This window comes from Moschus berezovskii, chromosome 5 (genome assembly GCF_049115385.1).
Source record: "Moschus berezovskii isolate FMDL1 chromosome 5, NW_MosBer_1.0, whole genome shotgun sequence".
Classification (NCBI taxonomy): domain Eukaryota; kingdom Metazoa; phylum Chordata; class Mammalia; order Artiodactyla; family Moschidae; genus Moschus; species Moschus berezovskii.
Window position 1 is genome coordinate 25406599 of NC_142464.1, and position 144179 is coordinate 25550777.

Sequence of the window (144179 nt, forward strand, 5' to 3'; positions counted from 1 at the left end):
TGTGTTTCCTCCATGCTATTTCAGTTCAGTTCAGTCGCTCAGTCATGTCCGACTCTCTGCGACCCCATGAATCACAGCACGCCACGGCTCCCTGTCCATCACCAATTCCCAGAGTTCACTCAAACTCATGTCCATCGAATCAGTGATGCCATCCAGCCATCTCATTCTCTGTCGTCCCCTTCTCCTCCTGCCCCCAATCCCTCCCAGCATCAGAGTCTTTTCCAGTGAGTCAGCTCTTCGCATGAGGTGGCCAAAGTATTGGAGTTTCAGCTTAGCATCAGTCCTTTCAATGAACACCCAGGATTGATCTCCTTTAGAATGGACTAGTTGGATCTCCTTGCAGTCCAAGGGACTCTCAAGAGTCTTCTCCACCATCACAGTTCAAAAGCATCAATTCTTCAGCGATCAGCTTTCTTCACAGACCAACTCTCACATCCATACATGACCACGGGAAAAACCATAGCCTTGACTAGACAGACCTTTGTTGGCAAAGTAATGTCTCTGCTTTTGAATATGCTATCTAGGTTGGTCATAACTGTCCTTCCAAGGAGTAAACATCTTTTAATTTCATGGCTGCAATCAGCATCTGCAGTGATTTTGGAGCCCAGAAAAATAAAGTCTGACACTGTTTCCCCTGTTTTTCCATCTATTTTCCATGAAGTGATAGGACCAGATGCCATGGTCTTTGTTTTCTGAATGTTGAGCTTCAAGCCAACTTTTTCACTCTCCTCTTTCACTTTCATCAAGAGGCTTTTGAGTTCCTCTTCACTTTCTGCCATAAGGGTGGTGTCATCTGCATATCTGAGGTTATTGATATTTCTCCTGGCAATCTTGATTCCAGCTTGTGCTTCTTCCAGCCCAGCGTTCCTCATGATGTACTCTGCATATAAATTAACTAAACATGGTGACAATATACAACCTTGACGTACTCCTTTTCCTATATGGAACCAGTCTGTTGTTCCATGTCCAGTTCTAACTGTTGATGTCCAGTTCTAACTGTTGCTTCCTGACCTGCATACAGGTTTCTCAAGAGGCAGGTCAGGTGGTCTGGGATTCCCATCTCTTTCAGAATTTTCCGCAGTTTATTGTGATCCACACAGTCAAAGGCTTTGGCATAGTCAATGAAGCAGATGTTTTTCTGGAACTCTCTTGTTGTCTCCATGATCCAGCGGATGTTGGCAATTTGATCTCTGGTGCCTCTGCCTTTTCTAAAACCTGCTTGAACATCTGAAAGTTCAAGGTTCACGTATTGCTGAAGCCCGGCTTGGAGAATTTTGAGCATGACTTTACTAGCGTGTGAGATGAGTGCAATTGTGCAGTAGTTCAGTTCAGTTCAGTTCAGTCACTCAGTCATGTCTGACTCTCTGTGACCCCATGAATCATAGCACGCCAGGCCTCCCTGTCCATCACCAACTCCCAGAGTTCACTCAAACTCATGTCTACAGAGTCGGTGATGCCATCCAGCCATCTCATTCTCGGTCATCCCCTTTTCCTCCCGCCCCAACCTTTCCCAGCATCAGAGTCTTTTCCAGTGAGTCAACTCGTCGCATGAGGTGGCCAAAGTATTGCAGTTTCAGTTTTAGCATCAGTAGTTACCTGGGGCCAAACTATGGTGGCTTCCTTGGTGACTCAGAGGATAAAGCGCCTGACTGCAATGCAGGAGACCCAGGTTTGATCCCTGGGTTGGGAAGACCCCCTGAAGAAGGAAATGGCAACCCACTCCAGTATTCTTGCCTGGAGAAACCCATGGACAGAGGAGCCTGGCGGGCTACAGTCCATGGGGTCACAAAGAGTGGGACACAACTAAGCGGCTTCACTCTCACTTTCAACCTATGGTATAGGTAATAAAGATAATGGTGACCTCCTTCAAAAGGTCCCATGCATGTACGGCTGCACTCTGTGCCCCCACCCTGCAGCAGGCCACCACCAACCCATGTCTCGGCTGAAGACTCCTGGACACTCACGGGCAAGTCTGTGTCAGTCTCTTGTGAGGTCACTGCTCCTTTCTCCTGAGTCCTGGCGCACACAAGGTTTTGTTTGTGCTCTCCAAGAGTCTCTTTCCCCAGTCCTGTGTAAGTTCTGGCAGCTCTACGGTAGGGTTAATGGCAACCTCCTCGAAGAGGGCTTATTCCATAGCCAAGTCTGCTGCACCCAGAATCCCTGCCCCTGCAGCAGGCCACTGCTGACCCATACCTCCTCAGGAGATGCTCAAACACAGTTTTCTCTCAGTCTCTGTGGGGTCCTGGGTCCTGGTACGCACAAGGTTTGTTTGAGCCCTCTGAGCGTCTGTGGCAGTGATGGGGTTGGATTCTAAATGCCAATTTGGCCCTCCTACCATCTTGCTGGGGCTTCTCCTTTGCCCTTGGGCATGGGCTATTTCCTCATAGCCGCTTCATGCCTACTGTCTACTGAGGTTTCTCTGAACTTGGACGTGCGGTATCTCCTCACTGCCGCTCCAGCGAAGTGCAGCCACGGATCCTGAACTTGGACATAGGGTATCTCATGGCCGCTGGCTCCAGCACCACACAGCTGCTGCTTGCTCCAGCAACCTAAATCAAATCCCTTACGATTATACAGTGGAAGTTAGAAAAAGATTTAAGGGACTAGATCTGATAGTAAGAGTGCCAGAAGAACTATGGACGGAACTTCATGACATTGTAGAGGAGACAGGGATCAAGATCATCCCCAAGGAAAAAAAAATGCAAAAAATAAAAATGGCTGTCTGAGGAGGCCTTACAAATAGCTGTGAAAAGAAGAGAAGCAAAAAGCAAAGGAGAAAAGGAAAGATATACCCATTTGAATGCAGAGTTCCAAAGAATAGCAAGGAGAGATAAGAAAGCCTTCCTCAGTGATGAATGCAAAGAAATAGAGGAAAACAACAGAATGGGAAAGACTATGCAGCAGTGGCCATAGGACTGGAAAAGGTCAGTTTTCATCCCAATTCCAAAGAAAGGCAATGCCAAAGAATGTTCAAGCTCCCACACAATTTCTCTTCAAGAAAATTAGAGATACCAAGTCTTCATGCAAAGACTGGCTCAATAAAGGACAGAAATGTTATGGACCTAAAAGAAGCAAAAGATATAAAGAGGTGGCAAGAATACAAAAAAATGTTCATGACCCAGGTAATCACAATGGTGTGATCAGTCACCTAGAACCAGACATCCTGGAATGTGAAGTCAAGTGGGCCTTAGGAAGCATCACTATGAACAAAGCTAGTGGAGGTGATGGAATTCCAGTTGAGCTATTTCAAATCTTGAAAGATGACGCTGTGAAAGTGGTGCACTCAATATGCCAGCAGATTCGGAAAATGCATCAGTGGCCATAGGACTGGAAAAGGTCGGTTTTCATTCAAATCCCAAAGAAAAGCAATGCCAAAGAATGCTCAAACAACTGCACAATTGCACTCATCTCACACGCTAGTAAAGTCATGCTCAAAATTCTCCAAGCCAGGCTTCAATAATACATGAACCGTGAACTTCCAGATGTTCAAGCTGGTTTTTTAAAAGGCAGAGGAACCAGAGATCAAATTGTCAACATCCTCTGGATCATTGAAAAAGCAAGAGAGTTCCAGAAAAACATCTACTTCTGCTTTATTGACTATGCCAAAGCCTTTGACTGTGTGGATCACAATAAACTGTGGAAAATTCTGAAAAAGATGGGAATACCAGACCACTTGATCTGCCTCTTGAGAAATTTGTATGCAGGTCAGGAAGCAACAGTCAGAACTGGACATGGAACAACAGACTGGTTCCAAATAGGAAAAGGAGTACATCAAGGCTGTATATTGTCACCCTGTTTATTTAACTTATATGTAGAGTACATCATGAGGAACGCTGGGCTGGATGAATCACAAGCTGGAATCAAGATTGCCGAGAGGAATATCAATAACCTCAGTATGCAGATGACACCACCTTTATGGCAGAAAGTGAAGAGGAACTAAAAAGTCTCTTGATGAAAGTGAAAGAGGAGAGTGAAAAAGTTGGCTCAACATTCAGAAAACTAAGATCATGGCATCTGGTCCCATCACTTCATGGCAAATAGATGGGGAAACAATGGAAAGAGTGGCAGACTTTTATTTCTTTGGGCTCCAAAATCACTGCAGATGGTAAATGCAGCCATGAAATTAAAAGACACTTACTCCTTGGAATGAAAGTTATGACAAACCCAGACAGCATATTATAAAGTAGGGACACTACATTGCCAACAAAGTTCATCTAGGCAAGGCTATGGTTTTTCCAGTAGTCATGTATGGATGTGAGAGTTGGACTATAAAGAAAGATGAGCACCGAATTATTGATGCTTTTGAACTGTGGTGTTGGAGAAGACTCTTGAGAGTCCCTTGGACTACAAGGGAGATCCAACCAGTCCATCCTAAAGCAAATCAGACCTGAATATTCATTGGAAGGCCTGATGTTGAAGCTGAAACTCTAATACTTTGGCCACCTGATCCAAAGAACTGACTCATTTGAAAAGACCCTGATGCTGGGAAAGATTGAAGGCAGGAGAAGAAGGGGACTACAGAAGATGAGATGGTTGGATGGCATCACCTCTCAATGGACATAAGTTTGGATAAACTCCAGGAGTTGTGATGGACAGGGAAACCTGGCATGCTGCAGTCCATGGGGTCGCAAAGAGTCAGACTCGACTGTGCGACTGAACTGAATTAGAAAAGGCAAATCTAATCTATAGCTATGTGAAGAGAGCACATCAGTGGTTATCTAGGTCAGGAAGAAACTGGAGCATTACCAATGTAGAAGCTCCAAGAAACTTCTGAAAATGATGGAAATTTTCTGTATCTTGATTACTGTACACAGGATAATTTCAAATTGTAGTGCTGGAGAAGACTCTTGGGAATCCCTTGGACTGCAAGGAGATCAAACTAGTCAATCCTAAAGGAAATCAACCCTGAATATTCACTGATGTTGAAGTTCTAATACTTTTACCATCTGATACAAAGTGCCAACTCATTCGAAAAGACTGTGATTCTGTGAAATACTGAAGACAAAAGAAGGGAGCAGTAGAGGATGAGATGGTTAGAAAGCATAACTGACTCAATGAAGATAAGTGAATATCACTCAGTTGTGTCCAACTCTTTCTGACTCCATGGACAATAGAGTCCAAGGAATTCTCCAGGCCAAAATACTGAAGTGGGTAGCTGTTCCCTTCTCCAGGGGATCTTCCCAACCCAGGGATAGTACCCAGATCTCCCGCATTGCAGGCAGATTCTTTACAACTGAGCCACAGGGGAAGGCCCCAATGAAGATACCTTGAGCAAAATTTGGGAGATAGTGAAGGACAGGGAATTGGGCGTGCTGCAGTCCATACAGTTGCAAAGAGTTGGACATGACTTAGCAACTGAACAACAACAATATGAAAAGCGTGAAAGTGTTAGTCGTTCAGTTGTGTCTAATTCTTTGTGACCCCATGGATGGTAGCCCACTAGGCTCCTCTGTCCATGGAATTCTCAAGCCAAGAATACACGAGAGGGTAACAATAATATATGTATCAAATTTGTCTACTGTACACTTAAACAAATATATTTTATTGAATATAAACCATACCTCAATAAAACTGATTTGAAATATGTATTAAGAGACAAGTTCTGTATACTGAATGAATGCTTATTTAAAACATCTGGAGAACAGGAAACAGTTAAACAAAATATTCAATGAGGCGCTGTCATATGTATCCTCCCTATTTCTTTATATCCAATGAATTAGAAGGCTATATATGAAAAATTTTACACTGTAGCTGTGTTAACTCAAAGTGTTTCTATAATCCAAAAACTGTTTTTCAATATTGTTGTACCCTGGGATCATTTTATGAAAAAGCATTATTAATACTGTATTATAGAAAATTAAAGCATAGAAAACCACTAGACCATTCAGATATGACCTAAATCAAATCCCTTATGATTATACAGTGGAAGTGAGAAATAGATATAAGGGACTAGATCTGATAGAGTGCCTGATGAACTATGGACAGAGGTTCGTGATATTGTACAGGAGACAGGGATCAAGACCATCCCCATGCAAAAGAAAGGCAAAAAAGCAAAATGGCTTTCTGGGGAGACCTTACAAATAGCTGTGAAAAGAAGAGAAGCGAAAAGCAAAGGAGAAAAGGAAAGATATAAGCATCTGAATGCAGAGTTCCAAAGACTAGCAAAGAGAGGTAAAAAAGCCTTCCTCAGCAATCAATGCAAAGAAATAGAGGAAAACAACAGAATAGGAAGATCTTGAGACCTTGAGATCTCTTCAAGAAAATTAGAAACAGCAAGGGAACATTTCATGCAAAGATGGGCTCAATAAAGGACAGAAATGGTAGGGACCTAACAGAAGCAGAAGATATTAAGAAGAGGTGGCAAGAATACACAGAAGAACTGTACAAAAAAAGATCTTCAGGACCAAGATAATCACGATGGTATGATCACTCACCTACAGCCAAACATCCTGGAATGTGAAGTCAACTGGGCCTTAGAAAACATCACTCCAAACAAAGCTACTGGAAGTGATAGAATTCCAGTTGAGCTATTTCAAATCCTGAAAGATGATGCTGTGAAAGTAATGCACTCAATATGCCAGCAAATTTGGAAAACTCAGCAGTGGCCACAGGACTGGAAAAGGTCAGTCTTCATTCCAATCCCAAAGAATGCTCAAACTACCGCACAATTGTACTCATCTCACACGCTAGAAAAGTCATGCTCAAAATTCTCCAAGCCAGGCTTCAGCAATATGTGACCACGAACTTCCAGATGTTCAAGCAGGTTTTAGAAAAGGCAGAGGAACCAGAGATCAATTGCCAACATCTGCTGGACCATCGAAAAAGCAAGAGAGTTCCAGAAAAACATCTATTTCTGCTTCATTGACTAAGCCAACGCCTTAGACTGTGTGGATCACAACAAACTGGAAAATTCTGAAAGAGATGGGAATACCAGACCACCTGACCTGCCTCTTGAGAAACGTGTATGCAGGTCAGGAAGCAACAGTTAGAATTGGACATGGAACAACAGACTGGTTCCAAATAGGAAAAGGAGTACATCAAGGCTGTATATCCTTACCCTGCTTATTTAACTTCTATGCAGAGTACATCATGAGGAACACCGGGCTGGAACAAGCACAAGCTGGAATCAAGACTGCCGGAAGAAATATCAAAAACTTCAGATATGCAGATGACATCACCCTTATGGCAGAAAGTGAAGAGGAACTAAAAAGCCTCTTGATGAAAGTGAAAGAAGAGAGTGAAAAAGTTGGCTTAAAGCTCAACATTCAGAAAACTAAGATCAGGGCATCTGGCCCCATCACTTCATGGCAAATAGATGGGGAAACAGTGGAAACAGTGTCAGACTTTATTTTTCTGGGCTCCAAAATCACTGTGGATGGTGATTGCAGCCACAAAATTAAAAGATGCTTACTCCTTGGAAGGAAAGTTATGATCAACCTACATAGTATATTCAAAAGAAGAGACATTACTTTGCCAACAAAGGTCCGTCTAGTCAAGGCTATGGTTTTTCCAGTGATGAAGTATGGATGTGAGAGTTGGACTGTGAAGAAAGCTGATCGCTGAAGAATTGATGCTTTTGAACTAAGGTGTTGGAGAAGACTCGAGAGTCCCTTGGACTGCGAGGAGATCCAACTGGTCCATTCTAAAGGAGATCAATCCTGAGTGTTCATTGGAAGGACTGATGCTGAAACTGAAACTCCAGTACTTTGGCCACCTCATGGGAAGAGTTGACTCACTGGAAAAGACTCTGATGCTGGGAGGGATTGGGGGCAGGAGGAGAAGGGGACGACAGAGAATGAGATGGCTGGATGGCATCACCGACTGATGGACATGAGTTTGAGTGAACTCCAGGAGTTGGTGATGGACAGGGAGCCCTGGCGTGCTGTGATTCATGGGGTCGCGGAGAGTCGGACACGACTGAGCGACTGAACTGAACTGATCTCTGTCGCCGTGCAGTGCTCAGTTGCTTCAGTAGTGTCTGATTCTTTTTGACTTATGGACTGCATCTGCCAGGCTCCTCTGTCCCTGGGATTCTCTAGGCAAGAATATGGAAGTGGGTTGCCATGCCCTCCTCCAGGGGATCTTCCTTGGCCCATGAATTGAACCAGTATCTCTGGCATCTCCTGCATTGAAGTCAGGTTCTCTACCCACTGAGCCACCTGGAAAGCCCATCTCTTATCTCTGTCTGTCTGTCTACCTATCTATCTGTATCCTGTTGGTTGTATTTCTCTGGAGAATCCTGAATGACACAAATATTATGCATATGAGATGGTCCATTTTATAATACCTCATACTTTCTGGTTTCATATTGTTAAAAGCATGTTGATCAAGTACACTGACTCTGGAGGGTACTTTGTCATGCTTTGTTGCTCAGTCATGTCCATCTCTTTGTGACCCTGTGGACTGTAGCCCTCCAGGCTCTTCTGTTCATGGGATTCGCCAGGCAAGAATACTGGAGTGTTCCTGAAGGGTATGTTGAAGTATTCTAGAAGGGTATCCATTCCCTTCTCCAGGGGATCCTCTGGACCCAAGGATTGAGCCTAGGTCTCAACTGCAGGCAGATTCTTTACCATCTGAGCCACCGGGGAAGCTCATCTGATCTACTGAAAAACATCATTCTGTGAGAATTCTAAGGTTGGCTCTGTGATATGTGACATTTGGAAAAAGAGGGAAGAACCCTCAAGATTAATCAGCTGACCTTCCAAAAGTACCTCCTGACTGCTTTGCATTTTAAAACTGTTTGAAGTTTTCTTTCTGGCATAATTCCATCAAAAAAGTATGAACATCTTCCATTGTCAATGATTCCGTCTCATTCCAAATTAAAAAAAAAAAAAAGGAGCAATTGGTTTAACTGTCTTGAAAATAAAATTGGCATGTTTTGACTTAGTTTTTATTTGGATTCTTGAGTTCTAGTCTTTCAGTCCTTTGATATATTTGTCAGATTACCTTGGATATTCATCCCTACCCCTACCACATTAATACAACCTAAATTTCTGTTATTCTTTTATTGTATCAGTGATTTTGGACAGCCATGGGTCATCAAGTTCTGAGACATATTGGATCAGTTACTGATGTTTGAATTTTATTTTAGCAATCCTTGCATGTGTATGGAGACTAATTCTTCTATTTTAGAAACTTTTCTTGACTGCTAAAATGGACTGTTGTTTTCCTTTTGCTTTATTACTATTATTTTGCTGTTTTTATTGTTGTTAATAGGTTAATCAAGGTAGTTAATACAGAACTAAGAGACAATGTGCAACAAAGGAAGCAAAGATCTAATTCATCGAATATATTCCTGCTCATGGCAGGTAGAAAAGAATTATGGAGTGGTCATATAAACTAAACGTTTAACAAAATCCATAAAACAAGATACCTATACTCATGGATGAGTTTCTCCAGAAGGTGATTTAAAACAAAATCTTGTTTTTTATTTACTATGAAGTAATTTGTACCATTTCCATTGATAACTTTAGTTCTTTCTGTTGGATTTCATTGACATCTCAGAAGAAAGGAAATACCCTTGAGTTACTGTAAATTTTTAAGTAGTTTATTGTCAATAGTAAAATATTTGCAGGTAGGATTCCAAAGAATAGAGGCAAAATGCTTTCCCCTTAAATGTGTGTCTTCTGTACACTCTGGTATTGTGAATCTTGCCTTATCTTTATATCCCTATTAGTGTTTGCCACACTGTATATACTTCAGTTCAGATCAGTACAGTTCATTTCAGTTGCTCAGTCATGTCCAACTCTTTGCGACCCCATGAATCACAGCACGCCAGGCCTCCCTGTCCATCACCAACTCCCGGAGATCACACAAACTCATGTCCATCGAGTCAGTGATGCCATCCAGCCACCTCATCCTCTGTCATCCCCTTCTCCTCCTGCCCCCAATCCCTCCCAGCATCAGAGATTTTTCCAGTGAGGCAACTCATCGCATGAGGTGGCCAAAGTATTGCAGTTTCAGCTTTAGCATCAGTCCTTCCAATGAACACCCAGGACTGATCTCCTTTAGAATGGACTGGTTGGATCTCCTCGCAGTTCAAGGGACTCTCAAGCGTCTTCTTCAACACCACAGTTCAAAAGCATCAATTCTTTGGTGATCAGCTTTCTTCACAGTCCAACTCTCACATCCATATATGATCACTGGAAAAACAATAGCCTTGACTAGATAGACCTTTGTTGGCAAAGTAATGTCTCTGCTTTTTAACATGCTATCTAGGTTGGTCATAACTTTTCTTCCAAGGAGTAAGCATCTTTTAATTTCATGGCTGCAATCAGCATCCGCAGTGATCTTGGAGCCCCCAAAAATAAAGTCTGACACTGTTTCCACTGTTTCCCCATCTATTTCCCATGAAGTGATGGGACCAGATGCCATGGTCTTTGTTTTCTGAATGTTGAGCTTCAAGCCAACCTTTTCACTCTCCTCTTTCACTTTCAACAAGAGGCTTTTGAGTTCCTCTTCACTTTCTGCCATAGGGTGGTGTCATCTGCATATCTGAGGTTATTGATATTTCTCCTGGCAATCTTGATTCCAGCTTGTGCTTCTTCCAGCCCAGCGTTTCTCATGATGTACTCTGCATAGAAGTTAAATAAGCAGGGTGACAATATACAGCCTTGACGCACTCCTTTTCCTATTTGGAACCAGTCGGTTGTTCCATGTACAGTTCTAACTGTTGCTTTCTGACATGCATACAGGTTTCTCAAGAGGCAGGTCAGGTGGTCTTGTATTCCCATCTCTTTCAGAATTTTCCACAGTTTATTGTGATCCACACAAAAGCTTTGGCATAGTCAATGAAGCAGAAATAGATGGTTTTCTGGAACTCTCTTGCTTTCTCCATGATCCAACGGATGTTGGCAATTTGATCTCTGGTGTCTCTGCATTTTCTAAAACCTGCTTGAACATCTGGAAGTTTGTGGTCACATATTGCTGAAGCCTGGTTTGGAGAATTTTGAGCATGACTTTACTAGCGTGTGATATGAGTGCAATTGTGCAGTAGTTTGAGCATTCTTTGGCATTGCCTTTCTTTGGGATTGGAATGAAGACTGGCCTTTTCCAGTCCTGTGGCCACTGCTGAGTCTTCCAAATTTGCTGGCATATTGAGTGCAGTACTTTCACTGCATCATCTTTCAGGATTTGAAATAGCTCAATTGGAATTCCATCACTTCCACTAGCTTTGTTCATAGTGATGCTCTCTAAGGCCCACTTGACTTCACATTTCAAGATGTCTGGCTCCAGGTGAGTGATCAATTGATTATCTTGGTCATGAAGATCTTTTTTGTACAGTTCTCCTGTGTATTCTTGCCAAATATAACTTCAGAGTTTAGTTCAGTTGCTCAGTCGTGTACGATTCTTTGTGACCCCATGAACTGTAGCACGCCAGCTCCATCACCAACTCCCGGAGGTTACTCAAACTCATGTCCATCACGTCGGTGATGCCATCCAACCATCTCACCCTCTGCCATCCCCTTATCTTCCTGTCTTCAATCTTTCCCAGTATCAGGGTCTTTTCCAATGAGTTAGTTCTTTGACCAGAGTATTGGAGCATCAGCTTCAGCATCAGTCCTTCCAATGAATATTCAGGGATGATTTCTTTAGGATGGACTGGTTGGATCGCCTTGCAGTCCAAGGGACTCTCAAGAGCCTTTCCAACACCACAGTTCAAAAGCATCAGTTCTTTGGAGCTCAGCTTTCTTTATAGTCTAACTCTCACATCCATACATGACTACTGGAAAAACCATAGCTTTGACTGGACGGAACTTTGTTAGCAAAGTAATGTCTCTGCTTTTTAATATGATGTCCAGGTTGGTCATAGCTTTTCTTTCAAGGAGCAAGCGTCTTTTAATTTCATACTGCAGTCATCATCTGCAGTGATTTTGGAGCCCCCCAAAATAAAGTCTCTCACTGTTTCCATTGTTCCCCCGTCTATTTGCCATGAAGTGATGGGACTGGATGCCATGAACTTAGTTTTATGAATACTGAGTTTTAAGTCAGTTTTTTCATTCTCTTCTTTCTCTTTCTCAAGAGGCTCTTTATTTCTTCTTCACTTTCTGCCATAAAGGTGGTGTCATCTGCATATCTGAGGTTATTGATATTTCTCCTGGCGGTATTGCTTCCAGCTTGTGCTTCATCCAGTCCAGCATTTCGCATGATGTACTCTGCATACAAGTCAAATAAGCAGGGTGACAATATACAGTGATGACATACTCCTTTCCCAATTTGGAACCAGTCTGTTTTTCCATGTCCAGTTCTAACTATTGCTTCTTGACATACAGATTTCTCTGGAAGCAGGTAAGGTGGTCTGGTATTCTCATCTTCTTTAAAATCAAAGGTAGTCTAGTATTCCCATCTCTTTTAAAGGCAAAGGAGAAAAGGAAAGATATACCCATTTGAATGCAGAGTTCCAAAGCATAGCAAGGAGAGGTAAGAAAGCCTTCCTCAGTGATCAATGCAAATAAATAGAGGAAAACAACAGAATGGGAAAAACTAGAGATCTCTTCAAGAAAAATTAGATACCAAGGGAACATTTCATGCAAAGAGGGGCACAATAAAGGACAGAAATGGTATGGAACTAATAGTGGCAGAAGATAAGAAGAGGTGGCAAGAATACACAGAAACTATACAAAAAAGATCTTCACAACCCAGAAAACCACCTAGAGCCAGACATCCTGGAATGCAAAGTCAAGTGGGCCTTAGGAGAATCACTACAAACAAAGCTAGTGGAAGTGACCGAATTCCAGTTGAGCTATTTCAAATCCTAAAAGATGATGTTGTAAAAGTGCTGCAATCAATATGTCAGCAAATTTGGAAAACTCAGCAGTAGCCATAGGACTGGAAAAGGTCAGTTTTCATTCCAAAGTCAAAGAATGTTCAAACTGCCACACATTTGCACTCATCTCACACTCTAGCAAAGTAATGCTCAGATTCTCCAAGCCAGGCTTCGACAGTCTGTGAACTGTGAACTTCCAGATGTACAAGCTGCATTTAGAAAAGGCAAAAGAACTAGAGATCAAATTGCCAACAATCATTGGATCATTGAAAAAGCAAGAGAGTGCCAGACAAACATCTATTTCTGCTTAATTGACTATGTCAAAGCCTTTGACTGTGTGGATCCCAACAGACTGTGGAAAATTCTTAAAGAGGTGGGAATATCAAACTTCAGAGTAGGTAATAAAAAGAAAAACTTCTTTTAACCTTCATGTTATGCTAGTTCTGCTTTAAAGTGTAGATCTGGTTTAAAGGTAAGAAATTAAGTCAGCAATTTGAAAGATTCCTCTCTATGATATCTTTTTGTCATTTATCTGCTACAGTGACTACAAGAGATAATTATTAAACAAAAATTACAAGATAGAAAATAAAGCCAAAGATGTGCTCTACGTGAGAAAGTGCTGTTTTGTTTCTTTTATTTTCTTTAGCATATTAAGATGTAAAATTTCATAATTTGTTTTCTTTGAGAAGTAATGTGTCAATCAGGAATTCTCACAAAAAGCATATTGTCTGATCTGAGAACTGGGTGACTAAAAAAAATAATATCAACTCATAATTCATCTTTTAAAAATATTTTAATATATATTATTTGCAGGGTCAATAAATTCCAAATTTGTAATTTATTTGTAGTGCTATTCATAAATAGCATATTTATACATATAGACAAATGTAATAGTTGATTACATAACTACTTTATACAACACATTGAATTTGAGCTGCCCATGAGACCTCAAAGTTGCGATGTCAGACGTGAGAGACACCAGCTCGAGCCGCGCAGATGCGAGAGACACTAGCTCCGGCCACACAGAGGCGAGAGACGCTGGCTCCAGCGCAACGAACCACGCAAAGAAGCGTGGCGGAGAGGAGTTACCCCACGCCTGAGGCCAGGGCCGGTGGCCAAGAGGAGATACCACACATCCAATAGCCGGTGGCTGCGCGGGCACAAGAGGGCCAAGAGGAGCTACTCCACGTTGAAGGTCAGGAGGGGCGGCCTTGAGGAGATACCCCTCATCCAAGGTAAGGTACAGCTGCTGGAGCAGCTGTGAAGAGATATCCCATGACCAAGGTAAGAGAAACCCAAATAAAACAGAATCAAGATTGCTGGGAGAAATATCAATAACCTCAGAAATGCAGATAACACCACCTTATGGCAGAAAGTGAAGAGGAACTCAAAAGTCTCTTGAGGAAAGTGAAAGAGGAGAGGGAAAAGGTTAGCTTGAAGCTCAACATTCAGAAAACAAAGATCATGGCATCTGGTCCCATCACTTCATGGAAAATAGATGGGAAAACAGTGGAAACAGTGTCAGACTTTATTTTTTGGGGCTCCAAAATCACTGCGGATGATGATTACAGACATGAAATTAAAAGACGCTTGCTCCTTGGAAGGAAAGTTATGACCAACCTAGATAGTATATTAAAAAGCAGAGACATTACTTTGCCAACAAAGGTCTGTCTAGTCAAGGCTATGGTTTTTCCCGTGGTCATGTATGGATGTGAGAGTTGGACTGTGAAGAACGCTGATCGCCGAAGAATTGATGCTTTTGAACTGTGGTGATGGAGAAGACTCTTGAGAGTCCCTTGGACTGCAAGGAGATCCAACCAGTCCATTCTAAAGGAGATCAATCCTGGGTGTTCATTGGAAAGACTGATGCTAAAGCTGAAACTCCAATACTTTGGCCACCTCGTGCAAAGAGTTGACTCACTGGAAAAGACTCTGATGCTGGGAGGGATTGGGGGCAGGAGGAGAAGGGGACAACAGAGAATGAGATGGCTGGATGGCATCACCGACTCGATGGACATGAGTTTGAGTGAATTCCGGGAGTTGGTGATGTACAGGGAGGCCTGGCATGCTGCGATTCATGGGGTCGCAAAGAGTTGGACACAACTGAGTGACTGAACTGAACTGAACTTTATAGCTTTATTTGAGCTTATATTTACTTTCAGATTGGATTTAACCCAAATATCTATGTTTTCAGTCAGTTCAGTTCAGTTCAGCTCAGTTCAGTTCAGTCACTCAGTCATGACTGACTCTTTGCGACCCCATCAATCGCAGCACTCCAGGCCTCCCTGTCCATCACAAACTCCTGGAGTTCACTCAAACTCATGTCCATCGAGTCAGTGATGCCATCCAGCCATCTCATTCTCTGTCGTCCCCTTCTCCTCCTGCCCCCAATCCCTTCCAGCATCAGAGCCTTTTCCAATGAGTCAACTCTTCGCATCAGGTGGCCAAAGTTTTGGAGTTTCAGCTTTAGCATTAGTCCTTCCAATGAACACCCAGGACTGATTGCCTCAGAATGGACTGGTTGGATCTCCTTGCAGTCCAAGGGACTCTCAAGAGTCTTCTCCAACACCACAGTTCAAAAGCATCAATTCTTCGGCGATCAGCTTTCTTCACAGTCCAACTCTCACATCCATACATGACCATGGGAAAAACCATAACCTTGACTAGACGGACCTTTGTTGGCAAAGTAATGTCTCTGCTTTTTAATACTCTATCTAGGTTGGTCATGACTTTCCTTCCAAGGAGTAAGCGTCTTTTAATTTCATGGCTGCAATCACCATCTGCAGTGATTTTGGAGCCCAGAAAAATAAAGTTTGACACTGTTTCCAATGTTTCCCATCTATTTGCCATGAAGTGATGGGACCGGATGCCATGATCTTAGTTTTCTGAATGTTGAGCTTTAAGCCAACATGTTCACTCTCCTCTTTCACTTTCACCAAGAGGCTTTTGAGTTCGTCTTCACATTTTGCCATAACGGTGGTGTCATCTGCATATCTGAGGATTTTGATATTTCTCCCAGCAATCTTGATTCCAGCTTGTGCTTTTCCAGCCCAGCGTTTCTCATGATGTACTCTGTATATAAGTTAAATTAGCAGGGTGACAATATACAGCCTTGACATATTCCTTTTCCTATTTGGAACCAGTTGTTGTTCCATATCCAGTTAACTGTTGCTTCCTGACCTGCATATCAGTTTCTCAAGAGGCATGTCAGGTGGTGTGGTATTCCCATCTCTTTCAGTATTATCCACAGTTTATTGTGATCCACACAGTCAATAAAGCAGAGATAGATGTTTTTCTGGAACTCTCTTGCTTTTTTGATGATCCAGCGGATGCTGGCAATTTGATCTCTAGTTCCTCTGGCCACTGCTGTGTTTTCCTAATTTGCTTGCATATTGAGTGCATTACTTTCACAGCATCATCTTTCAGGATTTGAAATAGCTCAACTGGAATTCCATCACCTCCAGTAGCTTTTTTCTGAGTGATGCTTTCTAAGGCCCACTTGACTTCACATTCCAGGATGTCTGGCTCTAGGTGAGTGATCACACCATCGTGATTATCTTGGTCCTGAAGATCTTTTTTGTACAGTTTTTCTGTGTATTCTTGCCACCTCTTCTTAATATCTTCTGCTTCTGTTAGGTCCATACCATTTCTGTCCTTTATCGAGCCCATCTTTGCATTAAATATTCCCTTGGTATCTCTAATTTTCTTGAAGAGATCTCTAGTCTTTCCTATTCTGTTGTTTTCCTCTATTTCTTTGCATTGATTGCTGAGGAAGGCTTTCTTATATCTCCTTGATATTCTTTGGAACTCTGCATTCAGATGCTTATATTTTTCCTTTTCTCCTTTGCTTTTTGCTTCTCTTCTTTTCACAGCTATTTGTAAGGCCTCCCCAGAAAGCCATTTTGCTTTTTTGCCTTTCTTTTGCATGGGGATGGTCTTGATTCCTGTCTCCTGTACAATATCACAAACCTCCGTCCATAGTTCATCAGGCACTCTATCAGATCTAGTCCCTTATATCTATTTCTCACTTCCACTGTATAATCATAAGGGATTTGATTTAGGTCATATCTGAATGGTCTAGTGGTTTTCCCTACTTTCTTCAATTTAAGTCTGAATTTGGCAATAAGGAGTTCATGATCTGAGCCACAGTCAGCTCCTGGTCTTGTTTTTGCTAACTGTATAGAGCTTCTCCATCTTTGGCTGCAAAGAATATAATCAATCTGGTTTAAGTGTTGACCATCTGGTGATGTCCATGTGTAGTCTTCTCTTGTGTTGTTGGAAGAGGGTTTTTACTATGACCAGTGCATTCTCTTGGCAAAGCTCTATAGCCTTTGCCCTGCTTCATTCTGTGCTCCAAGGCCAAATATGCCTGTTTTCCAGGTGTTTCTTGACTTCCTACTTTTGCCTTCCAGTCCCTATAATGAAAAGGACATCTTTTTTGGGTGTTATTTCTGAAAGGCTTTGTAGGTCTTCATAGACCCATTCAACTTCGGCTTCTTCAGCATTACTGGTTGAGGCATAGGCTTGGATTACTGCAATATTGAATGGTTTGCCTTGGAAACGAACAGAGATCATTCTGTCGTTTTTGAGATTGCAACCAAGTAGTATTTTGGACTCTCCTGTTGACCATGATGGCTACTCCATTTCTTCTAAGGGATTCCTGCCCACAGTAGTAGATATAATTTTCCTTTAGGAAACCCCAAAATGTCATAAGGGAGTTGGAATAGAAAAAAAGATAGGCTATAAGGGCATGTTTTGGCATTTAAACATATAGGTAGAAATGGTAGCAGATCCCAAAACAATGGTGATCATCCAGGAACCTTCAAAAGACACTAAATAATGTTTAAAACTCTGTGATAAACAGAATTAAGCTGAAAATCAGCAAATAATTCATGTACTACAATACTTTGGCCACCTCATGGGAAGAGATGACTCACTGGAAAAGACTCTGATGCTGGGAGGGATTGGAGGCAGGAGGAGAAGGGGACAACAGAGAATGAGATAGCTGGATGGCATCACCGACTCGATGGACATGAGTTTTAGTGAACTCTGGGAGTTGGTGATGGACAGGGAGGCGTGGCATGCTGTGATTCATTGGGTTGCAAAGAGTCAGACACGACTGAGCAACTGAACTGAACTATTTTTTTTAAATCTATTTGTTCATTCAACAGATATTTACTGATTATCTACCATGCACTAAGTTCTCGCACTGGTCTTTAAGGAGGAATGTGTGTTCAGTCATGTCTGACTCTTTGTGATCGCATGGACTATAGCCAGCCAGGCTCTCCTATCCATGGAATTTTCCAGGCAAGAATACTGGAGTGAGTTGCCATTTCCTTCTCCAGGGAATCTTCCTGACACAGGGATCAAATCCATGTCTCTTGCATCTACTTCATTGGCAGGCAGATTCTTTACCAGCTCAGCTACTAGGGAAGCCCCAGTTTTTAAGGAGACACAGATTTTTTTCCAGGAGACATACAGACTTAACCAGAAAGGATGAACAATTTGCTTTAATAAAATATGAACACTACAGTATTACATTTTTTTGTCTATTGGATTTGTTTATGGGGTATCTGCTATATAGAATTTGAATTTATGATTATTTTCCTTTTATGGTATGCTATTTTGTGTATTTAGAAAAGATTACAAAATTACTCATTATCAAGGATTCTTGAACTACATGTTCTGGAAAACTGTCTAAAAACCTAAATGATACACTAATAATAAATAGCATAATAATATTTTACCATCTACTGTTTACCTAATATAGTATATCTCATATCTATGAAGAGATGATATCCCCATTTTATACAGAAAATGAAATTGAGGCTGAGAGAAATTATTTTGCAAAGCCACAAGCTCTAAAGTAGCAATCCCCAAATTCAGTGTGCATCATGAACACCCTGTTAAAATACCTACATTGTTGGGTCCCATCCCAACCGCTCTGATTCAAGAGGTCTTAAATGAGCTCTGCTGCTGCTGCTGCTAAGTCACTTCAGTCGTGTTCGACTCTGTGCGATCCCATAGACGGCAGCCCACCAGGCTCCCCCGTCCCTGGGATTCTCCAGGCAAGAACACTGGAGTGGGTTGCCATTTCCTTCTCCAATGCATGAAAGGGAAAAGGGAAAGTGAAGTCGCTCAGTTGTGTCCGACTCTTAGCGACCCCATGGACTGCAGCCTACTAGACTCCTCCATTCATGGGATTTTCCACGCAAGAGTACTGGAGTGGGTTGCCAGTGCCTTCTCCGAAATGAGGTCTAACAACTTGTATTTATTTCTAGCAGTTTCCCAGGTGAAAATACTAATGGTAATAAGATATTCTGAGGACACAAAAAAGGAAAGAGTCCTCCTCAAAACTAGGGAAGGAGAAACACTATTTACAGAAAAGATGATATTGGAACTAGACCCCTAAAAGATGTTCAGTTCACCAAGCAGGAGATGCATAAGGGAGGCCCAAAGGAGCAGATTCAGAGGTATAAGAATTCAATATATACTTTTTGGCAACTGAGTAGGAGGGGACATGAGGTGACTTTCTCAGGTGATGGTATCATTCTATACATTTCCCTCCTTATAACGGGAGGGTAGAAAAAAATTATAAAGATAAAATAAACTTAAAGAAAGAGAAGGATGCTGAGGTAATTTACACTTGATAAAATCAAAGCCATAAATGTGACTAGTTAAGTTTAAGAAAGATGTTTCAGGACTATTGTAAGTATGGATGTGAGAGTTGGACTATAAGGAAAGCTGAGCAACAAAGAATTGATGCTTTTGAACTGTGGTGTTGGAGAAGACTCTTGAGAGTCCCTTGGACTGCAAGGAGATCCAACCAGTCCATCCTAAAGGAGATCAGTCCTGAGTGTTCATTGGAAGGACTGATGTTGAAGCTGAAATTCCAATACTTTGGCCACCTGATGCGAAGAGCTGACTCATTGGAAAAGACCCTGATGCTGGGAAGGATTGAAGGTGGGAGGAGAAGGGGACGACAGAGGACGAGATGGTTGGATGGCATCACCGACTCAATGGACATGAGTTTGAGTAAACTCCGGGAGTTGGTGATGGACAGGGAGGCCTGGCATGCTGCAGTCCACGGGGCTGCAAAGAGTTGGACATGACTGAGTGACTGAACTGAAGTATCTTCTTATTTCTGGATTTCTCTGAACATCATTACCTGGTTGGAACTTCCACTTTTACACTGGTTTCCACTGTTTTTACCATATCAACTGCAACAGTCCTACTTTTTCTAAGAGTCTTCATCTTACTTTTCACTCACTCACTTTGCAGAATGAGTCTTAGGAACATGGCTTGCTTGGCGGCTGGATTATATATATATATTTATACACACACACTCTTAAGCTTACACTGATCTATAGTACATATACTAATGTTTACACTTGTTTAATACAAGCACATTAAAAAAAAACACTTGGTTGTTAAAAACTGATGCTTATTAGTAGAGACAGTTAAATTTCAAGAGCTGTCACAATCTAATGCTGTGGGTTTTGTGGTTGTTTTGGAGTGCAGTATAAGCATATTGCACAATGCAAAACCCAGCTGCTTGTCTTCCCTGTGCAATGAAGTATAATTCTTTGGGAAGCCGGATATCTGGTTATTAGTATATATCCATTCTCTGGTTCCACTGTCTCAAATAAAGTTTTGTCTGACAGATGTTGTGCAGTCTTTGCCAGATCAAAACCACATCTGGCAAACAAAGAAGGACACTGTCAATATTTCAATGGAGTCATGATATTCTCAAATATTCTCAAATATCGTTTCAGGCCTACTTGAGACAAAAGTTGAAACATTTCTTACTCCAGAAAATATTTCCATGGTACTATTTTTCTCACAAAAGGATAAGAGAATCAGTTGAGTTTCTAGTAGTTATATGTCCATTGTTTTCTTTAATAAATAAATACCAGTATGACTTTGAGTAATTTATTTAACTTCTGTTCCTTAGTTTCTCTGCCTGTAAGATGAGAATAGAAGTAGTATGCACATCATATGGTTGTTAGGAATATGAAATCAATTATTATGACTATGAGTTAATATAAGCTAACTTAATCAGTTAATAGAAGGTCTCACTTTATTGACATCTCCATTTCTCTTCCATTTATTAAAATCTACTGTTATGGGAGAAAAAAGTTGCAGTTAGATATATTTAGTCCACTGTTTTCTAAAATTAGAAAAACACTGCTCAATACTGTATTTGTATAGCACCAGGTTGAGTGTGTTTTTATAAGATTAAGAAATAACTTGAACTTGTACAGGATGTACATTTGTTTTCATTTTGATTGCTGGCCTTCTGGGCATGTTGGATATGAGGGCAGTGGGAAAAAAAGGGTCCCTGGAGTTCAAATTTGCCAGGAAAAATGAAGAAGTTTTACACGAAAAGTTGGGAACACAATTTTTGAAGTGAAAATTATTTATTTTGTGAATTCAGACCAGTAATGTTAAAGCAATTGTATTCTGGATGTGTATATGAGCTCTGCTTGATTTTTAAAAATATTGATAAGATTTCTTTCTTCTAGATTCATAGAACCTTAAATGAAATGCATAAATATAGTTATAGAATGATTTCATGTGACCAAAAATAATGTTATTAAAATGTGCTTATTGGTGGTGGTAAAACTATTTTGTATGATACTATTGATGGCTTACAGTGAACGATGTCAGATTTGTGATCTCTGAAGAAGAAGATTTAGCTTCAGGACCAGGGACCAGGCTTGATCACCTAAAAGGTTTTGTGTAGCAGAGTTTTATTAAAGTAAGAAAAGGGACAGAGAACGCTTCTGACATAGACATCAGAAGGGGGATGAGAGTGCCCCCCTTGCTGGTGTTAGCAAGGAAGTTATATACTTTTTTTAATTGGTTATTACTATCAATCAAAAGAATGTCTCAAGGTTGTAAAAATTTTACCAGACCCACTCCCACAATTTACATTTTAGGATAATAGGATTAGAACTTAGCAATAGAAAGATCCTACCAGACCCACTCCCATAATATACATTCTAAAATATCAGGATTAGTCAGAAGGTTTTCAGGAAGGAGAAACTGTCCTCAAGCAGGATAGCTGTTGTTATATAATCCCTAGTATAGAGTTTAAACTGAGTTGTTTATTGTGTAATCATCAGTTTGAGGTTTAAGTTTTATGTGACTGAGTTTAAGTTTTATGTGACTGAGTAAGGAGGGAAAAAAAATGTATCCTTTCCTCCTCCTTGAGAATTCCAGACCCCTATCTCCTCCTTGAGAACCCCAGACCCCTTTCTCCTCCTCTTTGGGGAACCTGGACTTCTTATCAACCTGCCTAGGAATTGACTCTCTCACACTATCATTAATACATGGCATTATGCATTTGTCAAAATGAAAAGAACTTTACAGCACAAAAAGCAAATAATGTAGGCAAATAAAAATAATTTAGGAAATCATGAAATCCCAAAAAGGAATGATGACTATGAAAGGAGGATCGAGTTTATTATAAATATATGAGAAACTCACTGAAAGGGTTGGGGGACTTGTAAGTAACCAGAAATGCATGGAATCTGTAAAACTTATGACAAAATGAAATGCACATAAGTGTTGTATCCTAGTTATTAAGTTGTTTCCTATGGCTGATATTAATAGTTTCCAAGTCTGCTACTATTATACAAGTATACTAGAATTGAACGTTTAGGTAAAGGATGGTGGATGGTAACTGTCAGATTTCTCACTGATGTAATAAGGATTTATAGGTAAGCACGGCAAAGAGCCTTGAATGACCCAAGTGTAATGCTGTGGAATTGGAAGACATCAATAGGAAGCCATGTTTAGGATAATGCAGATGCAGATGATTACATACAGAAATATCTGTAAGTCTGTGTATAGAAAGCAGTTAATATACACATATATTTCTTTGACATGTCAGATGACAGGGCCTAAATGAGATGATTTCTCACAGGCAAAGAGAATGCATAGGTACAGATCTTGGATTCTAATACTACTAGAATACTTCTTCCAATAAAAGAAGCATGGATAGACAGTTGATTCTAGGACAGGGGCAGGAAATAAACAATATGGGCCTGGAAAAGAAAGACAGAAAGAGAAAGATAGAAAGTTGGAGGAAGGGAAAGAAACTTACATTCATCGATGAGGACATTTCAAAGAAGCACAGGTACCAAGTGAAAGAGATCCCAGAGGCTAAGGCTGGAACGCTTTGAGTAATATAGTGTTGAATAATTACCCCAAATGTAAAATAAATTTCATAACTCTGTACTGACATAAATGAATGAACAAAGAAATGTATGAAGAGTAAGATAAATTAATTGATGCAGAAAATACTAAAGTATTTATGTAGATACTCCTCCCTTAACAAAGGGAAATATAATTTCCCATTCCTTAAGTACAGGCTATACACAGTAACTTCCTTCCAATGAATATAGTTACACAAAGGGAGAGGAAAAATAAGAACCTTACAAAGGAGAAGCACAACCCACACATCAGCAAGGTGATGAAAGTCAATATTAGTGATGACAAATCAGGTCAACAGCTTAATATGACACGTGAATATGGTGTGATGAGAATTTGCATTTCATCCCTGTAGTCTTTCTCCCATGAATACATAAATATTGTTTAGTCGTGAGAAAAAACACCAGACAAATTTCAACAAAGAGGCATCCTACAAAATACCTGATCACTACTCTTCAAAACTGTGAGGATCAAAAACAAAGAAAGTAAGAAACTATCACAGCCAAGAGGACTCTAGTGAAAAAACTGCAAGTGAATATAATGCGCCATCCTGGCTAAAAACCTGGAATTGAAAAAAGGACATTATGCAGAGTAACCTGAATAAAGTATGGATTCAGCTAGTAATGTGTTAGTATTGTTTCATTTTCAAATCTGCTGACATACTGAGTGCAGCACTTTAAGGGCATCATCTTTTAGGATTTTAAATAGCTCAGCTGGAATTCCATTACCTCCACTAGTTTTGTTTCATAGTAATGCTTTCTAAGGGCCATTTGACTTCACATTCCAGGATAAAAAAGGAGTGAAAAAGCTGGCTTAAAACTCAACATTCAAAAAATGAAAATCATGGCATCTGGTCCCATCACTACATGGTAAATAGAAAGCGGAAAAGTGGGGGCAGTGACAGATTTTACATTCTTAGGCTCCAAAAATCACTGTGGACAGTGACTGCAGCCCTGAAATTAACATATTTGCTCATTGGAAGGAAACCTATGACAAACCTAGACAGCACATTAAAAAGCAAAGACATCACTTTGCCAACAAAGGCCCACATAGTCAAAGCTATGGTTTTTCCAGTAGTCATGTATGGATATGACAGTTGGACTATAAAGAAGGCTGAGCACTAAAGAACTGATGCTTCTGAACTGTGGTGCCGGAGAAGACTCTTGAGAGTCCCTTGGACTGCAAGGAGATTAAACCACTCAATCCTAAAGGAAATCAACCCTGAATGTTCATTGGAAGGGCTGATGCTGAAGCTGAAGTTCTAATTCTTTGGTCACCTGATGTGAAGAGCCAACTCAATGGAAAAGACCCTGATGCTGGGAAAGACTGAAGGCAAGAGGAGAAGAGGATGGGAGAGGATGAGCTATTTAGATAGCATCATTTACTCAATGGACATGAACTGGAGCAAACTCCAGTACATAGGAAGGACAGGAAGCTTGGCATCATGCTGCAGGCCATGGGGTTGCAAAGAGTTAGACACAACTTTGCAACTCGACAACAGCAATTGTTTCACTAACTGTAATAAATGTACAAGACCAAAATGAATAATACTAATGTGAATATTAGCAATTGAAAGAATTTGGCCCAGGGTGTTCTAAAAAATAAAGTCTTATTTTCAAAGATATGCTCATCAGGACAAGCAAATGTGATGAAATGTGGAGTTCTTTTATGTCCAGACTATTTCCTGGATTAGTTTAGGCTCTAAACATATCTTAGAACAGTGGGTTATACCAGCTTTGCAGCGACTGACCCAATTGACATGACTTCAAGAAGATCATAGAATAGTACCAAAACTTTCTGGTTACTTTACACATTTGTGGGAAATGGAGACATGTAATATGACCTTGTGCTTCTTCCAGCCCAGCGTTCCTCATGATGTACTCTGCATATAAGTTAAATAAGCAAGGTGACAATATACAGCCTTGACGCACTCCTTTTCCTATTTGGAACCAGTCAGTTGTTCCATGTACAGTTCTTACTGTTGCTTCTTGACCTGCTGGGCTGGAAGAAGCACAAGCTGGAATCAAGATTGCTGGGAGAAATATCAATAATCTCAGATAAGCAGATGACACTACCCTTATGGCAGAAAGTGAAGAAGAACTCAAAAGCCTCTTGATGAAAGTGAAAGAGGAGAGTGAAAAGTTTGGCTTGAAGTTCAACATTCAGAAAACAAAGATCATGGCATCTGGTCCCATCACTTCATGGGAAATAGATGGGGAAACAGTGGAAACAGTGTCAGACTTTAATTTTTTGGGCTCCAAAATCACTGCGGATGCTGATTGCAGCCAGGAAATTAAAAGACGCTTACTCCTTGGAAGGAAAGTTATGACCAACCTTGATAGTATATTAAAAAGCAGAGACATTACTTTGCCAACCAAGGTCCGTCTAGTCAAGGCTATGGTTTTTCCCGTGGTCATGTATGGATGTGAGAGTTGGACTGTGAAGAAAGCTGATCGCCGAAGAATTGATGCTTTTGAACTGTGGTGCTGGAGAAGACTCTTGAGAGTCCCTTGTACCGCAAGGAGATCCAACCAGTCCATTCTAAGGGAGATCGATCCTGGGTGTTCACTGGAGGGACTGATGCTGAAGCTGAAACTGCAATACTTTGGCCACCTCATGCAACAAGTTGACTCACTGGAAAAGACTCTGATGCTGGGAAAGGTTGGGGGCGGGAGAAGAAGGGGACGACCGAGAATGAGATGGCTGGATGGCATCACCGACTCTGTGGACATGAGTTTGAGTGAACTCCGGGAGTTGGTGATGGACAGGGAGGCCTGGCGTGCTGTGATTCATGGGGTCGCGGAGAGTCGGACACGACTGAGCGACTGAACTGAAACTGAACTGAATATGACCTTAATAAGGTGTTATCTGCAATGTTGTGGCAGATATAGATTCTGGGAGCAGCAAGTAGCATTCCCAATCACTGATATTGTATCAGAATTAAGAGTCAGAATTTCTTAAAGGACAATGAGTTAATTTTTATGTTATTAACTAGAATTCCTATTCATTGATGCCATTTTTGTTGTCTATACTCAGCTGCCTTCATACCATGCTGGCTCTAAGTCAAGTCTGGGAGGAGTATTGAAATGAAAACAAGAAATGGTCAAAACGAGCAATGCTTTGATCTTTACTACTTAAATTCTAGCATGTACATATTTACCATGATGATAATGAATATTAAGTTTTAGGCTTCCTCATTGGCATTAATCCTTATGAAGACTGTGTGCTTTTTTAAATATTCTTAATTATATGTTTATTTTCTTTAAAAATAGCCTCTGAAATCATATGAATTCTAGGCCATGACACCCAAAGACACAGCCGCTCATCATATAGTTGAAAGAAGGACTATCACAGACGTTTCAACCCACAAATACTTTTAAGTACCAGTTCAATCAAATAATTTCAGCATTTAAGAGTAAAGTAGATACTTGCAGTAATACTGGTAACAATTGGCATATTAAGTCACTTTTTTTACTCCCTATATGTTCTCCTAGGGAAAGAACTAAGGAGAACTGAGAAAATCAAATATAAGAAATCCAGAATGGTTTTTGTGTGTGTGTGTGTGAAGTTTATTATCAGCTACTATGCATTAACCTATTAATTATTTAACAATATCACATTAAACATGATATTTCAGTTCAGTTAATTTCCATATTGCTCTCAGTTCAGTTCAGTCGCTCAGTCGTGTCCGACTCTTCGCGACCCCATGAATCACAGCACGCCACGCCTCCCTGTCCATCACCAACTCCTGGAGTTCACTCAAACTCATGTCCATTGAGTCAGTGATGCCATCCAGCCATCTCATTCTCTGTCGTCCCCTTTTCCTCCTGCCCCCAATCCTTCCCAGCATTAGAGTCTTTTCCAGTGAGTCAACTTGTCGCATGAAGTGGCCAAAGTATTGGAGTTTCAGCTTTATTATCAGTCCTTCCAATGAACACCCAGGATTGATCTCCTTTAGAATGGACTGGTTGGATCTCCGTGCGGTCCAAGGGACTCTCAAGAGTCTTCTCCAACACCACAGTTCAAAAGCATCAATTCTTCGGCGATCAGCGTTCTTCACAGTCCAACTCTCACATCCATACATGACCACGGGAAAAACCATAGCCTTGACTAGACGGACCTTGGTTGGCAAAGTAATGTCTCTGCTTTTTAATATACTATCAAGGTTGGTCATAACTTTCCTTCCAAGGGGTAAGCGTCTTTTAATTTCATGTCTGCAATCAGCATCCGCAGTGATTTTGGAGCCCAAAAAAAAGTCTGACACTGTTTCCACTGTTTTTCCATTTATTTCCCATGAATATTTAAGTACTAACAAATCATAATATTGTAAGAGAATTCTTTATGATTTCTGTCTGATTCTCTAAGTTAGACTATGACAATCTCATTAAATCCTTGAATGGTTTAAAGCTGTTTTCCTCTTGTTTTCTTTTTAAGAAGTGATGAAAAAAATGTTTATTCTCTAATCCATTCCAGGGTACATCATCCTGTCTTGCTAATACAATATAGAAAGGGGAAAGACTGCTTTCATTAATGTCCTCCCCAATCTACAAGACCCACTTCATGAAGTGCTTACTGTGTCAGACACTGTACTAGATGCCACGGAACAAACCGATCAAAGAATCTCTAGCCTAGAACACCTCACATACTGGTGGGTGATGAAAACATGACAGTCAACTATTATACACAATAGTAAAACAATGTAGAAATAGCATATTCTCAAGACACAAGAGTCATCACTTAGCTGACTGGCAGTGGCCACAGAATACTTACTAGAGGACCACTGAGAAGAACAGAAGAGTTTTGAGTAAGTCATGCTACAAACAATTTGGTGTGGTTGAGCATAAATTTTGGTATAACGGTTGTTAAAAGTTAAGGCTAGAGAGTTAAATGATGACAACATCATGAGAGAATTTAACATAGAGTATGAAGGAACAGAACTTTATCCTTCAGATGACACATCATTGAGCAATTTCAAAAAAGGGAAATACATGGTCTTAACTAGATCAATGTGATGGCTGTGTGCCAACATGACTCAAAGAGTCAAAAGTTAGGAGCAGGAAGGTCAATGAGGAGATTGTTGTAATCAACAAGACCCTGGCAGTAAGACTGGTAAGAAGTGATTCAAATGTTAGAAGCAGTTCTCGATCAATATAACAGAATAAAAATATCCTGCACTCATCATCTCCAACAGACACACCAAAACTACAATGATACATAGAATGACTATCTCTGAAAATGACCTGAACATTAGCAGAATAGATTTTCTACCACTAAGGATATAGAGAAAAGGCGATTATCAAGATGGACCGGGGGGGGGGGCAGGGATACAGTTTAATCAGAATTCATATCCTAAGTGTACAACCCACACAAGAGGGATATCACAGCTACCGAGGTCACTTCTGAGGAACACAGTGTCCAAGACACACATCATGCTCCTCAGCCCAGTGGATATGAATCAGGAAGGTGACCCCTGTAACTTCTGGCTTTGAAAACCAGCATGGCTTATATCCAGGAGAGCTGGAGGGCTGTGAGAAACAAAGACATCACCCCTGAAGGGATCATGAAACTCACTGTAAATAGCAGCACAAAGGCAGCAGCTTAAAAATCACATGAATAATATAAGAAAGAGGGCACTGGGGGTATGCAGGGACCTGGTGGTGCTTTCTCCAGGGACAGAGTGCTAGCAGACACAGTTTATTTTTACTTTCCTTCCACCCAGTTGGCCCAGCACTGAAAGGCACCATTTCTGTCACTCTCTATTAATCTAGCTAACAACAAGTGCCCTGCCCTGATTAATGTTCCCCTAGGCCGAAGAATTGATGCTTTTGAACTGTGGTGCTGGAGAAGACTCTTGAGAGTCCCTTGTACTGCAAGGAGATCTAACCAGTCCATTCTAAAGGCGATCAATCCTGGGTGTTCACTGGAAGGACTGATGCTAAAGCTGAAACTGCAATACTTTGGCCACCTCATGCGATGAGTTGACTCACTGGAAAAGACTCTGATGCTGGGAAAAGTTGGGGGCGGGAGGAGAAGGGGACGACAGAGAATGAGATGGCTGGATGGCATCACCAACTCGATGGACATGAGTTTGAGTGAACTCCAGGAGTTGGTAATGGACAGGGAGGCCTGGCGTGCTGTGATTCATGGGGTCGCGGAGAGTCAGACACGACTGAGAGACTGAACTGAACTGAAGGACACCTGAGAGTCCCTGGGACTGCAAAGAGATCCAACCAGTCCATCCTAAAGGAAATCAGTCCTGAATATTCACTGGAAGGACTGATGTTGAAGCTGAAACTCCAACACTTTGTGGCCCCCTGATGCGAAGAGCTGACTCATTTGAAAAGACCCTGATGCTGGGAAAGACTGAAGGTGGGAAAAGAAGGGGATGACAAAGGATGAGATGGTTGGATGGTATCACCGACTCAGTGAGTTTGAGTAAACTCCAGGAGTTGGTGATGGACAGGGAGGCCTGGGGTACTGTAGTCCATGGGGTTGCAAAGAGTCAGACACGACTGAGTGACTGAACTGAAGGACCTGCCCTGCCTAGCATGCCCACCCTAACGGCTCCTGCCAAACAGCTCCCATCCCGTCCCACATGGTGAGCAGCTCTGGATGGCACCAATGTACCTTCAAAGTGGCTCCCATTCTAAAAACCCAAACCCACACCTCAGTGTACCCACAACAGTCACGGCGGGCCTTGCAGCTAGTCACTCAAAGAGCCAGCCCCAGCCTCCAGTATACCCACAGCAGTCACAACAAGGCCTTGTACACAGCCAGCCAGGGACCAGACCCTCCCACCGGGGCATCCATAGCAGTTCAGGCCAGGTATTACAATGGCTGGCCTGGGTACCACCCCCAGCCAACCAGCAAACCCACAACAATTATGGCCCAACCACAACAGGAGGGTCCACACAGCCCATGCAAGGGATACCCCTAAAGCACTTAGATTTGGTAATTAGGGGATATTGCACCCCAGAGTCAATGGCAAGCCACTCCAGCACTATTGCCTAGAAAATCCCATGGATGGAGGAGCCTGGTAGGCTGCAGTCTGTGGGGTCGCTAAGGGTCGGACATGACTGAGTGACTTCACTTTCACTTTTCACTTTAACACATTGGAGAAGGAAATGGCAACCCACTCCAGTGTTCTTGCCTGGAGAATCCCAGGGACGGGGGAGCCTGGTGGGCTTCCGTCTATGGGGTCACACAGAGTCAGACACGACTAAAGTGACTTAGCAGTAGCAGCAGCACCCCAGAGTCCCACAGGATATTTTCTACATAATGTGACCTTTTCAAGACCAGGATATATACCTGATATGCCTAATGCATAGAATTAAACACAGAGAGTTAGGCAAAACAAGGTAATGAAGGAAGACCTTCCAAACAAAAGAACACAGACAAAACTACAGAAAAAAAAAAAAAGAAATGGAGATAAGCAATTTATCAGGTAAAGCGTTAAAAATAACAGTTATAAAAGTTGACAAACCTCTGTCCAGGTTCACCAAAAAGAGAGAAGACCCAAATAAACAAGATAAGGAATGAAAGAGGAGAAATCAAAACTGATATTGCAGGAATACAAAAAAACTATAGAAGAATACTATCAACAATTATATGCCAACACATTTGACAACTGAGAAGAAATGGACAAGTTTCTAAATACATAAAGCCCACTAAAACTGGATAAAAAAGAAAGAAATAACTTGAACAGATCAATCACTAGAAATGAAATAGAATCTGTAACTTAAAAAAATTTCCTACAAATAAAAGTCCAGGACCATATAGCTTCACAGGTGAAATCTACCAAAGAACTTATACCAATCCTTCTCAAACTCTTCCAAAAGAGTGAAGAGGAAAACACACTCCCAAAGATATTCTATGAAGCCACCATCACCCTAATACCAAAATCAGACAAATACTAGCAAAAAAGAAAATTACAGGCCAATATCTTTGATGAATACAGATTCAAAAATTCTTAACAAAATATTAGCAAAGCAAAACCAACAACACATAAAAAACCATGACAAAGTTGGATTCGTCCCAGGGTCACAAGGATGGTTCAACATATCGCATCAATATGATATACCACATTAACAAAAGAAAAGACAAAAATCACATGCTTGTCTCAATAAAGGTAGAGAAAGCATTTGATAAAATTCAACATCCATTCATAATACAAACCCTTAAGAAAGAGGGTATAGAGGAAACATCTCAGCATAACAAAAGCTATTTTTGACAAACACGCTGCTAATACTATACTCAACAGTGAAAAGCTGAAAGTCTTCCCACCAAAATCGGGAACAAGACTAGGATGCTCTCACCACTTCTATTCTACACAGTACTGAAAGTTCTAGCTATAAAAATCAGACAAGAAAAAGCAATGAAAGGTATTCAGATTGTTAGGGAAGAGGTAAAACTGTCATTATATGCAGATGACACAGTATCATATATAAAAAACCTGCAGTCCACAGGGTCACAAAGAGCTGGACACGGCTGATCAGCTGAACAACAACAAAGACTCTATACAAAGACTACCAGAAATGATAAACGGATTCAGCAAGGTTGTAGGGTACAAGATTGACATACAGAAATTTGCTGCATTTCTTTACACTAAATGAAATATCAGAAAGGGAATAGAAACAAATAATTCCTTTTAAAGTAACATCCAAAAAATGCTTAAAATTAAACCTCACCAAGGAGGTAAAAGAATTTTATGCTGAGAACTAAACATTAATGAAGGAAGTTGAAGATGATTCAAAGAAATGGAAAGATACTTGGATTAGAAGCCTTAATATTCTTAAAAAGACCATAAATCCAAAGCAATCTACATATTTAGTCCAATCCTTATAAAACTACCCATGACATTTTTCACAGAACTAGAACAAATAATTCTAAAATTTATATGAAACCATAAAAGACCCAGAACTGCCAAAGCAATCCTGAGGAAAAAGAACAAACCAAAAGACATAACCCTCCCAGACTTCAGACAATACTGCAAGGCTACAGTAATCACATCACAGTATTGGCCCAAACCAGACATACAGATCAATGTAAAGGAATAGAGAGCTCAGAAATAAACCCATAAAGGACAATTAATCTTCAACAAAGGAGAAAAGAATACACAATGGGGGAAAGACAGTCTCTTCAGCTAGTAGTACTGGAAAAGTTGAGACAACCACATGCAAATCAATGAAGTTAGAACACACCATCACACCATACACAAAAATAAATTCAAAATGGATTATAGACCAAAATATAAGATAGTCAAAAACTCCTTCAAGAGAAGATAGGCAAAACATTCCCTGACATAAACTGTACCAATGTTCTCTTAGGTCAGTCTCCCTAGGCAACAGAAATAAAAGCAAAAATAAACAAATGGACCTAATCAAACTTGTAAGCTTTCACACAGCAAAGGAAATCATAAAAAAAAGACAACCTACAGACTGGGAGAAAATATTTGCAAACAATGTGACTGACAAGGAATTAATTTCCAAATAAAAAAATAGCACATACAACTCAATAACAACAAAATAAACAATCCCAACAAAAAACAGATGACATCAATAGATACTTCTCCAAAAAAGACATGCAGATGGTCTAATTATTAGGGAAATGATGCTCATCATTGCTAATTATTAGAGAAATGCAAATCAAAATTATAATAAGGAACCACCCCTCATCAGTCAGAATGGCCATCATTAAAACTTTACAAATAACAAATGTTGGAGGAGGTATGGAGTAAAGGGAACCTTTCTACATTTTTGGTGGGAATGTAAATTGGTGCAGCCACTACAGAAAACAGTATGGAGGTTCCTAAAAACATTAAAAACTGAGTTGCCATATGATCCAGCAATCCCACTCCTGGACATATATCCAGACAAAACTATAATTCTAAAAGACATGTACACCCATATGCTCATAAGCAGTACTATTTACAATAGCCAGGACATAGAAGCAACCTTAAAGTCCATTTAAAGAGGACATATAGTTACACATACATATATGCACACACAATGGAATACTATTTAGCCATTAAAAAAGAATGAAATAATGCTATTTGCAACATGGATGGACCTAGAGATGATCATATTAAGTGAAGTAAGTCAGAAAAAGAGATATCATATGACAGGTAGAATGTAAAATACGACACAGATGAACATATCTATGAAACGGACTCACAAACATAGAGAACAGACTTGTGTTTGCCAAGAGGGTTTGGTGAGGGAAGGAAGGGGTGAGAATTTAGGATTAGCAGATACAGGGTGGAAACAAGGTCCTACTCTACAGCACAAAGAACTATATTCAATATATGTAATAAACCATAATGGAAAAGAATGTGAAAAAGAATATATACAGATATAACTGAATCACTTTGCCATACAGCAGAATTGGTACAACATTATAAATCAACTATTAATATATTTCAGTAAAATTGTTTAAAAAGAAAGTTATAAAGATGATCACTGAACTTTGGAGAAGAATAGATGAACAGAGTGAGAACGTCAACAAAGAAATAGAAAATGTAAAAAAGAACCACAGAGCGGAATAATACAATAAATGAAATGAAAAGTACACTAGAGAAAATCAACAGATTTGAGAATGTTTGAGAACAAACCAGTAATCTTGAATTCATGGTAGACATGGTAGTGGAAATCACCCAATCAGAAAGGAAAAATAAAGAGAAATTTTTAAAACTGGAAATATAAAAGTGAATGAAAAATTTTAATGAAAAAATTAAAATGATGTAAGTGACATCTCGGATGTCAAGTATACCAGTATTTACATGCTAGGGATCCCAGGAACAGAAGAGAGAGATAAAGGGACAACAAACCTACTTGAAAAATAATTACTGAAAACGCCCCTAACTTGGCCAAGGCAATAAACATCAAAGTCCAGAAAGTGGGGAGAGTCTCAAACAAAATGAATCCAAAGGTCCCCAAACCCAAACTTACTATGATTAAAATGTCAAAAGTTGAAGAGAGAATATTTTTTAATTTTTATTTAATAAATAGTACAAAGCACAATGCCAAAAACATTGTGAGAGAGAATTTTAAAAGCAGTAAGCGAAAGACAACTAGCTGTGTACAAAGCAACCCCCAAATTATCAGTTGACTTTTCAGCAGAAACTTTACAAGCCAGAAAGGAGTGACACAATATATTTAAAATGATAAAGGGAAAAAAGTTATAACCAAGAATACCTTACCTAGGAAGGCTATCATTCAGAAGCGAAAAAGAAATTAAAAAGCTTCTCAGGCAAACAATAGCTAAAGGAGTTCATCAATACTAAACCAGCCTTCCAAGAAATGTAAAAGGGACTTCCTTAAATGGAAAGAAAAAAACATAACTAGAAATAAGATTTTTAAAAAAATCTCATTTGAAAATGTGAATGTATAGTAAAAGTGGTTGACCAACCACCTATGAAGCTAGTATGAATGTTCAAAAGCCAAAATTAACATCAGTTCAGTTCATTTCAGTCGCTCAGTCATGTCCGACTCTTTGCGACCCCATGAATCACAACACGCCAGGCTTCCCTGTCCATCACCAACTCCCAGAGTTCACTCAAACCCATGTCCATTGAGTTGGTGATGCCATCCAGCCATCTCATTCTCTGTCATCCCCTTCTCCTCCTGCCCCCAATCCCTCCCAGCATCAGAGTCTTTTCCAGTGAGTCAACTCTTTGCATGAAGTAGCCAAAGTATTGGAGTTTCAGCTTTAGCATCAGTCCTTCCAATGAACACCCAGGACTGATCTCCTTTAGAATGGACTGGTTGGATCTCCTTGCAGTCCAAGGGACTCTCAAGAGTCTTCTCCAGCACCACAGTTCAAAAGCATCAATTCTTCAGTGATCAGCTTTCTTCACAGTCCAACTCTCACATCTATACATGACCATGGGAAAAACCATAGCCTTGACTAGATGGACCTTTGTTGGCAAAGTAATGTCTCTGTTTTTTAATATACTATCTAGGTTGGTCATAACTTTCCTTCCAAGGAGTAATCGTCTTTTAATTTCATGACTGCATGCAGAAAACATCATGAGGAACGCTGGGCTGGAAGAAGCACAAGCTGGAACCAAGATTGCTGGGAGAAATATCAATAACCTCAGATATGCAGATGACACCACCCTTATGGAAGAAAGTAAAGAGGAACTAAAAAGCTTCTTGATGAAAGTGAAAGAGGACAGTGAAAAAGTTGGCTTGAAGCTCAGCATTCAGAAAAGATCATGGCATCTGGTCCCATCACTTCATGGGAAATAGATGGGGAAACTGGAAACAGTGTCAGACTTTATTTTGGGGGGCTCCAAAATCACTGCAGATGCTGACTGCAGCCATGAAATTATCTATATCTAAAACAATTATTATTTTCTATTTTGATACACAAAATAGATGCAAAATATATCATGAACATAAAATTGTTGTGGAAGGGGAGTAAAAACGTGCTTTTAGAATGTCCTAAAACTTAAGTAATCATCAACCTAAAACAGAATCATACATACATAAGTTACATATGAAACTCATGATAACCACAAACCAAAAACCACATAAGCAAAAAATAAAAAGAAATAAATACAAATATTTATAACTCAAAGTTAAGTCATCAAATCACAAGGGGAGAGCACAAGAAGAATGGAACAGATAATTTAAAAAGTAGATTATCATCCCATTCTTTTTTTATAGTTGTCTAAATTAACTGAGAGAGTAAGTCTGCCTCTGCAATAAACATCTCATATCTTACTTACATTACTTTTGGAATGTGATGGACTACAATAAATCTAGAAATTCTGAGCAAATTACTGTTGTTATATACAAAAAATCAAAATTTGCAAAATTTTGGCCTTTCTTGAAGACCTCATGACAAAATATCTTAGTAGAGGGAGACATATTAATCACAAATAATGTCTCATAAATGATTTTGAGCTTGCCAATAACTATTCTTTCTTTAAATTATTATTCAGCTCTCCAAAAATATACATATGTCTCAACATTTATATTTATCCTGACAGGCTACTTGAGGATTCTTTACACTAACTAATCTTATTTTGACAGTTTCTTAAAATTTATCTTTTATGTATCCATTGGCCATAATCAAAATTTCACAAACTCCAAATGTCATAGTTGGCTGTGGATTTATTTAGAGTAACAATAAAGAAAAAGTGATGTGGAGCTGAAGAATATATCAGCTCATGCTATGACTGAAGAGAGCAAAAATTAAAGAAAAGAGAATTCACCTGGCCAAATACATCTATGAGATCAAATGAATATTGTTGAAAGGCAGATCTGTAAGCTTTCCAGGATCTTTGTTAAATAGGATACTTATTCTGTTCATCTCTTTGTTTTCTGCCAGAAAATTGAGAATTCCCTTCTCCCCACATTTCAGTATTAGTAACATGGAAAGAGAGTCATACATAGGTAAATAACTTATTCACAACTGTTATCACAAATATGCACAGCTCAATATATACAACCCACATTTTCCCTGTTCATGCATAGCAAACATTTTGAAACAATTTTTTTCTAACTCACAGAAGTAGTACATGGATTATAATATTAAAACAATCAGTATAAGGGCTTCCTTGGTGGCTCAGTGGTAAAGAATTTGCCTGCCAATACAGGCGATGTGGGTTCAGTCCATGACCTGGGAAGATCCCACAGGCCCTGGAGCAACTAAGGCTGTGTGCCACAACTATTGACCCAGTGCTATAGAGTCTGGGAGCCTCAACTGCTGAAGTCCGCGTGTCTTAGAGCCCTCACTCTCCAACAAGAGAAATTACTGTAGCCACAGCTAGAGAGTAGCCCCCGCTCACTTCAACTAGAGAAAAGTCCGTGCAGCAACAAAAACCCAGCACAGAGAAAAATAAATATTAGTGCGTGTATGTATGATAAGTCACTTCAGTACTCTGCAACACTATGGACTGTAGCTGGCCAGGTTCCTCTGTACATGGGATTCTCCTGACAAGAATACTGGAGTGGGTTACCATTTCCTCCTCCAGGGGATCTTCTGGACCCAGGGACTGAATCTATGTGTCTTGTGTCTCCTGCATTGGCAGGTGGGTTCTTTACCATTAATGCCACCTGGTAATAATTAAGTAAACAAACAAGGTTCAATCCTTGGGTCCAGAAGATCCCCTGGAGATGGGAATGGATACTCCAGTATTCTAGACTGGAGAATCCCATGAACAGAAGAGCCTAGAGGGCTACAGTCCATGGGCTCACAAAGAGTTGGACATGACTGAGCAACAAAGCACAACAAAGTACACTCTAGATTCAGTGTATTTGATCAACATGCTTTTAACAATAAGGAAACCAGAAAGTATGAGGTATTATAAGAAAATGGACCATCTCATATGCATAATATTTGTGTCATTCAGGATTCTCCAGAGAAACAGGACCAACAGGATATATAAATATACACATACTGATAGAGATGAGCTTCCCAGGTGACTCAGTGGGTAAAGAACCTGCCTGCAATGCAGGAGATGCCAGAGATACCAGTTCGATTCCTGGGTTGGGAAGATCCCCTGGACAGAGGAGCCTGGCAGGTTATAGTCCATAGGTTGCAAAGAGTCAGACACAACTGAAGTAACTGAGCATAGTACAACACAACAAAGAGACAGAGATAGAGATGTATGTAAAGCTGGAAGGGATTGGGGGCGGGAGGAGACGGGGATGACAGAGAATGAGATGGCTGGATGGCATCACCGACTCGATGGACATGAGTTTGAGTGAACTCCAGGAGTTGGTGATGGACAGGGAGGCCTGGCATCCTGTGATTCATGGGGTTGCAAAGAGTTGGACACGACTGAGTGACTGAACTGAACTGAACTCAACTGAAAGATCTATTATAGGAATTGGCTCATGCCATTATGGAGGCTGAAATGCTACTGATCTGCTGAGCTCATAATGCAAATCCTGATCCAAATTTGAAGGTCGAAGAACCAGAATAATTAAGTAAATAAAGTTATTGTAAGATAAATACAAATAAAAATAATCACTATAGTGAAAAATCAAACATTCATGAAAATTTGACTTTCTTAGAAGAATCAAAAAAATGTTTTCATTTTGAGATAGTACGATGATGAAGACAGTACTGTACTGTTATCCTAGCCCTGGAATACATCAGGAAAAACAATCATTAAGAAAGCAGGGTTCCCTTTGACAGACTCTTAGGTAAGACATTTAAGCTATATGTATCATAGATTGTACACGTTCTATCCACCCAACAGAGATCCAACAGATAAGCACAGCATGCAATAATGTATTTAAAAGTAGATATTTTACCTTAGGATAATATCAATATTGATATTAAGAAATATTAATAAATATTTTTGGATCTAACATGACAATTCATAACCACAGTACCTTAAAACACAAAGTTTACTGTTCCTTTGGCTCTCTAGGTGTTGTCCCGTTTACGTGTCTTACCAACTCTTCCCCATGTCCTCAACCCCTACACACATACTGACTTGGCTTCTTCAGGATCTCTAGGCTAAACTTAAGGTTTAAGTCCTGATACTCAAGTTTTATGTATTTATTTCAGAATTTTACACAAGTCATTGATGCCAAAGTCTCTGAGTTACTAAGTGATTCTGTGTTTGTAGAGATCCAACTGAATACTCACATCCAGACTTTTCAAAAAATCAGAGCTCCTACCTCCCCTTGACATTAACCCAGCCCCAGTCTCTTTCCCTCATCATCTACATGACTTCAGAGATGAGTTTTTTTAACTAACATCTGCCTGATTCTGCTGCTAATCAGAAATAGTCATTTTTCTGGGTCACTGGAAAAAAAGGAGTTGAACATATCTAACAGAAAGCTTTATATAATGACTAGGAAGATTGTAAATCTCTTTGGAAGCTGAAAAACTATTCTGTTTTGAGAAAAAGCAAGAAAAATTTACCTTTTATTAATCATGGTAGAATAATTCTTAACATGGAAATAGTTTTTACAGTTGCATTTCTGTCTGCAAATGAGAGCAGAAATTTCAAGTTCACTGTTCACAGATGAATGAAAACCTTATAGTCTTCAGAAAAATAAAGCAAGATTGGATGGTTATTTACTTCATGAATCCAAACAACTGAAATTGGTTGTCATAATTATTCAAAAAATTTTCATAATAAATAAAGTCTTGGCTATTAAAAAAAACAATTTTAAAAATGGCAATAGACAGCATGGTCAAGTTGATAAAGTAGACATACTATGACCCCCTGCCATAGGCACACTAAAATTACTATTTACAGAGCAACTACTGAACAGAAGATAGGCAGAAAAGATCTTCCACAACTAAAGATGTAAAGAAGGAACCACAATGAGACAGGTAGGATAGGCAAAGACATGGTATAGTTAAAATCCATACACCCAGGTGGAAAACCCACACATGGGGAGGATAATTACTACTGCAAAGTTTCTCCCCCAAAGTGCAAGGGGGTCCAAGTTCCATATCAGGCCCTCGTGGCCTGGAGATCCTGTACCAGAAAGCAAGCCACCAGAAAGTTTGACTTTGACCACTGAGGAAGGCAAGGAAAAACATCAAAATATACCTTGAAACTAGTAAAAACTAAAACACAAAATCCCAAAATCTATAGGATCTGGAGAGTGCAGTTCTAAGAGAGTTTATAGTAATAAAAGCCTAGCTCAGGAAACAAGAAAAATATCAAGTAATCAATATAACCTTTCATCTAAAAGAACTAAAAAAAAAAAAGATAGTAGAAGGAAGGAAATAATAAAGAAGAGTGGAAATAAATGAAATCAAAACTACAAAAATTATAGGAAAGGCCAACAAATCCAAGAGCTGGTTCTTCGAAAAGATGAACAATATTGAGAAACTTTTAACCAGACTCCTCAAGAAAAATATAAGAGTGAGCACAAATAAACAAATCAGAAATGAAATCGAAATTACAACCAAAACCACAGAAATACAAAGGATCATAAGAAATTACCATGAACAACTATACACCAACAAACTGGACAACCTAGAGGAAAGGAAAAAATTCCCAAACCATACAATTTTCCAATAATGGACCAGAAATAAAAAAATCTTAACAGATTTGTCACTAGCAATGAAACTGAATCAGTAACCAAAAATCTCCCTCTCAACAATCAAAATTTCAACAGCAGATGACTTCCCAGGGAAATTCTAACAAATATTTAAAGAAGAGTTAAGAGTCCCTTATACTGCAAGGAGATCCAACCAGTCCATTCTAAGGGAGATCAATCCTGGATGTTCATTGGAGGGACTGATGCTAAAGCTGAAGCTGCAATACTTTGGCCACCTCATGCGACGAGTTGACTCACTGGAAAAGACTCTGATGCTGGGAAAGGTTGGGGGCGGGAGGAGAAGGGGACGACAGAGAATGAGATGGCTGGATGGCATCACCGACTCTGTGGACATGAGTTTGAGTGTACTCCGGGAGTTGGTGATGGACAGGGAGGCCTGGCGTGCTGTGATTCATGGGGTCGCGGAGAGTCGGACACGACTGAGCGACTGAACTGAACTGAATAACTATTCTGCTCAAACCATTCTAAGAATTGAAAAGAAAGTAACATTTCCAAACTCTTTCACTGAGGCCAGTATTATCCAGATACCAAAACCAAAGATATCATTTTTAATAATTACAGGTTAATATGCCTGATGAATATAGATGTAAAAATCCTCAGAAAAAATATTATCAATTTAAACTCAGCAACATACTAAAAGGATCATACATAATAATCAAATGAGATTTATTCCAGTGATGCAAGGATGGTTCAATATTTACAAATCAATTAATATGATATACCACATTAGCAAAATGAAGGATAAAAATAATGATCATTTCAACAAGATGTATAAAAAGCATTTAACAAAAATCAACATCAAATTATGATAAAAACTAAACAAAGTGGTCATGGAGGGAACGTGCCTCACCATAATAAAGGTCATATATGACAAACTAACAGTTAACATAATATTCAATCATGAAAAGCTGAAAACTTTCCTTTGAGATCAGGACCAAGTATAGGATGCTCACTATTTCCACTTTATTCAACACAGTACTGGAAGTCCTAAACAGAGCAATCAGATAAGAGAGAGAAAATAAAAGGCACCTAAATTGAAAAGAAGTAAAACTGCCCCTCTCTGCAAATGGCATAATAGTATGCATGTGTGTTAGTCGTTCAGTCATGTCCAGCTCTTTGTGACCCCCTGGACTATAGCCAGCCAGGCTACTCTGTCCATGGAATTCTCCAGGCAGGAATAATGAAGTGGGTTGCCATTCCCTTCTCCAGTGGATCTTCCTGACCCAGGGATCAAACCAGAGTCTCCTGCATTGCAGGCAGATTCCTTACCACTGAGCCACCAGAGAAGCCCAACAGTATGTATAGAAAACCCTAAATATCACCAAGAATCTATCAGTTCTAATAATGAAGTCAGTAAAGTTGTAGGATACAATATGAATATACACACATCTGTAGTGTTTCTATATGCTAATAAAAGACTATCAGAAAGAGAAATGTAAAACACAATCCCATTTACGATTGCATCTAAAAGAATAAAATACCTAGGAGTAACTTTAACCAAGGAGCTGAAAGACTTATACTAGGCAGACTATAAGACACTGATGAAAGAAAGTGAGGACAATGCAAACCAACAAAAAGATATACCATGGGATAAATAAATTGTTAAATTCTCTACAGTACCCAAAGCAATCTACAGAGTGAATGTAGCCTCTGTAAAAATACCAGTAGCATGTTATATAGAACTAGAATAAATAATCCTAAAATTTGTATTAAATCACAAAAGACCCAAATAGCCAAAGCAACCTTAAGAAAAATAAACAAACTTGGAGATGAACAAACGAACAAACGTGCTTCCTGATTTCAAGCTATAATTCAAATCATAGTTATCAAAACTGTAAGGTAGTGGCACAAAGACACATAGATCAATGGAACAGGACAGCCCAGAAATAAACCATGCTTTGTTTACAACAAAGGGACAAGAATGTATGATGGGAAAAAGTTTCTTCAACAAATGGTGATGAAAACACTGAACATGTTAAAGAATGAAACTGGATCATTTTCTTACACCATACACAAAACAAACACAAAATGGATTGAAGACTTAAATGTAAGACCTGAAACCATAAGACTCACAGAAGGACACATTGGAAATACACTCCTTGACATCATTTTTAGCGATATTATTTTGGATCTTTCTCTTCAGACAAGGGCAACAAAAGCAAAAAAAAAGAAGAAGAAACAAATAGGACTACATCAAACTGAAAAACCTCTCAGAACAAAGAAAGCTATTAACTAAAAAGTGAGCTCTGTGAACGGGAGAAGATAACTGTGAATGATATGTCTGATGAGGGGTTAATATACAAAATACTTAAAGAATTCACACAACTGCATATTAAAGAACAAACAATTGCATTAAAAAATGGTCATAGGATCTGAACAGACATTTTTCTAAAGAAGACATACAGACAGCCAACAAACTAATGAAGGATGCTGGACATCACTGCCTACCAGTGAAATCAAATAAAAACCACAATGACATATCATCTCACACCTTTCAGAATGACTATTATCAAAATGAAAAGTAATAACTATTGGCAAGGATTTGGAGAAAAGGAAATCCTTGTGACCTACTGGTGGGAATTTCCATAGTGGAAATAGCTATGGAAAACATTATGGAGATTCTTCAAAAAAAAGAAAAAATGAGGGACATAATATAGCATAAGTAATATGGTCAATAGTATAGCAACAACAATATATGGTGGATATATGGTTACTAGACTTATTGTGGTGACCAATTTGCAACGTACATAAATATTAAACCACTATGCTGTACACCTGAGACTAGTAAGTTTACACTTCAATTAAAAAAATACATTAGAAAATAAGTCAATTTGTTGATTGCAGGAGGTAGGAAGAGAAAATATCTAGGATAATTCCTAGATTTTCATCTCAAGAAACTGAGTACAAGATTATGCCACCAAAGAAGACTGAAGGAGGAGGTAATTTCAAATGGGAGATTGTGGGTTCGACATTGGATTTTGTTGTTTTGAAATCTGAAGTGCTTCTGACACATTCATGTGAAACTGTTGGCCACACTCAGATGAGGCAATAGCTCAGACGTATGACTATCATAAGTCTTGTCTGATTACCTGAACCAGATGAAATTTCTCTACAGAGATTCCCTGTAACACTAAATAAGAGATGTTAGTGTATCTCTTGTGACACAAATTAACCCTGCTTTAAAATTTAGTTCTTGTGTGCTTTTACTATTCGGGCCACATACCGGCAGCCCCCTTGATGAAGGAACTGTCCCTCTTATTTGTACTCTTACCTAAAGGAGCCTAGCAAGTGTCCTACACAAAGAAGACATGAAAGTGTCAAACACATAATGGCTGCTCAGTGTTTACTGAGTGAGTGAATAAATAAAACATTTACTGTGTCGATAATTAAAAATAATATGCAGGCTACACAACTTTGATAATTTACATTTGAAAATATATGGGTTAGCATATTCTAAGAATGCTAACAATAGCTGCCATTTTATTTTCCTTCTTTTTCTTGTTCTTGTTTGCACAGCCAGAAGGCTCAAGAGAGTAAAACTGGTCAAGAAAGAATCTTTAATGCTGGAACAGAGTATTTACTTTCCCGTGAGTTTGCATAACCTCTCTCAGCACTATCACTGGCAGAGTTATTTCTCGGCTAGAATGATAATATCCTTGCATTCATTCTCTGGGGAACTAAAATAATAATTTCCTGATATCAAAAGCCTTGTAGAAAGAATTTTAAGCTACTTTGTTTGTATATGCTATCTCTTAAATACCTGGAGAGGAGTTTAAAGAATGGTAAAAAAATAAATAATTTATGGGAAAATTTTAATTATCATTATCAAATAACAAAAAATTTTTTATTTAAATGGTTGTTGAAGTCCTAAGGAAATAAAAGTCTACATTTTGTACTTTACAGAGACAGACCACCCCTTAAAGAGAAATAAGCAAATATGATTGGGATTTAATGTGAGGATCTAGCTTAATTGATTACAGATGTAGGTGAACTACTAATTGAAGCCATGAGCATGATGCCATTTTATTAACTTGCCGGTTCAGCTAGTGGAATCTGGGCCATTATTAAGGCTTTTTTTTTTTTGCTTTGCTTTTTGGTTATTTAATACCTACCACTGACTACTACTCAACTCATGGTTCCAGTGACATTCAATTCATTTTTAAATGGCAATCCATCTCCATGTGAGCTTCTCTTAAATATTAATTTAGGTGACCCATGATACAGTTTTTGAAAAGCAACCAAAATAAAAGAACAAGCTTCAGTTGAATGTCTGCTTTGAGGCTGGGTGAAAACAAGGCAGATTTTTTACTGACCTAACACCATTGCAACTCTTTTCCTCCAGAAGAGTCCCACCAAACTATAGGTATGCTGGAAATGAAAGTGAAATACAAATACATGACTTTACTTCCTTATAAATCTACTGTTATTTTTCAAGAAAGATGCTTAAAAGTTGTACATGCCCCTCTCTGAAATACACTCTCCCATGAGCATCATATTAATTCTATTGTAACTTCCAATGAAGTTCCACATCTGGGACTCCTCCATAACTTTCAGACACCCTCAGCCCTCCGTGATTCCCCTTCTTTCTGTACATATGCTTCTAACAAAACATTTACTGTATTTATATTCCATCAGGTACTGTGCTGAAATCACCAAACTCAAACTCACAAAGGTTCTAGGAGAACAAGAAGACAGAAAAATAAGTTGAGAAGTAAATATAATATCATGAGTACAGTGAAAAAATTGTATTTGTTGTGTGTACAGGTGAAGGTAAGAGAATTACTTTAAAAGTTATTTAAGAGGTAACCAATGAACCAAGTTAAGGATTAAACATTTTCTCCTCAATCAGGTTATCACTATAATAATTATTACTACACAACTGAATAACAAATACAGCATTTTGTCAACAGTTATTAAAAGTAATTATTTTTTTAATAGAAATAGATCAAATTTTTCAGTAAGTGCATATATTTATGTGTGTGCATGTGTGCTCGGTCTGTCTGACTCTTTGCGACTCCACAGACTGTAGCCCACCCGTCTCCTGTTTAATGGGATTTTCCAGGCAGGAATACTGGAGTGGGTTGCCATTCTCTTCTCCAGGGGATCTTCCTGACCCAGAGATGGAACCAGCACCCCTTATGTCTCCTGCATTTTTACCACTGGCTCCACCTGGGAATCCCTCACATTAATATTAAATTTTGCTAGATTAGGACATAGATAAGCATCAATTTTGTTTCTATTTTTCATTTTTATACAAGTACGATAACACACAGTCTCACAAATAAGTATATCAGAACACAAAGCTTTTTACTATAGTAATATCTGAACTCCTGGGCTTCTGGGTCAAAATGCCCAAATCACAGAGTGATCTACCATTAAAAAAATAATTTTTAATGATCTATCAGCTGACAATTCAAGCATTCCCTCAAATTTGTTAAAAGCAAAGAATGGGGAACAACTGACTAAAAAGGGATTTAGGGGACCTCCCTGGTTGTCCAGTGGTTAGCAATCGCCTTCTAATGCAGGGGATGCGAGTTCAATCCTTGGATGGGTAACAAAGATCCCACTGCTTCAGGGAAATTGAGCCCGCACACTGCAAAAACAACCCAGTGCAGCCAAAAAAAAATTTTTTTAAAAGGATTTATGTCAGTATATTGCCAGGAAACAATGTCCTATGAATATTTTCATATTTCTGTGCAAAAACATCTTTTTTAACAAAATTACCCTATTAACAACCTGGATTAAAGATGACTGAATGGAAAAGAAGCCTTGAAAGTTACAGAGATCTCCAGAAAGTCTTAGTGATATCTCTCTGGGAGAATCTGTTTCCACTGTAGGGATTACAAACCTAGAGAACACCCACTGCTCTCTTCAGAGAGGATCTGCTTACATTCTAGAGCAAAAGTCTCCATCTCTACCTACAGAGGGGAGGAAGGCCGGCTGTGCAAGCTACCCCACGTGAGTCTCTAGACTGACAATGTCTCTCTCTCCTGCAGTACAAACTCTTCTGTGTTCAGGTGACACCTGCAATCATTGAGTCTTCTGATGGGGCACTGCAGTAAAAGTAACTGATGCAAGACTTTCTGAAGTAATTAAAAGCCTGCCTCTGGTCCTGAAGTCTTGTAACTCTGTGTGTAAGCATATGCCTGTGGAAAAAGAGACATCACTGTTTCAGACTCACATAAATTAATTTACTCTATCAAGTCCAGTATTTCTAACTCTTCTGGTTTGACACTGCAGGGTACTATAGACACAGGTTATGTCTTTATTTTCAAATGAAAAGAAGGGGGGGGAGCTATGGTAACAGTAGAGGTGGGAAAGTAATATCTAAAGCTTTACTACAGACAGATCAATTTTAACAGGATGGCATATTCTTTTGAAAGTCTATGAATATACCAACTGGCATACCATAGGACAATTAAACTAAAGCTAGTGAAAAAATAAAATTGCATAGACATGTTGAAGATAATTCTATACTTAAAAAGTAAAAATTACAAAATTAAATTTTACATTTTTAGAATTGCATGAGTCTGTGGGTAAACTATTAGGAAAGTAAAGAAATAATAAAAATTCAGGACAGTGTCTTACTTTTTGAGGGAAAAGGGATATAGTTATGGAAAGCTAAACAAGAAGCTTCTAATAGTAATGTTTTATTTTCTAAATATTTTATGATTTCCTGTAAACTACATAGACATTGTATTTCAGTACATAGATATTTTATAATAATTTTTAACATCCATTTTTTAAAGTTAACTGTTCATGTCACAGCTGAGTGATGACTGGGAAGAACTTAAGTGACACAAGTGCCTACTCACATAAGGCACAGAAAATAAGAATATTTTGTTTATTCATCCACTCTACAAATATTTACTGAGCACTAAAAACGTACCATTGATCTAAGGGCTTCTGAAACTTTAGATAAAACAAAATGAAATGAAGGGGAGCAGTTATTGTTATTGCAATCATCCAGGTAGAAGGTGATAGTGATTTTGACAAGAGTAGTAGCAGTAGAGATAAATCATCTGATACTACTGACATTTTAAATGTAGAACCAACAGAATTTCCTGATATTTTAAAGTTAGGGTGTAAAAGAAAAAATATTTAGTATAACTCCAAGGTTGTCACACAAGCAACTGGAAAGATGAAATTCCCATATACTCAGAGAGGTTAGAAAGTAGAAGCAGCAGGTTTGATGGAAAAGAAAATTTGATATCTCCATTAGATACCCAAGTGACACTGGATGTATATGACTGGAGTTCAAGAGAGAACTATTTTAATACCAGATGTGCAGCTCACCAAGTCTGTCAACTACAAGCATTTTATTCTTGCCTGAGATTTTCATTTGTGTGTACTTCTCATCGAGATAACAATACCAAAATTTGTCTTTTGACTAAGAACTACATATATTTATACAAAAGGGTATTTTTAGTGGTAAGGAATGTAATTTTCTAAATACTTAACTTCAGCAAAAATACGTGTGTGTGTATGTGCGTGTGTTAATCAACTACAATGCTAATATGGTTTTGGCACTGATTGCAAACTTCCTCATTAAGAAAGGCTGAAACATTAGCCAGTAATAGCTAAGGAAAATGTCTCTGTCACCATCAGCTCTGTACTGTCCTTCCACAGACCTCTGTTGTGACCCATGACATTCTGGGCTGAAATAGATATTTCTATCATGATTTTTAAAACCAATTACAAAGCTGCTCTGATCTCTGTTTGTTAGTGTAAGTGCTTGAACTGACCTAATGAGGGTCAGTTAGTTCTCTGCCTATAGGTATTTCTATTCCAAACTACAGGTTCTTTGACTACCATTGTCCCCCACATCAGACATTCTGCACAACAGCAGTTGCAAGCTTGTGTCTCAGCTTTGAGAGCTAGCTCCTATTCACTCTAGGTATTTTAGCTCCGTCTCTGAATTGTGCGTCTATACTGGCTCACATTTTATAGGTATTCTAGTTGTAGTTGTTGTGGTTAATAAAAATAGTAGATTCTGTTTGACTCAAATATTAACTGAAAAATGCCTCCAGCCTTATGGAAAAGTTACATATAATGTTAGAAAAGTTGCCCTTGGCTCTGGAACTCAGAATTTTAGAACTTGATAATATTATAGCTCATGTTATAAAAACTAAAACAACTTTATGAGGTTACTTCAAGTCTAGGGTATGATTTTCAATATTGTCCATGTATAAATTTGCTTATCAGTTGATAGATATATAATAACCATTCTTATCCTGGGCTTCCCTGGTGGCTCAGAGGTTAAAGCGTCTGCCTCCAATGCGGGAGACCCGGGTTCGATCCCTGGGTCGGGAAGATCCCCTGGAGAAGGAAACGGTAACCCACTCCAGTATTCTTGCCTGGAGAATCCCATGGACGGAGAAGCCTGGTAGGCTACAGTCCACGGGGTGGCAAAGAGTCGGACATGACTGAGCGACGGAATGGAACGGAACCATTTTTATCCAGATAGGCTGATAAAAAAAATTTTTTAATTACAATACCTATTTATTATTTTACATTAAAAAGGTAAAATTATAGTGTTCACTTTGACTATTTTCTTACATGTAGGAAATTTACATGTAGGAAATTTACACAGATACCCAAATTTCTACTAGAATACAGGTAGAATAATACTAAAGGAGATCAGTCATGCATGTTCATTGGAAGGACTTATGTTGAAGCTGAAACTCCAATACTTTGGCCACCTGATGTGAAGAACTGACTCATTTGAAAAGACCCTGATGCTGGAAAAGATTGAGGGCAGAAGGAGAAGGGGACGACAGAGGATGAGATGGTTGGATGGCATCACCGACTCAATGGACATGGGTTTGGGTGGACTCCGGGAGTTGGTGATGGACAAGGAGGCCTGGCATGCTGTGATTCATGGGGTCGCAGAGTCGGACACGACTGAGCGACTGAACTGAACTGAAGCTTGCTTTAAAAAATGTAAAAAATAATCCTCAAAGGGTTTAGCTAATCTATAACGTTACTATTTGCAAACTAATATGTTAGAACAAAATCCAGATATTCAACAATGTAACAGTCATTATGCCCCACAGAATGGCAAGTTATGCCAATAAACATACCCATAGAAAGACCAGAAAATAAAAACATTCTCATTAATGATGGCAGAAATGATGGAATTAGCTGACAAGGACTTTAAAACAGCCATTACAAATAAATAAATATAGAGAAGAGAGACATGGGAGATATGGAAAATAAAAAAAATTACTGCATGGAACCAGTAAAAGCTTAAACACTTTTGAAGAAAAGATCAGTGACCCTGGACCATAGCAACAGAAACTATCATTCTGAATAAGAGAGAAAAAAAGACTAAAAACAAAATAAAAAGATCTCCAGTGACCTATGGAAGAATGTTAAAAGGCATGAAGATATATTTAACTGGAGTTGCAAAATGTGTGTGTGAGGGGGTGAAGGACAAAAACTATCTGAAAAATAATGCTGAAAACTTTTTAAAGTAGTTGAACTCTATAATCTCAGAAAAAACAAGCCAAATGAAACCAATACAGGATAAACACAATAAAAATCATACATATCATAATTCATTCATGAAAAACTAGCAATAAAGAGAAAAAATTGTTAGAGGAGGGAAAAAACCATTTTAATTACATGTGACAGTTAATTTATGTCAACTCAAAGGTTAAGCGAGCCCAGGTAGGTGGTAAAACATTATTTCTGAGTGTGCCTGTAAGGGTGTTTCCAAAAGAGTTTAACATTTGAATCAGTAGATTGAAAAGATCATCCTGATCAATGTGGGTAGACATCATCCCATCGGCTGAAGGCCTGAACAGAACAAGAAGGCGGAAGGAAGAGAATTTGCTTTCATGCATGAGCTGCAGTACCCACTTTCTCCTGTTCTTTTACATAGGTCCTCCTGGTTCATTGACCGTTGGATTCAAATTAGGACTCATACAATTGGCTTCCCTGGTCCTTAGGCCTTCAGATTTGAACTGGAACTATACTACCTGTGTCCTTAGGCTTCCACCTTGAAGACAACAAATTGGGGGCTTCTTGGCCTCCATAATCACTTGGGCCAGCTCCTATAATAAATTGCCTCATTGACTGACCTACCTACCCATCCATCTATTTACCTATCTATCCTATAGGTTCTGTTTCCCTGGAGCACACTAAAACACTACAGAATAAAGATAAAAATGAGCACAGATCTCTCTTCATAAAATATTCAATCCAGATGAGATGAAACAACATCTTTAAACATCTTTAAAGATATAAAAATATCTTTAAAAAAGAAAGGCAAAAGACAAAGCTTTTCTTTAAGAGAAGAGAGAACTTGTTACCAATAGCTGTGAACTATAAGAAATGTTACCCAAAAAAAATTTAGCAGAAATAAAAATATTATAATACATTTTAATATATTAGATGAAAATTTAGAGCCTACTAAAGCAGTAATGGTGCTGAAAATGTTAGTCAGGGTGTGAAAGTGTTAGTCAAGTCTGACATCGTGCAGTCATGTCTGACTCTTTGTGACCCCATGGACTGTAGCCTGCCAGGATCCTCTGTCCAAGGAACTCTCCAGACAAGAATACTGGAATGGGTTGCCATTCCCTTCTCCAGGAGATCTTCCCAACCCAGAAATCAAACCCAGGTCTCCTGCATTGCAGGCAGACTCTTTAACATCTGAGCCACAAGGGAAGCCCAAGCATGTGGTAAATATAAAATGTTTTCTCATTCTAAATTTTGGTTTAAATTATGGTTGACTGAAGTAAGATAATAATAATGATAATAACATATCATGACAAATATAAAATAAAATGCATGACAAAAGCACCAAGAATGGTAAGTGATATAATACTAGAGGGTAGATTACAATATATTAAGATAAAATTTGAAAACCAATACAAAGAAAGGAAATAAATAAATATTGAAATTAAAGATATACATTAAAGCCTCTATTCAAAAGAAGAGAATAAAATGGTAAAAGAAAAAAAAAACAGACGGGATAAACAGAAAACAAATAGATGGTAAATTTAAAAGCCTAACAAATTGATAATTACATTAAATATAAATGGTCTAAATATTCCAATTAAAAGAAAAATAGTTAAATTCAAATGCAAGACCCAACTATAAGCTATAAACCTGTGTTAAGTATAAACACTTGAGCAGGCTAAAAGGAAACTGATGGAAAATACAGATCATACAAACACTAACCCTAAATAACAGTTACATTGAGGAGTGTGGATTTTATTCTATAGGAGATGTCTCTAAGGGTGAGTATGAAAGATGCCCTTTTCATAAGTATAAAGAACATATTAGAATTTATATTTTTATTTTCACTAAAAACAGAAAGAAATTAGGCTTTAATTATAATGAGGATGATTACTGGATGCCTAAGTCATACTATGTGATGTGATCAAATTCTCTCTTATGGAACACAAAATATCCCGATGGAAGAAATTTTATGTGTATGCTTTTTTAGTATTTCAAAATAATATATTATTAATTTGCTCAGTTAACTGAATTCATGAAATTCTATTTCTAATTTTATCAACATTAACTTTATTTCTAATCAAATTAACCACAACATAGATAACCGGTTTAAAAATAAACAACCCTCTAAATATTACATGAATAGTGAAAGTATATCATTGAAAGCATAGTAGAGATGGCATTTCATTAGCCACATTATGAGGTTAAAAATGGTGATTTAAGAAGACTGGGGTCAGCATCATGGTGGTTGGTGTGAGTTGTTCTTTTTTCTCTCCTCTTCAATTTAAAACTAACTGGATATCTATAACCGATCCAAGTTCCTTAACACAACACACCAGAACACTTCAGAAATGCACCCAAAAGTGGATGGATGAGGCCAGGGTGTAGGATACACAGTCAAACAAGGTGCAGCAGCAGCAGCATTGGGCCAGTGGTGGTGGCAGTGACACCAACACCAATGGCAGTGGCAACTCCTCTAGCAGAGGACATTTAAACTAAAATTCCACCTGGCCACAAGAGCTGCAGTAGAAGGTCCCACTGCTCTCCAGGAATCAGATTTCTGAAGAGGTCTCCATGACTAGGCAGAGGGAAAATAAAGGGAAGAAGGCAGACAGAGAATTGAAGGAATACATCTCACACCATCTGCCCAAGATGTCAGCAAAAGGTCTGCCTGCAGTCCATGGGGTCGCTAAGAGTCAGATACGACTGAGCGACTTCACTTTCACTTTTCAGTTTCACACATTGGAGAAGGAAATGGCAACCCACTCCAGCGTTCTTGCCTGGAGAATCCTAGGGACGGGGGAGCCTGGTGGGCTGCCGTCTGTGGGGTCGCACAGAGTCAGACACGACTGAAGTGACTTAGCAGCACCAGCAGCATGGACATCTTGTACTCCTCCACGCCCTCTGGGACTCCCCCTACTGGGCAAGAACCCAATTGCTAAGAATACACATCCCCCAACTCTTGAAACCAACTTTATTTTTTTTAATGCCAGTTTTAAAAAGAAGAAAAAAAAAAAAAGGGCACATTCCCAACTTTAGCAACAAGTCAGCACCAGTTCAGTTCAGTCACTCAGTCGTGTCTGACTCTTTGCAACCCCATGGACTGAAGCATGCCAGGTTTCCTTGTCCATCACCACTCCAGGAGATTGCTCAAACTCATGTCCATTGAGTCGGTGATGCCATCCAACCATCCTCTGTCATCCCCTTCTCCTCCTGCCCTCAATCTTTCCCAGCATCAGGGTCTTTTCCAGTGAGTCAGTTCTTTGCATCAGGTGGCGAAAGTATTGGAGTTTCAGCTTCAACATCAGTCCTTCCAATGAATATTCAGGACTGATTTCCTTTAGGATGGACTGGTTGGATCTCCATGCAGTCCAAGGGACTCTCAAGAGTCTTCTCCAACACCACAGTTCAAAAGCATCAATTCTTCAGCACTCAACTTTCTTTATAGTCCAACTCTCACATCTGTACTTGACTACTGGAAAAACCATAGCTTTGACTAGACAGACCTTTGTGGGCAAAGTAACATCTCTGCTTTTTAATATGTTGTCTAGGTTGGTCATAGCTTTTCTTCTAAGGAGCAAATGCCTTTTAATTTCATGGCTGCAGTCACCATCTGCAGTACCAGTAACAGAAACCGAAAACTTGGGCTCTAGTGCCACCTTCTGGAAAACAAAAAAAAAGTCTTCTAATTGACAACCTGTTGAATTGTTAGAATTAAACACAGCCTTAACAGCTAAAATAAAAGGTGCTTGCTAATTAAAATGCAGCAGCAGAGGCACATTTCATCAAGCACAGTGAAAAATCATGGTATCACAAAAACAAAATAACAATTCTCCTTCAACTGAATCTGGACACAAAATATTGTAATATGACAGAGAATTCAGTTATTATGAAGAATTTCAAAATATTACAAGAATACTCAAAAAAGGCAATGAATTCAGGAATAAAATTAACACTTTACAAAAGAGATGTAAATTTTAAAAAAGAACCAAATAGAAACAATGGACCTGAAAAACTAAATACAGTAAAAAGAAAAAGAGATGAAGAATTTAGAAAGCACTAAAAACAGAGCAGATCAGATGGAAGAGAGAATAAGCAACCTGAAAGTTAGGAATTGAGAAATTGTTCTCCTTCATCTTGCATTTGAAACAAGATTTTTTTTTAAAGTGAAGAAACCCTATGCAAGTTATCAGACTCCCTTAGAAAATCCAACATAAGAATAATGGGTTTACAGAAGGAAAAAAGAAGGGGACAGAGATACTGTTTTAAAAAACAATAGCTGAGAACTTTCTAAACCTGGGGAAAGAACTGTATATATTAATACAAGTCCACAAAGCTAACAGAACACTTTATTATCTCCATGCAAATAGACTTTATAAGAAACATCATAATGAAATTGCCAAAGTTAATGATGAAATTTTTTTTTAAGATGTAGGAAAAAAGTAATCTACAAAGAACCCCCATTTAGGCCATTATTAGATTTCTCAGTAGAAAATCTACAAGCCATGAGAAAGTAGATTGATATATTCAAATTATCCAAAGATAAAAATTGCCAGTCAAGAATACTCTATCCAACAAAGTTATCCTTCAGATATGAAGGAAAAATAAAAGCTTTCCCAGACAAAAAAGAACTGTAGGAATGGTTGGCGGGAACTCTTCAAGTTGAAATGAATTCAAAAGTACAAAAAACTCTGATTAAGATTATATATAGACAGCTGGAATTAGAGAAGTATAACTTTATTTTGTGTGTGTACTTAGTCACTCAGTCATGTCCAACTCAGCGACCCTACGGGCTGTAGCCCACCAGGCTTCTCTGTCCATAGGATTCTCCAGGCAAGAATACTGGAGTGGGTTGCCATTCCCTTCTCCAGGAGATCTGATCTTCCCAACCCAGGGATCGAACTCGCATCTGCTACAGCTCCTGCACTACAGGCAGATTCTTTACCGCTGAGCTACTGGGGAAGCCCCAGTTTAATATAAAATAAGGTCCCTTTAATATAAAATAACATAAAATGTATTTAATATAACTTAAGTTATAAATTTATAAAATTTACCAAATTAACTTAGTAAATTAATAATTTATAATTTAATATAAAATACATTTTAATTTTAATATGTTTAAATATTTTAATTTTATTATAAATTTTAATATAAAGTAAAGCCTCTATTTTAGAAATGTGTTAAACACTTAATTTAAGCATAAACATTACAATAAAATAATTTAAAATAACTATACTTACTACAATTTGGTAACAAACTCACAGCTTAAAGAGAGACAATTTGTGACATCAAAATATAGAAGAGGAACACGAATGGAACCTTTATGATTGAAAGTAAGTTGCTATAAAGCATAAAAAGGGGTCTTTATTTATGAGATGTTTTACGTAAACCTTATGGTAACACAAAGCAAAACTTTACAGCAGAGACACAAAACATAAAAAAAGAGACTGAATAAATCACTATGGAAAACTACCAACTTATGAATGAGTCAGAAAGGGAAAGGGAAAAAAAAAAGGGAGATACAAAATAACCAGAAAAGATAAAATGGCAGTATTATATTATTACACATCAACAATCATTCTAAATGTAAACAGACTTAACTCACTAATCAAAAAATACAGAATAACTGTATGAATTAAAAAAACAAGATCCAACCATATTTTACCTACGGAAGACTCACTTCAGCTCTAAAGATACACATAGTCTCAAGAGAAGGATTGAAGATGATAGTCTAAGCAAGAAGAAACCAAAAGAAAGTGGGTACAGCCATACTCCTATAAAATATAATAGACTTCAAGTCAAAAAATGGTAGCAAGAGACAAACAAGATCATTATAAAATGAAAAAGGGGTCAAGACATCAGGATGTAGCAATTATATATGTGCTCATAAATATACATATATATATCTTAACACTGAGCACCAATATATTAAGCAAATACAATGGATCTTAAGAGAGACCTAGACAATAATACAATCATATTAGGAGATTTCAATATCCCACTATCGGGAAACAATAGACAGTCCAGACAGAAAATCAACAATTAATGTTGGAGTTAATCAGGCCCGAATACTAGAGTGGGTAGCCATTCCCTTCTCCAGGGAATCTTCCCAACGCAGGGATCAAGCCCAGGTCTCCCTCATTGCAGGCAAATTCTTTACCAGATGAGCCACCAGGGAAGTACAAATAATAATTTAGAAGAAATGAACTTAGCAGATATACACTTAACATTTCATCCGACAGCAGCAAAATACATATTTTTCTTAAGGGCACATAGAACATTCTCCAGGATACATCTATAACAGGACACAAAACAAATGTAAACAAATTCAAGAAGATTTAAATTATGGCAACTTTCTTTTCTGATTACAATGATATGAAACTAGATATCAACAACAGGAAAGTTATAAGACAAACATACAGAAACTAAGTAACACACTTCTAAACAACCAATTGGTCAAAAAAAGAAATCAAAAATGAAATTAAATATTATCTTAAAATAAATGAAAATGGAAATTCAATATATAAAATCTTGTGAGAGGCAGTAAAAGCGTTTTGAGAGAAAAGTTTATAGCAGTAAATGCATATATTAAGAAATTACATGTATTTTTATTAAAATACTTAACTTTACACCTCAGGGACCTAGACAAAGATCAAATCAAGCCCACAGTTAGCTGAAGGAAGGAAACAATAAGCCTCAGAGAAGAAATACATGAAACAGAGACCAGAAAAACAATAGAAAGGAACAACAAAAGTGTGTTCTGGTTCTTTGTAAAGGCAAACAAAAAAGACAAACATTGGAAAGACTAACCAAGAAAAAAGAAGACTTAAAATTAGAAATTGGAGAGGCAATGTTACAACTAATACTACACAGAAATACATAGACTGCTATGAATAATTACATGTCAATAAGTTACATAACCTAGGAGAACTGGATGCACTTCTAGAAACACAACCTAAGGAGATTCAATCAGGAAGAAATAGAAAATATAAGGAGACCAATAATGAGTAAAGAGATTTAATCAGCAACAGAAACCTCCCAACACAGAAAACTCCAGTACCAGACAGCTTCACTGATGAATTCTAGCCAATATTTAAAGAAGAGTTAACACCAATCCTTCTCAGATGCTTCCAAAATATGCAGGAGAAAAGAACACTTCCAAATTTATTCCGTGACGCCAGCACTACTGTTATTGAAAGCAAGTTTGTGCACCCAACACACAGTGAAGTCAAACAACACCGAAACACTGGAGTCTGAAGCCAAAAGAGGCTTGCTGCAGGGCGTGGCTCATGCCTTTAAAACACCCCGAACTCCCCAAAGGCGTTCAGCAAAGCCCTTTTATAGGCAAGGTGAGGGAGGGGTGTGCTTAGTTGTTGCAAAATTCTTGATGTCTGATCCTTTGTTCTTGCAACTGTTCAGGTGGGTCAGGTCATGGTCAGATCACAATGTCCCAGATCACAATCTTCAACTGGCCTTTCACACCAGCAGAGGGTCTCCCTAATTCACGGTCAGACACAGCATCACCATCTCTGCCAGTTTGCTGGTCTTCCTGTCTAAGCACCTACTCTGCTTCCTGAAACAGCCCAGACTCACCTAAGCAAGAAGCTGTGTGTGCAGCTTTGCATGCGCCTGATCTGCTGCAGCCTTGTCTTCCAGTCTCCCTCCTCAGTGCCCTGCTGGGCAGGCCTTGCTTCGCAACTGCTCCAGGGAAGGGGACAAGCAGGCAAACAGGGGGCTGGGTCCTATAGACTGCAACCCAAGAAAATTGCTACCATTGAGACCACTGCAACACAGGCCAAAGGCCGTGCTCCTGTCCCACCCCTATTTCACTACCTTGACATCAAAACCAGGTAAAGGAACCACAAGAAAGCTATAGATCAATACCCCTGATGAACACAGATGCAAAAATTCTCAATAAGATATTAGCAAACTGAATTTAAGAACACAGTAAAAGTATAATGTGCCATGCTCAGGAGGATTCATCCTGAAATGCAATAATGGTTCAACATACAAAAGTCAATTACTATAATTTATCCCATCAACAAAATAAAAAAATCACACAATCATTACAACAGACCAAAAAAAGCATTTGACAGGATATAATATGCTTTCATGATAAAAAATCTTTTAACAAATGGGTATAGAAGAAACACAAAAATCTCATTTGGCAAACTCACAGCTAACACCATACACAACAGAAAAAAATTGAAAACTTTTTCCTCTGAGATCAGAAACAAGCCAAGGATGCCCACTCTCACCTCTCATTCATTTCAGTACAAAAGTTCTAGCCTGGGCAATTGGGCAAGATAAAGAAATAAAAGGCATGGACATGAGTCTGAGTGAACTCTGGGAGTTGGTGATGGACAGGGAGGCCTGGCGTGCTGTGATTCATGGGGTCGCAAAGAGTCGGACACGACTGAGCAACTGAAAAAAAAAAAGTCAGAAAGGAAGATATAAACTATACTTTTTGCTGATAATATGATTTTATATATAGAAAACTACAAAGAGCAAAAATAAAACTCTTGGAACTAATCAACAGTTTTAGTAAAGTTGTAGGATACAAAAGTAACATACAGAAATCAGTTGCATTCCTTTACAATAATGATGAACCACCTGTCAAAAAGTAAAACTATCCCGTTCACAATAGCATCATAAAAAAAATATTTAAAGTTAAATTTAACCAAGGAACTGAAATATCTGTATAATTAAAACTCTAAGAAAGAAATCAAAGAAGACACAATTTTTTAAACCCCATGTCCATGGATTGGAAGAACCAATATTGTTAAAATCCTGCTCAAAGCCATCTACGGATTCAAGGCAATTCTCATCAAAACTTTAACGTCATTCTTCACAGAAACAGAAGAAACAATCCTAAAATTTGTGTGGAACCACAAAAGACCTTGAATAGCCAAAGCAATCCTGAGAAAAAGAATATAGTTGGAGGTATCGTGCTTCCTGATTTCAAACTGTGCAACAAAGCCATAGCAAAAAGAACAGTATGGAACTGGCACAAAAATAAACACATAAACCAGTAGAACAGAACACAGAGCCCAGAATTATATCCTGGCATAGACAGTTAACCAATATTCAACAAAGAAGCCAAGAATACTCAATAAGGAGAAGATAGTGTTCTCAAGAAATAATGCTGGGGCAACTGGAGAAGTACACACAGAACAGAAAAATGGGATCCTTATCTCATACTACTCACAAAACAGTAACCTGAAAGGAATCAATGACTTAAACATAAAACCTGATATCATAAAAATCCTAGAAGATAACGTAGGAAAAAGCTTCTTGACATTGGTCTTGGCAACAATTTTTTTGGACATGATGCCAAAAGCACAGACAACAAAACCAAGAATTAACAAGTGGGACTACAAAACTCAAAAGCTTCCCAGAGCAAAAGAAACAATTAAGAGGGTAGCACTGACATACTACCACGTGTAAAACAGACAGCTAGTGGGAAGCTGCTATATAACACAGGGAGCTGAGCTCGGTGCCCCGTGATGACCTAAAGGTGTGGGACGGGGAGGATGGGAGAGAGGTTCAAGAGGAAGGGGATATATGTATACTTAAGGCAGGAGGAGAAGGGGACGACAGAGAATGAGATGGCTGGATGGCATCATCGACTCGATGGAGGTGAGTCTGAGTGGACTCCAGGAGTTGGTAATGGAAAGGGAGACCTGGCATGCTGTGATTCATGGGGTCGCAGAGAGTCGGACACGACTGAGCAACTGAACTGAACTGAAAGTTTATTCATGGTGTTGTAGAGTAGAAAGCAACACAACATTGTAAAGCTATTCTCCTATAATCAAAAATAAATTTTAAAAATAGATAACTAATTAGAACCTGCTGTATAGCACAGGGAACTCTACTCAATACTCTGTAGTGGCCTATATGGGAAAAGAATATTTAGAAAAAAGAACGTAGATATATATATATATATATCTGATTCACTTTGCTGTAATCAGTAAAAAATTTTAAATGCAGTAAAAATTTTAAAAAAGAAAATGAAAAGATTACCTATAAAAAGGGAGAAAATTTTGCAAACCATGTATCAGATAAAGAGTTCATACCCTAATTTATAAAAAATTCATACAAGTTAATAACAAAAACAAACATCCAATTAAAAAGCGAGCAAAATAACTAAATAGGTTTTTTTCAAAGAGGACATCAAAAGGGCCAACACACACAGAAAAAGATGCTCAACATTACTAGTCATTAGGAAAACACAAATCAAAACCACACTGAGATGCCACCTCATACTTGTTAGAATGGCTAACATCAAGAAGACAAGAGAGAACACTTGCTGGAAAAAAAAAAAAATGTTAAAAAGGAAGCCCATATTAACACTGTTGCTGAGAATGTAAATTGGTCCAACCACTGTGGAAAATAATACGAAATTCCTCAAAAAATAGATCTAACGGAGTTCAGTTCAGTCGCTCAGTTATGTCCAACTCTTTGCGACCCCATGGACTGCAGCTTGCCAGGCCTCCCTGTCCATCACCAACTCCCAGAGTTTACTCAAACTCATGTCCATTGAGTCAGTGATGCCATCCAACCATCTCATCCTGTTGTCCCCTTCTCCTCCCGCCTTCAATCTTTCCCAGCATCAGGGTCTTTTCAAATGAGTCAGTTCTCCACATCAAGTGGCCAAAGTATTGGAGTTTCAGCTTCAACATCAGTCCTTCCAATGAAAGGATCGAGCCCACAGTCCAGCAATTTCACTTCTGAGTATAAGCCCAAAAGAAATGTAAACAGAATTTTGAAGAGCTATATCCCATCTTTTTTGAAGTATTTATTCACAATAGCCAAGATATGGAAACATATTTTTTCTCATAGCCTTTGGGAGTGGAAAAAGCTGTAATTATTATTGATAAAATAAATGAGTCTAAAAAGTAGAATTAACTCTAAGTTATAACAAGTGAAAGATTACTCTGTTACTTCCAGTGAAGATCACAGCCTGAAGATATACAACTACATGGCTGAATGAGAGAGAACAGAGTAAGAAGGGAAATGGGGCAAAGGAAAAGTAAAGGTGGAATATGCCACAAAGAGAAAAAGCCATGGGTCTCTAGCCTTCCTCAACTCTTGACAGTGACCTTGGTAAAGCTACCACAATTCTTGTCTGAAATTATGTAATATCCTGATTGGTGGAAGTAAGTTATTATGTGTCCTTTTTATTAATACAAAAAGAGAACAGAAGATCTCAATTATTTTTGAAGAACACCTGAAGCATATCCTTTGGAAATCTGTGGATTATAGACAACTAGCCCACAAGTATTTAATAAAGAGAAGAACATGGGAAAGTTTTTTCTTTCCTTTTTGGCTCCTAATTGTCTCAGAATTCCTGACATAACTAATTAGGCAAAAATAAAATGCAAAAGGAATTCCTACTGTCATTTGGCAATATAAATATTATGTGTACAGGGATGATGTTTTGTTAACATCCTGAAATCCTCTGTTTTCAATTTCCTCCATTCTTTTATATAATAAAGTTTTAGTTATGTCTCCGGATACAGGGTAAACTAGGCAAAGTTTAAAGCCCTGCCTTCCTAATTACTCTTTTTGTAAAATATCCTAAAAGTCCACTTAATTGATTCCTTCAGGAGTTTAAACAGAACGGCACTAAAAAATTTACATGTGATGAAATGCTTGACACAGGACTCAAACAGTGAGGTTATGCCATATTAGTCTGGTCTTACTTGAATTATCCATTCTCCAATCTAACGGACCAAGTATTCAGTTTTCCAGTTCTTTGATTCATATTTCTAATGACCAAAAAAAAAAAAAGGGGGGTGTGGTGTTTTTTTGCAACTCTGAGAGATTATGCCAATCCTCTTTAAACAGAACACTATCCCTTAACCACATTTTTATTATGTATTATAGCCAATTGAAAAATCACTTACAAAAGACTTCAGTTCAGTTCAGTTCAGTTCAGTCGCTCAGTCGTGTCCGACTCTCCGCGACCCCATGAATCACAGCACGCCAGGCCTCCCTGTCCATCACCAACTCCCGGAGTACACTCAAACTCATGTCCACAGAGTCGGTGATGCCATCCAGCCATCTCATTCTCCGTCGTCCCCTTCTCCTCCCGCCCCCAACCTTTCCCAGCATCAGAGTCTTTTCCAGTGAGTCAACTCGTCGCATGAGGTGGCCAAAGTATTGCAGTTTCAGCTTTAGCATCAGTCCCTCCAATGAACATCCAGGGTTGATCTCCTTTAGAATGGACTGGTTGGATCTCCTTGCAGGCCAAGGGACTCTCAAGAGTCTTCTCCAACACCACAGTTCAAAAGCATCGATTCTTCGGCGATCAGCTTTCTTCACAGTCCAACTCTCACATCCATACATGACCACGGGAAAAACCATTGCCTTGACTAGACGGACCTTGGTTGGTAAAGTAATGTCTCTGCTTTTTAATATACTATCAAGGTTGGTCATAACTTTCCTTCCAAGGAGCAAGCGTCTTTTAATTCCATGGCTGCAATCAGCATCTGCAGTGATTTTGGAGCCCAAAAAAACAAAGTCTGACACTGTTTCCAATGTTTTTCCATCTATTTCCCATGAAGTGATGGGACCAGATGCCATGATCTTTGTTTTCTGAATGTTGAGCTTCAAACCAACCTTTTCACTCTCCTCTTTCACTTACATCAAGAGCCTTTTGAGTTCCTCTTCACTTTCTGCCATAAGGGTAGTGTCATCTGCATATCTGAGGTTATTGATATTTCTCACAGCAATCTTGATTCCAGATTGTGCTTCTTCCAGCCCAGCGTTCCTCATGATGTACTCTGCATATAAGTTAAATAAGCAAGGTGACAATATACAACCTTGACGTACACCTTTTCCTATTTGGAACCAGTCTGTTGTTCCATGTCCAGTTCTAACTGTTGCTTCCTGACCTGCATACAGGTTTCTCAAGAGGCAGGTCAGGTGGTCTGGGATTCTCATCTCTTTCAGAATGTTCCACAGTTTATTGTGATCCACACAGTCAAAGTCTTTGGCATAGTCAATGAAGCAGAAATAGATGTTTTTCTGAAACTCTCTTGCTTTCTCCATGATCCAGCGGATGTTGGCAATTTGATCTCTGGTGCCTCTGCCTTTTCTAAAACCTGCTTGAACATCTGGGAGTTCACGGTTTACATATTGCTGAAGCCTGGCTTGGAGAATTTTGAGCATGACTTTGCTAGCGTGTGAGATGAGGGCAATTGTGCGGTAGTTTGAGCATTCTTTGGCATTGCCTTTCTTTGGGATTGGAATGAAGACTGACCTTTCCAGTCCTGTGGCCACTGCTGAGTTTTCCAAATCTGCTGGCATATTGAGTGCAGCAAAAGACTTACAAAACGCTTAAACAAGAGGTAAAACTCACACATACACACAGGAATATTATTCAGCCTAGAAAAGGAAGGAAATTCAACATGGACAAAATTTGAAGGCATAATTCAGAGGCTGAGGACACGCTGAGTGAGATAAACTAGTCACAAAAGTACAAATACTTCATGATTCCACTTTTCACAGGAACAGTAGGGCCGCCACTGACCACACAGATTCACCCACAAAATGGCAACAGCTTTTCTAAGGAAAATGGTAGTTTCTAACCACGAAACCTCCAAGTCAGAGCTATTGCACAAGGAAGCCCCACACACGCACCACACTCCTGTTGGGAGCCCCTTCGAGTTGAGGTCCCAGTGGGTGCAAAGCCACGCAGAGCCCTGGCCTAGTGTCTCTCCAACCTCCTGCAGCAGCGCATGCAGCCGACTCAGACTTTTTAAAGCAGGCACCTGACAACCAGGCACGTCATCAAGAGGCGCCACCACAACTGTTCACCCAGTGAAGAGGCTTGGAAGCTAGTTGTCAATTGCAGAATGAACCCAAAGCACCAGCCAACAGAGGTAGTTCCTTTGGCTGTGAAATAATGTGCAAAGTTGTATCGTTTTCTTGGGAAATGGTGTTACCCTAGTGAAAGAAAAGTAAAATTTACACTTTCTGTTGTATGAAAATAAAAAGAAATCTTAAGAGCAGAAAGTAAGATTGTGGGAGGAGCAAATGGGCAACTGCTTAATGAGTACAATTTCAGTTTTTCAGTTATGTTTTTTTAATTTTATCATAATTAGAAATAATTTTTAAAAGATTCATGTTTTCCTGATCTTACTCCAATTATGTGTTGTCTATTCATCTTTTCAAAAAGGCATAGAAGTAAACAGAAAAACGTTCTAAGTGATTCAAATAATGCATAATTGTTAGAGCAAAACAATAAATTCCTCTTTAACTGTTTCTTTCCCCAGGGTCACAGGTGATGTATATTCTTCTAGTTTCTGTTGTATATGGGATAGGTATAAATCTAGAGATAAAATGTATATATTTGACATATACATATTATTGGATATGATAATGTGATATATTTTAACCTAAATGGAGTCATGTAATGTACATATTTCTCAGACTTGCTTTTTTTATTTAATGTCTTAGAGATATTTACAACTCTATGCATACAGCTTTTTCTCATTGTTTTTAACAGCTGCACAGCATTCCGTTGATGAAGTTGCTACCATTTATTTAACCATTTCTCTACTAATGAGACACTGAAATTGTCTCTTCTTTCATTTTCAAATGTTTGACCTTGGTAAAGGTCCAGTCTTCTGAATAGTATACTAAAATCTTTGCATGGAAGTATGCCTAGTACCTGGCATAGTTCCTCAAATGTATGTGAGCTAAATAACATCTTAGATTCAGTTCTTTGAGGCTTTGACTTCTATTTACTATACCATTAAACAGGAAAGAAAATCTATGTGTGTATATATATATATATATATATATGATATATATACACACTTCATACATACCAAATATATAAATATGAATTATTATAACAAATGAGAGTACAATTTTAAAGAAACTAAATAGAAATATGGACTATGGAGGATTTGCTTTGACATTGCTAAAACTGGCCAAGAATCATTTTTCCCATGCAAACTATAATTGAAAATCCAGGTTTGCTAGAACCAAGATAAGCAATTTGAGTATCTTCTTTCCCTCTCCCAATTCACTGCCTCAAAAGCACAGAGAATACTTCAAAACCCTTTTTCATCTTCTTAAAAGGAGGATAAAATGGAAGGTGATGAAGCCCAGATAAAACAAAACTCATTCCTTCAGAGTAAGCAGTCCATAAAGCTAATGACAAGCCTTTCTAGGTGGCTCAGTGGTAAAGAATCTACCTGAAACACCAGAGACCCGGGTTCGATCCCTGAGTTGGGAAGATCACCTGAAGAAGGAAATGGCAACTCCCTTCAGTATTCTTGCCTGGAGAATCCCATGGAGAGAGGAGCCTGGCAGGGCTGCAGTCCATGGAGAGGCAAAAGAGTCCCGACTTATCTACAACTGAGCGTGCATGCAAAGATAATGATCCAACAGAACTGAACTGAGAGTTATTTAATACAAAGGCACTTGAACTTTCAAACCAAGACAATAAGTTGAATAGTATTAGTGTATTTTATAAAGGCTACAATTCTTTGAATCTTTCCCCAGATATATGATCTTATTGAATCCTCTCAGTTCTATAAGGTAGCTATTATTACCTGTATTTCACAGGTGAGGGTATTATAATTTAAAGCGATTAGAGAGACGGAACAAGATGGCGGAGGAATAGGACGGCGAGACCACTCTCTCCTCCACAAATTCATCAAAAGAACATTTGAACGTGGAGTAAAGTCCACAAAACAACTTCTGAATGCTGGCAGAGGACGTCAGGCACCCAGAAAAGCAGCCCATTGTCTTCGAAAGGAGGTAGGAAAAAACATAAAAGATAAAAAGCGAGACAAAAGAAGTAAGGACGGAGCTCCGTCCCGGGAAGGGAGGCTTTAAAAAGAGAGAAGTTTCCAAACACCAGGAAACACTCTCACTGGCGAATCTGTGGCGAGCCTTGGAAGATCAGAGGGCCACATAACCCTCTTTTTTTTTAAGATTTTTTTAAAACCCACAGACTACCCGCCAAACGGTAACTCCCAGCGGAGAAGCAGCGCAGACGCCTGCATACGCCATTAGCAAGCGGGGGCTGGGCAGGGAGGAGCCGGCTGAACTGCTTAGAGAGAGGACTGGGCTTGAATGCCGCGAGAACAATTTGAGAGAACTGGGGAGAGCAAAGCAGACTGTGGGATAGCTTCCCCACGAAAAGGCGGAAAGCTCTAACCTAAGATTTGGCCAGCCCTGCTCACAGAATAAAGGACTGAGCAGAGCGAGCCGGCTGCGGTCGGCCCATCCCCCATCCCCCGCCGAGACAGGCAGGGAGCATAGCCAGAGCCGGAGCGGGCAACCGCGGCCCCAGAAAGGCATCTGATACAAACTGCAGACAGGCTTGTTGCTAATCAGGACTTCTTGGGCTCGAGCCTGTCGATATCCCCCTGAGAAGGTGAGCCGGTTGTACACCCAGAAAACTGAGTGGCAGGGACTGGGGAGGCAATAAGTCACAGAGACAGCGATCGCCAAACACCTGGTCCCCTGAACTGCTCGGATCAGGGAAGGCACAAAACGCAGGCCCAACCAAGTCTGCGCCTTTGTGGAGTACCCGAGAACCTGAACTTGAGCCGCTCAGACCTGGGAAGTGCATACAACCCGGCGCCGGCCTCGGACAGTTCCCGGCAGAGCAACCTAGAGCCTGTGCAGTGTAGACTGGGACAGCACACGCGCTGTGAGCAGGGGCAAACCCAGTGTGGCCGAGTCGCTGCGAGCACTCCCCACAGACGCCAGAGATATTTGTCTGCAGCGTTCCTCCCTTCCCAGAACAGGACTGAACAACTGAGCCTTAACAAGTGTCCACCCACCCCCTAGTATCAGGGAGGAAATTAGACACTGAAGAGACCAGCAAACAGAAGCTAAAACAAAGGGAACCACCTTGGAAATGACAGAGACGTCTAGAGGCTACTCCAAGAATAAGACCAAAAACCAGAGGCAAGAGGCTTAAGCCCGAATCCTGAGAACACCAGAGAACTCCTGACTCCAGGGAACATTAATCGATAGGAGCTCATCATACATCTCCATACCTACACTAAAACCAAGCACCACCCAAGGGTCAACAAGTTCCAGAGCAAGACATACCATGCAAATTCTCCAGTAACACAGGAAACTAGCCCTGAGCTTCAATATACAGGCTGCCCAAAGTTACTCCAAACCCACTGACATCTCATAACTCATTACTGGACACTTCATTGCACTCCAGAGAGAACAAATCCAGCTCCACCCACCAGAACACCAACACAAGCTTCCGTAACCAGGGAACCTTGACAAGTCACCTGTCCAACCACACACACAACGAGGAAACTACATAATAAAGAGAACTCCACAAACAGCCAGAAGAGGGAAAGGCCACCCCAAGCAAAGCATTATAAGCAAAATGAAGAGGCAGAGAAATACCCAGCAAGTAAAGGAACAAGATAAATGCCCATCAACACAAACAAAAGAGGAAGATATAGGGAATCTACCTGATAAAGAATTTCGAATTTTGGTGGTGAAAATGATTCAAAATCTTGAAAGCAAAATGGAGTTACAGATAAATAACCTGGAGAAAAAGATTGAGACGATGGAAGAAAGGTTTAATAAGGACTTAAAGGAAATAAAAAAGAGTCAATATACAATGAATAATGCAATAGATGAGATCAGAAACACTCTGGAAGGGACAAACAGTAGAATAACAGAGGCAGAAGACAGGATAAGCGAGTTAGAAGATAGAATTGTAGAAATAAATGAAACAGAGAGGAAAAAAGAAAAACAAAAGAAATGAGAACAATATTAGAGACCTCTGGGACAATGTTAAACGCTCCAACATTCGAATCATAGGAATCCCAGAAGAAGAAGACAAAAAGAAAGACCATGAAAGAATACTTGAGGAGATAATAGTTGAAAACTTCCCTAAAATAGGGAAAGAAATAATCACCCAAGTCCAAGAAACCCAGAGAGTCCCCAACAGGATAAACCCAAGGCGAAATACTCCAAGACACATATTAATCAAATTAACAAAGATCAAACACAAAGAACAAATATTAAAAGCAGCAAGGGAAAAACAGGAAATAACACACAAGGGGATTCCCATAAGGATAACAGCCGATCTTTCAACAGAAACTCTTCAGGCCAGGAGGGAATGGCAAGACATACTTAAAGTGATGAAAGAAAATAACCTACAGCCCAGACTACTGTACCCAGCAGGGATCTCATTCAAATATAAAGGAGAAATCAAAAGCTTTACAGACAAGCAAAAGATGAGAGAATTCAGCATTACCAAACCAGCTCTCCAACAAATGCTAAAGGATCGTCTCTAGACAGGAAACACAGAAAGGGTGTATAAACTCGAACCCAAAGCAATAAAGAAAATGGCTACGGGATCGTACTTATCAATAATTACCTTAAACGTAAATGGGCTGAATGCCCCAACCAAAAGACAAAGGTTGGCTGAATGGATACAAAAACAAGACCCCCATATATGTTGTCTGCAAGAGACCCACCTCAAAACGAGGGATGCATACAGACTGAAAGTGAAGGGCTGGAAAAAGATATTCCATGCAAATAGAGACCAAAAGAAAGCAGGAGTAGCAATACTCATATCAGATAAAATAGACTTTAAAACAAAGGCTGTGAAAAGAGACAAAGAAGGAAACTACATAATGATCAAAGGATCAATCCAAGATGAAGATATAACAATTATAAATATTTATGCACCCAACATAGGAGCACCACAATATGTAAGACAATTACTAACAAGTATGAAAGGGGAAATTAACAATAATGCAATAATAGTGGGAGATTTTAATACCCCACTTACATCTATGGATAGATCAACTAAACAGAAAATTAACAAGGAAACACAAACGTTAAATGATACAATAGACCAGTTAGACCTAATAGATATCTATAGGACATTTCACCCCAAAACAATGAATTTCACCTTTTTCTCAAGCGCACCCGGAACCTTTTCCAGGATAGATCACATCCTGGGCCATAAATCTAGCCTTGGTAAATTCAAAAAAGTTGAAATCATTCCATGCATCTTTTCTGACCACAATGCAGTAAGATTAGATCTCAATTACAAGAGAAAAACTATTAAAAATGCCAACATATGGAGGCTGAACAACACGCTGCTGAATAATGAACAAATCATAGAAGAAATCAAAAGAGAAATCAAAATATGCATAGAAATGAATGAAAATGAAAACACAACAACCCAAAACCTCTGGGACACTGTAAAAGCAGTGCTAAGGGGGAAGTTCATAGCAATACAGGCACAACTCAAGAAACAAGAAAAAAGTCAACTAAATAACCTAACTCTACATCTAAAGCAACTAGAAAAGGAAGAAATGAAGAACCCCAGGGTCAGTAGAAGGAAAGAAATTGTAAAAATTAGGGCAGAGATAAATGCAAAAGAAACAAAAGAGACCATAGCAAAAATCAACAAAGCCAAAAGCTAGTTCTTTGAGAAGGTAAATAAAATTGACAAACCGCTAGCCAGACTTATCAAGAAACAAAGGGAGAAGAACCAAATCAATAAAATTAGAAATGAAAATGGAGAGATCACATCTGACAACACAGAAATACAAAGGATTATTAGAGAATACTATCAGCAATTATATGGCAATAAAATGAATAACCTGGAAGAAATGGACAAATTCCTAGAAAAGTACAACTTTCCAAAACTGAACCAGGAAGAAATAGAAAATCTGAACATACCCATCACAAGCACGGAACTAGAGGCTGTAATCAGGAATCTTCCAGCAAACAAAAGCCCAGGTCCAGACGGCTTCACAGCCGAATTCTACCAAAAATTTAGAGAAGAGCTAACACCTATTCTACTCAAACTCTTCCAGAAAATTGCTGAGGAAGGGAAACTTCCAAATTCATTCTATGAGGCCACCATCACCCTAATCCCAAAACCTGGTAAAAACCCCACAAAAAAAGAAAACTACAGGCCAATATCACTGATGAACATAGATGCAAAAATCCTTAACAAAATTCTAGCAATCAGAATCCAACAACATATTAAGAAGATCATACATCATGACCAAGTGGGCTTTATCCCAGGAATGCAAGGATTCTTCAATATCCGCAAATCAATCAACGTAATACACCACATTAACAAACTGAAAAATAAAAATCATATGATTATCTCAATAGATGCAGAGAAAGCCTTTGATAAAATTCAACATCCATTTATGATAAAAACCCTCCAGAAAGTGGGAATAGAAGGGACATACCTCAACATAATAAAAGCTATATATGACAAACCCACAGCAAACATTATCCTCAATGGTGAAAAACTGAAAGCATTTCCCCTAAAGTCAGGAACAAGACAAGCGTGCCCACTCTCACCACTACTATTCAACATAGTTCTGGAAGTTTTGGCCACAGCAATCAGAGCAGAAAAAGACATAAAAGGAATACAAATTGGAAAAGAAGAAGTAAAACTTTCACTGTTCGCTGATGACATGATCCTCTACACAGAAAACCCTAGAGACTCTACCAGAAAACTACTAGAGCTAATCAATGATTACAGTAACGTTGCAGGATATAAAATCAACACACAGAAATCCCTTGCATTCCTATACACTAATAATGAGAAAATAGAAAGAGAAATTAAGGAAACTATTCCATTCACTGTTGCAACGAAAAGAATTAAACACTTAGGAATATATCTACCTAAGGAAACAAAAGACTTGTACATAGAAAACTATAAAACATTACTGAAAGCAATCAAAGAGGACACTAATAGATGGAGAAATATACCATGCTCATGGATTGGAAGAATAAATATTGTAAAAATGAGTATACTACCCAAAGTAATTTATACATTCAATGCAATCCCTATCAAACTACCAACGATCTTTTTCACAGAACTAGAACAAATAATCTCACAATTTGTATGGAAATACAAAAAACCTCGAATAGCCAAAGCAATCTTGAGGAAGAAGAATGGAACTGGGGGAATTAACCTGCCGGACTTCAGGCTCTACTACAAAGCCACAGTCATCAAGACAGAATGGTACTGACATAAAGACAGAAATATAGATCAATGGAACAAAATAGAAAGCCCAGAGATAAATCCACGCACCTATGGACACCTCATCTTTGACAAAGGAGGCAAGAATATAAAATGGACAAAAGACAGTCTCTTTAACAAGTGGTGCTGGGAAAACTGGTCAGCCACTTGTAAAAGAATGAAACTAGAACACTTCCTAACACCATACACCAAAATAAACTCAAAATGGATTAGAGAGCTAAATGTAAGACCAGAAACTATAAAACTCCTAGAGGAGAACGTAGGCAAAACACTCTCCGACATAAATCACAGCAGGATCCTCCATGACCCACCTCCCAGAATATCGGAAATAAAAGCAAACATAAACAAATGGGACCTAATTAAAATCAAAAGCTTCTGCACAGCAAAGGAAACTATAAGCAAGGTGAAAAGACAGCCTTCAGAATGGGAGAAAATAATAGCAAATGAAGCAACTGATTAATCTCCAAAATATACAAGCAGCTCCTGCAGCTCAATTCCAGAAAAATAAATGACCCAATCAAAAGATGGGCCAAAGAACTAAACAGACATTTCTCCAAAGAAGACATACAGATGGCTAACAGACACATGAAAAAATGCTCAACATCCCTCATAATCAGAGAGATGCAAATCAAAACCACAATGAGATACCATTTCACACCTCTCAGAATGGCTGCTATCCAAAAGTCTACATGCAATAAATGCTGGAGAGGATGTGGAGAGAAAGGAACCCTCTTACACTGTTGGTGGGAATGCAAACTAGTACAGCCACTATGGAGAACAGTGTGGAGATTCCTCAAAAGACTGGAAACAGAACTGCCATATGATCCAGCAATCGCACTCCTGGGCATACACACCGAGGAAACCAGAATTGAAAGAGACACATGTACTCCAATGTTCATTGGAGCACTGTTTATAATAGTGAGGACATGAAAGCAACCTAGATGTCCATCTGCAGACGAATGGATAAGAAAGCTTTGGTACATATACACAATGGAGTATTATTCAGCCATTAAAAAGAATGCATTTGAATCAGTTCTAATGAGGTGGATGAAACTGGAGCCTATTATACAGAGTGAAGTAAGCCAGAAAGAAAAACACCAATACAGCATACTAACGCATATATATGGAATTTAGAAAGATGCAAATGATAACCCTGTATACGAGATAGCAAAAGAGACACAGATGTATAGATCAGTCTTTGGGACTCTGTGGGAGAGGGTGAGGGTGGGATGATTTGGGAGAATGGCATTGAAACACGTATGTTGTCATATGCGAAATGAATCACTAGTTCAGGGTCAATGCATGTTATAGGATGCTCGGGGCTGGCATGCGGCGATGACCCAGAGGGAGGATAAAGGGAGGAGGGAGGTGGGAGGGGGGCTCAGGAAGGGGAACTTATGTAAACCCGGGGCGAATTCATGTCAATGTATGGCAAAACCAACCAATATAATATTGTAAAATAAAAAAAAAAAGAAAGATAAAAAAAAATAAAAAATAAAGCGATTAAACTATTGAGCATGGTGCAACACAACTAGACTATGAAGTTCTCGTAGGCTGCAACTAACACCTGACACAGCAAAATGAATAAATCAAGTGATTAAGTATTTCTTGAAGGTCACTTGGTTTGGAAGAGCAGAAACATTACGTAAGCCCAAGTCTGTTAGACTCTCAAGACCTGTCTGTTAGACACTCAGACCAAATTGTTCTCAGCTGCAACAGCTTTACAAGCCTTAGGGAATTCTTTATAGCACTTTAAGCCAGGAGATCTTGAACCACCAAGTTTTGGTTGTTTTTTTGTTTTGTTTTTTCTTTTGAAAACAAATAGATGAGAGAAAAGAAAAGGTTGCAGAAAACGGTATCTCCTGACCCTCCTATTCCCCTCCTCCTAAAAGGGAAGGTGAAAAACCAGCTACAAAAACTTCTCCCCACAATGTCTGAAGAGGATCAGAGCCCCAGGTACCATTTATAAGGGTCATTTTGGTATCTTCCAATTCCTCTGAGCTCCAGCCCATTTTCTACTCAAGATACACTGCCTTCCCTGGCAAATACAATCACGAATATTGTGCTATGATGATGTCTTTCCCTTTTGGCTTCCTTCTCTGCACCTCAAGAACTGAACTTTTTAAGTTCATAGAGAACACTTGGGGTTAAGGAGGTCACTTAACTGCTTAGGGGCTTTGTTCACATGCACAAGGAGCAAAGGCTCAAGTAATCCCTATATTACGTAAAAATTCAGGCCTGAAGCCTTGTTAACCTTATTTATGGTTTTGCAACATAAGTGAAGACAAAATCTGATGCCAGGACATTTCTGTTTTGTTTGTTTGTTTATGCTCAACTAGAACAATGGGTGATCTTATCAATAGAGTACTTGATATTATCAATAGAGTACTTTGACTCTCTTTTCTCATAACCTGTACCAGTAATGTTGTGAAGAATAAGCAAGTAAAAAAGATAAAAAAATAAATAGAAAGGATAAATTGAACAAATACACAATGAACAAATAAATAGCCAAAAATATGTAACAAACCTGTGATTTAAATGTTTCTCTCTCTGTTCATCGTTGTGTTTATGCAATTCAAAAAAGCAAGAAAAACTAAAAGTAACAGAGGTAAAAAAACTGAAAAGCAAGCAACTTGAAGCTCTTCATTATAAAACAATCCAAATAAGATAATCATTGGAAATATTATTGAGTCACATTATGGCTCATTAACTGTTGTAACAATAGTCCCGAGACAGTGAGAAAATGTTTAAATAATCCCAAATACCCTTTCTTGGTTAAAAAAAAAAAAAAACAACTAAGAAAATGTGTAACACATTTGAAAAATATTCCTTGAAAAAAATTAAAATTTTAACACTTAACACAGATACACTATCTGGAAAAATCACTTACATCAACCGTTTCATGCCACACATACTAAAATACGAGGTTTCTTTCCTTACTGTATGGAACATTTTGTTTCTTAATGAATTTCTTGGTCTTTGCTCAAGACTTTGGATGATAATGACTCTGGGCTTTCAATATCTAAAGAAGTATCAGTTTTTCTCTTTTGGAAATTCAACACTGAAATCAAAGACATCCATTTCTCTCTTCTCACTCCAGTCTAGTACCAACTAATTTAGTATTCAGGGATACTATGAAAGTTTTTTCTACATGTGCCATTAGCTGCCACCTCTAGCACTTCTTTTTCCAGCTAATTTCCTTACTATTTGAAATAAATTAAAAAAAAAAATTGAAACAAATACAGTGAAAGCATTCCAAAACAGATTTGCCTCATACTTAACTCCCATCTCTTCCAGCCTTGGAAGTTTACTTAGTGCCATGACCCAAATCCTTATGCTCAATTATACTGGTTCCCTGGTCACCATTCCTCAGGCTGGGGTTGCTATATCTACCCATTTGCTGTAACATTTGGGAAAGCGAGTACCAAGAGGTACCCATTTGGATCACCTGGGCTCCACACATTTTCCTTCCTGTCTCATTGTGTAGTAACTGGTCCACCTCTTCCTCATAATTAGAGTCAATTACCCTGCCAAGATGTTGACCCCTCTTCTTACACATTAGTGCTAGGATACAAGGAGCCCAAAGGGTGCAGATTAAAATTTAATGGTTCCCTTACTGAGTCCCCTGCTGAAAGTATGCTTTTTTGGAAACCTACGTCCTCTTAACCCCTCAGAGCCCAGAGTTGTGAGAATAGGAAACACAGAATTTCCAATGGGTCATTGGAAGTAATGGTAAATGGAGCCACTCCTTCTTCCAACCTTTGTTTTCCTTTCCTGTTGAGAGCAAAATGCCACATAGGGTCTTTGATTCAGTGCATATACTGTGCCCTAGAGGATGGAATGTCATCCACACAAACTATCACCTCCAAAGTGACCACTTCGGCTCTGGATTGAGTGGGCAGTTCCAAGGCTTTGTCTGGCCATCAACTTCTAGGTAGTGCAGTATGTGCTGTGACCAACTGATCCCACAGTTGTGAGTCCTTTCCCACACCAATCTGATATAAAGTATGCCCTTTGTTCTGAGGCACTGTTATGTGGGATTTCACACTGGTGGACACAGTACCTATATCTTCAGGGAAGTGTTCTGGCTAAGGCACTGTGGACAGAAACAATAAAAAACAAACCCTGGAATATACATATATTCTTGTGAGAATGAACCACTGGCCTTTCCAGAGTGGTGAATATAATCAGCTTGCCAGCGAGAAAAGCATCTTGTGTGGTACTGGGAGCTCAGCTCTCATCTCACTGCTGTCATATTAGAGTCTGCAGTAGCAATAGGTAGATGAGTCTTGGTAAGCAGGAGTCCATGATGTTGGGTCCATGTATCACCTACATCTCTGTCACTGTCACTTGTGTGCCTATCTTGCCAGCACTGGGCAGACAAAGACAGAGGTGGGCTAACATTAAAACTGGTTGGGTTATATTGTCCACTTGGATGTTTAGTGCCTATTCTGCCCTGAATGTTCTCTGGTGGACATGAACTACGATAGAAAGAAGATTCTATTTTGGGCCCAGTTCGGTTCACTTGCTCAGTTGTGTCCAACTCTTTGCGACCCCATGGACTGAACATGCCAGACTTCCCTGTTCATCACCAACTCCCAGAACTTGCTCAAACTCATGTCCATAGAGTCAGTGATGTCATCCAACCATCTCATCCTCTGTCGTCCCCTTCTCCTCTTGCCTTCAGTCTTCTCCAGCATCAGGGTCTTTTCCAATGAGTCAGTTCTTCGCATCAGGTGGCGAAAGTATTGGAGTTTCAGCTTCAACATCAGTCCTTCCAATGAATATTGAGGACTGTTTTCCTTTACGATAGACTGGTTGGATCTCCTTGCAGTCCAAGGGACTCTCAAGAGTCTTCTCCAACATAACAGTTCAAAAGTATCAATTCTTCAGCACTCAGATTTTTCCTTTTTTTTTTTTTTCTTGGTGCCCATTCTTATGTTTATTCACATGTTCCTATTTCATATTATCTAGTCTCCAATCTTTCAATCTTTTTATTTCAAATTCCTGCTACATCTTTTGCCTCACCCATAATTCTTATATATTCAAACTAGTGCACCAGGGGCACTTTTCAAAATTGTTCCTGTTGGGAGAATATGATCACTATTATTTTTTGAGATCACCCCTGAGTGAGTCTACTGTGCATTTTTGATTCATACACATATTCATTCATTTAATGTTTACTGAAAACCTACTCTGTGTGCCAATTGCTTTGCCAGGGTTTGGGAATCAAAGAGGAAAAAAGAACAATTAGTTCAGAGTCCAGGAGAAGTCAGGAAAAAATACATCATAACTGAGACTAGCAATATTAACAGCATGCTGTCAAGGAAACAGTTATAAATATTAGATTCTTTAAAGATAGAAATTACCAAGTAGCAAAAAAGATTAGCTCACAGACTAAACATGCATAGCTTCACAAAGTTACAGTTTTAAGTAAAAATAATTAATGTACAACCTGCAAATGTGATTATCAGTCTATAGAGGTGAAACCCATTGTATGCTCTGGGTAAGTTGGCAAGAATGTACCCATTAATACTTTAAATGTAGCACATCAAGTTTCTGAGATGATGTAATTTCCCTTTTTTCAAACACATGGATAAGGGTAGATGTCAGGAGCCACCTGCCAACACTAAAATGGATTGCCACCTTGGGAAGGTGATGGGAGACAGTGCCAAATGAGGCAAAGACAGAAAAGGGAGAAGGGTGTGCAAAAACGAAGATGAAGTATCACAGGACAGTGTGTTCCTAAATAATAGAGACGTGCTTATTACAGTTCACTCCGTGTGGTTTCTGGCACAACCCCTCAAAATAAGTCAATTAGATATAGGCAAATGTTCTTGGCACTGCAAAATGATTGGTCAAAGGTCCAAGAAGGAAATTATATCCCAACTGAGATTTTGAAATAAAAACTCAAGTTACTCCAAAAAGAAGAAGGCCAACAGTGTACTCCAAAAGAAGGTGTTATACATCCCAAATTCTAGATCTCAATCTAGGTGCCTAGGTGAAAACAAGGGACCTCAACTTAGGAGATACCTCCTGTCAACAGCAGTCATAGAGTATCTAGACCCCCAAACAAACATTATATTAAACCCAGACCTTGAAGAATGTTTCTTCTCCTCTAAGTGTAGAAAGAGGGAAAAAAAAAAGCGCTAACTAGATTTCAACAGAATAAGCACTGAAACATTTGGTCAGCTACCCATGTCTTTAAGAAGTTCAAAAATGCTTAAGAAATCTGGCTATGTCTATCATGGAAAATATGGAATTACAATACTTCCAAGCCTTCCTGGATTTCATCATAAAGTACCTCAGAGCTCTGATAGGACTCATCCATCCTAACGATGAGGGTGAAAACCAAAACATGTTTTTTGGTGGATGAGCTTACAGTACCGAGTAAACTACAACAGGAAAATCCAGAATTATTATCAAGACATCATGTTCATTCTTGGCATGACAGGCATTCAACACCATCTGACAGTAAACGATATTTTGTGATAAAGGGAGCCTTTCCCAAAGAGTGGGTTTATTTTGGCCAGTGACTGGCAAAGGATTGTTTATAAAGTTTAAACAAGTATATGATAATTTTTAAAAAGGCATTAAGTAAGAATCATTTAAGTACCTAAAGAATTCAGATACAAATGAAGTTAATGGCATAAAACATTTCACCCTTGAGGAATGTGCCAACCTATGAGCCCTCATAGGTACGTAAAATCACTCTTTGGGGGCTGTGGATACCTCAATGGCAAACTTGTCCATAACAGGATTCATGTAAAATTTGTCTTATACCAATACATATTAGTAATCCAATATATGCTAAATACTGTTAAAATCCAATTTTACACAATTTTTCCTGTGAAATATAATATGGCCATAAAATTTCTTTTCATTAGACTTATCTATCTGATTCACCTCTTTCCTCATAGCTAATTAATGTCAAACTAAGTCCTGGACTCTAAAACTTACTCATTTAAAAAGAGTTGTTCACTGATTCTGTATAGCAATGAAGAGAGCATTTTCAAATATCAATACGTTTTTTTTCTTGGAGGTAAGAAGAGGTTTCGGAGAAGGCAATGGCACCCCACTCCAGTACTCTTGCCTGGAAAATCCCATGGATGGAGGAGCTGGTAGGCTGCCATGGGGTCGCTAAGAGTCAGACATGACTGAGTGACTTCACTTTCACTTTTCACTTTCATGCATTGGAGAAGGAAATGGCAACCCACTCCAGTGTTCTTGCCTTGAGAATCCCACGGATGGGGGAGCCTGGTTGGCTGCCGTCTATGGGGTCACACAGAGTCGGACATGACTGAAGTGACTTAGCAGCAGCAAGAAGAGGTTTACAGAAACATTCACTTTAGCCAAAAAATTAAAGTTAATTTTCCCATAGTCTTCACACACACAAAAAATGATCTTTTAGAAGAAAAAATATATTAAAATTAATGTCAAAACTGTGTTTTTAATAAAATTTTATCAAATTGAAAAATCTAAGGTAAAAGGTAAAATACTAGGGTTATTTGATAAGGAAATATTAAATACATTCTACTTTGTAGCCTATCCCCTGTCATCATAAATATTACTTTGTTGTAGCATCACAGAGCATATCTACTACTTGGAAGAACCAAAATAATTTAATACTCCATGGTTAACTCCAGCAACCATTGATAGTCCCCTTTCAATTTGCACTTTGCATTTGAAATACTCAGCACTTATGAGTTTTACTAGCATAAGAATGAAGATAAAAAGTATTATTAATAGTATAAAATTAAAAATTATCAATTTATAACTCTAAACTTTTGACAGTATGCTCTTTCCCACAAGTAACAGAAACCCTACAGAATTTTAGACACCAAGAAAATCTATTGCCTCACATAAGAGAGACTCAGAGAAAATTCAGGTTTCAGGGCAAGTTACTTAAGTGTCATCTAAACCAAAGGTTATTACATCCTTCTTTTCTTCTCTCCTTGCTTTGACCTGATTCACAGACTAATTAGATAGATGATGAATCAGGAGCAAATGCCTAATCCAGGCAATAAAAAGAACTACATCGTCCTCTGATGTGGATGGTTGTCTCTTAGGATTAAAGTCATTTTCTAGAATATGTTGATTTCACTTCACAGTTCATTGGCTAGAATTGGGTCACATTTCCATTCTTGGACCTATCACTAGCACAGATAATCAACTTACCTTTAGAACTAGTTATACTACTGTAGCTGGGATACGGTCACCTTCTCTTGGGGACACATGAATGCATACAGGAGCATGTATACCTGAAAAAATTCAAGTTTTATTAGGAAGAAGAGAAAAATGAACAGTGGGCAGGCAACTAAAAGTGTGTCTTTACAGTAACTGCATTAGAATTATGAAGGTTAAATGTTGAAGATAAAAGTGGGTAGAGCATTGCTCAGAGGGTAAGGATTTGAGATTAAAAACCTAAATCAAGTTAAGATAATATATTTTGTGTAGAACAAGGGATAGAGGTAACAACAACAACAACAACAAAAAAAAAATCCTGTAAGCAGAGATTAAATTTAAGACAATATATCTTTCAAGGATAAACATCTATCAGTATTGAAAAGTAAACAATTAGAAAAATTCCAGTCCAAATGCTATAGTTTATAAATATGGAAACCAAAGCTTAAGAGTTTAAATTGTTCAAAATCACATAAGAAGTCAGTGATAGGCAGATATGCTGAAATTCATGGTTTACTTTCTGAATCCAATTCAATTCTGCACTAACATTATGTTTTTCACTGGATGTCATTTCCAGGAATAAAGATAGGTGCATTATAATTTTTTGATACAAAAATCATTCCTCTAAATTGTACAAAATGTTCTTATGTCAGCTCTAGCAATGGAAATGAAGCACCTCTTTTCTCATCTAGCATCCTACATTATTGAAGAAAATTATTAATATTGATACCAATAATTTATCATGTACTGTGTGCCTGGCATTTTACCAAGTGCTTTACAGTCATTGTTGCCAATCATCCCAACATCCTAAAAGGGAACTCATAATATCCACTTCTGAAGATGAACTGAGGCTCAAAGGCTTTAAGTTACTTGACTACAATCAAATTGGTTCTAGATTAAGGATTTAAACCTAGGTTTGTTTTCACTTTAAAGCGCATTCAAGCTACTAGCATTCACCAAAAGAAATTTTGTTAAATTCTTGTCCTGCTAGATGATCCATTAAAAAAAATCCCAGGTCAAATAAATTTGAGAATCACTGTGCTTTATATCCCTCTTATGGAGATTAAAGATGTACAATGTAGTATTTAAAAGTATGAGAAATTCTAAAAAAAAAAAAGAAATTTATCCAACTCAGTTTAACTACTGTTTCCTATCATTTAAAGATTAAATCATTTTTCACTAATAGACATCAATATTCAGGGAAATAACATCCAGTGCACCCACTTTGGGAAATTCTGTACTACATTACTTGACATAAAAAACACATAATGGATGTTAACAATCAAATTACATTTGAATGATAGTATCGATATGTAATTATACTAAACATATGAAAGCAGTTTACGAGTCTTACTATGAAATGATTTTAGTTTTACAATTGCTGCTCTCAAATGTCAAATCTTGCTTTCCCACTGAGTAGTAGGTCTCTTTACAACATCTTGATCAAATTACCTTTTTCAGTTATGGTTACTTTTCATATTTAAAACTTAGTATCAAAAAACAATAGAGAAAATCAGTGACACGAAAGGCTGATTGTTGAGATCAATAAATTGATAAACTTCTAGCCAGACTGAATAGCAAAAAATGTTATAGCTCAGTTCAGTTGAGTCACTCAGTCACATCTGACTCTTTGTGATCCTATGAAACACAGCACACCAGGCCTCCCTGTCCATCACCAACTCCCAGAGTTTACCCAAACTCATGTCCATTGAGTCGGTGATGCCATCCAACCACTTCATCCTCTGTCGTCCCCTTCTCCTCCTGCCCTCAATCTTTCCCAGCATCAGGGTCTTTTCAAATGAGTCAGCTCTTCGCATCTGGTGGGCAAAGTATTGGAGTTTTAGTTTCAACTCAACCTCAGGACTGATTTCCTTTAGGATGGACTGGTTGGATCTCCTTGCAGTCCAAGGGACTCTCAAGAGTCTTCTCCAGCATCAAAAGTATCAGTTCTTCAGTGCTCAGCTTTCTTGATAGTCCAACTCTCACATCCATACATGACTACTTGAAAAATCATAGCCTTGACTAGACAGACAGAAGCCACAAATTACCATTTACAGGAATGGGAGAGGTAACAACTAGGACATGTCCATATAAGTAAAAGAATAACAGGAGAATATTATGAACAACTTTATGCCAATAAATTCAACATCCTAAATGACATGGTCAAATTTCTAGAAAGATACTGCAAAAAAGCTCACCCAAGAAGATAATCTAAACAGCTCTATTTCAATGAAATTGAATTTGTAGTCAAAAACCTTCCCAAAAAGAAAATTCCAGGCCAGATGTCTTCAATGGTGAGCTCCAACAAATATTTAAGTAATAAACAATATCAATTTTATGCAAACATTTCCAGAAAATAAAATGAAAGAAAGTGAAAGTGAAGTCACTCAGTTGCATCCAACTCTTTGTGACCCCATGGACTGTAGCCCACCAGGCTCTTCCATCCACGGAATTTTCCAGGCAAGAGTACAGCAGTGGGTTGCCATTTCCTTGAACCTGTGTCTCCCACATTGCAGCCAGATGCTTTACCGTCTAAGCCATCAGGAAATCCCCATGAGAACCATTTCCCAATTCATCCTATGAAGCAAGCATTACTGATACCAAAACTAGACAAAATATATCACTATAAAACTATAGAACAATATTTTTCATCATTAAAGAGAGAATTCTAAACAAAAATTTTAGAAGACTGAATCTAAAAATACATTCAAATTATGTTATATCACAACCAAATGGGATTTATATCAGGAACGGAAGGGAAAATGTAATTTTTCTCAAAAGGAATTAATATAATTCAACATATTAAGAGATTAAAAAGTTAAAAACTCTTGATCATCTAAATAAGTACAGAAAAAGCATTCAAGAAAATCCAACATGCATTTCCCGCTTTAAAAAAAAAACCTCCCAGAAACAGGAGGGAACTTTTCAATCTGATAAAGATCACCCTTGAAAATCCCTTGGCTAACAGCTGAGGTAAAAGTGACATTTTTCCACTAAGATAAAGAAAAAAAGATGTCATTGCTTGTCACTTTTATTCATCATAATACTAGAGGTTTTGGCTACTACAATAAAGCATGAAAAAGAAATATACAGCATCCAGACTGGAAAGTAAAAAAAAAACTGTTTTAGTTCACAGTCGAGTAACTGTCTATATAGAAACTCTGGTGAAATATGTGAAATAGCTACTAGAACTAGTGAGTGAGTTTAGCAAGAATAAAAGGTCAATAACCAAGTCAATTTTACCCTTGTATATGATAGAAACTATCATAAATTTAAAATTTGAAATTATCTATAATAAAATCATAAATATGAAATATTTAGGGATAGATTTGAAAAAAGGACCAATACACTGAAAACTACAAAATTTGCTGCAGAAAATTAAAGAAAGCCCAAAAGTATGGAGAAAGATATTGTACATATGGATTGGAAGATTCAGTAATGTCAAAAGGTCAGTTTTCCCTAAATTGATAATTAGAGTCCATGCAATGCCAGTCAAAATCCAAGCAGGCTTTTTCTGTAGGAAGTTATAAGCTGAAAGGAAAAGCAAAAGATCTAGAAGAGCCAAAACACCTTGGAAAATGAAGGGTAAAGTCAGAGAATTTATGTTACCTGACTTCAAATCTTATTATAAAGGTAAAATAAAGTACAATGTTCTGTTTAAATATAGAAATATAGATCAATGATTACATATACAGATAGACAACTATTATTTGCAAAAGGTCAAAAGATATTTTAGAGGAGAAAGGATAGTGTGGCAACAAATTATATTGGAACTATTAGAAATCCACATGCAAAAAAAAAAAGGATGTATAACAATTAACACAAATGAATTATACACTGAAGTTAAAAAGCTAAATCTAGAAGACAATACAGGAAAAATTCTTAATAATCTTGGTTTGGGTCAAGATTTCAATTTTTGTTTGTGTTTGTTTTGTTTTTTATTAATTGATATTGGAGTATAGTTGCTTTACAATGTTGTATTAGTTTCTGCTGTACAGCAAAGTGAATCAGTTATACATACACATGTATGCACTCTTTTTTAGATCCCTTTCCATCTAGGTTATTGTAGGGGAAGTGGTTTTAAAAAGTGCAGATCTTGGCTTTTATTCAATGCCTTTAACAAGGCATCGCAAGAAAGCAATGAGATGAGGAAAGACTCGCACAGTCTTCAAACAGAAATGAAAGAAGACAGAAAGAATCCAGGAATCCAGGCGCCTGAAAATTCAGAAAAGCTAACTCTTTCTTTCTAGATTCCAGATGGTAAGAAATCATAAGGCCTTTGAATAACAGAGGCCCTGGGTGTGTGCTCATTCTTGTCCAACTCTAGCCCACTAGGCTCCTCGGTCTGTTGTATTTTCCAGGCAAGAATATTGGAATGGGTTGCCACCCCCTTCTCCAGGGGATCCCCCTGACTCAGGGATTGATCTCGGTTCTATTGCATCTCCTGAAATGGCAGGCAGATTCTTTACCATTGTGCCACCTGGAAGGCCCCAACAAAGCCCCAGTAAGACTTAATTGAACTAGAAATTCAGTTCTGCTTTGAGACTGAATTGAGGATAGTGCATTTCCACCACAAATTATTGTTTCATATAACCTCAAGGTATAACCTTAAGGTCCAAGCTGAGAGAAGCACGGACAGGAGGTAGCAAAGGCATAACCAGGTTTGAAGTTTGTATTTCGGAACAAATGTCCGGTATGCTTCAGTTTCAGTTCAGTTCAGTGGCTTAGTCATGTCTGACTCTGTGTCACCATGAATCGCAGCACGCCAGGCCTCCCTGTCCATCACCAACTCCCGGAGTTCACTCAAACTCATGTCCATCGAGTCGGTGATGCCATCCAGCCATCTCATCCTCTGTCATCCCCTTCTCCTCCTGCCCCCAATCCCTCCCAGCATCAGAGTCTTTTCCAATGAGTCAACTCTTCGCATGAGGTGGCCAAACTATTGGAGTTTCCGCTTTAGCATCAGTGCTTCCAATGAACACCCAGGACTGATCTCCTTTAGAATGGACTGGTTGGATCTCCTTGCAGTCCAAGGGATTCTCAAGAGTCTTCTCCAACACCACAGTTCAAAAGCGATCAGCTTTCTTCACAGTCCAACTCTCACATCCATACATGACCACTGGAATAACCATAGCCTTGACTAGATGGACATTTGTTGGCAAAGTAATGTCTCTGCTTTTTAATATGCTGTCTAGGTTGATCATAACTTTCCTTCCAAGGAGTAAGCGTCTTTTAATTTCATGGCTACAATCAGCATCCTCAGTGATTTTGTTGCCCAAAAAAATAAAAGTCTGACACTTTCCACTCTTTCCCCATCTATTTGCCATGAAGTGATGGGACCAGATGCCATGATCTTAGTTTTCTGAATGTTGAGCTTTAGGCCAACTTTTTCACTCTCCTCTTTCACTTTCATCAAGAGACTTTTTAGTTCCTCTTCACTTTATTGGCATGTGAAATTGATTGGAACCAAGTAGATCAAAATCTTCCTAAGGTGTTAAGGACATGGAATTACCAGAGAAATTATATAGACCTCTGACTTCTTGAATCTTCAACCAATCCATGGGTGCCCAAACTTACCTGAACAGGAAGTGGACTGCAAAATCTGAGCAACTCCCAAGGAGTATATGCCCAAAGTGTACTTGAGATGTGGTCTTGGAGGATAACAGACAAGAAGGAACCTCGAGAAGAGCAGAGCCGGGGTCTCAAAGAGCAGTGGTCAGGAATGGTCCTCACAGAGGGCAGAATAAAAATTCAGCCCAGAACTGCCACAGCAGAGGGCCCTTATAATGCCTGCCCTACAATTATTGCTATTTACCAGTCACTGCTGTGTATCTCTCATTCTTCCTCATTTGGATGGTTTACTGCTATTACTCTGTCTCTGCTTCACTGTTAAGTACTAGGTATGGAGGCAGGGGGGTGAGCAGATAATTTTCCTCTGAAATTCATAGTTGCTGGACTGCTGCTGCTAAGTCACTTCAGTCGTGTCCGACTCTGTGTGACCCCATAGACGGCCTCCTACCAGGCTCCCCCGTCCCTGGGATTCTCCAGGCAAGAACACTGGAGTGGGTTGCTATTTCCTTCTCCAATGCATGAAAGTGAAAAGTGAAAGTGAAGTCACTCAGTCGTGTCCGACTCTTAGTGACCTCATGGACTGCAGCCTACCAGGTTCCTCCGTCCATGGGATTTTCCAGGCAAGAGTACTGGAGTGGGGTGCCATTGCCTTCTCCAAGTCGCTGGACTAGCAGAAGCTATATCTGAATCCAATTTTTAAAAATGTCTGGAGATCATATACATTGAATCTGTTGAAACAGGATAAGTAAATTCTGTGAGTACTTTGGCCAACTGATATGAACAGCTAACTCATTGGAAAAGATCCTGATGCTGGAAAAGATTCAAGGCAAAAGGAGAGGGGGTGGCAGAGGATGGATGGTTGGATAGCATCATTGATTTAATGGACATGAACTTGGGCAATTTCTGGGAGATGGTGAGGGACAGGAAAGCCTGGCATGATGCAGTCCATGAGGTTGCAAAGAGTCAGACATGACTTAATGACTGAACAACAAAGAAGTTTAAAATGGATATTTGTTTACCACACTGTGGAAGACTCCGCTCCTTAATCAAACCCATTCACTCCTCTTTCTTTTCTTCCTCGTTACACAAATAGGCTGCATTTCCTAGTTCCCTTTGCATTTAGGTCTAGCCAGGAGTTGGAGTTCTAGGCAAGGATTCCATTGAATGGAAATGATTTATATCACTTCAGTGGTTGGCCCATGCTATTGAATTGTGTCCTCCCCCAATCCATATGTTGAGGCCCTAAACCCAGTACCTCAGAATGTGACTATTTGGAGACAGGTGATTAAATTAAACTGAGGCCATTAGGATGGGCCCTATTCAAATCTGGTATCAGGAAAGGTGGACACACAAAGAGACACCAAGGATGCACACATATAGAGGACAGACCATGTGAGGACACAGCCAGAAGATGGCCATCTGCAAGTGAAAGAGAGAGGCCTAGAAGAAACTAAACTTGCTGACACCCTATCTTGGACTTCTACCTGCCAGAACTGTGAGAAAACAGATTTCTGTTGTTATGGCAGCCCTACCAAGCTAATAAAGCCCATGAAACTTTCCCATATATTATAATCCTCTCCCTTTCTGGTTGGATGGAATGGAGATGACCCCCCCAGGACAAAGTTGGAAGCTATGTGCTGAAAATGGCAAGGCTACAAGCTGGAAGGAATGCCTGAAGGAAAACCATCCAACCAGGAACATCCACACTGCTCAATCACATGGATGAAAATCTTTATTTTATTTTATTCTGAAATATAGGTGTTTGTTAGTTACAGCAGTAAGCATCACTCTCAACTAGCATAGCCTACAAGGCTGATGATTCCCTTTTCCCTCTCCAGTTCTCTTCTTAGTCACTGTTGGCAGGGGGTGGTATGTACTTTTCACCTCTTAACAAGTCCTGTGGGAATATGGCTGGCTTCTATTACAAACTGGCTTTCAAAGTAGGATACTTTGTACCTCTTGTCCACAGTTTGAGGCCTTAACCACAACTCTTGGACACAGTGCATTTTCCACTCAATATCCTCTAACATATTTTAAAAATAGGTTTATTAAGGTAGAAGAAATAGAAAATTCACAATTATATTAATAATAAAAATACATTCAACTTATGTGTCATTCAGTGGGAGAACTTCCATTATTTAGTAGGCGATGAAGAAGCTATCTATTATTTTTAAAAAACACTACACTGCCATAAAGAACCTCATATAACTGTCTTATCTTTTAAGACCACCCTCAGAAAAACAAAGATTGGTTGTAAGCAATGGATAATGAACCAGTATCACCAACCATGGCCAATATTGGACACTTATGATGGCCGTATGAATGGGTAGAGAGACATTTTCTGTAAGTAGGGTGACAGCGTCTCAGTTTGTCTAGAAGATCCCTGCCTGTAGTTATAAAGTCTGTACTGATTTAGATGATAAATTCAATGAACATCTTATTCATTGGATAAGTTAAGTATACATATTGAGAGAAGGGACAGAAGAAAGAGCCCCTTGGAAAATGTTAAGGAAAGCTTTTGAAACTGCACAACACAGATTGGTACTTGAACCCACTGTCTTTTAAATGAAATTACACACCTGTCTCAGAACTTAATGAGGCTCAGGTTTTGAAGTCTGATCACAGAAAGAACTCAGTGAGAGACAAAGTGATTAGTAAGAAGTAGATTTATTTAGAGAAATCCACATGCCATAGACAGATTGCAATCCTGCTCAAAGGCAAGAGTGGTCCTAGGGCATTCAATCATTTTGGAAAGTGACAGTGGCCATGAGAGAAACACATTCCACAGAGTGTGGGCCATCCCAGAAGGCCAAAGGCCCTGAAATATGGGATGGTTAGTTTTTATGGGTAATTTCATAGGATAATATGTGGGAGGATTACTCCAACTATTTTGGAGAAGGGGTGGAAATTTCCAGGAATTGGGCCACTGCTCACTTTTTGGCCTTTTATGGATGGCCTTGGAACTGTCATGACACCTGTGGGTGTGTCATTTAGCATATGCTAATGTAGTACAATGAGCATGTATAATGAGGCTCAAGGACTACTGGAAGTTGAATCTTCGGCCCTCTTGGACCTAATCCATTCTAACCAGTTCTTGTCATATCCTCAATGGCTATGTCATTCTTTTAAAGATTATGCCCTGCCCTCTTGCTTCCTGTTAGATTTTCTTAAAACTGTATGCCTCACTCCTAGAGGGATTGTGTCCTCTCTTTTACATGGTTCTTTCTAAGGGTAGTTGTATTAGTCTGCTCATATTGCCATAACAAAATACCATAAACTGGGCAGCTTAAAAATCACTGCAGATGGTGACTGCAGCCATGAAATTAAAAGACACTTACTTCTTAGAAGAAAAATTATGACCAACCTAGACAGCATATTAAAAAGTAGAGATATTACTTTGCCAACAAAGGTCCGTCTAGTTAAGGATACAGTTTTTCCAGTAGTCATGTATGGATGTGAAAGTTGGACTATCAAGAAAGCTGAGCACCAAAGAAGTGATGCTTTTGAACTGTGGTGTTGGAAAAGACTCTTGAGAATCCCTTGGATGACAAGGAGATCCAACCAGTCCATCCTAAAGAAGATCAATCCTGAGTGTTTATTGGAAGGACTGATGGTGAAGCTGAAACTCCAAAACTTTGGCCACCTGATACAAAGAGCTGACTCATTTGAAAAGACCCTGATGCTGGGAAAGACTGAAGGCAGGTGAAGGGAACAACAGAGGATGAGATGGTTGGATGGCATCACCGACTCAATGGACATGAGTTTAGGTAAACTCTGGGAGTTGGTGATAGACAGGGAGGACTGGCGTGCTGCGTTCCATGGGGTTGCAAAGAATCGGACACCACTGAGTGACTGAACTAAACTGGGCAGCTTAAACAATAGACACATATTTCTCATTGTTCTGGAGGCTAGAAGTCCCAGAATGTCCAGCACATTTTCTGGTAAGAGTTCTCCTCCTGTCTTACAGATGCCACCCTCTTGCTCTGTCCATACATGGCCTTTCTCAATGCAGGCACATGGAGGGAGAAAGAGATCTTTCCCTTCCTCATTTTTTAGGCCACCAATCCTATCAGGTTAGTATTAGACTTCATCTGAGTTTAATTGCCTCCAAAAGCCCTGTCCCAAATACAATCACCTTAGGAGTTTGGGCTTCAACATGTGAATATGTCAGGTGACTATGTGAATACGTCAGGACAGTTCAGTCCACAGCAGTGGTTATGGTTTTTGAGGTACTCTTGTTAATTGTTTTCCTATTATTGTACCACAGTTTAAGTGGAAAAGTCAGAATTGTGTTTACACTTTAAATAAAATTGCTTCTTGGCAGCTGCCACAGCATTTGGCAAGATCAAAGAAAGCCAGAATTGTAAGCAAGAGTCTATATTTATGTTAGTAATGTTTTGTTATAATCGAATAAGTATGGTCAGCAGAATCCAAAGCTGAGAGATAAAGGAATTTGTATTGTAAAGAGTGATTGGGCAATTGAGTTTCTTTGTTGTGTTCAGCCTAGCTCCATCAGAAAACAAGAATGGACTTATTGGGATGTGCATTGGTTCATTAGGAGGTAGTAAAGTAAGGAAAGATATAAGCATCTGAATGCAGAATTCCAAAGAATAGCAAGGAGAGATGAGAAAGCCTTCCTCAGTGATCAATGCAAAGAAATAGAGGAAAACAACAGAATAGGAAAAACAAGAGATCTTTTCAAGAAAATTAGATATATCAAGGGAGCATTTCATGCAAAGATGGGCTTGATAAAGGACAGAAATGGTATGGACCTAACCGAAGCAGAAGATATTAAGAAGAGGTGGCAAGAATACACAGAAGAACTTTACAAAAAAGATCTTCACGACGGAGATAATCACGATGGCGCAATCACTCACCTGGAACCAGACATCTTGGAATGTGAAGTCAAGTGGGCCTTAAAGAGCATCACTCCGAACAAAGCTAGTGGAGGTGATGGAATTCCAATTGAGCTATTTCAAATCCTGAAAGATGATGCTGTGAAAGTGCTGCACTCAATATGCCAGCAGATTTGGAAAACTCAGCAGTGGCCACAGGACTGGAAAAGGTCGGTCTTCATTCTAATCCCAAAGAAAGGCAATGCCAAAGAATGCTCAAACTACCGCACAATTGCACACATCTCACACACTAGTAAAGACATGCTCAAAATTCTCCAAGCCAGGCTTCAGCAATATGTGAACCATGAAATTCCAGATGTTCAAGCAGGTTTTAGAAAAGGCAGAAGTACCAGAGATCAAATTGCCAACATCCGCTGGATCATGGAGAAAGCAAGAGAGTTCCAGAAAAACATCTATTTCTGCTTCATTGACTATGCCAAAGCCTTTGACTGTGTCGATCACAATAAACTGTGGAACATTCTGAAAGAGATGGGAATACCAGAACACCTGACCTGCCTCTTGAGAAACGTGTATGCAGGTCAGGAAGCAACAGTTAGAACTGGACATGGAACAACAGACTGGTTCCAAATAGGAAAAGGAGTACGTCAAGGTGGTATATTGTCACCCAGATTATTTAATTTATATGCAGACTACATCATGAGGAACGCTGGGCTGGAAGAAGCACAAGCTGGAATCAAGATTGCCGGGAGAAATATCAATAACCTCAGATATGCAGATGACATCAGCCTTATGGCAGAAAGTGAAGAGGAACTCAAAGGCCTCTTGATGAAAGTGAAAGAGGAGAGTGAAAATGTTGGCTTGAAGCTCAACATTCAGAAAACGAAGATCATGGCATCTGGTCCCATCACTTCATGGGAAATAGATGGGGAAACAGTGGAAACAGTGTCAGACTTTATTTTTTGGGGCTCCAAAATCACTGCAGATGCTGATTGCAGCCAAGAAATTAAAAGACACTTACTCCTTGGAAGGAAAGTTATGACCAAACTAGACAGCATATTAAAAAGCAGAGACATTACTTTGCCAACCATGGTACATCTAGTCAAAGCTATGGTTTTTCCCGTGGTCATGTATGGATGTGAGAGTTGGACTGTGAACAAAGCTGATCACCGAAGAATTGATGCTTTTGAACGGTGGTGTTGGAGAAGACTCTTGAGAGTCCCAAGGACTGCAAGGAGATCCAACCAGTCCATTCTAAAGGAGATCAATCCTGGGTGTTCATTGGAAGGACTGATGCTAAAGCTGAAACTGCAATACTTTGGCCACCTCATGCGACGAGTTGACTCACTGGAAAAGACTCTGATGCTGGGAGAGATTGGGGGCGGGAGGAGAAGGGGACGACAGAGGATGAGATGGCTGGATGGCATCACCGACTCGATGGACATAAGTTTGAGTGAACTCCGGGAGTTGGTGATGGACAGGGAGGCCTGGTGTGCTGTGATTCATGGGGTCGCAAAGAGTCGGACACGACTGAGTGACTGAACTGAACTGAACAGAACTGAACTGAAAGTAATTTAAGGGTCCGTGTGACCTATGCTTACTTTTCACCTTAGGGCAGGTTATAATAGATAATTGGATGTCTGTGTGCTTTAGAAAATTACTGCTTATTATATTCAACAATCACTCATGAACCAGAAGGAAATATATAGTGTCATAAGCGTGTTTTTACTCTCTTCATAAAGCAAATTCTTTTCCTTAGGTACTTTGTTTTTGAGATTACTTCTCAATTTTACCAAAACTGTCTTGCGACAATCATCTACAAATGACTCTAATAAAAAATCTGACACAGTGATAATCAAAATTACAGCTTGAGGACTATGAAAATGCTGAGCTTCAAAAGCAATGGAAAATAGAAATATATCTTTTTCTGCAAAAAAAAAAAAAGGAGCCTCTTGTATAGATAGGAGACATAATTTTAATAAAATCATTAAATTTACAGAAGCCCCAGATAGTAGTAAAATCCTTTGCATTTTTAGATTGGACCAGAGAACCTTAAACTAACAAAAATCTTGGTTTTTAAATGATAGGGCAGCAGAAGGTGAATAAAATTGACAAACCACTAGCCAGACTCATCAAGAAACAAAGGGAGAAGAACCAAATCAATAAAATTAGAAATGAAAATGGAGAGATCACAACTGACAACACAGAAATACAAAGGATTATTAGAGAATACTATCAGCAATTATATGGCAATAAAATGAATAACCTGGAAGAAATGGACAAATTCCTAGAAAAGTACAACTTTCCAAAACTGAACCAGGAAGAAATAGAAAATCTGAACAAACCCATCACAAGCACGGAAATTGAAACTGTAATCAAAAATCTCCCAGCAAACAAAAGCCCAGGTCCAGACGGCTTCACAGCTGAATTCTACCAAAAATTTAGAGAAGAGCTAACACCTATTCTACTCAAACTCTTCCAGAAAATAGCTGATGAAGGGAAACTTCCAAACTCATTCTATGAGGCCACCATCACCCTAATCCCAAAACCTGGTAAAAACCCCACAAAAAAAGAAAACTATAGGCCAATATCACTGATGAACATAGATGCAAAAATCCTTAACAAAATTCTAGCAATCAGAATCCAACAACACATTAAGAAGATCATACATCATGACCAAGTGGGCTTTATCCCAGGAATGCAAGGATTCTTCAATATACGCAAATCAATCAACGTAATACACCACATTAACAAACTGAAAAATAAAAATCATATATGATTATCTCAATAGATGCAGAGAAAGCCTTCGACAAAATTCAACATCCATTTTTGATAAAAACTCTCCAGAAAGTGGGAATTGAAGGGACATACCTCAACATAATAAAAGCTATATATGACAAACCCACAGCAAACATTATCCTCAATGGTGAAAAACTGAAAGCATTTCCCCTAAAGTCAGGAACAAGACAAGGGTGCCCACTCTCACCACTACTATTCAACATAGTTCTGGAAGTTTTGGCCACAGCAATCAGAGCAGAAAAAGACATAAAAGGAATACAAATTGGAAAAGAAGAAGTAAAGCTTTCACTGTTCGCTGATGACATGATCCTCTACACAGAAAACCCTAAAGACTCTACCAGAAAACTACTAGAGCTAATCAATGATTACAGCAAAGTTGCAGGATATAAAATCAACACACAGAAATCCCTTGCATTCCTATACACTAATAATGAGAAAATAGAAAGAGAAATTAAGGAAACTATTCCATTCACTGTTGCAATGAAAACAATTAAATATTTAGGAATATATCTACCTAAGGAAACAAAAGACTTGTACATAGAAAACTATAAAACACTAGTGAAAGTAATCAAAGAGGACACGAATAGATGGAGAAATATACCGTGTTCGTGGATTGGAAGAATAAATATTGTAAAAATGAGTATACTACCCAAAGTAATTTATACATTCAATGCAATCCCTATCAAGCTACCAACAATATTTTTCACAGAACTAGAACAAATAATCTCACAATTTGTATGGAAATACAAAAAACCTCGAATAGCCAAAGCAATCTTGAGGAAGAAGAATGGAACTGGGGGAATTAACCTGCCGGACTTCAGGCTCTATTACAAAGCCACAGTCATCAAGACAGTATGGTACTGGCATAAAGACAGAAATATAGATCAATGGAACAAAATAGAAAGCCCAGAGATAAACCCACGCTCCTATGGACACCTTATCTTCGACAAAGGAGGCAAGAATATAAAATGGAGAAAAGACAGTCTCTTTAACAAGTGGTGCTGGGAAAACTGGTCAGCCACTTGTAAAAGAATGAAACTAGAACACTTCCTAACACCATACACCAAAATAAACTCAAAATGGATTAAAGATCTAAATGTAAGACCAGAAACGATAAAACTCCTAGAGGAGAACGTAGGCAAAACACTCTCCGACATAAATCACAGCAGGATCCTCCAAGACCCACCTCCCAGAATATTGGAAATAAAAGCAAAAATAAACAAATGGGACCTAATTAAAATCAAAAGCTTCTGCACAGCAAAGGAAACTCTAAGCAAGGTGAGAAGACAGCCTTCAGAATGGGAGAAAATAATAGCAAATGAAGCAACTGATAAAGGATTAATCTCCAAATTATACAAGCAGCTCCTGCAGCTTAATTCCAGAAAACTAAGTGACCCAATCAAAAAATGGGCCAAAGAACTAAACAGACATTTCTCCAAAGAAGACATAAAGATGGCTAATAAACACATGAAAAAATGCTCAACATCCCTCATCATCAGAGAAATGCAAATCAAAACCACAATGAGATACCATTTCACACCAGTCAGAATGGCTGCTATCCAAAAGTCTACATGCAATAAGTGCTGGAGAGGGTGTGGAGAGAAGGGAACCCTCTTACACTGTTGGTGGGAATGCAAACTAGTACAGCCACTATGGAGAACAGTGTGGAGATTCCTCAGAAAACTGGAAATAGAACTGCCATATGATCCAGCGATCGCACTCCTGGGCATACACACCGAGGAAACCAGAATTGAAAGAGACACATGTACTCCAATGTTCATTGGAGCACTGTTTATAATAGCCAGGACATGGAAGCAACCTAGATGTCCATCTGCAGATGAATGGATAAGAAAGCTTTGGTACATATACACAATGGAGTATTTCTCAGCCATCAAAAAGAATGCATTTGAATCAGTTTTAATGAGGTGGATGAAATTGGAGCCAATTATACAGAGTGAAGTAAGCCAGAAAGAAGAACATCAATACCGTATATTAACGCATATATATGGAATTTAGAAAAATGGTAACCTGAACCCTGTATAAGAGACTGCAAAAGAGACATAGGCATTTAGATCAGTCTTTGGGACTCTGTGGGAGAGGGTGAAGGTGGAATGATTGGGGAGAATGGAATTGTAGCATGTATATTATCATAAGTGACCAGTCCAGGTTCGACGCATAAATTTTCCTCTGTTCATTTCTTTGCATTTGTGCTTTTTTAATAAAATTCTTTTTTTAGAAATAAAAAAAAATAAATAAATGATAGGGCAGCAAACCTGAGGAAAGTCAGAAACTCTGGGAAGAACTGGTTATCTTACAAAGCAGGTGTAATATTACAAACAAGTCTATCTGTACCTATTGATAAAGGGAGATGAGGTAAAAGACAAAGTAATAATGTGACCTGAATTGAAAGTAGATAAAAGCCCTGTAGGAGTGGCTATTTGTTTGGAGTGACAATAGGGAAGGACAAATGCAATGAAGAAAAAGATAAGGGAGTTACATCTAAATAGCTTGTTGTTTACATCTTATATTCCCAACAGAAGTTAGAGAAGAGGATGTGGAATGCACCAAGGGGTAAAGAATGCAAGGACTTCAGAACAAAAATTATGAATGATCCCAGAGAGAAAGCAAAAACAAGAAGTGTTTAAACATTATCTGACAATAAAAGTTAGGGATGAACTTGTGAGTAACTGGATCACACCTAATTTCTCTCTTGTCAGTTGCCCTTCCACTCTCCAAGCCTCAGTATGCAAGATGGGATTTTTAAAGCTGAACCAGAAAGTAGCTCATGATTGCTGATGGAGATCACAAATGCTATAATAAAATGTTGTGAAAGAAATTGTTCCTGTGATAGAATGCAGCCACTGACTCTTATAGAAAGTGACTTGCTTTTGAAAAAGAAGCACAATGAAACCTGAGCAAGCCCCATGAGAAAACCAATAGCCTTCAGTTCAGTTCAGTTCAGTCGCTCAGTCGTATCTGACTCCTTGCAACCCTATGAATCACAGCACACCAGGCCTCCCTGTCCATCACCAACTCCCGGAGTTCACTCAAACTCATGTCCATCGAGTCGGTGATGCCATCCAGCCATCTCATCCTCTGTCGTCCCCTTCTCCTCCCGCCCCCAACCTTTCCCAGCATCAGAGTCTTTTCCAGTGAGTCAACTCATCGCATGAGGTGGCCAAAGTATTGGAGTTTCAGCTTTAGCATCAGTCCTTCCAATGAACACCCAGGACTGATCTCCTTTAGAATGGACTGGTTGGATCTCCTCGAAGTCCAAGGGACTCTCAAGAGCCTTCTCCAGCACCACAGTTCAAAAGCATCAATTATTCGGCAATCAGCTTTCTTCACAGTCCAACTCTCACATCCATACATGACCACAGGAAAAACCATAGCTTTGACTAGATGGACCTTGGTTGGCAAAGTAATGTCTGCTTTTTAATATGCTATCTAGGTTGGTCATAACTTTCCTTCCAAGGAGTAAGCGTCTTTTAATTTCCTGGCTACAATCAGCATCTGCAGTGATTTTCAGTTCAGTTCAGTTCAGTCACTCAGTCGTGTCCGACTCTCCGCGACCCCATGAATCACAGCACGCCAGGCCTCCCTGTCCATCACCAACTCCCGGAGTACACTCAAACTCATGTCCACAGAGTCGGTGATGCCATCCAGCCATCTCATTCTCCGTCGTCCCCTTCTCCTCCCGCCCCCAACCTTTCCCAGCATCAGAGTCTTTTCCAGTGAGTCAACTCGTCGCATGAGGTGGCCAAAGTATTGGAGTTTCAGCTTTAGCATCAGTCCCTCCAATGAACATCCAGGGTTGATCTCCTTTAGAATGGACTGGTTGGATCTCCTTGCAGGCCAAGGGACTCTCAAGAGTCTTCTCCAACACCACAGTTCAAAAGCATCGATTCTTCGGCGATCAGCCTTCTTCACAGTCCAACTCTCACATCCATACATGACCACGGGAAAAACCATTGCCTTGACTAGACGGACCTTGGTCGGCAAAGTAATGTCTCTGCTTTTTAATATACTATCAAGGTTGGTCATAACTTTCCTTCCAAGGAGCAAGCGTCTTTTAATTTCATGGCTGCAATCAGCATCTGCAGTGATTTTGGAGCCCAAAAAAATAAAGTCTGACACTGTTTCCACTGTTTTTCCATCTATTTCCCATGAAGTGATGGGACCAGATGCCATGATCTTTGTTTTCTGAATGTTGAGCTTCAAGCCAACCTTTTCACTCTCCTCTTTCACTTTCATCAAGAGGCTTTTGTGTTCCTCTTCACTTTCTGCCATAAGGGTAGTGTCATCTGCATATCTGAGGTTATTGATATTTCAAAAACAAAGTCTCACACTATTTCCACTGTTTCCCCATCTATTTCCCATGAAGTGATGGGACCAGATGTCATGATCTTTGTTTTTTGAATGTTGAGCTTCAAGCCAACCTTTTTACTCTCCTCTTTCACTTTCAGCAAGGGACTTTTTGGTTCCTCTTCACTTTCTGCCATAAGAGTGGTGTCATCTGCATATCTGAGGTTATTGATATTTCTCCCAGCATCTTGATTCTAGCTTGTGCTTCTTCCAGCCCAGCGTTCCTCATGATGTACTCTGAATATAAGTTAAATAAGCAGGGTGACAATATGCAACCTTGATGTACTCCTTTTTCTATTTGGAACCAGTCTGTTGTTTCACGTCTAGTTCTAACTGTTGCTTCCTGACCTGCATACAGGTTTCTCAAGAGGCAGGTCAGGTGTTCTGGGATTCCCATCTCTTTCAGAATGTGCCACAGTTTATTGTGATCCACACAGTCAAAGGCTTTGGCATAGTCAATGAAGTAGAAATAGATGTTTTTTCTGGAACTCTCTTGCTTTCTCCATGATCCAACGGATGTTGGCAATTTGATCTCTGGTGCCTCTGCCTTTTCTAAAACCTGCTTGAATACCTGGAATTTCACTGACATATTGCTGAAGCCTGGCTTGGAGAATTTTGAGCATGACTTTACTAGTGTGTGAGATGAGTGCAATTGTCAACTATCTCTCTACAAGAACAGGAGGCATCCCTAATCCTGTACAAGGAAATTTACCTGAACCAGGAAGAGAAGGGAATTCTCTGCTAATTGAACCAGAAAAAGAATGGCAATAACTCAAAAAGAGAAAACCACACAAAAATTCACAAAATTATACAACCTTGCCCAATCTGTATGCATCATAAGTTCTTTTTCACTTTTTCTTTCAGTTTGTTTAACACTTTTATACAGGCTGATACCATTAAATAAAGTCAAAATAGGATCAGTGCAAAGTATTATTAGTTTAAGAATGTGAAGTTAATGCCTAAGAAATAGAATCATGGTGCTCCCTCAGAGCCATGATAACTGAGCCAAGGTTGTAGAAATACTTACTCCCACAGCTACTTGAAGACTTCCCTTGCTATTTTAACAAGAGTAGTGACTATCTACCTTGGAAGCTTTGACCAACACTCTCAAATCCTCACTGATCTCTAATGATTGCCTTACTAACAATCTCAGCTTTTCTTCTTAATTATTCAGCCTACATTTTTGAATGCATCCCAGGTTGTTGTTAAGCATCTTCACATTTTGCTTGTAAGCTCTTGGAAGTAGTATCTTCTTCATCTTTACATCCCTTTCAATAACAACACTTCCAGTGTCTTGCTCTGTGCAAAGCACACAGTGTATATATTAGTAAGTCCATAATATTCTAAAACATATCTATTGAAAATAGAAGGGATTTAGGGTCAGACACGTGTGAGCCTTGCTACAGCAACTTTCCCTGTGCTTTTATGAAATTTCTTATTCATTCTCAGAGCATTTATTCACATATTTCCCTGAGGGAGAGTTCAAGAATATCTGAGAAAGTGAGAAGTTAAGGTCTGGAAGGATTTTGTACCTATCTTTTCTCCATTAATATGATCTAGACAAGTTAATTAACTTAGTTAATACTCTGTTCTCTCATCTCTAAAATGAAAATGATAATACACACATTATATAATTTTCATTTTACTTTTCAGATGATACAAGAATATACATGATGTATTTATTTAGTTCTATGCCTAGTAAGAACTCAATAAATATTTACTATTATTATTTTGGGCTTCTTTGACGGCTTAGAGGTAAGCCAATCAGGAGATGCCAATTCGATCCCTGGGTCAGGAAGATCCCCTGGAGAAGGTAATGGCACCCCACTCCAGTATTCTTGCTGGGAAATCCCATGGACAGAGGAGCCTGGAGGGCTACAGTCCAGGGGGTCTCAAGAGTCAAACATGACTTAGCAACCACCACCACTAGTATTTTAGTATTTCACCTCTAATTAGTCTCTGTAATATCCCTGTTGATCCTCCTGATATTCTCTTCTCAAAGTTTCCCAGATCTTTCACAGCCATTTGTAGGGTTCGTACACAACCTCCAATACTACATATTCCTAAACACTCTCCAGGATTCTTCTTTCCCTCACTTTCCACATCCAATCAAGCAACTCTACTGGTTCTACCTCCAAATCTATTCTGAATCTGTTTGCTTCCTCCTGGCCAGGCCACTATGACAAGTCCAGGCTACCATCTTCTCTCACCTTCCCCACTAAAGCAGCCTCCAAAATGGCCTCGCGGCTTCTATTCTTAACCCTCTACAACCCTTAGTTCACACACCAGTCAAAGTGATTTATAAACCTAAATTATATCACACTATTCATATTACTAAAACTTTATAGTACTTCCTGATCCCAATTATAGTAAAATCCAAAGAAAACTCTTTTTTTTGTTCAAATAGGCCTCTCATTCTCATCAGGCTTTTGCACTACTACTGCTCCTATAGGAAGTGCTCTCTCATTTAACACATTTATCAGTGTCTCTTTTTTTCTCCTTTCAGATCTTCGAATAAACACCTCTCTTGATCTCTTCATAAATGCTTTCTACGGCCACACAGATGCTCTTGTTTTAAAAAGTTGCTAAGTCAGTATTACTGTTTACCCTTGAACAACTAGGGTTTGAACTGCACAGATCCATTTATAATACAGATTTTTTTTTTCAATAAATATATACTTGGTCCTCTGACCCATCATATGTGCATGGGTTTTGCACCCGTGGAAGAATTCAACCAACCTCTGATGGAAATTTCCATGGGTGATTGGTCAAATCTTCAGATGTGAAACACACAGATATGGAGGGCAGATTATTCTATGGTATTTTATGTAAGGTAGTTCAGCATTCACAGATTTGGGGTGGAGGAGGGCTCCTGGAACGAAGTCCCTCTGATCCTCAGAGACCACTATGTTTACTGATAACCACCCTCCCCCACTTCTGTTGCAGTGCACTGTACTTTAGTGGTTTAGAGTCTAAAGGATAAACTCAAGCCTAAGTATTCATTGATTCCTTCTGAGGTGCATTTCTCATTGGAATTATTTTTCTTTCTTTATTTATTTATTTTTAAATTTATTTTATTGGAGGCAAATTACCTTACATTAATATATTGGTTGGTTTTGCCTGCCATACATTGACATGAATCCGCCCCAGGTGTACATGTGTTCTCTTTCTTGAACCTCCCTCCCACCTCCCTCTTCCCCATATCCTCCCTCCATGTCATCCCCGTGCACCAGCCCCAAGCATGGAATTATTTTTCTATCATCAACATGCAGTTGGTGACAGAAATGCAATAATCCCCAGTTATTGCTTAATGACTTTCAGTGTACAAATCACTGTGCTAGCATTCTTGGTAACATTAGGGAGAAATCACCTTCTCCTTCCTATGCTGAAGGGCGCCAGTGGTGATTCCTATGATCCTCAGGAAACTGGAAGGAGTGCACTGAGAAGTCTTGCTCTTATAAGGATTATATTTTAGTGGAGGAAAATAGATTATAATCAAATAAACAAAAAAAGACTGAATGAATGAATAGAAAAATGTCTGCTAGAGATACATAATGCAATGTAATAAACAGTGACTTCAACAAAACTCAGTTTCTATTAACAAAACTTTCAAATAGATTAAATACAAATTGAGGGAGGGAATTCCAGTGACGAATATTTCCTCTAGTGCCTATCTCTATAGGCATATTGCCTAAATGTTCAGCTATACAATTTCTTTCCATTTTATTCAGTTTTACCCTTGGGGTGTTTCAAGTGACAGATATGTATTTTAATGGATGGCTTCTACTAACAAAGTTCTCAAAAGCAGTCCTCATTAACACAAATCATTGCTGCATCTATGTTTGCAACATATCTCACAATGTTTCCATAGACCTTGACAATGCTCTTTCCAAATGTTCATCTTCCTTAAATTCTTATATAAACTAGCCTTTTTCCCCATTAATTTTTCTCTCATGTTATGCATAGATAGATCACAATAATAGTAGCAACTGAAATGGATTTTCAGCTTGGAAAGAATTTGCAGTGATCTCTCAACCTCATTCAAGTTCAGGAAAAATTCAGTTCAGGTTACCTTTCATCATCCTTTGTGTTTATTCTAGGAATTCCATCATCAAGAGTAGCCCAGGGCAGACTTAGCCAAGTTGACAAAACAGAACTCAATTTTTCAAGGGACTAGGAAAAGAAAACTCCCAGTGTGTTAGAAGAGTTTCTGATCTTTAGGTGAGTATTTTACATTATGAACAGGGAAAAATCTAATGCAAGATTTATTGGTAAAACTCTTAGGGGTCTATTTTCCAAGTTGCATAAAACCATGTGATATTTCCTTCCATTATGTATTTTAAACTATATCAGGGGCATATACTTTTAAAAGGAGGAGAAATTTCAAGTTAAGCTGCCAGAATCCAAACCATCACTGTTGGTGTGCATGATTCTCTATAAAAGTGCTTTAGGGTAATCACTTCCTACATATCAGAATTAAGAAAAATAAATCATCTAATTAGAGTATATTTTAAGTAGCATAGTATTTATTTAAGTATAAATAAGCATGGCCTCTTCAGACCTGCTATAACCCCTTTTCATTCATATTGCATGTGCCTTTCAGTTCAGTTCCGTTCAGTCACTCAGTCGTGTCCGACTCTTTGCGACCCCATGAATCACAGCACGCCAGGCCTCTCTGTCATTCACCAACTCCCGGAGTTCACTCAAACTCATGTCCATCGAGGCGGTGATACCATCCAGCCATCTCATTCTCTGTCGTCCCCTTCTCCTCCCGCCCCCAATTCCTCCCAGCATCAGAGTCTTTTCCAGTGAGTCAACTCGTCGCATGAGGTAGCCAAAGTATTGGAGTTTCAGTTTCAGCATCAGTCTTTCCAATGAACACCCAGGACTGATATCCTCTAGAATGGACTGGTTGGATCTCCTTGCAGTCCAAGGGACTCTCAAGAGTCTTCTCCAACACCACAGTTCAAAAGCATCAATTCTTCGGCAATCAGCTTTCTTCACAGTCCAACTCTCACATCTATACATGACCACTGGAAAAACCATAGCCTTGACTAGACGGACCTTGGTTGGCAAAGTAATGTCTCTGCTTTTTAATATGCTATCTAGGTTGGTCATAACTTTCCTTCCAAGGAGTAAGTGTCTTTTAATTTCATGGCTGCAATCAGCATCCGCAGTGATTTTGGAGCCCCAAAAATAAAGTCTGACACTGTTTCCACTGTTTTTCCATCTATTTCCCATGAAGTGATGGGACCGGATGCCATGATCTTTGTTTTCTGAATGTTGAGCTTCAAGCCAACCTTTTCACTCTCTTCTTTCACTTTCATCAAGAGGCTTTTGAGTTCCTCTTCACTTTCTGCCATAAGGGTGGTGTCATCTGCATATCTGAGGTTATTGATATTTCTCCCGGCAATCTTGATTCCAGCTTGTGCTTCTTCCAGCCCAGCATTCCTCATGGTGTACTCTGCATAGAAGTTAAATAAGCAGGGTGACAATATACAACCTTTATGCACTCCTTTTCCTATTTGGAACCAGTTTGTTGTTCTATGTCCAGTTCTAACTGTTGCTTCCTACCTGCATACAGGTTTCTCAAGAGGCAGGTCAGGTGGTCTGGTATTTCCATCTCTTTCAGAATTTTCCACAGTTTATTGTGATCCACACAGTCAAAAGCTTTGGCATAGTCAATGAAGCAGAAATAGATGTTTTTCTGGAACTCTCTTGCTTTCTCCATGATCCAGCGGATGTTGGCAATTTGATCTCTGGTGCCTCTGCCTTTTCTAAAACCTGCTTGAACATCTGGGAGTTCACGGTTCACATGTTGCTGAAGCCTGGCTTGGAGAATTTGAGCATGTCTTTACTAGCGTGTGAGATGTGTGCAATTGTGCGGTAGTTTGAGCATTCTTTGACATTGCCTTTCTTTGGGATTGGAATGAAGACTGACCTTTTCCAGTCCTGTGGCCACTGCTGAGTTTTCCAAGTTTGCTGGCATAGTAACACCCAACCCCATTCTGAGGGTTTTCCCTGGTGATTCCGATGGTAAAGAACCCACCTGCAAGGCAGGAGACCTGGGTTCTATCCCTGGGTTAGGAAGATCCCCTGGAGGAGGGCGTGGCAACCCACTCCAGTATTCATGCCTGGAGAATCCTGACGAACAGAGAAGCCTAACGGTCTATACTGCATAAGATTACAAACACATATTCCAACCCCACTCTGAAGTTTTCCTCCTGAGAACACCCATCAGAAAGGTCAGGTTCTTTTATAAATAAATTTAAGTGAAAAGAGACAAAACTGGTATTTTTCATTTCATTCTAAATGGGTTTGTTAGCATCTTATAAACATATCTTATTAAAACTAATGATATTCTTCTTATACCGGATTTTTTTTCCCAGTTTGCTTCTCATAAAACAAATATATACAGCATGACTGAGCTGCTGCAGAAACATTCTTTGCTTTGCACTGACAACTTTGCCTTAATTGACTACAAGGAAATCCCCAAACTTCAATCAGGGACTAGAAGTGAGCATAGGAGTTGCAGTCCAGAAAAGTTAGGCTTTTTACACTCCATGGTCACAATTGCCAATTCTGAGCACTTGGGCAAGATACTTAGCCACCCTATGCTTTAATGTCCATATCTGGGAAATGAGGCTAACGAAAATGCCTACTGTGTAGGATCACTGTGAAGATTACATGAGAAAATATTTATAATATGCTTATAAATATGTTTGACACATAGTTAGTGCTTAATAAATGTTGGTCAGTATTATAACTGTGCAAGTTATAGATGGGCTTCCCTTGTAGCTCAGTCAGTAAAGAATCTGCCTGTAGTGCAGGAGACCCAGGTTCAATCCCTGAGTTGGAAAGATCCCCTGGAGAAGGAAATGGCAACCCACTCCAGTACCCTTGCCTGGAAAATCTCTTGGACAGAGGAGCCTGGTGGGCTGCAGTCCATGGGGTTGCAGAGAGTCGGGCACAACTAACAGACTAACACAAGTTATAGATTAGAATGTATAAGAAGGAATGAATCAACGGTGGTGTTAGAGGTGGTAAAAAAGGGAAGAAAGAGTTATATGCAGTCAAAGACTAGTTCTTTTCAGTGTTGCTTTGATTTTTATCTGTGCATGAATCACTTTTAAATTATCAATGGAATTCCTGTAAGAAAAATAATATGCAAGCACAAGGTTAAAACTACCATTCTAATTCCCCTTTTCACATTGAAATAATTGTTTCATAATGCCAACTCTAGTGTTCCTAGGAATGCAGTTAACAGTTTATAGCTGAATATTAAGTACATAGTCTCATCATAGCCACGATGCAGATAAGAAAATTGTGAAACCATAGAAAAGTATACTAAGAATGAGTAAAGATTTCACAGAAGAGCATTTTCTGCTCTATGGACACCTCAAAGCAGTAAGCTCTATCTACTAATGCTGTCGACATTGAAAATTCCCCTACAAAACACTTTGTCTAAGTGATGTGATTAAATATGTAGACTGACAGATTAACTCTCAAAGTTTACAAAATGTAAGATATCCAATCCAGTTAGAATTCCTTTAATCATGAAGGCAAAAGGGGGCAGATCAAAGGCAAATAACATGAGTGAACCCAGTTGGAAAGTCATTACAGTCCATTTCATAGAAACAGTCTGCTGCTGCTGCTGCTAGATCACTTCAGTCGTGTCCGACTCTTTGTGACCCCATGGACTGCAGCCCACCAGGCTCCTCCGTCCGTGGGATTTTCCAGTCTACTAAGTAAATATTATCTACATATATATATTTTAATATATACATTACATGGTTAATCCTGCTATAGGACACCAAATTTACCCTTCTTTAGTTCTAGGATCACAGGTTAATAATTTCCAATCCTGACTAGTTATATGAAGGTCCAATTGACCTTATAATGGATAAATTAGACACTTAGATACTTAGCCATAACAGTTGGCACTTAGTGTAAAAGACTTCTTGGGAAAACATTTATTTACTACCTTATCTAAATATTTCTCCTCTGGCTAATGTGAATCATTTCAACCGGTTTATCGCTTCATAATACTAAACACTATATGAAAATGTTTATTTATTTATTCATGTTCTTGTTTAATGTCTGCCACTCAACTCCATACATGTATTTGGTTCATCTCCATACATCAAGTATATACTACAGCACCTAGCACACAGCAAGCACTCTTTAGACATCCAATAAATAGAAACAAAAGTTCTGAAAGAGGTAGACCTAGACAAATTTATCAACATCACTTGATAGATATGATATTTTGTTGGGCAAAAGAATAGCAGCACAAACTCATTAAATAGATTTGTTTGATTTAATTTTATTACTTTGTTTTGAATTCCACTATTTTTATTTTTACTTTAATTGTTTCTTTTATCTTCTCTTGTTAATGTAGTTTAAAAAAAAAAATGGAATTGTAGTGCCTTATATACAGTAGTTCTTGTAAAGACCAGTTGTGTGCTCAGTCGTGTCCGACTTTTTGTGACCCCATGGACTGTAGCCCGCCAGGCTTCTTTGCCCGTGGAGTTCTCCAGGCAAGAATACTGGAGTGGGTTGCCATTTCCTTCCCCAGGGGATGTTCCCAATCCAGGAATCAAACCTGTGTCTCTTGTGTCTTCTCCACTAGCAGGTGGATTCTTTACCACTGGATTCTTTGCCCAGTTCTTGTAAAACATTGCCAAATGTCTTCCAAAAAAATCATTTCCTCACTACCTATGGAGAAGAGATGGCTAAATTCGTAATGAAAGGATAGATTGCTATCTTTCTTTCCTGGGCAGATAACTAAGAATAAGTTCTCTAGAAAATCAGCAAGGTATGGAGTTGAAGTATTTGCTGAAACAAACATTAGTTTAACCTCAAGCACAGCCAAATCTCTTTCATCAGAATAAACTAGGTCTTCACTTAAATTCATATTTCAAGTTAGAATGAATGCTTGTGACTTTTTAATTCCTAGCACTATAAAAGAGTTCATGAACTAAAGTAAAATAACTCCAGCTGCTTGTAGACAATTACTAAGATTGAACAAAAGAAATAAATTTGTAGAGAGAGAAAATGGACACATAACAGCCCCAAATTCAAAAGCATGCCAAAAGAAGTTCTCAGTAATTTACAAAAATATCACCAAAGATTTTTCTTGCAACTATTGATTATATAGCCATGGAATAGGTTTGTTCCTAGACAGGTAATTTGCAGAGACTAATGTTATGGCACCATTTGAACTCAAACTGAGCTTTAAGTAGTCATCTTAGGTTCAGTGAATTACTTACTGAATAACAACTTCCAAGTCATTTGCCAATATATTTTGAAAAACTTTTACAATTGTAATTGATGAGTGAAATATGATCAATTACAGCAGGTTGAATTTTTCTCCAGAACTTTTATGTTTCTACAGATAAAGATTCCCAAGGACATCTTTGATAGTAATCTTACAATGCAGTATTGCTTGTGAGTTGGCAAAATTGATACTTGGTGAATTGGTGCCTTAGTTTTTTTTTTTTTTTCTCAATTCAATTTCCTCAAATTTCCTAGGGAAGTCAGATTATCTTGCATGTTACTCCTTTCATGAGTGAATACTTCTTTGACATGTTAGATGAGTAATGACAAAGATGTCTATAATTTCTTTTGACCACTTTGTCATACCAAGAAGGATCTTATGTAACAGAAATAAAATGCAAAATAGAATTTGATTTAATAAAATAAATCATACAACCTTTTGGCAGTGTCTAGAGGTATAACTGATATTTAAGGAGATACTCAGGACTCACAAGTTAAACAGAATCTATTGTCCTGTTTAATTTCTTTCATGCCATTTTTCATTCTCTGTAACAGTCTTGTGTATTTACTATTTACTTGTTTGTTTTATCTCTCCCTACCTCTCCCTCCCAGTCACAATTCCAGCTTCAAGAGCACAGAGAGTTTGTCCTGTTTCCTGCTGTAACCTGGACATAGTTGAGGTTTTCAATCAATATTTGTTAAATTAGTGAAATCAGAAGAATGGGACAAGTGTTGATTGACTGCATGAAGAAAACATCTTAACCATTAAATTGTTTCATTCAATAGAGCTGTAGTAGGTTGAATAGAGTCCCCTTTAAAGATACATCCAAGTCCTAATCTCTAGTACCTCTGAATGTCACTTAATTTGGAAACAGGTTCTTTGTAGATGTAATTAAGTTAAAAATCTTGGGATGAGATCATCCTAGATTTAAGGTGGGTCCTAACATTGATGGCTGAACATTCTTAAAAGAGAACAAAGAAGCAGTTTTGAGACACAGAGGTCATTTCGGAGAAGGTCATAGGAAGATGGAAGTAGAGACTATAGTGATGCATTTACAAACCAAGAAACCTCAAAGATTCTTGACATCTACCAGGAGCTAAGAGAGTGGTACAGGATAGATTTTCCTCGGAGACTCTACAAAGAACTAACCGAGCCAGTAACTTGATTTTGGAAGTCTGGCCTCCAGAACTAGGAGAGAAGAAATTTTTGTTTTAATCCACCGTGTGTGGTAATATATTGCATCAGTCCTAGGGAACTAAAACAAAAGTGAACTGAAATCACAATTATTTAACTTGCTCTTTTTTATAATGGCAGAAAGATAAGATCAATTAATTACTCATCCATCAGTGTGATTAAAAGAGACAATATAAGAAGTTTTCATGAATAGTATTTTCTAATAAATAGCAATGAAAAATCATAAAGTAATGGACGTGGCAGTTTGGTCAGGTAATAGACAAACGAGGCAGTGATGTCAGACACTGCATTCAAATCCTGGGTCTACCTCTTACTATGTGACCTTGGACAAGTTACCTGACCTCTTTTACTCTTCTCTGGAAAATGAGGATAATAATAGTATCTAAATGCAAGTAAAACTCTTCAGCAGGAACTACAATTCAGGAAGTGCTTGTAATTATTCATGAACTTCTTAATCACCACTTAAAAGAACACCATTATGCAAAGAGACCATGGGACTGACATTAGTTGAAGGCAGCATGAAGGAATACACCAAGTAATCTGCTTCTGATTTTAAAAGCTTTCTAGAATAAAACTATAGTTTTCAAAATTCTATGACTCAGGACTTCTGCCTCCTTTTTTCTCTTCCTAGCGTTTCTTTCTGTCTGAAAAGAAGTGCTTCTTCTACCCCTTTATTCAAGTATTTCCTTCAGGATCCTAATGCTTTTGGAAAAAGGAAGGAATGGGAGCAATTAAAGTATGGATACCACAATCCTTATCTCCTTTGTCAATGGCAGAGATTAGGTGCATTCCGTTTTAGCACTTGAAGGTACATGCAAAACCATGTACCAGTTCAACTCCTTTGTTTACAGATGGCCAGAGAGTCTATGAAACTCATCTATGATTACTAGGTGCTGTGAGGGCAAAACTCTAGGGTATCTTACAGCGTGCTCAGTCGCTTAGTCATGTCTGACTCTTTGCGACCCCATGTGTCGTGGTCCAGGCGCAGGCTGGAAAAGAATTTCAAGACATGAGACACAATGAGAGGGAAATCAAGTTTATTAGAGTGGGAGATGCTGTTAGAATAGCAGGTCAGCTCAAGGGAGAACCAACACTGAACAGAGGTCCTTAGTCCACTTTTATACCCAGGGTACAAGGAGTGGGATAGCGGCCTGGCGGGTCATTTGCTGATTGGATGAGGCACATATACTGGGTGGGGGTCAGGGAGGGTAAAGCAAATATCTTCTCCCTATGGGGTAGGAGGGGAGACAGGTTATACTGCTCAGGAGGACATGAAATCCATTAATAGTTAAAACATGAGGGAGGGAAGGACGATTAGGGTCTGGTTTTTCCATTCGTGCATTCCAAGACCCTCCTTGGTTTGTTCTTTCATCCTTGCTGTAGCCCACCAGACCACACCATGGACTGTAGCCCACCAGACTCCTCTGTCCCTGGAATTTTCCAGGCAAAAATACTGGAATGGGTTTCCATTTCCTGCTCCAGGGGATCTTCCTGACCCAGGGATGGAATACATGTCTCCTGCATTGGCAAGTGGATTCTTTACCACTGCATCAGCTGGGAACCCCATGGGTATATTTTTAACTTCTATATATATGTATGCTAGCACAGGTCCTCCATATAAAAATAAACCAATGACTGACAAGTTAGTTGATGCCATTACTACTAATACTATATTAATTCCGCATTTCATTATGAGAGAGAATAAAATGTTTGATAACATAGTAGAAGACAAATAATGTTGACTTATATGTTTACACTAATCTAAAGTATGTAATATTGATTATTTTATGTTGGAAGGACAAATCCTGATATTGCTGAAAATGCATACCAATTCATTAAAATCTAGGCAAATAATAAAGATGATTTCATAGCCACTTAGAATAACAAATATATTATCATGTTTTTTCTCATTACATATATTTTTTGCATTATAATGTCTTTTATTTGCTCTGTAAGATTTCTTTCAAGGGCTTTTTAGAATACAATCTATTTCTAGAAATGCCAGACCGCCTTTTTATCCCATCTGCAAGACATGTGTAGCTATCTCTTCCTCCTTTCACAGGGAATCAGCTTGTGTCCATATTCCAGAAAGTGAGTTTGGAAGGTTGGAAAGAGTGGGAGGTGGTAGGAAAGTCAGCCAAAATGAGAAATTTCAACTTATTTGGTTTTTTTTTTTTTTTCCTGTATAAATGTGGTGGCCAAGACCCAAACGGCTCTGGCTTTCCCGCCAGCATGCACTTTTCCCATCACTCCTCTCTGGCTAGAACTTTGATCCCTGAGCATTGCTTGCAGAATCATTTATCATCAGGTGTTTAATATCCCTTAAAGGGGCTCTGTTTCTGGGCCCTCCTAAAGGATATGAAGGAAAACTAGACAACTTTACCACATTAGGTTTAAAACACACAATTCTGCTCTTTGCCACTTTAACTGACATTTGCCTAGCTGCAAAACCACTTTAGACACATCACCAATTTATAATAGTATCCTATAAATGGAATCCTTTTATCCAAGGATTCAAGTTTGGGTGACTGGAGAAAATATTAGGCCTCTACATAGAAAATTATTTTTATTAAATACAAGAAAATTAAAGGATTCCCTCTTCATGTTTTGTTCTTCTTAATTTACTGCAGAGAGGAAAAATGACTTCATTTTGAACCAAATGAAGCTCTGGATCCAGATCTCAGAAATATCAGGATTGGGATAGGAAAATACTCATGAAAAAGCATTAAGATACCAGAACATACACATTCATTTCTTTATTTATTACACGTATAAGTGATATCATACAGTACTTGTCTTTGTCTGACTTTTTCACTAAGTGTAATATTCTCTGCTGCTGCTGCTAAGTCGCTTCAGTCGTGTCCGACTCTGTGCGACCCCATAGACGGCAGCCCACCAGGCTCCGCCATCCCTGGGACTCTCCAGGCAAGAACACTGGAGTGGGTTGCCATTTCCTTCTCCAATGTGTGAAAGTGAAAAGTGAAAGTGAAGTCGCTCAGTCTTGTCTGACTAGTAGCGACCCCATGGACTGTAGCCCACCAGGCTCCTCTGTCCATGGGATTTTCTAGGCAAAAGTACTGGAGTGGCTTGCCATTGCCTTCTCCGGTAATATTCTCTAGGTATATGCAAAACAGAAACAGACTCACAGATGTAGAAAACAAACTAATGGTTACCAGTGGGAAGGGGGAAGGAGTGAGGGGAAAATTAGAGGTATGGGATTAAGAGATTACATACTATGTATAAAATAGGAAAGCAACAGGATATATTGGAGAGCACAGAGAATTATAGACTTATCTTGAAATAACTTTTAAGGGAGTATAATCCATAAAAAAAACAAAAATACTGAATCACTATGTTGGACACCTGAAATTAACATAATATTGTAAACCAACTGTACTTCAATTTAAAAAAATGGTATCAGAACAAATCACCTGTAGATTTAGTATCAATTTCATTGTACCAAGAGCTACTTTATGGCCCAGAGAATTCCTTCACACTAACATAAAGGGAACTGCACTTATTTCTTAAAATGATGCCTTTCCTATATAATCAGATCTTTTACTTATTAGGTTTCAAAATTTAGAGGGAAAAGCTAATTGGCTTCCAAGTAATCAGTAGGTCATAAGCTCAAACATGTTTCCCAAAGAGAGCTTTCCCCTTGGCTAAGTTTTATGATGGCAAAATATAGAAAGTAAGAATTTAAAAACAGGTTTAAACCTTTTCAAGACATTGACACCATCAATCAGCTGTGAAGTCTGTAACAAATTCAAGAATTCTTAGTGCCCTATGCTTTGTTCCTCTTCCATCTCTTAGGTTTGAGTTTTCCTTCCTTTGTTAGTTGAACAATATAGTCAATGGACGGCTTCCCTGGTGGCACAGATGGTAAAGAATTTGCCAGGAATGCAGGAGACCTGGGTTCAATCCCTGGGTTGGGAAGTTCCCCTGGAGAAGGGAATGGCAACCCACTGCAGTATTCCTAACTGGAGCATTTCATGTACACAGGAACTTGGCTGGCTACAGTCCACGGGATCGCAGAGTGGGACGCAACTGAGCGATTAACAGCCAATAGAATGTGTACTTTTAAAGCTTTTCTTCAGTTGTTTGTGACAGGCTTCGTGTTGTCATTAATTTCTCTCACTGGGTTCTACTTTCTACCAAGGACGAGTATCTGTGAGTTTCTGGTTAGAGTTGGTTTTCATCTTGTGGCCACTGGACAGTTTTCTTTTTGTAAAGTTCAGCTGTATTTTGATCTCTTATTAGTACTATTGTTAGAGTCCGGAGTCGCCCTTCCCTCAAAGGAACAGAGGACACTCACGATAATGCAAGACACACAGCGAGGTTTATTTCCAGCTAGCTGGGGTCCAAGTGTCTGCCCAACGCAGCGGGTTTCAACAAGGACCCTTACCTAGGGTTCCAAACAGCGTCCACTGTGGACGTCGTTCAGGTACCCCGTCGTCAGGGACATCTCCCACGACCCAGTAATGGAGCCTCCAGGGTCCTAACCCGCTCCTTCCCTTCCACGAGAATTCTCAATTGGGACCGAGCAGAGACCTGTTTCAGTCCCTCCGGCTGAGGACCTGTTTCAGTCCTCCCCTCTAGGAGGTGGCCAAACCTCCTGCCGCGGCTTTTGTGCAAACCTCGGTATCGGAGGTTGTCTGTCTCTTTGAGGAGGGGTCTTGGGATCCCAGACGAGCCCCCAAATGTTACGGTCCAGAGTCGCCCTTCCCTCAAAGGAACAGAGGACACTCACGATAATGCAAGACACACAGCAAGGTTTATTTCCAGCTAGCTGGGGTCCAAGTGTCCGCCCGATGCAGTGGGTTTCAACATGGACCCCGAGCACTCAGAGCCAAGGGGTTATATAGCATTTTCAAATCATGATATTTCTAAATTACCTAACTCACAGTAATTTTCCACACACACACACACAGCTGTGCATATCTCTATCCTGGTGTCTTAACGAGATAAAATTATCAGACCTGTTTACCTAATTTTCAGTGTCGCAGCCGCCCACATTCTTGGTACTTAAGATTAACTTGTCTCCCAGGTTTTATCTAGTTCTTCTTCCCTCAAGTCACATACTCAGTAAAAATGGTTTTTCCGGCCTCTAAGATGGCCATTCTTACGCTAACCCATTCTTACACTATAAGCTCACCAAGGAGATTTTATTTCCAATTTTGATATCTTCTCTAGCTTTTCCTTTTTAAATGTTTATCCCCATCATGTGTTCCTCTGAGAGTTAATTTACTTTCTATAAGATTTACTTTTTTCCCCTCTTTCATTATTATTTACCTCTTGAACAGTTCTTTGAAATACCAAGCCCAAAGAAAAGACTAACAGGGAACAAATGTCCTTTTTAAAACAAAGACTAAGCCCTGTGCCTTGAAAGAATAATACTGTTTATCACAGATTAGCTTTGCGCTACTCTTAAGTATTGGTTTGGGGTACTTTTCATTACAGGTTAACATCACCATACACCTATACTTTCTGCAGCAGTAAAACTGTATTGTTTAAACTTATGATTTTAAAAAAATATGAACTTTGAAAGTGCTAAGGTTCTAATTTCCAAAACTGTTTACTCTATTCAGACTGACTTTAATAGAAACTTAATTGGTTATTATGAAAAAGTGCATGTATTACTGAGTCTTTTTCAAAGTCCACATAAAAGATTAATCATTTCTCAAACATTTGGAAAGGTAATGCCTGAGTAAGTCACTCAGATCCTCAGCTCTCTTATCTGTAAAATGAGAAGGTTGGACCACCTTATCACTAAAGTCCCTACACACTAAAAATCTATGGGATCAGTGTTTCTCCCCTAGGATTCCTGAATTCTAGAAAAATACCCAAGCACAGGATATTATATATTAGAATCCTAAATCCTTATTTAAGTTTCAGTTCCTTCAACTGTCTCTTATGATTCAAATCAAAATACATTCTCTGGAATAACTGTGATGCCAAGCACACTTAAAATGTAACCTGCAGACAGTTGTTAAGATAAGCATTCTACATGTACTTCCACATGTTTTGCTTAACTGAAGCTTCTTAAAATAACACCACAGCAAACTAATCGGGAGATAAATGGAGGAAAGATATGAAGAGGTCCTTAAGAAAAGAAATACTTTAAAATTAGACTGACTATAAATCAAACTATGTACTATTACAGAAAATAATTCATGAAATGCAAAAGAAAAAAGCTACATCATAATTTGCTTCCAAATAATTTATCTTTTATATTAAGCTAATACGACCAATATTCTTAGAAGAAGGAAAAAATTCTCCTCTGAAAATCCTTTCTTCCTTATTTCCAATAGTACCATGATAGCAAAATGAAATTACATGAATGGAAGACATTTGCTTGTACATCTGAAACTTAATAATTTTATTCCAAGTGACAGGAGAAACCTTAAAAGCATTCCTACTGGTTAACAAATACAATTTGTTTTCTGCCTTAGGACCATAGTAATTGTCAGGAAGCTTTGCTGATTGCTCATGTTTGCTGTATGTTTTCCAGAAATGTACTTAGCATGTGACGTTTATGTGACTGTACAGTTTCTCCCACTGTTTTTATAGTTCATAAAATGCTTAAGAAGTGTTTATAAAAATTGCTCAAATAAATTGGGCCACAGAGAACTTGAGCTTCATGCATCTCAATGGTCCAGCTTTAATTTCATTTTCAAGGAATGAAAATGAAGGAATATTTTTATTGCAAATGCACTGGTAACATCTATATTTCAGGTTCTCTTGGAATAGCAAGTCAGAAGTGGTTCTGCCCAATATGTATTATTTGGCCGTCACCCTGAAATTGTGATGCTCCAATTACTCTTCTCATGAAATCATGCACACAAATGAATCCTCCCTCTTCCCTTAACATCAACCTCCTTTTGTTGGTCACTTTCAGTTATCTGACTATGCTGGAAAGACATTATGTCATAAACAGCAGAATAACATCTGCAAAGAATCCCTCTGGAAGCCATTGCATGAGCTGTCAAAGCCAAAGTGTACTCTTGGATCTAAAGTCCACTACTTACAAGGTCTGACCTTCAGCCTTATAACTTGTGAATTTTTTTTTCTCCATATAGGCTGCTAGGGGATACATGGCCAGAGAAACATCACAAACAAGATCTCAGTTTATAGCTGTCTGGAGAATCACTGAATTGAGAAACAGCAGAATGCTATAAGTATCATCTTGCCTTTTCTATTTGGTTTTGGTGTTTTACAGGATAAGGAGTGGTACTGGATAATTTGAGTTTAATTGAAAGTGCAGTCTTTGCTCTGAAATGCTGGTTTGGAGCTCTACACATGGGTCTTAGGTTGAACTCTATGTAACATAACTGTCAGCAGTGCAGGCTGATGGATATACAACATATTAGGTGTATCTGTATGAATTCATTACTATAAACTGCAGAGGAAACTGTCAGATCTACTCTAACACAGCTGCCTCATCCTTGAAGGCCACACTCCTGGCAAAGCTTTCATAGAGAAAATAATACCCAGTTTTCCCTTTTCAATGCTTTATCAACCTATTAGAATAAATACATTTTCCTTGAATGATACTAGGTGAATAATTTGAGAATATAATGAAAAGAAATATAAAATCTGGAAAACTTTTCAATGTACAGAATAAAGCTATAATTTTTGCTTGATAATTGAACTGTTATATGTGGGTAACACATGAACATTTTAAAAATGGACTTGTGACCCTATTTCACATATCTAACCCAAAGAATTCCAACAGAGATCACTGTCCCATTCATTTGCTTTGAAAAAAGAAATAAACTCTGTCAATGTATAGGAGTCGTCTTCCTTTTAAACTGAGGCACTTATATAACAAATTCACTCTGCTGTACAATAGAAACTAACATAGCATTGTAAAGCAACTATGTTCCAGTAAAAATTAAGAAAAAAACAAACCGAGGTACTTCAAGAACTAAACAATTAGGAAGGGGTGGATTATTGGAGTCAAGGGTCATAAATTCCTACTTCATGCTATATATACAAAGTTATCTGTAGACTGTGTTGTCTGAATTCAGTTATGGCTCATTACTATATATGTCTTGGATTTTGTCCTGTGGGAAAAAATAATTTCAAAATCATGTCAAGCAAATGGTACATTTACAGTTTCCTGAGGGAAAGGTCAATCTAGCCTACCCCTCACTCTCAAGTCCTCAAAACAGTAACAAAGGTAACACTACAAATTACCTTTAAAAACATGAGATAAAATGCAGGTATTGTAGCTAGAGGAATTAGATGTGAAAAGTGTAGCCAAGGAGGCCTATCCCATAAAGCTTAATTGAACAAGAAAAAGTAAATTTAATCTGTGATATAAGACACATTATTTGATTTATGGAATATATTCTTGATGAATTATTCTAGCATTCAGCTTTATTATAACTTAAGTAATAAGAGATTTCATGTACCTCTTAAGCTGTAAACAAGTTAAATGGGCTAAAAGTCAGTGAGTATTTTCCAACTGCTTCATTCTGAAATAAGAAATGTTTGGAAAAACAAGATATAATCTGAGACTTGGTTATCACTGCCTGAATCAAGACAGAGCCATAAAGCCAATCCTGTTCCTAGAAAGAACCATCAGCAAGAGTCATACTCAACTTATTGTCCTGATGAAAGAAAAAAAAACTTAAGTGCTATATTTTATTATTTATGTTATTGAGCTCCTTCAACAACTGGATATAATGTATTGGAAATGTCAGATATATAATGCCAGTTAATCCTAGGAATTCTAGCTTGAGAAACAATATTAGCTGAAATCAAAATCTCATGGAATGGAAAAGAAATGATCAAAAGATGAGAATTGCTTCATTCTGAAATAAGAAACATTTGGAAAAACAAATTACCTAGTGTAAAAAAAAAAAAGAAAAGAAAAAACTATACTGCGTTGGCCTGTAGAAACAGGCACAGCCTGACTGATCCAGTGGGGATATGGAACCTACTCGGAATACTCCACTTCCAGTGTCAGGAGATGGTAGAAGGTGATGCTAATGGTAAAGAATCTTCCCACCAAAGCAGGAAACTCAAGTTCGATCTTTGGGTAGGGAGGATGCCCTGGAGAAATGGCAACCCACTCCAGTACTCTTACCTGGGAAATCCCATGGACAAATGAACCTGGCAGGCTACAGTCCATGGGGTCGCAAAGAGTGATACACGACTGAAAGGACTTAGCATACAATGTCAGGAAATAATTTTACCAAAAAGGAAGAACCTGAATATATTTCTTATTTTTTGAAAAAAGAAAAAGGCTCTGGGATGGTCTATAGTGACCACATTAGCTTGCAAAGCATTCTGAGCTTTCACAAACTGTTAATGGAGATGAAGAGGAAAAGAAAGATGGATGCAGGCCAGTTCACTAGGCCCCAGATGATTTAGGAAGGAGTAGGAAAACACAGGAACTTCCAAAGGAAAATGTCTCCCCTCACCCCAAACCAGGGAGACTAGGCTCCATCTTGTTTGTTGCACTGAAGCAAACCAGCTGATTATCAGTGCTGGGACTACGGAGAGGAAACCAGCAGCTACAGAGATGGTTCTGGTGAGCACAGTGGGGTCAGCCAAGGCTTGTTACTTCACTGAAATTCTAAGTATCTTTGTTTCCATAAAGTTATTCTAGTGAGCAAAGAGTTAAAAACTATTACAGAAACCATTTGACCTGTTGTGAGTTCAGTAGGATCTGTCTTTCCATAACAGAATGGTCACAAAGACAGTGAAGAGTGAGAGGAATAAGAAACAGGGATCAAGGTCAGGACTTGAAAAACACTGGCAGGATATAGGTTCTGGTATTCTATTTAGAATCAGGGCTGTGCCTCAATTTTACAGGGAAATATGGCAAAGGCAGAGTAAATAGGTGGGCTACAGATAGCAAAAACCATATATAAACAAGCCCGTGTGAAGAGCATAGACTTGGATTACTGTAATATTGAATGGTTTGCCTTGGAAACGAACAGAAATCATTCTGTCGTTTTTAAGATTGCATCAAAGTATTGCATTTCGGACTCTTTTGTTGACCATGATGGCTACTCCATTTCTTCTAAGGGATTCCTGGCCACACTAGTAGATATAATGGTCATCTGAGTTAAATTCACCCATTCCAGTCCATTTTAGTTCACTGATTCCTAGAATGTCTACGTTCACTCTTGTCATCTCCTGTTTGACCACTTCCAATTTGCCTTCATTCATGGACCTAACATTCCAGGTTCCTATGCAATATTGCTCTTTACAGCATCGGAGCTTGCTTCTATCACCAGTCACATCCACAACTGGGTATTTGTTTCATTTTGGCTCCATCCCATCATTCTTTCTGGAGTTATTTCTCCGTTGATCTCCAGTAGCATACTGGGCACCTACCGACCTGGGGAATTCATCATTCAGTATCCTATAATTTTGCCTTTTGATACTGTTCATGGGGTTCTCAAGGCAAGTATACAGAAGTGGTTTGCCATTCCCTTCTCCAGTGGACCACACTCTGTCAGACCTCTCCACAATGACCCGTCCATCGTGGGTGGCCCCACACGGCATGGCTTAGTTTCATTGAGTTAGACAGGGCTGTGGTCCATATGATCAGATCAACTAGTTTTTTGTGATTAGAGTAATCCAAGTCTATGCCCCAACCAGTAATGCTGAAGAAGCCAAAGTTGAATGGTTCTATCAAGATCTACAAGACCTTTTAGAACTAACACTCAAAAAAGATGTCCTTTTCATTATAGGGGACTGGAATGCAAAAGGAGGAAGTCAAGAAACACCTGGAGTAACAGGCAAATTTGGCCTTGGAGCACAGAATGAAGCAGGGCAAAGGCTAATACAGTTTTGCCAAGAGAACGCACTGGTCATAGCAAACACCCTCTTGCAAAAACACAAGAGAAGACTCTACACATGGACATCACCAGAAGGTCAACACCGGAATCAGATTGATTATATTCTTTGCAGCCAAAGATGGAGAATCTCTATACAGTTAGCAAAAACAAGACCAGGAGCTGACTGTGGCTCAGATCATGAACTCCTTATTGCCAAATTCAGACTTAAATTGAAGAAAATAGGGCAAACCACTAGACCATTCAGATATGACCTAAATCAAATCCCTTATGATTATACAGTGGAAGTAAGAAATAAATTTAAGGGACTAGAACTGATAGATAGAGTGCCTGATGAACTCTGGACGGAGGTTCGTGACATTGTACAGGAGACAGGGACCAAGACCATCCCCATGGAAAAGAAATGCAAAAAAGCAAAATGGCTGTCTGAGGAGGCCTTACAAATACCTGAGAAAAGAAGAGAAGCGAAAAGCAAAGGAGAAAAGGAAAGATATAAGCATCTGAATGCAGAGTTCCAAAGAATAGCTAGGAGAGATAAGAAAGCCTTCCTCGCGATCGATGCAAAGAAATAGAGGAAAACAACAGAATAGGAAAAACAAGAGATCTTTTCCAGAAAATTAGAGATATCAAGGGAACATTTCATGCAAAGATGGGCTCGATAAAGGACAGAAATGGTATGGACCTAACAGGAGCAGAAGATATTAAGAAATATGGCAAGAATACACAGAAGAACTGTACAAAAAGATCTTCAGGATGAAGATAATCACGATGGCGTGATCATTCACCTGGAGCCAGACATCTTGGAATGTGAAGTCAAGTGGGCCTTAGAGAGCATCACTCTGAACAAAGCTACTGGAGGTGATGGAATTCCAATTGAGCTATTTCAAATCCTGAAAGATGATGCTGTGAAAGTGCTGCACTCAATATGCCAGCAAATTTGGAAAACTCAGCAGTGGCCACAGGACTGGAAAAGGTCAGTCTTCATTCCAATCCCAAAGAAAGGCAATGCCAAAGAATGCTCAAACTACCGCACAATTGCACTCATCTCACACGCTAATAAAGTCATGCTCAAAATTCTCAAAGCCAGGCTTCAGCAATATGAGAACCGTGAACTTCCAGAGTTCAAGCAGGTTTTAGAAAAGGCAGAGGCACCAGAGATCCAATTGCCAACATCCGCTGGATCAAGGAGAAAGCAAGAGAGTTCCAGAAAACCATCTATTTCTGCTTCATTGACTATGCCAAAGCCTTTGACTGTGTGGATCACAATAAACTGTGGCACATTCTGAAAGAGATAGGAATACAAGACCACCTGACCTGTTTCTTGAGAAAACTGTATGCAGGTAAGGAAGCAACAGTTAGAATTGGACATGGAACAACAGACTGGTTCCAAATAGGAAAAGGAGTACATCAAGGGTGTATTTTGCCACCCTGCTTATTTAACTTATATTCAGAGTACATCATGAGGAACGCTGAGCTGGAAGAAGCACAAGCTGGAATCAAGATTGCTGGGAGAAATATCAATAACCTCAGATATGCAGATGACACTACCCTTATGGCAGAAAGTGAAGAGGAACTCAAAGGCCTCTTGATGAAAGTGAAAGAGGAGAGTGAAAAGGTTGGCTTGAAGCTCAACATTCAGAAAACGAAGATCATGGCATCTGGTCCCATCACTTCATGGGAAATAGATGGGGAAACAGGGGAAACAGTGTCAGACTTTATTTTTTGGGGCTCCAAAATCACTGCAGATGCTGACTGCAGCCAAGAAATTAAAAGACGCTTACTCCTTGGAAGGAAAGTTATGACCAACCTAGATAGCATATTAAAAAGCAGAGACATTACTTTGCCAACCAAGGTCCATCTAGTCAAGGCTATGGTTTTTCCCATGGTCATGTATGGATGTGAAAGTTGGACTGTGAAAAAAGCTGATCACCAAAGAATTGATGCTTTTGAACTGTGGTGTTGGAGAAGACTCTTGAGAGTCCCTTGGACTGCAAGGAGATCCAACCAGTCCATTCTAAAGGAGATCAATCCTGGATGTTCATTGGAAGGACTGATGCTGAAGCTGAAACTGCAATACTTTGGCCACCTCATGCGACGAGTTGCCTCACTGGAAAAGAGTCTGATTCTAGGAGGGATTGGGGGTGGGAAGAGACGGGGACGACAGAGAATGAGAAGGCTGGATGGCATCACCGACTCGATGGTCGTGAGTTTGAGTAAACTCCGGGAGTTGGTGATGGACAGGGAGGCCTGGCGTGCTGTGATTCATGGGGTCACAGAGTCGGACACGACTGAGCAACTGAACTGAACTGAACTGAACTGAATAACATAAATAACAAAACAGCACTTAAGATTTTTCTCTTTCACAAATACATTGTACATTTTTGGTCTCAAGATGTCTAAAACAATGTTTGTATATGGATCATAATAATGTTTTACCTGCTCAAGATGATTTCTCACTCCCCCCTTTTGGTTTCTAAGAAATATCTCTCCCACTCCATACTTCCCTAGAGGTGTTATCAATCACATGCCTTACCCCTCCTCCTTGCCAAAGGTGTGGGCATATGATCAAGCTTGATCCAATCATAATACAATATCTCTCCAACACAATGATAGGATTAATACAGACCTAGGACTAAACTTGACCAATAAGAATCCTCTCAAGAATATTTTAGCTGTATCTGCTGCAGAAGACTCTTTCATATGGATCACAAGTTCTACTGATGAAGACCTGGGATTACTTTCCTGCTATATGATGAGAGCCTATCCACATAGAAGAAAGGGGCCAACACATGGGTAGAAACAGTGAAAAGGATAACCAAGAGATAGAGCTCAAGCCATGAAAACATTACTCAAGCCCAGATTCCAGCCTCAATCTGCCAGTTACATCAGCCAATAAATATTGTTCTTTGCCTGAGCTAGTTTAAATTGAGTTCCAGTCACTTATAACTAAAAGAGCTCTGGGATATATAAATGTCAAATATTATTAACAGAAACACAGCTGATAGTAATACAAAGTCTCTGCAGCTTAATGATAAATGACTAATGAATGCTATTCACATTTTCCAGAAATTATTATTGCCATAGGCCAGTATCGCTACACGTGTTCAGCAAGGTTGGTGAACATATCAATTACTATGGCTTACAGGATGCTCTCCAGAGCACGATTTCATGATTTTCTATTATTTTAAAAAGTATTTTGGATTTAGGAAGATACATATCTTCTTCAGTCTTGGATGCTATACAATAGTGGCTGTGACATGGCTAAATAGTAAAAATAGCCTCCTTGACTTCAGATTTAATCTAAAAACTGTTTTCATCTTCAAAAATAAATACATTGACAATAAAGCACTCTCCGATTCTCACGGGATTTCCAGTATCAAGTGCTTTCATCCACTGAAAAAGTATTTATCGGTGGCCTACTATGTACCAGGCAATGTATTATATGCTTTGCATTGCAGTATGGAGGACAAAATGCAGGCCAGTGGTGAAGGCAGGTAAACAACTCATAAACAAATACTTAATTTGGCGTGGTAATAAATGTTATAAAGAAAAATAAGTCAGGTAAGGGAATAAGGGGGGCTTCCCAGGTGGCACTAGTGGTAAAGAACACGCCTGACAAGGCAGGAGATGTGTAATCGAGATGCAGGCTCGATCCCTGGGTCATGAAGAGCACCTGGAGGAGGGCATGGCAACCCACTCCAGTATTATTGCCTGGAGAATCCCCTGGACAGAGGAGCCTGGAGGGCTGTGGTTCATATGGTTGCAAATAGTCAGACATGACTGAAGCAACTTAGCACGCATGTAGGCAAAGGGATATGGAGAAGGCTTCCCTGAAGAGGTGACATTTAAGAAGATATTGAAGCATTTAAAAGAGTAATGTGGGGGAGAGTAGACAATCAGAAAAGTCTTGGGTAAAGAATAAGCTTGGCATATTCAAAAACGACATGAAGCACAGACTTGAAGAAGCAAAGTAACCAGGGCCTTGTAGACCTTGATAAGGAAGGAGGAGTTTATTCCACACGTTATGGTAAGTCACTGCAGAGTTCTGAGTGGAAGAGTTGCGTGAATTAGTTTAAGTTTCCAGCAACTTACTCTGGGGGTGAGAGGATGGCAGCAACTGCAGAAGTAGGGAATTAAAGAAGCTAGTGAAGAAGCTATTATTGTTAGTCAGGGAAGACCATATGCTGGCTTGAGTTAAGATGGTAGCAATGGAGTGTTGAGAAGAAGTGGCTTGGGATATAAATTAAGGAAGAGTTGAGAAGACTTCATAAAAGATTGGATGGGAGTGAGAAAAAATAAACAAGACAAATCAAGGATAAATCTAAGTTTTTGATCTAAGCAACTATGTAAATGATGGTGACATTTACTGAGATGAAGAACATTAAGAAGTATACTTTACTGTGGAAAATTCCAAGGGAACTTCTGCCTTCTACTTCTGAAGAGGATCTGGGGACTCCAGATTCCCTGTGCCCAGCATGACAGGCTGGTAGAGTAGAAATAGTTTGCACTGTCTGGATAAAAAGGCCTTAAAAAGTGCCACAGAGTTGCCTGAACCCAAATGTGGTGTTGGACTAGTTAAATATATTCCCTTTACCCAAGAACAAAGCTGAAATGGCATACAAGATGAATGATCTTAAGCCACAGTGATGGTAATAAGGGAAACACGGCATTGGTCTGCAGGAAGACAGCTCCACCGATTCTGAAAAAAGAATATTTGAGCAGATGGCAGAACAAATCAATGATTACAACTCAAACAAGACATGTCATTTACCTCACCCCATTTACCACAGGAAAGCCTCTGTTGCCCACCCATTCCCACTGGAGAACCTGGACAAAATTTGGGGATCATGTGAAAATATCCCAGGAAAGATTAATTTCAGCATGCATTTCACTAGATGCTTGATGCAGTTCAGTTGTAGGAAAAATAAAGATAGCCTAATTGTACCTCTAAATTTGTGAACTTGGATTTATATTTTCTAAATAGGGTAAAGACTATTCCAGGGCTAATAGGCATGGGTTTTGGAAAGCCAGGAGAAAGTAGAGGGATCACTGAAGTATTTGAGAGCTAAACAAACATATATTCCTTCATCACATTTGACCAAGGACTTCAGTAGTCTCTATGGAGCTTAAAAACCATTGTCATTCTCAATGGTATGTGTGCTGAACCAAAATCACGTAAGATATTTGTACATAATTTTTAAAATTGTCAGTCTAAAAGTGAATTGTATAGCAAATGGTACAACTATAAACCTTCAATGAAGGTTTGGTTATTTCCAATTAATTCACTTGTTTCATGAGATCACAAGTTTAAAAAACACCTTCAGATATTGTACAAGTGCACCCTAAGTGACACTGGTTGTCACAATGCTGATGCTCAGAAAAGGTAACTCAGGCAAGCAGTATTACTTACTAAATGTTATCTCAACCATGTTCATTCCTGTTTATGTTAATACATGACATAACAGTTAAGATTTCTTTGTAAATGTGTTTAATTATATCCTAAATGTCACAATGTTCTCAAGTAGTCCAGTGTGTCTCAAAGCATTTTTCTGCCAGTTTCTCAAGAACCATTTGTCAGCATTTATCTGTTAATTATAAGAAATGAACATAGATTTAGACGTTAATTATGTTAATACTTTCATTTTTGTATACAATAATATAAAGTTTCACTTTTTAACCCTTTGGTAAAATAAAAAGGTGAAATTAATTTTCATATAGAAATGCTTAAGACTTTAACTCAAAAATCACTCACAAATTTGATGAATTGTCCAGAAAATGACCTAAAAGCACATGAGGATGACATCAGAAGATATGGTTTCTTATCGCTCTTCCTTCAATTATTTTCTTGTATCAAATGATATGAGAGACCTCCTGAGTTTTTTGGTGAATTCACGATTGTTTTATGAGTTTGTGTTTTGTTAATTCCATGATCCACTTCCATACCATAAAATGCAAAATCAAATATAAAATCTTAAAACACAGTATCTCTAAAAGGGAAATTTAAATTTCTATACAGAAGACATTCCAAAATAAAGGTGATTAACACAGTTCAGTTCAGTCACTCAGTCGTGTCTGACTCCTTGCGACCCCATGAATCACAGCACAACAGGCCTCCCTGTTTATCATCAACTCCCAGAGTTCACTCAAACTCATGTCCATCGAGTCGGTGATGCCATGCAGCCATCTCATTCTCTGTCGTCCCCTTCTCCTCCTGCCCCTAATCCCTCCTAGCATCAGAGTCTTTTCCAGTGAGTCAACTCTTCGCATGAGGTGGCCAAAGTATTGGAGCTTCAACTTCAGCATCAGTCCTTCCAATGAACACCCAGGACTTATCTCCTTTAGAATGGACTGGTTGGATCTTCCTGCAGTCCAAGGGACTCTCAAGAATCTTCTCCAACACCACAGTTCAAAAGCATCAATTCTTCAGCGATCAGCTTTCTTCACATCCAACTCTCACATCCATACATGACCACTGGAAAAACCATACCCTTGACTAGATGGACCTTGGTTGGCAGAGTAATGTCTCTGCTTTTTAATAATCTTCATTGCAATCCCAAAGAAAGGCAATGCCAAAGAATGCTCAAACTACCGCACAATTGCACTCATCTCACACGCTAGTAAAGTCATGCTCAAAATTCTCCAAGCCAGGCTTCAGCAATACGTGAACCGTGAACTTCCAGATGTTCAAGCAGGTTTTAGAAAAGGCAGAGGAACCAGAGATCAAATTGCCAACACCCGCTGGATCATGGAAAAAGCAAGATTAACACAGACACTATTTTTTTAAAGATTCACATTTGTTGTTGTTCAGTCACTAAGTCATGTCCAACTCTTTGCAATTCCATAAATGGCAGCATACCAGGCTTCCCTGTACTTTACTATCACCCTGAGTTTGCTTAAATTCATGTCTGTTCACATTTGAACATCTACAATAGCATCATTCACAATTGGCTATGGACAACCCAAACAATGTCAGAATTTTCAAAGGCCTTCCATCATAAGGGAAAGCAAGAATTATCTTTCTTTATTCAGGAATATGGGTACAACTCTAGTACTCTTGTTCACAGTGCATTTGAAGTCTGCACAAAATTTCTGATTACATTAGGCTATAACACTGGGCCAATTATCATGACATTCATACTGAACTGCAAACTCCTTGTTATTAATTTGCTTAAGGCATTTAAATTTTGTATTCTTCTATAACAGTGGAATCGGAGAAGGCAATGGCAAGCCACTCCAGTACTCTTGCCTAGAAAATCCCATGGATGGAGGAGCCTGGTAGGCTGCAGTCTGTGGGGTCGCTAAGGGTCGGACACGACTGAGTGACTTCACTTTCACTTTTCACTTTCTTGCATTGGAGAAGGAAATGGCAACCCACTCCAGTATTCTTGCCTGGAGAATCCCAGGGACAGGGGAGCCTGGTGGGCTTCCGTCTATGGGGTCACACAGAGTCGGACACGACTGAAGTGACTTAGCAGCAGCAGCAGCATAACAGTGGAATAGTCCAAGTTTTCAAGTGAAACTAGAACAATACCTGGATCCAATTGAGATGACACTTAATTTCCCAAGGAAGTTCCCATTCTCTCAGAAAATATCTTTGGAAATGCTAAAACTAACTGTATGATTTTTGAAATAAATATAAAAAATGGCTTAAGTAACTTTGGTGCAAGTCTCATAAGAAAACATTTTTTAAGGCATCCTTATTAATCATGATAAGTATACTTACATCTTTTGTTTTTGCCTGCCCAGCAACCCTTTGTTTCTAATTAAACTAGGAGCCTCATTTACCTTTTGGAAACTGTCTTTCCCTCATTCAAATTACTTTAGTAAAATAGTAAATGTTATCTCCACTATCTTCTCTCATTTCTGCCTCAGATGAGAGGCAGTAATCTGGATCATGCTATCTGTCCCAAGGCCGAGCTGTTCCTCTTTCTTAGATTCCAAAGACTACCTCATATGCTTCTCATAATTTTTTTTTTAATTTAGCCAAAGAACTCCAATGACATAATACACAATCATTTAAATCAACTTGGATTTTATTCCTGCCCATTTATGAGTGTCATTATTAATGTCACCATATTCTGAACTGTATTCCCCCCCAAATTTGAATGGAATAGTACTTGTGAGTTTGAATGACTATTATCTGCCTGAGTGAGGTGTTGAAATGTATGAACCAACCTGTAGTTCATATGGAATATACATTTTTTGCAGTCTGTTCTTACGTGGCTACAAACAGCTTTATATTAGAAAATGCTCTTCTCATTTTTCTTATATGCGGTGATACAGTATCACTTGCAAGGGTATTTTCTAGGGCCATTATAAATATTAAATTTTGTTCAGTCAAGACAGAGTAATAATGCCTTCCATTTTACAACACTTCATACTGTATAAGAGAATTTTGAGTATATCATTTACTCTGTTGTTGTTGTCACATAGGAGGAAAACAGAGGTTCAATTAATTTCCCAATCAGGCAGCTGGTAAATATCAAAACTGAGACTAGACTCAAGTTTTCTAAACCGAAGTCCAAAGCTCATTTCTTTATATCATAATAGGCCCTGTCTGCTTTTGAACTGTGGTGTTGGAGAAGACTCTTGAGAGTCCCTTGGACTGCAAGGAGATCCAACCAGTCCATTCTAAAGGAGATCAATCCTGGGTGTTCATTGGAAGGACTGATGCTAAAGCTGAAATTCCAATACTTTGGCCACCTCATGCGACGAGCTGACTCACTGGAAAAGACTCTGATGCTAGGTAAGGTTGGAGGCGGGAGGAGAAGGGGACGACAGAGAATGAGATGGCTGGATGGCATCACCAACTCTGTGGACAAGAGTTTGAGTGAACTCCGGGAGTTGGTGATGGACAGGGAGGCCTGGCGTGCTGTGATTCATGGGGTCACAGAGAGTCAGACACGACTGAGTGACTGAACTGAACTGAACTGATAGCATCTTATTGTAAATGTTACATACAGTGTTCTTACTGTGTCACTTAGGAAATACCTCATATTGAAGAGTTGGTCAATATATCTCAGATATAGAAATACAGGCAGCAAAATTTCAGTTGAGATGCAATTGTATTTGTGATGAATAAATTCATGTTTAAAAAGCCTAAATCTCTGAAGAATAATTAAAGCTGTGGGCTTGAAGTTTGCTTTTAATAATCTTACAAAATTTCATAGGGACAAATCATATTTTTTTCTATTTAGTTTCTCCAGGATAGAATAAAGGTATCTTGGTCTAACTACTTGTAAAGTAGACTGATTATCACCAGCCTTACCGTATTTAACTTTGAGGCTTAAATGAGGTTATGGGACTGTGGATATAACAGTGAATCAAATAAATAAAAGCAAAGTCCTAGGATTTATGAAGTTTATATATGAATTTGAAAAGAATAGAAACTAACTAGCATTATCATAAATACAACCTGCTTTCAAACTTTTTAAAAATAAGACCAAAAACATTTCTTTCAAAAATGTAATATTGGGTGGTAGTAAATAGCAGACTTGTGGTTGCCAAGGGGGAGGGGAGTAAGGAAGGGAAGAATTTGCATTTGGGTTTAGCAGATGAAAACTATTATATACACGATGGATAAAGAACAAGGCCCTATTGTATAGCACAGGGAACTACACTCAATATCCTGTCATAAACCATAATGGAAAAGAATATGTATACATATAACTGAATCATTTTGCCGTACAGCAGAAATTAACACAACATTGTAAATCAACTATACTTCAATAAATTTTTTAAAATGTAGTATTGAGTGGCAGTAAACAGCAGGCAAAGGATGAAGGAGCTTCTACACACTGTCCATTTGCTAAAGCTAAAACTAGTCTGAGTTGATCTTGAAACAGGAGAGAAGGGGACAGGACATAATTTTTAAAAGAGTGATATAGCCCAAGGACACAATATAAACTATTAGAACCAAAGAGGTCCAAGATGCTGGATAAGTCAACTTCCACTAGATCTTGAGCCTCAGTATATATAGGTGCAATATAACACAACAGCAAGCTCAATGACACACCCACAGGTGCCATTGTGGTAAAGAAGGGACCTATCAATGCAAGAGCCACAGGAGACGCAGGTTTAACCACTAGGTCAGGAAGATCCTCTGGAGGAGGGCATGGCAACCTACTCCAGTATTCTTGTTGGGAGAATTCCATGGACAGAAGAGCCTGGCAGGCTACAGTCCACAGGGTCACAAAGAGTCAACACGACTGAGTGACTGAGCCTGCACAGTTGCCATGACAATTAGAAGGCTGACCATAAAAGATCAAAATGTGGGTGGTGACCAATTCCTGGAAATCCCTACTCTTCCCCCAGATAACTGGAATCCTCTACTCACTCATTCAGTTCAGTCAGTTAAGTCACTAAGTCGTGTCCGACCCCAACTCTCTGCGACCCCTGCACGCCAGGCCTCCCTGTCTATCACCAATTCCCGGAGTTCACTCAAACTCATGTCCATCGAGTTGGTGATGCCATCCAGCCATCTCATTCTCTGTCATCTCTTTCTCCTCCTGCCCCCAATCCCTCCCAGCATCAGGGTCTTTTCCAGTGAGTCAACTCATCGCATGAGGTGGCCAAAGTATTGCAGTTTCAGCTTTAGCATCAGTCCTTCCAATGGACAGCCAGGACTGATCTCCTTTAGAATGGACTGGTTGGATCTTCCTGCAGTCCAAGGGACTCAAGAATCTTCTCCAACACCACAGTTCAAAATCATCAATTCTTCAGCAATCAGCTTTCTTCACAGTCCAACTCTCACATCCATACATGACCATGGGAAAAAACATAGCCTTGACTAGATGGACCTTGGTTGGCAAAGTAATGTCTCTGCTTTTTAATATGCTACCTAGGTTGGTCATAACTTTCTTTCCAAGTAGTAAGCGTCTTTTCATTTCATGGCTGCAGTCAGTATCCGCAGTGATTTTGGAGCCCAAAAACATAAAGTCTGACACTGTTTCCCCATCTATTTCCCATGAAGTGATAGGACCAGATGCCATGATCTTCGTTTTCTGAATGTTGAGCTTCAAGCCAACCTTTTCACTCTCCTCTTTCACTTTCAGCAAGAGGCCTTTGAGTTCCTCTTCACTTTCTGCCATAAGCGTGGTGTCATCTGCATATCTGAGATTATTGATATTTCTCCCGGCAATCTTGATTCCAGCTTGTGCTTCTTCCAGCCCAGCGTTCCTCATGAGGTACTCTGCATATCAGTTAAATAAGTAGGGTGACAATATATATACAGCCTTGATGTACTCCTTTTCCTATTTGGAACCAGTCAGTTATGCCATGTCCAGTTCTAACTGTTGCTTCCTGACCTGCATACAGGTTTCTCAAGAGGCAGGTCAGGTGGTCTGGGATTCCCATCTCTTGCAGAATTTCCCACAATTTATTGTGATCCACACAGTCAAAAGCTTTGGCATAGTCAATAAAGCAGAAAGAGATGTTTTTCTGGAATGCCCTTGCTTCATCCATGATCCAGCAGATGTTGGTAATTTGATCTCTGGCGCCTCTGCCTTTTCTAAAACCTTCTTGAACATCTGAAAGTTCATGGTTCACGTATTGCTGAAGCCTGGCTTGGAGAATTTTGAGCATGACTTTACTAGCGTGTGAGATGAGTGCAATTGCTCTCTCATTAGCCCATGCAATTACCCACCATTATAAAATCTGATAATCCCATACCCTGGGGCCACTCTTGCCTTCTGAGAAGGCCCACATGCTGTCTGTAGAGTGTTTCTCTTTAAATAAATCCACTTCTTACCTATCACTTTGTCTCTCACTGAATTGAGTTTCATTGTTTTCAGTTAAAAACAGTGGGTTCAAGTCCCAATCTGAGTTGCACAGCTTCAGTCTTACCCAAATTCAGAAAATATACACCTTGGGGAATAAAAAAAATTGAGGGCACTAATATCATCAGTTCAGTTCAGTTCAGTTCAGTCACTCAGTCGTGTCCGACTCTCCGCAACCCCATGAATTACAGCTCACCAGGCCTCCCTGTCCATCACCAACTCCCGGAGTACACTCAAACTCATGTCCACAGAGTCGGTGATGCCATCCAGCCATCTCATTCTCCGTCGTCCCCTTCTTCTCCTGCCCCCAACCTTTCCCAGCATCAGCGTCTTTTCCAGTGAGTCAACTCGTCGCATGAGGTGGCCAAAGTATTGCAGTTTCAGCTTTAGCATCAGTCCCTCCAATGAACATCCAGGATTGATCTCCTTTAGAATGGACTGGTTGGATCTCCTTGCAGTCTGAGGGACTCTCAAGAGTCTTCTCCAACACCACAGTTCAAAAGCATCGATTCTTCGGCGATCAGCTTTCTTCACAGTCCAACTCTCACATCCATACATGACCACGGGAATAACCATTGCCTTGATTAGACAGACCTGGGTTGGCAAAGTAATGTCTCTGCTTTTTAATATACTATCTAGGTTGGTCATAACTTTCCTTCCAAGGAGCAAGCGTCTTTTAATTTCATGTCTGCAATCAGCATCTGCAGTGATCTTGGAGCCCAAAAAAATAAAGTCTGACACTGTTTCCGCTGTTTCCCCATCTATTTCCCATGAAGTGATGGGACCAGATGCCATGGTCTTTGTTTTCTGAATGTTGAGCTTCAAGCCAACCTTTTCACTCTCCTCTTTCACTTTCATCAGGAGGCTTTTGAGTTCCTCTTCACTTTCTGCCATAAGGGTAGTGTCATCTGCATACCTGAGGTTATTGATATTTCTCCCAGCAAACTTGATTCCAGCTTGTGCTTCTTCCAGCCCAGCGTTCCTCATGATGTACTCTGCATATAAGTTAAATAAGCAGGGTGACAATATACAACCTTGACGTACTCCTTTCCTATTTGGAACCAGTCTGTTGTTCCATGTCCAGTTCTAACTGTTGCTTCCTGACCTGCATACAGGTTTCTCAAGAGGCAGGTCAGGTGGTCTGGGATTCCCATCTCTTGAAGAATCTTCCACAGTTTATTGTGATTGACACAGTCAAAGGCTTTGGCATAGTCAATGAAGCAGAAATAGATGTTTTTCTGGAACTCTCTTGCTTTCTCCATGATCCAGCGGATGTTGGCAATTTGATCTCTGGTGCCTCTGCCTTTTCTAAAACCTGCTTGAACATCTGGGAGTTCACGGTTTACATACTGCTGAAGCCTGGCTTGGAGAATTTTGAGCATGACTTTACTAGTGTGTGAGATGACTGCAATTGTGCGGTAGTTTGAGCATTCTTTGGCATTGCCTTTCTTTGGGATTGGAATGAAGACTGACCTCTTCCAGTCCTGTGGCCAGCGCCGAGTTCTCCAAATCTGCTGGCATATTGAGTGCAGCACTTTCACAGCATCATCTTTCAAGACTTGAAATAGCTCAACTGGAATTCCATCACCTCCACTAGCTTTGTTAGTAGTGATGCTTTCTAAGGCCCACTTGACTTCACATTCCAAGATGTCTGACTCTAGGTCAGTGATCACATTATCGTGACTATCTTGGTCGTGAAGATCTTTTTTGTATAGTTCTTCTGTGTATTCCTGCCACCTCTTCTTAATATCTTCTGCTTCTGTTAGGTCCATACCATTTCTGTCCTTTATCAAGCCCATCTTTGCATGAAATGTTCCCTTGGAATCTCTAATTTTCTTGAAGAGGTCTCTTGTTTTTCCTATTCTGTTGTTTTCCTCTATTTCTTTGCATTGATCACTGAGGAAGTCTTTCTTATCTCTCCTTGATATTCTTTGGAACTCTGCATTCAGATGCTTATATCTTTCCTTTTCTCCTTTGCTTTTCGCCTCTCTTCTTTTCACAGCTATTTGTAAGGCCTCCTCAGACAGCCATTTCGCTCTTCTGCATTTCTTTTCCATGGGGATGGTCTTGGTCCCTGTCTCCTGCACAATGTCACGAACCTCCGTCTTGAGTTCATCAGGCACTCTATCAATCAGATCTAGTCCCTTAAATCTATTTCTCACTTCCACTGTATAATCATAAGGGATTTGATTGAGGTCATATCTGAATGGTCGAGTGGTTTTCCCTACTTTCTTCAATTTAAGTCTGAATTTCGCAACCTCACCAGAAATCTTTGAGACTCCTTCCAGACATTTCTTCTGCTTCTCAAGAGATGTCAGGCTGAAATATGTTTGAGACTTGAAACTCACAGCCAGAAGACACATTAAAAACTTCCAGGCCTAAAATTTATAAGCAACATTTTGGGTGACATTTTTTCTTATCTTTAAAATTTATTTTTGCCTTGTTAGAGAGAAAACCACAGGTCTAAAATTGCACCACTTGTGCTAAAGCCCATGATAAAATTAAATTAATACCTAATATAATTGCAGTTTTGACCTTCCACAGAAATGTAATCTTACTGCAGTTTGGGTCCTCCCCACTTCTCCCCAGAGTAAGAAGAGGCAATCTGTATGATAAAACTCTTTTCTTTCTCTTCCTCCCAAACACCCCCTTCCCTCCCCCCCACACACAAAAACTGTTATCTTGGCCCAAAATAACCCTTCTTTTCTTTTGTTTCCCTGTCCACCCTCCTTCTAATAAAGGCTTCCATTCTATACTGCTCCTCACTCCTCAGCAAGTGAGGCTTCCCTAGTGGCTCAGACAATAAAGAATCCATCTGCAATCTGGGATACCTGGGTTCAATCGCTGGGTTGGTAAGATCTCCTGGAGGAGGGCATGGAAACCCACTCCAGTATTCTTGCCTGGAGAATCCCCACGGACAAAGGAACCTGATGGGCTACACTATGAGGTTGCAAAGAGTTGGACACAACTGAACAATTAAGCTCCAAACGCACTCCTCAGAACACCCCTCTTTTAGCTAGACAGGATGCTATCAGATTTATGAATCATTGAATAAAGTCAATTAGATTTTCAGATCTACTCAGTTGAATTTTGTTTTCTGACAACCCTTATTCATATTACTGCTTTTAAAGTTATGTAATTAGCTTACTATTCTTGTATCAGTTATCTACTGTTGAATAACAGACTACTCCAACATTTAAAAGCCTAAAACAACAACCAATTATTTATCTAAACTTCTATGGGTGGACAATTTGGATGGTGTTCACCTGAATGATTCTTATTATGTTCTTACTGGGGTCACTCCTGCATTTGTGAACAACTAACTAAGATCATGGCATCTAGTCCCATCACTTCAGGGCAAATAGATGGGGAAAAAGTACAAACTGTGACAGATTTTCTTGGGCTCCAAAATCACTGTGGACCGTGACTGTAGCCACAAAAGTAAAAGACACTTGCTCCTTGGAAGAAAAGTTATGACAAACCTAGATAACATAATAAACAGAGAGATCACTTTGCTGACAAACATAATATAGTCAAAACTATGGTTTTTCCAGTAGTCACGTAAGGATGTGAGAGTTGGACCATAAAGAAGGCTGAGCACTGAAGAATCGATCCTTTTGAATCGTGGTGCTGGAGAAGACTCTCAAGAGTCCCCTGGACTGCAATAAGATCAAACCAGTAAGTCCTAAAGGAAATCATCCCTGAATATTCACTGGAAGGAGAGATGTTGAAGCTGAAGCTCCAATACTTTGGCCACCTGATATGAAGAGTTGACTCATTGGAATAGACCCTGATGCTAGAAAAGATTGAAGGCAGGAGGAGAAGGGGAGAACAGAGGATGAGAGGATTGGATGGTGTCACTGACTCAATGGACATGAGTTTGGGCAAACTCTGGGAGATAGTGAAATACTATCTGCAGTTCATGGTGTCACAAAAAGTCAGATATGATTTAACAACTGAATAATGATAAGTTGCCTAAAAGTTGGCTTTTTTTTTTTTCCTGAGATAACTAAGGCAACTGGGAATTGTGTCTCACATTATCCAGTTGGCTCAGTTTCTTCACATGGTGGGAATAACAAAATTCTGAAGAGCAGCAAGAAAGAGCAAGCCCCAACACACAAGTCATTTTCAAACCTGTAGAAGCAGAACAACGGGGATTGCTGAGACAAAGACTGTTGCTCCCTATCTAGTTCTATATGAGTAAAACAGTCATAACCCATTGCAACCACTGATCAACAGTGTATTCTGAGAAGAAATTAAAACAATTTCAAAATCACTGCAGATGCTGATTGCAGCCATGAAATTAAAAGACTCTTACTCCTTGGAAGGAAAGTTATGGCCAACCTAGATAGCATATTAAAAAGCAGAGATGTTACCAAGGTCCGTCTAGTCAAGGCTATGGTTTTTCCCGTGGTCATGTATGGATGTGAGAGTTGGACTGTGAAGAAAGCTGATCGCCGAAGAATTGATGCTTTTGAACTGTGGTGCTGGAGAAGATTCTTGAGACTCCCTTGGACTGCAAGGAGATCCAACCAGTCCATTCTAAAGGAGATCAATCCTGGGTGTTCATTGGAAGGACTGATGCTAAAGCTGAAACTCCAATACTTTGGCCACCTCATGCGAAGAGTTGACTCACTGGAAAAGACTCTGATGCTGGGAAAGGTTGGGGGCGGGAGGAGAAGGGGACGACAGAGAATGAGATGGCTGGATGGCATCACCGACTCGAAGGACATGAGTTTGAGTGAACTCCGGGAGTTGGTGATGGACAGGGAGGCCTGGCGTGCTGTGATTCATGGGGTCGCAGAGAGTCAGACACGACTGAGCGACTGAACTGAACAGAATGAGGCACTGTGTACTTTGGACTAGTAAGCCCCATAGTCAGATCTATGATGTCAGGAAGAATTTTAAGGATGCCAGGTTCTCATACAATAGAGGAGAAGGCAATGGCACCCCACTCCAATACTCTTGCCTAGAAAATCCCATGGACAGAGGAGCCTGGTAGGCTGCAGTTCATGGGGTCGCAAAGAGTCAGACATGACTGAGCGACTTCACTTTCATGCACTGGAGAAGGAAATGGCAACCCAGTCCAGTGTTCTTGCCTGGAGAATCCCAGGGATGGGGGAGCCTGGTGGGCTGCTGTCTATGGGGTCGCACAGATTTGGACACGACTGAAGCGACTTAGCAGCAGCAGCATACAATAGAAAAGCACTAAAATCATTGACTTGAAACGTCTGTTCTTTGTGATTAGCAATAATCTTTTACCAACATATATGCTTGACTGCACATACTTTCCAGCCATAAATATAAACTGGCTTCTCTCCTACTTCTTCCTCGGAGCTAACTGAGTGCTTTCTACTGGGCTACAGTTCTCAGTAAGACCTTGAATAAAACTTAAGCTCGCAACTCTTATGTTGTGTGTCTCTCGTTAAGATGACAAACCTCTGCCTGCAACATGTTTGCTAACATCACAAAGTTACACAAAGCAAGTAGGAAGACCAATCTGGAGTCTGTGGGAAGCACTGCCAATGAGTATGGATAAAAGAAGGAAGATTATTGATAAACCGCTTTTGCAGTCCACCACAGCTTAATTATTTGTTGGTTGGTTGGTGTATTTCCATCCTAGGTCAGGTTAGGTATGTCCTGCTTCCCTGGTGGCTCAGAGGTTAAAGCGTCTGCCTCCAATGCGGGAGACCCGGGTTCGATCCCTGGGTCGGGAAGATCCCCTGGAGCAGGAAACGGTAACCCACTCCAGTATTCTTGCCTGGAGAATCCCATGGACAGAGAAGCCTGGTAGGCTACAGTCCACGGGGTCGCAAAGAGTCGGACACGACTGAGCGATGGAACAGAAACAGAAACAGAACAGAAGAGATATACAGTAGAGGCATGTTAGTAAAAGTATCATTAAATTTGAAAACCAGAAAACTTGGCTGTATTTTGAAATTAGCAATTTAAGTTCACACCAATTAAAAATTAAATGGATACGTTCTAAGTCTTTCAAGTCTCCGAATTTACAAATGCAATAAGACCATATCATTTTTTCCATAAAATAAAGTGTGCTTCACAGTTTATAGCATAGCCATTTTAACATTTATATAGCATTTCTATTTTCTGTTTAAGAAGAAACACTTTCTTAGATCTCACACCTTTTCTTTTTATCTAGCATGAGGAACATCGGCTTTCTTTCCAGGGCTATTTTTACACACAGAGACTGGTTACATACACAGACACACACACACACACACTTGAAAATACACCACAGACCTATGACACTTGTTCTTACTTCAATTCACTCTACTTATCTCATGTTGGCTAATGGAACAGATGGAAAAACAGTGGAAACATTGTCAGACTTTATTTTGGGGGGCTTCAAAATCACTGCAGATGCTGATTGCAGCCATGAAATTAAAAGACGCTTACTCCTTGGAAGGAAAGTTATGACCAACCTTGATAATATATTAAAAAGCAGAGACATTACTTTGCCAACCAAGGTCCGTCTAGTCAAGGCTATGGTTTCTCCCGTGGTCATGTATGGATGTGAGAGTTGGACTGTGAAGAAAGCTGATCGCCAAAGAATTGATGCTTTTGAACTGTGGTGTTGGGAAGACTCTTGAGAGTCCCTTGGACTGCAAGGAGATCCAATCAGTCCATTCTAAGGGAGATCAATCCTGGGTGTTCATTGGAAGGACTGATGCTAAAGCTGAAACTCCAATACTTTGGCCACCTCATGCGATGAGTTGACTCACTGGAAAAGACTCTGATGCTGGGAAAGGTTGGGGGCGGGAGGAGAAGGGGACGACAGAGAATGAGATGGCTGGATGGCATCACTGACTCGAAGGACATGAGTTTGAGTGAACTCCGGGAGTTGGTGATGGACAGGGAGGCCTGGCGTGCTGTGATTCATGGGGTCACGGAGAGTCAGACATGACTGAGGGACTGAACTGAACTGAACTGAATGAATAAGCAATTAAGAAGTTAAGTGGTCAATTACATTCAGTCACAGGTCAAAAGTCTTGTCCTCCATAGGTAGTCTCCCTAATCAATCATAAAATTCAATGAAGACCTCAGCAAAATTGCCAATGACCATAGACCACAACTTTTGGATTCCCATAAAGAGCTGAAACCAGGAATGTTAAGTCTATGAATATCAAGATTATCTTACTCCTCATAATCAAGAAAAAATTAAAATATCTGTGTATATACATGTGTGTGTGTATATATATATATATATCAGTTCACTTCAGTCGCTCAGTCGTGTCCAACTCTTTGAGACCCCATGAATAACAGCACGCCAGGCCTCCCTGTCCATCACCAACTCCTGGAGTTCACTCAAACTCATGTCCATCGAGTCGGTGATGCCATCCAGCCATCTCATTCTCTGTCGTCCCCTTCTCCTCCTGCCTCCAATCCCTCCCAGCATTAGAGTCTTTTCCAGTGAGTCAACTCTTCGCATGAGGTGGCCAAAGTATCGGAGTTTCAGCTTTAGCATCAGTCCTTCCAATGGACACCCAGGACTGATCTTTAGAATGGATTGGTTGGATCTCCAGCAGTCCAAGGGACTCTCAAGAGTCTTCTCCAACAACACAATTCAAAAGCATCAATTCTTCGGCTATCAGCTTTCTTCACAGTCCAAATCTCACAAACATACATGACCACTGGAAAAACCATAGCCTTCACTAGATGGATCTTGGTTGGCAAAGTAATGTCTCTGAGTTTTAATATGTTATCTAGGTTGGTCATAATTTACCTTCCAAGGAGTAAGCGTCTTTTAATTTCATGGCTGCAATCAGCATCCGCAGTGATTTTGGAGTCCAAAAAAATTAAGTCTGACACTATTTCCACTGTTTCTCCATCTATTTGCCATGAAGTGATGGGACCAGATGCCATGATCTTTGTTTTCTGAATGTTGAGCTTCAAGCCAACCTTTTCACTCTCCTCTTTCACTTTCATCAAGAGGCCTTTGAGTTCCTCTTCACTTTCTGCCATAAGGGTGGTGTCATCTGCATATCTGAGGTTAGTGCTATTTCTCCCAGCAATCTTGATTCCAGCTTGTGCTTCTTCCAGCCCAGTGTTCCTCATGAGGTACTCTGCATATCAGTTAAATAAGCAAGGTGACAATATACAGCCTTGACGTATTTCTTTTCCTATTTGGAACCAGTCCGTTGTTCCATGTCCAGTTCTAACTGTTGCTTCCTGACCTACATACAGGTTTCTCAAGAGGCAGGTCAGGTGGTCTTGTATTCCTATCTCTTTCAGAATGTTCCACAGTTTATTGTGATCTGCACAGTCAAAGGCTTTGGCATAGTCAATGAAGCAGAAATAGATGGTTTTCTGGAACTCTCGTGCTTTTTCCATGATCCAGTGGATGTTGTCAATTTGATCTCTGGTTCCTCTGCCTTTTCTAAAACCAGCTTGAGCATCTGGAAGTTCACAGTTCACATATTGCTGAAGCCTGCCTTGTAGAAATTTGAGCATGACTTTACTAGCATGTGAGATGAGTGCAATTGTGTGGTAGTTTGAGCATTCTTTGGCATAGCCTTTCTTTGGGATTGGAACAAGAACTGACCTTTTCCAGTCCTGTGGCCACTGCTGAGTTTTCCAAATTTGCTGGCATATTGAGTGCAGCACTTTCACAGCATCATCTTTCAGGATTTGAAATAGCTCAACTGGAATTCCATCACCTCCACTAGCTTTGTTCAGAGCGATGCTCTCTAAGGCCCACTTGATTTCACATTCCAGGATGTCTGGCTCTAGATGAGTGATCACACCATCGTGATTATCTTGGTTGTGAAGATCTTTTTTATACAGTTCTGTGTATTCTTGCCACCTCTTTTTAATATCTTCTGTTTCTGTTAGGTCCATACCATTTCTGTTCTTTATCTAGCCCATCTTTGCATGAAATGTTCCCTTGGTATCTCTAATTTTCTTGAAGAGATCTCTAGTCTTTCTTATTCTGTTGTTTTCCTCTATTTCTTTGCATTGATCACTGAGGAAGGCTTTCTTATCTCTCCTTGCTATTCATTGGAACTCTGCATTCATATGCTTATATCTTTCCTTTTCTCCTTTGCTTTTCGCTTCTCTTCTTTTCACAGCTATTTGTAAGGCCTCCTCATACAGCCACTTTGCTTTCTTGCATTTCTTATCCATATATATATATATCCTGGCTCATATATATATATGGCTCATTTTTTAATACAGGAAGTTGAATTATATACACTAAACTTGTTTTTCATACTGTTCATGGGGTTCTCAAGGCAAGAATACTGAAGTTGTTTGCCATTCTTTTCTCTGGTGGACCACATTCTGTCAGACCTCTCCACCATGACCCAGCCGTCTTGAGTGACCCCACACGGCATGGCTTAGTTTCATTGATTAGACAAGGCTGTGGTCTGTGTGATCAGATTGACTAGCTTTCTCTGATTATGATTTCAGTGTGTCTGCCCTCTGACGCCCTCTCGCAATACCTACCATCTTACTTGGGTTTAAGATAATCAAGGTGGTGTGAGCACTCATCTAGAGCCAGACATTTTGGAATGTGAAGTCAAGTGGACCTTAGAAAGCATCAGTTCAGTTCAGTTCAGTTCAGTTCAGTCGCTCAGTCGTGTCCGACTCTCCGCGACCCCATGAATCACAGCACGCCAGGCCTCCCTGTCCATCACCAACTCCCGGAGTACACTCAAACTCATGTCCACAGAGTCGGTGATGCCATCCAGCCATCTCATTCTCCGTCGTCCCCTTCTCCTCCCGCCCCCAACCTTTCCCAGCATCAGAGTCTTTTCCAGTGAGTCAACTCGTCGCATGAGGTGGCCAAAGTATTGGAGTTTCAGCTTTAGCATCAGTCCCTCCAATGAACATCCAGGATTGATCTCCTTTAGAATGGACTGGTTGGATCTCCTTGCAGTATAAGGGACTCTCAAGAGTCTTCTCCAACACCACAGTTCAAAAGCATTGATTCTTCGGCGATCAGCTTTCTTCACAGTCCAACTCTCACATCCATACATGACCACGGGAAAAACCATTGCCTTGACTAGACGGACCTTGGTCGGCAAAGTAATGTCTCTGCTTTTTAATATACTATCAAGGTTGGTCATAACTTTCCTGCCAAGGAGCAAGCGTCTTTTAATTTCATGGCTGCAATCAGCATCTGCAGTGATTTTGGAGCCCAAAAAAACAAAGTCTGACACTGTTTCCATTGTTTTTCCATCTATTTCCCATGAAGTGATGGGACCAGATGCCATGATCTTTGTTTTCTGAATGTTGAGCTTCAAGCCAACCTTTTCACTCTCCTCTTTCACTTTCATCAAGAGGCTTTTGAGTTCCTCTTCACTTTCTGCCATAAGGGTAGTGTCATCTGCATATCTAAGGTTATTGATATTTCTCCCAGCAATCTTGATTCCAGCTTGTGCTTCTTCCAGCCCAGCGTTCCTCATGATGTACTCTGCATATAAGTTAAATAAGCAAGGTGACAATATACAACCTTGACGTACACCTTTTCCTATTTGGAACCAGTCTGTTGTTCCATGACCGGTTCTAACTGTTGCTTCCTGACCTGCATACAGGTTTCTCAAGAGGCAGGTCAGGTGGTCTGGGATTCCCATCTCTTTCAGAATGTTCCACAGTTTATTGTGATCCACACAGTCAAAGGCTTTGGCATAGTCAATGAAGCAGAAATAGATGTTTTTCTGGAACTCTCTTGCTTTCTCCATGATCCAGCGGATGTTGGCAATTTGATCTCTGGTGCCTCTGCCTTTTCTAAAACCTGCTTGAACATCTGGGAGTTCACGGTTTACATACTGCTGAAGCCTGGCTTGGAGAATTTTGACGAACAAAACTAGTGGAGTTGATGGAATTCCAGTTGAGCTATTTCAAATCCTGAAAGATGATGCTGTGAAAGAGCTGTACTCAAGATGCCAGCAAATTTGGAAAACTCAGCAGTGGCCACAGGACTAGAATTTGGCCACTTCATGCGAAGAGTTGACTCACTGGAAAAGACTCTGATGCTGGAAGGGATTGGGGGCAGGAGGAGAAGGGGACGACAGAGAATGAGAGGGCTGGATGGCATCACCGACTCAATGGACGTGAGTTTGAGTGAACTCCGGGAGTTGGTGATGGACAGGGAGGCCTGGCATGCTGTGATTCATGGGGTCGCAAAGAGTCAGACACGACTGAGCGACTGAACTGAACTGAATACTCCATTATGTGTATGTACCACTGCTTTCACATCCATTCGTCTGCTGATGGACATCCAGGTTGCTTCCATGTCCCAGCTATTATAAACAGTGCTGTGATGAACATTAGGGTACATGTGTCTCTTTCAATTCTGGTTTCCTCAGTGTGTATGCCCAGCAGTGGGATTGCTGGGTCGTATGGCAGTTCTATTCCCAGTTTTTTAAGGAATCTCCACACTGTTCTCCATAGTGACTCTTTTAGTTTGCATTCCCACCAACAGTGTAAGAGGGTTACCTTTTCTCCACTCCGCCTCCAGCATTTACTGATTGTAGACTTTAGGATAGCAGCCATTCTGACTGGTGTGAAATGGTACCTCATTGTGGTTTTTATTTGCATTTCTCTGATAATGAGTGATGTTGAACATCTTTTCATGTGTTTGTTAGCCATTTGTATGTCTTCTTTGGAGAAATGTCTGTTTAGTTCTTTGGCCCATTTTTTTGATTGGGTCGTTTATTTTTCTGGAATTGAGCTGCAAGTGTTGCTTGTATATTTTTGAGATTAATTCTTTGTCAGTTGCTTCATTTGCTATTATTTTCTCCCATTCTGAAGGCTATCTTTTCACGTGCTTACAGTTTCCTCTGTTGTGCTAAAGCTTTTAATTTTAATTAGGTTCCATTTGTTTATTTTTGCATTTATTTCCAATTTCTGGGAGGTGGGTCATAGAGGATCATGCTGTGATTTATGTCGGAGAGTGTTTTGCCTATGTTCTCCTCTAGGAGTTTTATAGTTTCTGGTCTTACATTTAGATCTTTAATCCATTTTGTGATTATTTTTGTGTATGGTGTTAGAAAGTATTCTAGTTTCAGTATTTTACAAGTGGTTGACCAATTTTCCCCGCACCACTTGTTAAAGAGATTTTTTTCTCCATTGTATATTCTTGCCTCCTTTGTCAAAGATAAGGTGTCCATACATGTGTGGATTTATCTCTTGGCTTTCTATTGTTCCATTGATCTATATGTCTGTCTTTGTGCCAGTACCATACTGTCTTGATGACTGTGGCTTTGTAGTAGAGCCTGAAGTCAAGCATGTTGATTCCTCCATTTCCATTCTTCTTTCTCAAGATTGCTTTGGCTATTCGAGGTTTTCTGTATTTCCATGCAAATTGTGAAATTATCTGTTCGAGCTCTGCGAAAAATACCGTTGGTAGCTTGATAGGGATTGCATTGAATCTATAGATTGCTTTAGGTAGTATACTCATTTTCACTATATTGATTCTTTCAATCTATGAACATGGTATATTTCTCCATCCTTTTGTGTCCTATTTGATTTCTTTCACCAATGTTTTACCATTTTCTATATATAGCTCTTTTTTTTTCCTTAGTTTTCTATATATAGGTCTTTTTTTTTTCCTTAGATATGTTCCTAAGTATTTTATTATTTTCGTTGCAATTGTGAATGGGATTGTTTCCTTAATTTCTCTTTCTGTTTTCTCATTGTTAGTATATAGGAATGCAAGGGATTTCTGTGTGTTGATCTGAAACTTTACTATATTCATTGATTAGCGCTAGTGATTTTCTGGTGTAGTCTTTAGGGTTTTCTATGTAAAGGATCATGTCATCTGCAAACAGTGAGAGATTTACTTCTTTTTTAAAATCTGGGTTCCTTTTATTTTTCTGCTCTGATTGCTGTGGCCAAAACTTCCAAAAATATGTTGAAAAGTAGTGGTGAAAGTGGGCACCCTTGTCTTGTTGCTGACTTTAGGGGAAATGCTTTCAATTTTTCACTGTTGAAGTTAATGTTTGCTGTGGGTTTGTCATATATAGCTTTTATTATGTTGAGGTATGTTCCTTCTACTCCTGCTTTCTGGAGGGTTTTTATCATAAATGGATGTTGAATTTTGTCAAAGGCTTTCTCTGCATCTATTGAGATAATCATATGGTTTTTATTTTTCTATTTGTTAATGTGGTGTATTACATTGATTGATTTGTGGATATTGAAGAATCCTTGCATCCCTGGGATAAAGTCCACTTGGTCATGATGTATAATGTTTTTAATGTGTTGTTGGATTCTGTTTGCTAGAATTTTGTTAAGGATTTTTGCATCTGTGTTCATCAGCGATATTGGCATGTAGTTTTCTTTTTCTGTGGCATCTTTGTCAGGTTTTGGTATTAGGGTGATGGTGGCCTCATAGAATGAGTTTGGAAGTTTACCTTCCTCTGCAATTTCCTGGAAGAGTTTGAGTAGGATAGGTGTTAGCTCTTCTCTAAATTTTTGGTAGAATTCAGCTGTGAAGCCGTCTGGACCTGGGCTTTTGTTTGCTGAAATATTTCTGATTACAGCCTCTATTTCTGTGATTGTGATGGGTCTGTTCAGATTTTCTATTTCTTCCTGGTTCAGTTTTGGAAAGTTGTACTTTTCTAAGAATTTTTCCATTTCTTCCAAGTTGTCCATTTTATTGGCATATAGTTGCTGATAGTAGTCTTTTATGATCCTTTGTATTTCTGTGTTTTCTGTTGTTATCTCTCCATTTTCATTTCTAATTTTTTTGATTTCATTCTTCTCCCTTTGTTTCTTGATGAGTCTGGCTAATGATTTGTCAACTTTATTTATCTTCTCAAAGAACCAGATTTTGCCTTTGTTGATTTTTGCTATGGTCTCTTTTGTTTCTTTTGCATTTATTTCTGCACTAATTTTTAAGATTTCTTTCCTTCTACTAACCCTGGGGTTCTTCATTTCTTCCTTTTCTAGTTGCTTTAATTGTAGAGTTTGGTTATTTAATTGACTTTTTTCTTGTTTCTTGAGGTAAGCCTGTATTGTTATGAACCTTCCTCTTAGCACTGGTTTTATAGTGTCTCATAGGTTTTGGGTTGTTGCGTTTTCATTTTCATTCGTTTCTATGTATATTTTGATTTCTTTTTTGATTTCTTCTGTGATTTGTTCATTATTCAGCAGTGTGTTGTTCAGCCTCCATATGTTGGCATTTTTATTAGTTTTTCTCCTGTAATTGAGATCTAATCTTACTGCATTGTGGTCAGAAAAGATGCTTGGAATGATTTCAATGTTTTTGAATTTACCAAGGCTAGATTTATGGCTCAGGATGTGATCCATCCTGGAGAAGGTTCCATGTGCGCTTGAGAAAAAGGTGAAATTCATTGTTTTGGGGTGGAATGTCCTATAGATATCAATTAGGTCTAACTGGTCTATTGTATCATTTAACGTTTGTGTTTCCTTGTTAATTTTCTGTTTAGTTGATCTATCCATAGGTGTGAGTGGGGTATTAAAGTCTCCCACTATTACTGTGTTATTGTTGATTTCCCCTTTCATACTTGTTAGCACTTGTCTTACATATTGCAGTGCTCCTATGTTGGGTGCATAAATATTTATAATTGTTATATCTTCCTCTTTGATTGATCCTTTGATCATTATGTAGTGTCCTTCTTTGTCTCTTTTCACAGCCTTTGTTTTAAAGTCTATCTTAACTGATATGAGTATTGCTACTCCTGATTTCTTTTGGTCTCTATTTGCATGGAATATCTTTTTCCAGCCCTTCACTTTCAGTCTGTATGTGTCCCTCGTTTTGAGGTGGGTCTCTTGTAGACAACATATATGGGGGTCTTGTTTTTGTATCCATTCAGCCAGTCTTTG